This window comes from Camelina sativa, chromosome 4 (genome assembly GCF_030686135.1).
Source record: "Camelina sativa cultivar CO46 ecotype springtype chromosome 4, ASM3068613v1".
Taxonomy (NCBI): Eukaryota; Viridiplantae; Streptophyta; class Magnoliopsida; order Brassicales; family Brassicaceae; genus Camelina; species Camelina sativa.
The window spans coordinates 15,302,910-15,416,267 of NC_141883.1; the positions used below are offsets into that span (position 1 = coordinate 15,302,910).

Genomic DNA, 113,358 nt, shown 5'->3' on the forward strand with positions numbered 1-113,358 from the left:
AATCAAATCTTTTTGCAAGAAGTAATTTTGCTCATCAAAAGGTTTTATGAGGAAAATCAATTCTATTATCATATCAATTTATTTTCCTAAGTTATTAATTCTAGGTGATCAATCAAGAATTAATATGAAGAACAAACTATGATGAAGATCTAGAAAGATAATGAATCCTAAATATACAGATCTAATAAATCATAAAATCCCTGTGAAAAACCCTGAACCTAACAAGCAAACTACTCAGACATGTTCAATGAAACACAAATCATCATTCTGAATAATAAGCAATTGAAATTAAAAGAGTAAAGAGGGAGTTTATGAATTCTTCTCTCAAAGCAGTTCAGATCTCTCTCTCCCAAAAGCTCTCAAAATCTCACAGGGTTCCAGAAAATAAAACTTGCTAGAAAATAACTTCTGGGTTTCTAAAACCTAAAAATACTATATATATATCCTAAAACACGTCAGGGACTTGTGTTGCAATTATGGAAGACTTCGGGCAAAATTTGTAAAACTTCCAATTATTAAGACTTGAGTCGGATTGTCTTGGTGTCGACCGATGCTCCTTTGGTGTCGGTCGATGCTGGTCACATGATCAGACTCCAAATTGATTTCTTCCGGTTAAATGCTCCAAAATGATCCAAATCGCTCCATGTCGCTCCTTCCGTGCTAAAATCCTAGAAAACCTGTTAAGACTCTAAAACATCCTAGAAAACAAATCAAAGGACTCAAAAAGCACACTTATATCATGGTTAAAAACCATAAAAACCATGATATATCAACTGTCTAATCTGATTTCTTTGCACAGTCTAGGAGCAAATTTAAAAGTGGTGGCAGCATAAAACAAACTTCCTGCTCCAAAGGTAAAAAAATCGAAGGGTCAAATTTGCAGCACGCAATAATATGTTTCAACGCTACATGTTACGCAAAATTTTCTGTACGATTTCATGTAGTAAACATGACAAGTACTGCAATAAGTCTGAAAGTTAACTGAGTAATAATGAAGATCCTTAAGTCTTGTTCAACACGAACAAAGTTAAAGATCAATTCTTCCAGCCATATGAGTATTTGGGATACATTCTTACCTCATCTTGAGCATATCTCGAAGTAGAATCAGTCCAATCAGAGTTCGGATTAAGGAGTTATTTATTTTAAAAATCATGTGAACTCATGGCTATGCGATTTAGACCTACGAGCATTCAACGGAGGATTACAATCAAGTCAAAATGATTCAAGGTATGAACCAAACTGTTCTGGAATTTTGATCCATTGCGGATCTACAGAGAATTGGAATCACATTGATATCAGTGCATATGTGAAAGATATGGATATTTCAAGTCAGTGAATTTACCCCAGTTCCAGTTTTGCTTCTGAGCCAAAGATCATATTATACAGAACAGCTCAGCAACAACTTAGACACGAAATCAGTTGGAGGATGTCAATGGATCTCTTATGTTTCCAAAAAGCCCAAGAACACAAGATTTGGCCATCAAAATACAAAGTTACGCTTCATTTGCCAAAGGAGGTCAATCTAGTTCTTCACCTGAAGAGCTTTAGGTCCAATTAGTTTAGATGCTTTCAGAATTATGTTTTGCAACCTGGAGTTGTTTCTACTAAGACCAGGGTGAACAAATCATACAACCCATGTTGTTTTTCATCATACAGTTGGACCAAGGAGTCAAAGAGAGAGAAGATCAAGGAAACACTTAATGGGTCAATTCAAGAGCTTATGACCAAAGAGAGCATGAGAAATTTTATTGGAGATGATATCTATCAAGTCCAGTCCACTTTGATCCAAATACAAGCCCAAGAAAGCCCAAAATAATCACTTTATTTTGTGGTCAAAGAGGAGTGACGAAAATAAAGTTCAACTCACCTAGGGAAGGACACCTTGGGAAGGGAAACATGCACCAAGAGTGGGTCTTCATTCAACTTAGTATTTTTAATGTTTTTTTAATTCCAAGAATAATTAATACTTGGCTTTGTTACCAAGTTTTTCTATTCCTATATAAACACATGTAATCTCATTTGAGAAAATCATTCAATCAAGAAATCTTTTATCTTTTATTTGAGAGTTGTAAACTCCCTTTGTTCCTTTTAGAACTTGTTCTTTCTCCTTGGTGGGTTACATCAAAGAGTTTTCCCTTGTTGGGTTACATCAAAGAGTTTTCGGTATATCAAGTGATTCTGCCGCACTTGACGTTGCCATTCATTAGCTGAGGATTGAAGAGTCGTTACAAGAGAGTCTAGGGCACAAGGATTTTCGAGATTTGCCTCACGCCTTGTCATCTGTCTCCGCGAAGCTTCTTTCTAAAGTTCCACCGCCTTGCTTTGTTTGGTTTGTTGTAAGAGAGTTTGGGGCATAAGAATTTTCGAGTTTATCTCACGCCTTATCATCCAGCTTCGCGAGCCATCGGAGTTCTAGGATTATCAGTCTACCTACCTTAGAGTGTCGATTCCTTGGGATAATATCATCAAGTGGTATCAGAGCCCGCTCAAGGACTTTTGGTATTCTTCTAATCAAAATCTTTCATCTCCTCATCTATCCATCTTTTCATATTTTTCTTTTCATCTTCTATATTTTTTAATTTAATTTTGTATTCAGTTGTAGAACAAAAAAAACAAAAAAAAAAGAAAAGGTAAAAAAAGAAGAACCCGTTCTGTTCTACAAAAAAAAAGTAGAACCCGTTCTATTCTACAAAAAAAATGTCTAATGATTGACAAGTTCAAGTACTTATGGGAGAGACGCGACGGTTGTTGAGGATTAAGATGAATGCCCTCTACAATAGGTTGGATGAAGTTAGAGCAGAGGCACAACAGAGACAACCACATATTTTACATCATAGAAGAGAAGGAGATCGACCTAGGCGTCACCTAAATGAAGTAGACGACTACTACAGCCAAAGAGGCAATTCGTCAAGTGAGGGTCAACGGCATCTGAGACGAAATAAAGAGGCTACTGATACTAGGATTTTTGTGTGTATATCCTAGGAGGTTCAATTAACCTTATATGTTGTAGTACTTAAGGTGTCAATCCAAATGGGATGTTGCTAGCAATCAAGATGCAATCAAGCAATCACAAGTCAAGCCAATTCAAAAAGAGTGTTTGTCTAACAATCCTAGAATGATCAGAATGCAAAACGGAAATGAGTTACAAAACTAGAAACAAAAATGTATGACAAGGAGTAAACGTGAGTAAAAAACAAAATCGAGTCTAAACAGGAACTAAATAGCAAGATGAAAAATGGTCTCAGGAATGCAATATCAATCAAAAAGATAGAAGTCCTAAGGATGGGGTAATCGATGTCGGTGGAGTATCCTAGTCTACAGAGTGTTTAACATGCCACAAGCAAACTATCCATAAACAATGAACATCACGACTTAGCTAATCCAATCTCTTGACAGAAGCTACTCAGATTCAACCACTTCCAAACCTAGATCTCGCTAGAGAAACATGATCAAGCAAACATGACAAACAAGTTCATTCACGTCAACAAACATCTTAGACAACTAATCTCTTAGGCTAGGAATGTAAGTCTCTGGCACTAGTTGGTCAGACATTTCTTCGAACACCTTTTGGGTGTGGAAATGTCTAAGACCTAGTTCCAATTGATCAGAGAGAAACTAGTATTTCTAACTCTAGTCCAGAAGGGAATCATACAAATCAAAGCTTAAACACCCTACATCCTAAGATCCTCCACCTAGTCTATCCCATCCCCAAGAACTCTAACACTACTCGGATCTAGAAACCATCATCAATGATACAAACTCAGAAAACATTGAATCAAGCATAGTAAGATAGATAGAAATGGGAAGAACAACTTTGTAGAAGAAATCAAATGCAAAACCTGAATAAATTAAAAGATATCGGGATACAAAGTCTGAGAACGTTTTTGGTGGCTAGGTAAAACCTTAAGAACAAAACGAGAAAAAAGATATCTCCGGCCGAGACTTAACAAAATGTATTTATAGTAAAAACATGTAAATCTCTAAAACTTAAAACGACAAGGTAAAGAGTCAGTTTGGGAATCTCCTGAAGCGTGTGAGACGGAGCGTCTTCCTGACATGTGCGATCGAGTCGGTGCAGCAGGGTGGATCGAGCGACGTCAAGTGATGCGCGTGATGAGTGGCTCGAGACGTGGCTCGAACGGTGGTTCGAATCGGTGGCTTGACTGGTAGTTCGACTGGTGTCTCGACTGGTGGTTTGACTGGTAGTTCGACTGGTGTCTAGACTGGCGTCTCGACTGGTAGTTCGACTGGTGTCTCAACTGGTAGTTCGACTGGTGTCTTGACTGGTAGTTCGATTGGTAGTTCGAGTGGTAGTTCGACTGGTGTCTCAACTGGTGTCTCGACTGGTGAGTTCGGACAGTGGCTCGATTGGTGAGTTCGGACAGTGGCTCGATTGGTGAGTTCGGATAGTGGCTCGATTGGTGAGTTCGGACAGTGGCTCGATTGGTGTGTTTTCGACGTCTCCTGGATACCTGAAATACTCTGAAATGCACAATGTATGCAAAGATGATGCAAGAACTACTTAAATATGCAAAGTGTACAAAAGAGGCTAGAAAATGATGCAAAACAACTAGTTATCCTATCTAAATGCATAACAAATACATGCTAAGAATAAGAAAAATATAGACATATCAACTCCCCCAAACTTAATCTTTGCTTGCCCTCACGCAAACAATCAAGAACAAAGTATGGAAGAGAGGTGTGAAGATGGCGTATCAGAACCTAAAACATGCTGAATAAAACAGTTAGAATCAAGGTCCTTGTTCTTAATTCTATGATACATGGTGAAGGAACTTTATTTCTTTAATCTACACATGCAATCACATCAATCACTCTCTTTAACATTCATTAACAGATATCCGTGAATCAAGCTATGCAATGTCGTCAAACTCATTTGGCTAAGGTAAAAGGTTAGAGACAAGTGAGGTCTTCTTCTCAAGTGGTTCCGTCAATACATAACAAGGTTCTCTCATGAAAAGGAGTCGAGCTTAAGAGAAGGATAAAGGTTGAGACCAACTGATATATACAAGAGTAGTACCCTGTCTACCCGAAGGTCCCAAAGAAACTTAGCTCTAACATTCTAACCCCGGAGGTGGTCCTATCTCTACCCTTCATCAATATCTCTTCTCAAACCCATTCTTTTATTATTTGCACTTAGTCTTAGGAGGCGTTCACTTCTTATCATTCTAGCGGATTGGTTAATGTTTATTAACATTGTGGTTCCTTTTCTTTTCTTCCAAGGACTCTAGACATCTTAAGCATTTTTACTTTCTTTTCTTTGTCTAATCTTTTAATTTTATGCCCAGAACCAATAACTCTTTTTACTTTGATTAACCCAAATCATTTTCTAGACTTGTAAACTTTAAAAACATATCCCCTTCCTAAAGACTTTCTACCCTTTACTTTTCCATACCCAATACCTAAAATCGAGTTCTCACCTAGTCCTGATAACGCGAACAAGAACTACACAGGATCCTACTCTTGTTGGTTAGAACCTAACACTTTCTAACAAGCTCAACTCGGAAAAGGCCTGACACTCAAGAATACAATTGGCTTGAAAGAACGGTTGGTTAAGGGTGCGGGGTACTGTTCCAAAGATGGGAATCAGCTACTTGGATTGACAAGGGTGGTAAAAATGTGAAAGAAAATCCAAGTATGTATATGGTATCCATGAGTTCGACTTCAATGCATAACAAGGTAATTGCAAGTCAGGATTAGGTTCAGATAGATAGGGAATGACGTCAATTCAAAACATGCTTCAATCTTACATTTCAAGTTCAATCAACAAGCATCAAAGAACTAATAACAAGGGTCTTGATCCTATCCTATTGAATCCAGCATGCTAACGAGGTTACAATCATCATCAACCTATATGCTAAGTGCAACAACGCTATATGAATAACACTAGGCTCAATCCTAATATGCAAATGCAAACTACATGAACACTCTATTTTTGTGAAAATTTTCGAAATTTTTTCAAATTTTTTGTTTTTTTTTCAATGCAAATAGATGGATGCAAACTCAAACATGATATGATGCAAAAACTTGAAATAAGAATCACAAAACACAACATCAGATACATCATCTCAAACCCTCCCCCAAACTTAAATTACACAGTCTCGTGTGTAAGAAAACTTTGCAGAAGGATTTAAGAATCACAACACAAACAATGCATGAATGAAATGGTATATACAAAGGAAAGGTAGGAGTACCTCAGTAGTAGAAGAAGGAGTCGGTGCTACTCGAGCGAGAGGGTCCTTGGTTCCAGTCGAGTGAGATGCAAAATTCCAGAATCACCTTGATGTCAGATTGTTGAGAAAGAATGTCGGTTCTCTGGGGATGAAGGTGGTGACTCAAGCGAGACGTAGTTGGTGGGTCAAATCATCGGGATGTTGGTGCCAGTCGAGTCGAACAGGGGTGACTCGAGGTATGCTACACGACGTCGGTCGAGTGGGACAGTATTGGCTCGAACAGAACATGTGAGAAAGTGAAACTTGGTATTTATGGTGGGTGATGATAAATGAGATGATATGAAGTGATGATGAACAGGTGGAATGCAAGGAGTTTCAATTTTCCTTATGCTGTTGTAGTATAAGAGATGTCAATCCTAAATGAGTGTTATGAAAGCAATCAGGTTATGAATATTTGTCTAAGTCAAGCCAAATATGTAGGATGTTTGTCACTAACACCCTAATGATGAATGTAAAATGCAGAATGTAAAAGCTTATAAAACTAGATGCTAAAAGTAAAGAGAACAGGATGATCTAAACAACAATGCAATGGAACAGAAATAGAAATTATAGTAATGAAAGTAATAAACTAATGCAAGGCAAATAATGAACAGGAAACTAAATGAATGTAACAGAAAAGCAACTAAAATGAAATAGGAATTGAAACAGGACAAACACAAAGCATAAACAAGAATTCTGGGGATGAGCTCGAGCAAGCACTCGATCGAGTGTGGGATCGAGTACAGGGTCGAGTCAGACAAATGCGAGAAACAGAGCAATGCAAACAAAACAGAGCAAGACAAAAGTAAATCAAAAAACGACCAAACAACAGGATTTAGACTAAGAAATCAATAGACAAGGAAGGTCTTGAGGAGGGATTCATGGGCTGGACTAATGATTAAGGTCATCTAACTTGGTCAACAAATCTCAATCAACTTGAGCTAATCTCTAGACAATGATCTCCTAGAACATGTTAATCCACTCTCATGGCAAAAACAATCAAGCTCATATATTTATAGACTTGTTCTCACAAAGCAAAGAACTTATACAAGCAAGCATTAAGCAACAAATCATTTATGTCAAAAATCAAACAAGACATCTAATCTCTTAGCATGCCTAATGATAATCTCTAGATCTAGCCTTATCTTGCAACCTAGACATTGGTGTGATGCTAAGAAGCTTAAAATCAAATCCTACCCTCTCAGTTATAGGATCAGCATAGAGTACATCTAGCCTAGAAGAGATCTATAACAATCAAGCTTGACCTAGCTAAACAAACCTTAACCACAATCCAGCCTAACCCATCCTCAAGATCCTAAGCAACTACTCACAAATGCTAAACATGATGAACAAAGTCATTAACCCAGAAAATAACAAAACTTGCATCATTAGAAAGATAAAGCAGAGATCTACAATATTGAAGAAGGAATCAAACTCGAATTCCTTATAATTTGAGAGTTATTGAACAAACAAGTATGAAGAAATCTCTTGTTTTCTCCTTTAAAAGTAGAACAAAATCTAAGAAATGTAAAAAGCAAAAAGCATAAATTCCCAAAAGGGTAAAAACTAGGTTTATAGATTTTCTCCAAGGTGGCTCTCCTGGTGGCTGAAGGGTGCAAGGCCCTTTTATAGAAAAAGTAGTGGAAACCCTAAAAATGCTAAAAGACAAAATAGCTAGGCGGCTCGGTCAACTCGACCTGGTGCTCGGTCGAGTGACCAATCGAGTTGGCTCTCTTGTGCTCCTTCCACTCGGTCGATTCCTTCTCCGCACACGGTCGAGTGGAACTCCGGACGCTTGATTCTTCACCTCTAACTCCCTTGCTTTCTTCTCTTGATAGCTTCACTCCTCTTCAGCATTGCTTCCATGCTCCTTAGGCTCCAAAATCACCTGTTTATGCAAGAAAATATGCAAATGCAATGCAACTATACTCTAATGCATGAATAGTCCTAAAAGCTATGCAAATATGGTGAAAAAGGATAGCAAAAGATGCAAAAGATGTGAATATATTAAGGGAAAACAGGGTAAAATATATGAACATCAACACCCCCAAACTTAGTCTTTGCTTGCACTCAAGCAAATAAACAAGACAATCAAGAAGGTAAGTGAGGTTTGAAAGTGGGATCTCAGCTCCTAAAGCTTGCCAATAAACTAGCTAGAATCAATGTCCAAGTTACTAGTACTATGATGCAAGTTGAATGAGCTGTACTTAAAGATTTTAGACAAGCCTATCACAACCTTTACTGATTTGAGCCTTAGATGTCCACATGCATTCAAATCAACCATTTTCTTTAACATTCATTAATCAAGAACATGAATCAATCTTATGCAATGCTTAAACTCATTTGGCTTGGTAATAAAGGTTTTGAGACAATGATGGTCTCTTTTTAGAGTGGGGCTTATCAATATCAAGGTTCTCTCATAAAAATTGGATTGAGCTTTAGAAGAATGCTAAAGGTAAGATCACTTAGACACATACAAGAATAAAACCTTCTCTACCCAAAGGTACCCAAAGTGTTTATCCTATCAATCTAATCCCAAATTGTCCTAGTTCTACCCTTTAACTTCAACTTTTCTCAAATACCCTTTTCTCTTTTGTTTTTAAGCCTTAGGAGAGGTTTCTTATTTGATCTTTCTAGTGGAATGGGAGATTCTTACTTATTTGCTATGGTTCTGTTTTCTTCTTATTCTTAAGACATAAAAGCATTTTGATATACTCTTCTTTTTCTTTCTTTCTTTTCTTTTACTGGAACCATCTTTAAACAATATTATACTTCCCATTCTTTCACTAGACTTTGATTTTACTTAAACACATTCCCCTCCTAAAGACTCTAACCTTTTCTTTCTCTTTTCCTCTTTTCTTTTCTTTCTTTTTCAAACAACCAAGTCCCAAACCCAACAATGAAATCACCTAGTCTTATCTAGTTTGGAAAATGCAAACTAGAACTACACAAGACATTATTCTTGTCAGTTGAAACCTAACACTTTCTACCAAGCTCAATCTCAAAATAGGCCTTACACACTCAAGAATAAACATGGCTTGAAAGAAAGGTTGGTTAAGGGGTAGGGAAACTGATTTTAATGGCAATCAGCTACTTGGATCAACAAGAGTGGTAAAAGGAAAAAGATGATCCAAATATGTATATGGTATCCATGAGTTTAAAGCAATGCACAAGTTGATAATTGAAAGTCAATATTAGGTTCTTATAAATAGGAAATGACATCAAATCACAACATGCTTCAATTTAGACCAAGTGCAATGCAAGAATTCAAGGCTTGGTTTATTCTTATTCTTCTAACTACTCAACTAGCATCAAAGTACTATTAACTTGGGCATTGATTCTAGTTTAGTTAATTAAGCAAGCTAACAAGGCAAAACTCATCATAGATCCCTAATGCAAATATTAAACAGTCCTACATGAAACATGCTAAACAAGATCCTAATATGCAATGCAAACTACATGAACACTCTTTTTTTATAAAGATTTTTGCAAAACAATTTCAAATTTTTAGGGGTTTTCTATGCCTTAGATGCAATGCAAATACTAACATGATTATGCTAAAAATTTGAAATAAGAAAACAAAACACAACATCAAATACTATCTCAAACCCTCCTCCAAACTTAAATTACACAGTCCCTGTGTAAGAAAAATTTGAAAGAGGATTCAAGACTAAAAACAAGATGAAACTAGACAAAAGAAAACTAGAGATGCAATGGTATTTACAAAGGTAAGGTGATAGTGGTACCTCATGGATTGTGGAAGAAGCTATCTACATTCTCATTCATGCTCTCATATGTGTAGTTGGGGTCTTGTGGTTGACTTGGAGGTGGTGAAGGAGGCAACTCGACTATGGCCATCGACTGGTACTCGGTCGAGTGCACGGTCGAGTGGGGGGGTCGAGTTGGCTGTCGAGTCTCCTTTTCTTCTTCTGTTTTGACTCCCTTGCTTCCCTGATTATGAAAACACCAAAACAAATATCAAAATAACAAAATCCTAATCATTATGTACAGGGATACCTTAGGGACTTCCTCCCTAGTGAGCTTGTTTAAAGTCACTAAGCTTGACTTCTTCTAGTTCTTCAAGCTTGGGGGGCATCTTTGAGAAGCATTGTATTCTTCTCATGTTTCTCCTTTTCTCCCTAGTATTTCTTAACTCTCTGACCATTGACTGTGAATTCACTACCATCCTTGTTTAGAAGTGTGACAGCTCCAAATGGTAGAATCTCCTTTATTTCAAAAGGACCTCCCCATCTACTTTTCAACTTTCCAGGAAATAGCTTGAGCCTTGAATTGAAAAGCAAAGCTTGGTCTCCAGCCTTTAGATCCTTAGTGAGAATTTTCTTGTCATGGAAAGATTTTGTCCTCTCCTTGTAGATTTTGGAGCTCTCATAAGCTTCCATTCTGATTTCTTCAAGCTCATGCAAGTCAAGGCTTCTCTTAGCTTGTGCTGTCTCTATATCCAGGTTCAAAAGCTTAATTGCCCATAAAGCTTTATACTCAACCTCAACTTGAAGGTGGCAAGACTTTCCATAGACAAGTTGGAATGGGGTTCTTCCTATTGGTGTCTTGAAAGCTGTTCTATAAGCCCAAAGTGTTTCATCAAGTTTGCTAGACCAATCTTTTCTTGTTGCTCCCACTATCCTTGATAGAATGCCCTTGATTTGCTTATTTGACACTTCAACTTGCCCACTTGTTTGAGGGTGATAATCAGTTGACACTTTGTGTTTAACCCCATATTTCCTTAGCATTCCTTTAAAGATTTTGTTGATGAAGTGTGTCCCTCCATCACTAATCACAACTCTTGGAATTCCATACCTAGGGAAAATTATGGTCTTGAATAGCTTTAGAACCACCTTGTGATCATTAGTAGGGCTGACAATAGCTTCTACCCATTTGGAGACATAGTCCACTGCTACTAGTATATAGACATTCCCATTTGAAGGAGGATTAAAAGGTCCCATGAAGTCAATTCCCCACACATCAAATATCTCAACTTCAAGAATTGGATTTTAGGGCATCTCATTCCTTCTTGTAATATTCCCCATTCTTTGGCAACCATCACACTTTGTGATGAACTTGTGGGTGTCCTTGAATAATGTAGGCCACCATAAACCAGCTTGTAAGACTTTCTGGACTGTCTTGAAAGTTGCAAAATGTCCTCCATAAGCAGAACCATGACAATGTCCTAATACTCCTTCAACTTCATTCTCTGCTATGCACCTTCTAAACAGTCCATCTGATCCCTTTTTGTATAAGTAAGGTTCATCCCAATAGTATCCATTGATGTCTTTGAGGAGCTTCTTCTTTTTATAGGGATCCATGTCTGCTGGAATTTCTTCACACACCTTATAATTGACTATGTCAGCATACCAAGGTAGATCCTCACTTTCAAGTGCCATCCACTCCTCCATCTCATCCTGCTCGATCGAGTGCCCAAACATACTCGATCGAGTGCTTGTTCGAGTAGTTGGTCGAGTTGGAGGCCGAGTTATCCCACTTTGCATCAGTTTCTCCTCAGACATTGAATCATCAATTGGAATCTCCTCCTCTATCCTCATTCTGGACAAATGATCAGCTACTACATTCTCTATTCCTTTTTTATCAACTATTTCCATGTCAAACTCTTGAAGAAGCAAAATCCATCTCAACAACCTTGGTTTAGTGTCCTTCTTTGAGTAGATGTGCCTCAAAGCAGCATGATCAGTGTACACAATTACCTTGGATCCCACTAGGTAGCTCCTGAATTTTTCAAAGGCAAACACCACTGCAAGAAGCTCCTTCTCTGTTGTTGAATATCTTCCTTGAGTTTCATCCAAAGTTCTACTCGCATAGTGAATCACATGCAGCTTCTTGTCTTTTTTCTGGCCAAGAACTGCTCCTACTGCAAAGTCTGATGCATCACACATAATCTCAAATGGAAGATCCTAGTTTGGGGCCTGGACTATTGGGGCTGATATCAAGGCAGCTTTGATCTCCTTGAAAGCTTTCAAGCAATCTTCATCAAAGTTGAATTCAGTCTCCTTGCAAAGCAACCTTGTTAATGGCCTAGCTATCTTTGAAAAATCCTTGATGAACCTTCTATAGAACCTAACATGACCAAGAAAGCTTCTTATATCCTTAACTGTCTTTGGTGGTTGAAGTTGAACCATGACTTCAATCTTTGCTTTATCAACCTCAATACCCTTCTCTAAAATCTTGTGACCAAGGACTATCCCTTCTTCAACCATGAAGTAACACTTTTCCCAGTTTAAAACTAGATTTGTCTCCTCACATATCTTTAATACCCTGCATAAATTATCAAGACAAGAAGAGAAAGAGTTTCCATAGACAGAGAAGTCATCCATAAAGACTTCAAAACTTCCTAAATAAGATCAGAGAAGATTGACATCATGCACCTTTGAAAGGTAGCTGGAGCATTACATAATCCAAATGGCATCCTCCTATATGCAAAGGTACCATATGGACATGTGAATGTTGTCTTCTCTTGATCATTAGGATAAATAGGAATTTGGAAAAATCCAGAATATCCATCCAAGAAACAGTAATGGGTATAATTGGCTAATCTTTCCAACATTTGATCAATAAATGGAAGAGGAAAATGATCTTTTCTAGTAGCAGAATTAAGCTTCCTATAATCAATGCACATTCTATGTCCTGTTATAGTTCTAGTGGGAATTAATTCATCATGATCATTCTTAGTAATTCCTCCCTTTTTTGGGACACAATGCACTGGTGAAACCCAAGTACTATCTGAGATAGGATAGATCACACCAGCTCCAAGCAACTTAAGAATCTCCTTCTTTACTACTTCCTTTAGGTTTGGGTTAAGTCTTCTTTGAGGTTCTATGCTAGAATAAGATTCATTTTCAAGATGAATTATATGCATGCAAAGACTAGGTGAAATTCCTTTAATATCATCCAAAGAATAACCAATAGCCTTCCTAAATTTCCTTAACTCAGCTACTAGCAAATCAAGCTCTTCACTTTTAAAGTTAGCATTCACTATTACAGGATAAGTAGAGTTTTTACCTAGAAAAACGTACCTTAGCCCAGATGGGAGAGGTTTAAGTTCTACCTTTGGTGCTTTCAGCTCAGACCAATCATTTGTAGAAGATTCGGCATTGCACTCGGTCGAGTGGTGTTGCTGCTCGGTCGAGTATGTGCTCAAGTTGGTGGTCGAGTGGGAGGTCGAGCTCTTTGTTTCTGCTACCTGCACTGACCAGACTTCCTCTCTTAATGCTGGCAGCCTCTCAAAAACCTCTGGGTGGTCCGATTCTCTACTGGAGTCCAGTATTTCTTCATAGGCCTTGGTTTCTTTATGGATGAACCCTTCCTCTCCACTTTTGGTCAAAACAGTTCTAAGGTGATCTTGTTCTGCTAGCTCTTCCATCGATTCTCCTGCTAACTCGTCCAACTCTTCAACCCAAAAGACTTGTCCTCCAATTGTTGGTTTCTTCATAGCCTCTACAATGTCAAATGTCATTTTGAGGTCCTCTCCCAAGTTGAGATCAATCTTCCCTTGTCTCACATCAATTATTGCTCCTGCTGTATCTAGGAAAGGTCTTCCCAAGATCAAATGATCTTTTGGTTCTTCATCCATTTCCAAGACTACAAAGTCTGTTGGGACTTCCACTGCTCCAACCCTAACTGGTAGATCCTCCAAAACACCATGTGGTAGTCTTATTGATCTATCAGCTAAGATCAGGGATATGTTGCATGGCTTATACCTTGTAAACCCTAGGCGCTTAGCAACTGATAGGGGCATTAGGCTTACTGAGGCTTCCAAATCACAAAGGCATCTGTTGAAGGTTAAAGGGCCTATAGAGCAAGGTAGAGTGAAGGAACCAGGATCTCTTAGCTTTTGAGGGTTCACTTGCTTTTGGATTATGGCACTACACTCATGGCTAAGAATCACCATCCCTTGAACTTCTTTGATGCTTTCCATCACAGCATTTTTCAAGAATTTTTGGTAAGGAGGGATCATCACAAAGACATCTATTAGAGGCATCCTAAGCTCAATCTCTCTAACTTGTTTGTCAAACAATGCTTTGTATTTTTCAACCATCTGCTTCTTAAATCTTCTTGGGAAAGGTAGTGGAGGCTTGTAAGGAGGAGGAATGAATCAGACTTCTTTTTCTTTGGTGGTAGCTGGCTTATCTTTCTCCTGAGAAACTGCTCGATCACCTGCTCGATCAGTCACTCGATCGTGTGCCTGGTCGAGTGGCTCATCGAGTTCAGTCGCTTCCTTATTCTGAGTCTCTTCTTGTTGAAAATCCCCCCCAACTTGGCCTACACTGTCCTCAGTGTCTGGTAAAGCTCCTTGTCTTGGTGGTAAAACTCTCCCACTGCGGAGATTGATAGCATTAGCAGACTCTATAGAGTGCATAATAGCTTTGCCCTTGTTTTGGTCTTGCTTTGGGGAAGAATTCATTCTGGTTTCCATAGTCTCAATCCTGGAAGTCAGTGTGTCAAACTTGGCATGTAGTTCACTGTATATGGTTTCCATCCTTTGTTTTATCTCAACAAATTTGTTTGCTGCCTCAAGCTGCCCATTGGATTGCCCAATAAACATTTGTTGCATCATAGCTCTCAAGTTTTGTTCCTGGCCTTGGTTAGTCTGAAACCCTGGTGGGGGACAAAATTAAGGCTGGAACACTTGATGTTGCTGCTTGGGTGCATAGTTGTTTTGTTGCTGAGGCTGTTAAGGTGGGTAGACTTGATCTTGAGGATTGGCCACATTATTGCTTCTATAGGAGAGGTTGTTGTTCTTAAATCCTCCTCCTTGATTGTAACCTTTGAATCCTCCTTAGTTCTGCATGTAGCACAACTCAGCAAACTCCCTATCTCCATCTTGAACTGGAACCTCTTCTTCACCAATGAAATGTATGGTCTTTTGTTGGCTGAGGAGAATCATGTCAAGCTTCTCATTGACCATCTTCAAATCCTTCTTGTACTTCTCCTCTTGATCATTGGAGGTGAACCTTACTGTTCTGTCATAGTCTTCATTATAATTCCCATCTGATTGAGCAAGATTCTCTACCAATTCACATCCTTCTTCCACATTCTTGTTGAGGAAATTTCCATTGGAGGCTGTATCAAGAAGCATTCTTATCTTAGGTAGGACTCCTCTATACAAGGTACTGAGCAAGGACTCATTGCTGAAACCATGGTGAGGACATTGAGTTTGGAAACCTTTGAATCTCTCCCATGCCTCACAAAAGGTTTCATTATTCCTTTGAGCAAAACCAGAAATCTCATTCCTCAACCTAGCAGTTCTTGCATTGGAGAAGAACTTGGCTAGAAAAGCTTTCTTGCAAGCATTCCATGTGGTTATTGCTCCAGTAGGAAGAGTCTTATCCCAGAGATGAGCTTTGTCTCCAAGGGAAAATGGGAATAGCCTTAACTTGAAGCCATCTTCACTCACATCATTGATTTTAGTGAGTCCACAAATCCTGTCAAACTCATCAAGGTGGTCTAGGGGATCCTCCATTGGCAACCCATGGAATTTGTTGGCTTGAATCATAGAGATCAGTCCACTTTTGATCTCATAATTATCATTTAGATCATTGTATGAACACTCTATTCACTGACTGAGTTCAGCAAGCTTCTTGGCAGTTTCCAGAGAACCGCTAGCTTGACACTAAAGAAGTTGTTGCATCATTTGCTTCATTTCTTGATCAGGAGCTGGAGTAGGCTGAACTGGTTGAGGGCGGAATCCTGGTGGTGGTCCTGAGGGAGCCTGATAACCTTGCTGGAATTGCTGTTTAGGCACAAATCCGTGATTGTAAGGCACAAAAGGTTTCTATTGACCTTGTTGTTTCTGTTGAGGAGGGTACACTTGATCCTGTGGATTTGCAACGTTGGTGCTCTGGTAAGACAAGTTGGGGTTCGTCATATAGGGGTTGTAACCCTTGATGTATCCACCTTGATTCTGGATGTAGCTGATTTCTTCAGACTGCTCACCCTCCCCATACTGAACTTGAAAAGGGTCATCCTGAGATACAAAATGGACAATCTTCTGCTGACGTAGCAAGAGACGATCAAGCTTGTCATTGACATTCTTAAGGTCCCTCTTGTACTTCTCCTCAGACCCAACGTCACCTCTAACTGTGCGGTCATAGTCTTCATTGTAGTTGCTGTCAGACTAGGCGAGATTTTCAACCAGTTGCCATCCTTCATCAACGTCTTTGTTCAGGAAGTTACCGTTAGAAGCAGTGTCAAGCAGCATGCAAATTTTTTTAAGTACACCACGGTATAGAGTGCTCAGCAGTGACTCGTTGCTGAAACCATGATATGGACACTGGCTCTAGTAACCCTTGAAACGCTCCCAGGCTTCGCAGAATGATTCTGAGTTTTTCTGAGTGAAGCTGGAGATTTCATTCCTGAGACGTGCTGTTCTGGAGTTGGAGAAGAACTTGGCCAAGAAGGCTTTCTTACAGTCGTCCCAAGTGGTGATAGATCCCTTGGGAATATTTTTCTCCCATTGATGAGCTTTGTCTGCCAGGGAGAATGGGAAGAGTCGCTGATATCTTGTGTTTCTATGTAATTTTAGAGCTTAATTTTTCATTGTTTTGTGCATATTCATGAGAATTTAGGTTGTTTAGGTTGCATTTTGCATCAAGTTTGTTATCTAAGTTGGTGGAGTAGTGATGTACAAGGAAAGTGTGCTTTGGAGCCAAATAAGTCAATAATTAGCAATATAATGGAAGACACACATTTGGATGCACACAAGATGATTGATGATTCGGAACCAGTCTGCAGTCCCTCAAAGATCGACTCGTATAAAGACCTGTCCTTGGGATTTAGCTCCAGAGTTCTTCACCTAAGTTATTGGAAATTGAGTAAGATTTGCAATGGAGGTGATTTCAGGCCAATCAGATATGCGTGTAAAGAGTTATACCTGTTTGAGTGAACATATATACAGCCAGAGTGAAGACAGGAGCCACCAGCGGCCAAGACCATCGGCCAAACCATGGCCGTGGGAGACCATCGAGCACCACCATCGGCCAAAAGCCAACCGATTGAACTCACTTAGACCACGTACAGGAGACACCAGCGGCCAAGAGCAGCGGCCAAGTGATGGCCGATTGAAGCAATCGGTCAAGGCCATCGACCAAGAGTCGGCCGATTGAACTCTCCACGCCACGGACAGGAGCTACCAGCGGCCACCACCATCGGCCAAGTCATGGCCGATGGAGCCAAGCGGCCTCACCAATCGGCCAAGACCATCCCGCATCCGCCTTATTCCACACTTGTTTTAGCTTTAACCCGGGTTTGACCCGGTCTGTTTTTGGTTGACCCGGGTTCCCTTCTATTTTCCTATAAATACATTAACCCTATTAAGGGTAGACTTATCTTTTGCTTAGCTTTTGTTTATATCTTGTTTAGCAGCTTTTAGGGTTCTTAAACTTTCTTACTCTTGGTTTGTTGGATGATTGAGTACTTCTAAGTTTTTAATATCAAGTTCCTCTTTTATATTCTCTAATCTACAATCTCTAATTATGATTTCACAAAGATCAAACCCATTTCTTTGTGTGATCATAACTATGAGGGAGTAGATCCTTTAGAACTTTTGGCTTGGTAGATTAGGGAGATAGATGTTGATCTTTGATGTCTAGGGATTTATTTATGTGATTCCTATCTTGTTTAGTGTTAATAATGCTAGATAGGCTTGATAATGCTTGAATCTAGACATTAGGATTTCCATGCCCATAAGGTGTTTGATGAAATTGATGATTAGGGTGCTTAGTGGTATTTAGACTTGTTTATAATGCATGCTTACATTGTGATTATCTTTGAAAATTGTTGATTATCACTTGATTAGCATAGGATCTCTATCATGGAAATGGATTGATTTGAATAAGTGTTCTTAGCCATAGGATTGTTCTTGATTGTTGCTTAGACATCTAGGATTGATTAGCTATCTCCCAAGTCATTAACCTTTCCCAAGGTTCATTTGTTTAATCTTGATTTAAAGTCTGTTCTTAGTTGTGTCCTTGTTTGTTTTGAGTTTGCATTGCTTGAATTTGTTTTGTTTTCTTTCTTTGAATCAGTTTGTTAGTTAAGATTGTTACAATAAACCAATTCCTGTATTAGTTTAGATTAAGCATTCATGTGTATTCCTAGTGTGTTGATCATTGCAAAATGAGGTTTGATAATTTAATTGATAGAAAAGTACTACATCAATTTGGCGTCGTTGCCGATTTGCAATTGCATTTAACCATTAGGATTTCATCTTTGCTTGAGACTAGGCTATTTAATTTCGAAAATATGATTAGCTTCATGCATCTAGTTGAGATGATGAATTCACTTTTGCTTGTTGTTACTAATTTGTCTTCCTTGATTCTCTTATGCGTTCAAAGGTACTCAAACCAAAATAAGAAGAATGGAAAGACAAGGTCATTCAAGGTATTGGTTGTGGACAATCAAACAAGCATTACTAAAACTCCAAAACCTCAAGTACTGGTAACAAATTCGACTCAACCTCAAGAGAACACATTGACAATAGGAAGCTTTGATGCTCCTTATCATGAGTCAAGATATGGAATTCGACCTCCTCCCATAGAAGCCAATGCTTATGAAATCAAGCCAAGTTTGATTAGATTGATTCAAGGCTCTAAGTTCTTGGGGCTAGCTATAGAAAACCCATATGGTCATTTGGATTCATTTGAGAGGTTGTGTAGTACGTTTAGGATTGGAGGTGTTCCCGACGATAGTATCAAGCTCATTTTGTTTTCATTTTCTCTTGGAGAAAAAGCAGGCCAATGGGAGAGAACTATCCCATCTCATTTGGTCATTTCTTGGGATGATTGTAAGAAGATCTTCCTTCTCAAATTCTACTCCAAGCAACGAACAGCTCAAGTGAGAAATGACATAATGAGTTTTAAGCAAGAAATTCATGAAAGCTTCCATGAAGCATGGGGAAGACTTCAGGGATATAATCGAGAATGCCCACATCATGGATTCAACAAGCAAGCTATACTTTAGTATTTTATATGGAGGAGTTAAAAAGGAGCTCAAATTGATATTGGACATGGCTAGCAAAGGAAGTTTTTCAAACCTCACTATAGAACAAGGAGAGTTGCTTGTTGAGAATTTGGCTCAAAGTGATCAAAGATACTATGAGGAGGACTATGATAGAGTCCCAAGAGAGGGTGGAGACAAAACTGAGGAATGAAGACATCTACACAGCGGTTATAACCAAGCTTATCCACCTTTAAAGCTTCAAGGAAAGTCTTCTATTCAACTTCCTCTTCAAGATAATGAAGTGAGTGCCCTGTTGAAACGAGTTTTAGAAGGTCAAACTAAGGGTTATACAGATTTGAGTAAGAGTTTTGTTGAGCTGCACAATAAGATAGATGGGGTGTAAAATGAACTTGATCATAAGATCATTAGCTTGGCTTCTCATAGGAATATTGTTGATCTTAAGGTAACTCACAACACTTCTACCTCAAATAATTCAAGTGGACTATTACCGGGTGAATCCAAAGCTACCCCCAAGGAGTTTTGCAATGCTATCTTCACAAATAATTTGGATATGGTTGATGAGCATGAGAAAACGGTACAAGAAACTTCTACGCTTTGATATGGTTCTGTAGTTGATAGCAATGGAGAAGAACCAAGGATTTTGAAGGATCAACAAGAAGATGTCAAAGTTGTGAATGTGATGAATGAAGATACTCTACAACTTGCTAATTCTGGTGAAGAAATTTTGGATGGTGAGTGTTTAGACTCTTTATTTGATGACCTCAAAGTAGATTATAGAGAAGAGGATTTGGGTCAAGCAAATAAAGTTATTGACAAGAAGAAGAGGAAGAAGAAACAAATCCACCCTCCCACCATTGTTTCATCTCCTATGACTTTGTGTTTGCATCCCTTGGGGCTTGTTGATGGAGCAATAGAGTACAAAGTGAAGCACAAAAGTCCTTCTTCACCCTTTGCAAGTGTCAAAGCCAGGCTAGATCCCAAATATCAATATGACAAAGATAAGCTTCACGACCTTCTCTCAAGAGTCATCACTATCAACCTCCACTCTCTTTCCACCAATTCAACAGCATCTCAAGTGAGCACTAAAGCTCCTCCTCTCACTCCATTCCCTAAGGTTCACAACTAGGTCCAATGTATGGTCCTAACTTTCCATTGTATATATCATTTGAGTTTTGTTTTCTTTATTTTTGTTAGTCTTTCTCTTGGATTTTTCTTACACCGAGACGGTGTAAATTAAGTTTGGGGGAGAGACTAGCCATCTAACAGTGTGTTTTGTTTTTATCTTCATTTTGTGTGTTGCATTGTTAATAGCTATGTTTTGAGAAAAATAAAAAAATTTTGAAAATTTTCAAAAACCAAAAAACAAATGCATGTAGATTTGCATATTCATTATTGTCTTTAGGATTCAGTCAAAAAGCATTTAGTATGCATTTGCATTTGGGATGATAATGAAGCTACCTTGTAATAGTAGAGTCTTAGGATTGAACCCACAATCCTCATTTATAGTTCATTGGTGCTTGTTTAATCTTTGGGAAAAAATGAAGAATCTAGCTTAAAGCATTGTGTCTCTTGAAAGCATTTTCTTCTAGTGTAAAGCTTGCTTGATCATTGCTGCATCTCTATATTATTTGGACTTTAATTTGATCTTTAAATTATCTTGCATATGGACTATGAATGCTAGCTCATGGAATTTTCATTTGGGTTAACTATCTCTATTGGCCACTCTATTTTGTTTAACCCAATCTCTTGCCATACCTTTGAACCCCAACCTTTTCTTTCAAGCCTTATGTTGATTTGTTGAGTGAGACCTCCTTGTTGATAATGCTATAGGTTGTGAAACCTTGAGAGTATTGAGAATGACAAAGAACTGGCTCTTGTTTTAGCTAGGTTTGGAATCTTTAGAAATAGCTAATAGGACTGGTTTTGAAAGAAATAGGTGGTTAGAATTTTGATTTGGGTAAAGGTTTGGAAACAAGAGAGATTAAGGGGGGGGGGGGGAAAGAAAGAATTACTTGGTCAAAAGAAAAGAAAAGATTTATCTCTATTGTTAAGTTTGATTAAAAGCTCTAAGTCTCTTAAGAAGAAAAAGAGAAAGAAAAGTCTAGCTGATGTCTCCTAGAAAAGTTTCATAAAAAAAAAAAAAGAGAATGCTAAAGCATAGTTTAATAAGAATGGGAGTTCATCAAAAGAAGTTTCAAAGAAGTTAAAAAAAAAAAATAGGAGCTTATATTTAAAGTGAAGCCTTAGAGATATTCAAAAGTTTAAGACCATAAGTAAAGAAGAGAAGGGGTTTAAGTTGAGTTTATGGGTTAGAAAGAAAGAAAAGAAGGATGAGAAAAAGGGTAGAAAAGCTTCTAGGTGGGGAGAACATCAAGAGCTAAGCTTTGTATGCCCAAATTATTCTCAGTCTTAGATTGGTTTCATAACTGTCTAGCATTCCTATTTGTTTGAGAGTAAACCACCCAAAAACACCATTGCCAACCACCTTTTTATAAAAAAAAGCCTTTCCCTTAAACCAATTGAGCTTGATTTAGTTTCCATTTGCAAGATCACACCAAACACTTTAATGAATGTGAAAGAGTTGTTCAATAGGATTGCAAGTCTTTACCAATAGATAGAAGGTGAACTAGAGTGGTGCATTGTGATAAGCATAGAAAAATATTTTTAAGGACTTTGATTGATCCTAGCACCATTGAATTACATTTAAGGACTATGGTTTGAATCCTTTGTCTCATGCTCTTAGGTTCTGAGTCCCATTTTTAAACCTCTCTCTCTCGTTTTCCACTTGTTTTTTTTGCTAGAGGATTAGCAAAATATAAGTTTGGGGGAGTTGAAATCTTGTGTTTTTATGTAATTTTAGAGCTTAATTTTTCATTGTTTTGTGCATATTCATGAGCATTTAGGTTGTTTAGGTTGCATTTTGCATCAAGTTTGTTATCTCAGATGTTGGAGTAGAGATGTACAAGGAAAGTGTGCTTTGGAGCCAAATAAGTCAATAATTAGCAATATAATGGAAGACACACATTTGGATGCACACAAGATGATTGATGATTCAGAACCAGTCTGCAGTCCCTCAAAGATCGACTCGTATAAAGATTTTTCCTTGGGATTTAGCTCCAGAGTTCTTCGTTTAAGTTATTGGAAATTGAGTAAGCTTTGCAATGGATGTGATTTCAGGCCAATCAGATGTTCTTGTAAAGAGTTATACCTGTTTGAGTGAACATATATACAGCCAGAATGAAGAAAGGACCCACCAGCGGCCAAGAACATCGGCCAAACCATGGCCGTGGGAGACCATCGAGCACCACCATCGGCCAAAAGCCAACCGATTGAACTCACTTGGACCACAATCAGGAGACACCAGCGGCCAAGAGCAGCGGCCTAGTGATGGTTGATTGAAGCCATCGGTCAAGGCCATCGACCAATAGTCGGCCGATTGAACTCTCCACGCCACGGGCAGGAGCTACCAGCGGCCACCACCATCGGCCAAGTCATGGACGATGGATCCACGCGGCCTCACCAATCGGCCAAGAACATCCCGCATCCGCCTTAGTCCACACTTGTTTTAGCTTTGACCCGAGTTTGACCCGGCCTGTTTTAGGTTGACCCAGGTTCCCTTCTATTTTCCTAAAAATACATTAACCCTATTAAGGGGAGACTTATCTTTTGCTTAGCTTTTGTTTATCTCTTGTTTAGCAGCTTTTAGGGTTCTTAAACTTTCTTACTCTTGGTTTGTTGGATGATTGAGTACTTCTAAGTTTTTAATATCAAGTTCCTCTTTTATATTCTCTAATCTACAATCTCTAATAATGATTTCACAAAGATCAAACTCATTCCTTTGTGTGATCATAACTATGAGTGAGTAGATCCTTTAGAACTTTGGGCTTGGTAGATTAGGGAGATAGATGATTGATCTTTGATGTCTAGGGGTTTATTTATGTGATTCCTATCTTGTTTAGTGTTAATAATGCTAGATAGGATTGATGATGCTTGAATCTAGACATTAGGATTTCCATGCCCATAAGGTGTTTGATGAAATTCCTGAACCAAACTATTCAAGAGCTTTGCATTCCTAGCCAATGGAAATTGATGATTAGGGTGCTTCATGGTATTTAGACTTGTTTATAATGCATGCTTACCTTGTGATTACCTTTGGAAATTGTTGATTATCATTTGATTAGAATAGGATCTCTATCATAGAAATGGATTGATTTGAATAAGTGTTCTTAGTCATAGGATTGTTCTTGATTGTTGCTTAGACATCTAGGATTGATTAGCTATCTCCCAAGTCATTAACCTTGCCCAAGGTTCACTTGTTTAATCTTGATTTAAAGTCTGTTCTTAGTTGTGTCCTTGTTTGTTTTGAGTTTGCATTGCTTGAATTTGTTTTGTTTGTTAGTTAAGATTGTTACAATAAACCAATTCCTGTATTAGTTTAGATTAATCATTCATGTGTATTCTTAGTGTGTTGATCATTGCAAACTGAGGTTCGATAATTTAATTGATAGAAAAATACTACATCAGTCGCAACTTGTAACCATCCTCACTGACTCCATTGATCTTGGAGAGACTGCAAAGACGGTCGAACTCGTCCAGGTGATCGAGTGGATCCTCCATAGGCAACCTGTGAAACTTGTTCCCTTGGATCATGGAGATCAGACCACTTTTGATCTCGAAGTTGTTGTTCTGCACAGCGGGAGGGACGATTCTAGCGCGTTGAGTATGAGTGTTCGGTGCATCTCCAGCACCAATGTGTCGTGGTCTCGGATCAGGTCTGTTAGGGTGTTCTATAGTGACTGGTGCGGGATGATCAATGAGAGGACGAGCTTGTCGTGGTCTTTGTAACCGATTGATGTCGTTGATAGAAGGAAGGAGATTCTGATGTCCTCTTGATCTGGTGTTCATGCAAGGTTGCAATCAACAAGTACCTGATATGCAAAACAAACAAGCAGAAACCCAAAGCAAGTTAGCACTCAGAATGATAAGTGTAACAAAACTTAACCTTGCAAATCTTCAAAATCTCAAATGTAGCAAAATGAATCCCAAATGGCAACGACGCCAAATTGATACTAGGATTTTTGTGTGTCTATCCTAGCAGGTTCAATTAACCTTATGTGTTGTAGTACTTAAGGTGTCAATCCAAATCTGATGTTGCTAGCAATCAAGATGCAATCAAACAATCACAAGTCAAGCCAATTCAAAAAGAGTGTTTGTCTAACAATCCTAGAATGATCAGAATGCAAAACGGAAATGAGTTACAAAACTAGAAACAAAAATGTATGACAAGGAGTAAACGTGAGTAAAAAATGAAATCGAGTCTAAACAGGAACTAAATAGCAAGATGAAAAACAGTCTCAGGAATGCAATATCAATCAAAAAGATAGAATTCCTAAGGATGGGGTAATCGATGTCGGTGGAGTATCCTAGTCTACAGAGTGTTTAACATGCCACAAGCAAACTATCCCTAAACAATGAACATCACGACTTAGCTAATCCAATCTCTTGACAGAAGCTACTCAGACTCCACCACTTCCAAACCTAGCTCTCGCTAGAGAAACATGATCAAGCAGGTATGACAAACAAGTTCATTCACGTCAACAAACATCCTAGACAACTAATCTCTTAGGCTAGGAATGTAAGTCTCTGGCACTAGTTGGTCAGACATTTCATCGAACACCTTTTGGGTGTGGAAATGTCTAAGACCTAGTTCCAATTAATCAGAGAGAAACTAGTATTTCTAACTCTAGTCCAGAAGGGAATCATACAAATCAAATCTTAAACACCCTACATCCTAAGATCCTCCACCTAGACTATCCCATCCCTAAGAACTCTAACACTACTCGGATCTAGAAACCATCATCAACGATACAAACTCAGAAAACATTGAATCAAGCATAGTAAGATAGATAGGTAAAACTTAAGAACAAAACGAGAAAAAAGATATCTGCGGCCGAGACTTAACAAAATGTATTTATAGTAAAAATATGTAAATCCCTAAAACTTAAAACGACAAGGTAAAGAGTCAGTTTGGGAATCTCCTGAAGCGTGTGAGACAGAGTGTCTTCCTGACATGTGCGATCGAGTCGGTGCAGCAGGGTGGATCGAGCGACGTCAAGTGATGCGCGTGATGAGTGGCTCGAGACGTGGCTCGAATGGTGGTTCGACTTTGTGGCTCGACTGGTAGTTCGACTGGTGTCTGGACTGGCGTCTCGACAGGTAGTTCGACTGGTAGTTCGACTGGTGTCTCGACTGGTAGTTCGACTAGTAGTTCGACTGGTGGCTCGACTGGCGTCTCGACTGGTGTCTCGATTGGCGTCTCGACTGGTGTCTCGATTGGCGTCTCGACTGGTGTCTCGATTGGCGTCTCGATTGGTAGTTCGTCTGGTGTCTCGACTGGTGTCTCGACTTATGAGTTCGGACAGTGGCTCGATTGGTGAGTTCGGACAGTGGCTAAATTGGTGAGTTCGGACAGTTGCTCGATTGGTGTGTTTCCGACGTCTCCTGGATACCTGAAATACTCTGAAAGGCACAATGTATGCAAAAATGATGCAAGAACTACCTAAATATGCAAAGTGTACAAAAGAGGCTAGAAATTGATGCAAAACAACTAGTTATCCTATCTAAATGCATGACAAATACATGCTAAGAATAAGCAAAATATAGACATATCAGCTAGAGAAAGAAATGATGATGATTTGAGAGGACTCAAGCTGAAAATACCGCCATTCTATGGAAAGAATGATCCAGATGCTTACTTGGAGTGGGAAAAGAAAATGGAATTAGTCTTTAAATTTCAAGACTATTCAGACCGCCAGAAGTTTCAAGTGGCTGCTACCGAGTTTTATGATCATGCAATCAATTGGTGGTATAAACTGGTTACTAGCAGGATGCATCACCAAGACCGGCCAGTTGAACATGGGATGAAATGAAAGCAGTCATGAGGAAGAGATTTGTGCCCAACCATTATCACCAAGAGTTACACCGAAGACGGTAAAAGTTATCTAAGAAAAGTAGAAGCTTGGAGGATATGTTGCCTAAGGATTATTTGGTTGCGAAACAACTCATGAGGAGGGGTACAACACATCAAGCTTATGGTTTGAGTTCATCAACCCTGAAATCAAACTATTCTATGGAGGAGAAGACAACCCCAAAATTGAGCATGGAAGCAAAGCCTACTACTACCTCAAAAGAAACAAGAGGTAAAGCTGAAGCTTCTTGTACGCATACTTGTGATGTGTTTTGTGTTGAGTGCCAAGAGAGATGTCATTATTCAAATGAATGTCCTAATCGGAGAACAATGGTGCTTAGCAAAAATTGTGAGCTAGAAATTGAAGTTGAAATGAAAGCTGAGGAACAAAAGCACCAAGAGGTCTACAAAGATCAGAATGAAGTAGTCACAAAGGAAAGTCTGACCTTTTACAACCTTGGAAGTGTGAATGTTTCAGCTGATGCACCAACAAGGAAATAAAAGCTAATGTTCCACTTATGGTCCAGCAAGATAGAGCAAGTTTGGGATTTTAAGGGCATAAAGAAAGGTCTCATTGAAAGTGGTGCTTGATCAGTTCCTTTACCTAAAGTATTGGGCAATGAAAACTGAGAGAAGAGAGGGAGCTGGAGAGATCTCCATAGGAGGATTGGTCACACCAATTTTGATAGCCTGCGATGTGCCTTTGAAGGGAGTGGTACATGAGCCGAGATGGCTAGACATCGAGTACCTGACACTGGCGAGATTCCTGGCTTATGAGAAGCCAAATGATATGTTGCTCTTCAAGTTTGTTCATCCGGCAGTCGGAGCTACTCAGATGATCCTGCCCAACGTCGTGTGCACCAAAGTCAGGCTAGGAGACAACATAGACTTCACACTGCCATTGGAGGAGCTGTACAACCCTGAAGAAGAATCCAAAGCTGAGGGAGAGCATGCAGAGCAAGGACAGGGAGAAAACTCGGAGGACTATGATTTTGAGGAGTATGTTTGCTCTCAAAAGCAACCAGTTGGAGTGAGGGAAGCTCACAAGTGGATCGGATGGTTGAAGCGGATGAACAAGTTCCTGGCTAGGAAAGTGAAAGACCTTACTGGCACAGTGAAGGTAATGGGAGGACAGATCAGGGAGCTACAAGACAAGGCAAGATGTGCCTCAGCTCCCACTTCGGCTTACACACCCACATGGATGGGGAGAAGCAGCCCACTAGGAGGAATCCGAGGTTTGGCAGCAGACCCGATAGATCGCGGAGAAGTCACTCAGATTCCTATCTGACGCCTCACCCAATGGGGTACACGATGCCGTATCTGATGCCACCATCGAGCACACATCCGGGTGACCACTCAGGTCCTTTCCCTCCGACATATCAGATGCAATATCCGATGCCGTTCTCGGTGCACCCTGCGAGCAGCTACACGGGTGACCATTCCGGACCTCTCCCACCATACCCTTCGTACTACCCGATGACCTACCCGCTGCCTTACCCGATCAACCCCTCAGATGCTGGTCCGAGCAGGTCGTTCGTGCGCATAACCGAGCTCTCTGATGAGCGAATCCCGGCACCTGATGAAGCCGGTGACGATCATGGGTATACCTTGGCGAGCATGGAGGCTGCCACAACCTCCTTCTTCACCAACCCATGAGGTACCACTTTCATCCAAACCATTGTTTATACCATTGCATTTTATTTTGTTTCATTTTGTGTGATTCTCAGATTTCTTTTTCAGTCTTTTATTTACACAAGGGACTGTGTAATTTAAGTTTGGGAGAGGGTCTGAGAATGTATATAACATTGTGTTTTATTTTCTTATTTCAAATTTTTGCATAATAGTTTTGTTCATTTGAGTCTGCATCTATTTGCATAAAAAAAACCCACAAAAATTTGAAAAATTTAAACTAAAAAAAAAAAAAACAAGAGTTTTTATGTAGTTGCATTTCCATATTAGGATTGAGTCTACATTTCTTCATATAGGATTGTTGCACATGCATTTTAGGGGACAATGATTAAAACTACCTTGTTTAAAGCAAAACCTTAGGATTGAAGCTATAACCCTTAATCACAGTTCATTGTTGCTAGATCAATCTTTGGAAAAAAATGAAAAAATCTTTGTTTAAATCCGTGTGTCTTTTGAAAGTTTCCTCCACTTGCTTGAACATTGAATCATCTCTATATTATTGGACTTAACCTGAACTTAAATTGTCTTGCTTATGGAATTTGAATACTTGCTCATGATAACTCTAATCTCGGGTTAACACTCCATTTTTACCAATCTTTTCGGTTAACCCGATTCGTTTTTCCCTACCCTTGAACCCAAACCTTCCTTTCAGACCTTGTATTGAATTGTTGAGTGAGGCCTTTTCATTGTGCTATAGGTTGTGAAATCTTGAGAGTAATGAGAACAACAAAGAACTGGCTCTTGATTTAGCTAAGTTAGAATCATTTGAACTAGCTATTAGGATCGGTTTTGAAAGATAGGTGGTTAGCATGATCATTTGGGGTTGGGTTGAGGAATAAAAGAGAAATTAAAGAAGAAAGTCCCTAAGGTTCGATTCAATTAGCTCTAAGTCTCTAAGTAAAAAAAAAGAGAAGAGAAAAAGATCTTGCTATAGTCTCCTAGAAAAGAAAAAGAAAAAAATATATTGGAATATTATTAGGAGTTTAGCAAAGAAAAGAAAAAAAAGAGCTAGATGTTTAAAGTTTAGACCTTAGGGATTATAAAAAAAAAGGGGAGTTAAAATCAAGGATGTGAGTAATTTTATTCTAGGGAGTTTGATAAAAAAAGAGAGTGAGTGAAAAAGGGTAGATTATCAAGAGTTAAGCTTTGTATGCCCTAATTATTCTCAATCTTAGATAGTTTTCACAACTGTCTAGCATTCCTTCTTTTGAGAGGAAACCACCCAAAGATATTGTTTGAAACCACCCTACCAAAAAGCCTTACCCTTGAAACCGATTGAGCTTGATTCATCTTCCATTTGCAAGAATTCGCCAAACACTTTAATGAATGTGAAAGAGATGTTCTTTGGAATTGCAAGTATTTACTAATAGTAGGAGGTTTAACTAGATCGATGCATGGTAATAAGCATAGAAAAATATTTGTAAGTATGTTGGTTGATCTTAGCACCATTAAACTATCTTTAAGGACTATAGCTTGAATCCTTCGCTTGGCTCAAAACGTTATGAGTCCCATTTTTGACCTCTTCCTCCTGTTTCCTTGCTAGAGGACTAGCAAGATTTAAGTTGGGGGTCTAATAACTCTCTAATTTACATGTTTTAAGCATCCTTTTTTTCTATATTCTGCATAATATTTACCCTAACCTTAGCATTTTTAGGTCATTTACTATAGGAATCCACTTTTCGGCCATTTAGGGTGTTGCATTCTTGCATTTGCATTTTTTGGATGAAAACAGGTGCTTTAGAGCCTAAAATGGGAAGAAACAAGGTCAAATCCGAGCATGTACCCGAAGGAGCTATGGACCAGGAAGAACAGTATGAACCTCAACCCGACCGAAGAGGATCCAAGGGCAGGAAGAACAACCCGAGGACCTATCCGAGGAGTTACCCGACCACATCTTCGAGCACCGCCTCGAGCAGACCCTCGGGCAGGACTGGGCTGCTAGGGTTAAAGGGTTTCCATATATAAACTCCCTCTTCTTCCTCTCGCCCTAGCACGCCGCAGACACTCAAACCAGAGAGCGAGAGCTTCTAAGAGAGATCTTGAGCGACTCAAACACTTTTTCCACTTTGTTAGGATTCATTTTGTTATTTTCTTTTCCATTTTCGATTCTATACTCTTCCTCTTTACTCTATTTTCAATACAATGCAATTTTCATTTATCTATGCTTTTGTGTTTTCTGCAATGAGATCTGAGTAGTGAAACAAAGATTCTAGGGAGGGGATAGACAATATTGTGTTCTTGATCGGTTAGGAGGTCTTAGCTTGGTTGTTTTTGTTTTATAAATTCCCTTCTAGATTGGTGTTCTTAATGCTATCAACAGACCGAGAGGTTGAGATTAGATCTAGGGTGTTTTACCATCGAGAGGTGTAGATGAAATGCTTGAATCAATCAATGCTAGAGATTTACTCACTTAGCCTAAGAGATTAGATGTGTAAGGAGTTTATTGACAATAATGAATCGGTTTGTATTGCCTGCTTGATCATCTTTCTCCAACGAGAGTTGGGTAAGGGAGTGATCATGGTTGATTGTTTCTATCACGAGAGTGTTTTAACAAGATTTTAGAGATTCATTGTCTAGGGAATATTTGCTTGAGGCATGTAGGACATTCATACTGGTCAGGAACGCTTAGGTGTCGATCACCCCATCCTTAGGAGCTTTCGCATTTTAATTGTTTACATTTTTATTCATAACTCGATCACTTACCCAAACAGGTACACGATCACCTGCCTCGAGTACACCTTCGAGCTGTTCATACTCATCTTGTTTACTCGATCACCCCACCCGATCTTGTACTCGAATGCTTGCATCGAGTGCTTAGGTCGTGTGGTTCTTGTTTATTTGCTTTCTTTTGTTTATTTTAGGATTGTTAGATCAAACCATTGATTACTTGGCTTGACTTGCATAGTTCTGATCATATCTCATCTGCTATCATAACAACCATTTGGATTGATAACCCTTTGTACTACAACTGCATAGGGAATTGATACCCTTGGTGAAAGAGATCATACATTTGGACCAAGGAGTCAAAGAGAGAGAAGATCAAGGAAACACTTAACGGGTCAATTCAAGAGCTTATGGCCAAAGAGAGCATGGGAAATTCTATTGGGATAATATCTATCAAGTTCAGTCTACTTTGAGCCAAATACAAGCCCAAGAAAGCCCAAAATAATCACTTTATTTTGTGGTCAAAGAGGAGTGACGAAAATAGAGTTCAACTCACCTTGGGAAGGACACCTTAGGAAGGGAAACATGCACTTAGAGTTGGATCTTCATTTAACTTAGTATCTTTAATGTTTTTTAGTTTCAAGAATAATTAATACTTGGTTTTGTTACCAAGTTATTCTATCCCTATATAAACACATGTAATCTCATTTGAGAAAATCATTCAATCAAGAAATCTTTTATCTTTTATTTGAGAGTGGTAAACTCCCTTTGTTCCTTTTGGAACTTGTTCTTTCTCCTTGGTGGGTTACATCAAAGAGTTCTCCTTGGTGGGTTACATCAAAGAGTTTTCGGTATATCAAGTGATTCCGCCGCACTTAACATTGTCATTCATTAGCTGAGGATTGAAGAGTCGTTACAAGAGAGTCTAAGGCACAAGGACTTTTGAGATTCGTCTCATGCCTTGTCATCTGTCTCCGCGAAGCTTCTATCTTAAGTTCCACCGCCTTGCTTTGTTTGGTTTGTTTTAAGAGAGTTTGGGGCATAAGAATTTTTGAGTTTATATCACGCCTTATCATCCAGCTTCGTGAGCCATCGGAGTTCTAAGATTATCAGTCTACCTACCTTAGAGCGTCGATTCCTTGGGATAATTACATCAAGTGGTATCAGAGCCCGCTCAAGGACTTTTGGTATTCTTCTAATCAAAATCTTTCATCTCCTCATATATCCATCTTTTCATCTTTTTCTTTTCATCTTCTATCTTTTTTATTTTCTATCTTTTTTTCTTTAATTTTGTATTCAGTTTTGTAAAACAAAAAAAAAAAAGGAAAAAAAAAAGAAGAACCCGTTCTGTTCTACAAAAAAAAAGTAGAATCCGTTCTATTCTACAAAAAAAATTGTCTAATGATTAACCATTTCAAGCACTTATAGGAGAGACGCGACGGTTGTTGAGGGTTGAGATGAATGCCCTCTATAATAGGTTGGATGAAGTTAAAGCAGAGGCACAACAGAGACAACCACAAATTTTACATCAAAGAAGAGAAGGAGATCGACCTAGGCATCACATAAATGAAGTAGACCAGTACTACAGCCAAAGAGGCAATCCGTCAAGTGAGGGTCAACGACATCCAAGACGAAATAAAGAGGCTAGAGAAAGAAATGATGATGATTTGAGAGGAATCAAGCTGAAAATACCGCCATTTTTTTGGAAAAAATGATCCAGATGCTTACTTGGAGTGGGAAAAGAAAATGGAATTAGTCTTTAAATTTCAAGACTATTCAGACCGCGAAAAGGTTCAGGTAGCTGCTATCGATTTTTATGATCATGCAATCAATTGGAGGTATAAACTGGTTACTAGCAGGATGCATCACCAAGACCGGCCAGTTGACACATGGGATGAAATGAAAGCAGTCATGAGGAAGAGATTTGTGCCCAACCATTATCACCAAGAGTTACATCGAAGACGGCAAAAGTTATCTAAGAAAAGTAGAAGCATGGAGGATATGTTGCCCAAGGATTATTAGGTTGCGAAAAAACTCATGAGGAGGGGTACAACACATCAAGCTTATGGTTTTAGTTCATCAACCCTGAAATCAAACTATTCTATGGAAGAGAAGACAACCCCAAAATTGAGCATGGAAGCAAAGCCTACTACTACCTCAAAAGAAACAAGACGTAAAGCTGAAGCTTCTTGTACGCATACTTGTGATGTGATTTGTGTTGCGTGCCAAGAGAGAGGTCATTATTCGAATGAATGTCCTAATCGGAGAACAATGGTGCTTAGCAAAAATTGTAAGCTAGAAATTGAAGTTGAAATGAAAGCTGAGGAACAAAAGCACCAAGAGGTCTACAAAGATCAGAATGAAGTAGTCACAAAGGAAAGTCTGACCTTTAACAACCTTGGAAGTGTGAATGATTCAGCTGATGCACCAACAAGGAAAGAAAACCTAATGTTCCACTTATGGTCCGGCAAGATAGAGAAAATTTGGGATTTTAAGGGCATAAAGAAAGGTCTCATTGAAAATGGTTGATAACTCTCTAATTTACATGTTTTAAGCATCCCTTTTTGTCCATATTTTCCATTATTTTTACCCTAACCTTAGTATTTTTATGTCATTAACTGTAAGAATTCGCTTTTAGGCCATTTAGGGTGTTGCATTCTTGCATTTGCATATTTTGGATGAAAACAGGTGATTTAGAGCCTAAAATGGGGAGAAACAAGGTCAAATCCGAGCATGTACCCGAAGGAGCTATTGAGAAGGAAGAACAGTCTGAACACCAACCTGATCGAAGAGGATCCAAGAGCAGGAAGAACAATCTGAAGACCTATCCGAAGAGCAACCCGAGCTCATCCTTGAGCACCTCATCGAGCAGACCCTCGGGCAGGACTGAGAAGCTATGGTTAATGGGTTTCCATATATAAACCCCCCTCTTCTTCCTCTCGCCCTAGCACGCCGCATACACTCAAACCAGAGAGCGAGAGCTTCTGAGAGAGATCTTGAGCGACTCAAACACTTTTTCCACTTTGTTAGGATTTATTTTACATTTATTTGCTATTCTTTTAGATTTCTACTCTGTAATCTTCTTCTTTACTCTATTTTCAATACAATGCAATTTTCATTTATCTATGCTTTTGTGTTTTCTGCAATGAGATCTGAGTAGTGAAACAAAGATTCTAGGGAGGGGATAGACAATATTGTGTTCTTGATCGGTTAGGAGGTCTTAGCTTGGTTGTTTTTGTTTTATAAATTCCCTTCTAGATTGGTGTTCTTAATGCTATCAACAGACCGAGAGGTTGAAATTAGATCTAGGGTGTTTTACCATCGAGAGGTGTAGATGAAATGCTTGAATCAATCAATGCTAGAGATTTACTCACTTAGCCTAAGAGATTAGATGTGTAAGGAGTTTATTGACAATAATGAATCGGTTTGTATTGCCTGCTTGATCATCTTTCTCCAACGAGAGTTGGGTAAGGGAGTGATCATGGTTGATTGTTTCTATCACGAGAGTGTTTTAACAAGATTTTAGAGATTCATTGTCTAGGGAATATTTGCTTGAGGCATGTAGGACATTCATACTGGTCAGGAACGCTTAGGTGTCGATCACCCCATCCTTAGGAGCTTTCGCATTTTAATTGTTTACATTTTTATTCATAACTCGATCACTTACCCAAACAGGTACACGATCACCTGCCTCGAGTACACCTTCGAGCTGTTCATACTCATCTTGTTTACTCGATCACCCCACCCAATCCTGTACTCGAATGCTTGCATCGAGTGCTTAGGTCGTGTGGTTCTTGTTTATCTGCTTTCTTTAGTTTATTTTAGGATTGTTATATCAAACTATTGATTGCTTGGCTTGACTTGCTTAGTTCTGATCATATATCATCTGCTAGCATAACAACCATTTAAATTGATAACCCTTTGTACTACAACTGCATAGGGAATTGATACCCTGGGTGAAAAATCCTACTATCAATTTGGCGTCGTTGCCATTTGGTTGATTTTACATTTGCTACGTTTAAGATTTCAGCACTTGCTAGATCAAGTTCTATCTTACATTTTGGTTCGGTACTGACTTGTTTACCTTCGTGTTTGTTTGTTTTGCATTTCAGGTACAATCCGAGTACCCACCCGACCCGTCACTCGATCACCTGGATCGAGTTGACCTTCGTGTACTCACTCGGTCAACTACTTGTGCATGAAAACACGATTCAAGGGTAGCCAACACTTTAGTCCTTTCATCGACAACATCAACAGACCAAGGCTACTACGTCCACAATAAGTCCAGCAACCACAACCAACTACAACTGAGGAGGAAATGAATAATCATAATGGTCCACCAGCTCCTCAAGAGAGGACCAACATAGGAGCAGGAGATGCTCCATCTACTCACAGTCAAAGAAATGGCATTGTGCCACCTGCTGTCCAGAACAACAACTTTGAGATCAAGAGTAGTCTCATCCAGATGATACAAAGCAACAAGTTTCATGGATTGCCAATGGAGGACCCATTGGACCATTTAGATGAGTTTGATAGGCTCTGTAGCCTAACGAAGCTAAATGGAGTTAGTGAAGATGGATTCAAACTCCGGCTTTTCCCATTTTCTTTGGGAGACAAAGCATACATCTAGGAGAAATCACTTCCCAAGGAGTCCATCACCACCTGGGAAGCATGCAAGAAGGCGTTTCTAGCCAAATTCTTCTCCAACTCCAGAACTGCAAGGCTGCGAAATGATATCTCCAGCTTTGTTCAGAAGAGCAATGAGACGTTCAATGACGCTTGGGAACATTTCAAGGGATACACTACCAGATGCCCACATCATGGATTCAGCAATGCTTCATTGCTAAGTACACTATACCGAAGAGTGGTTTCTAAGATACGGATGTTGCTGGACACCACAAGCAATGGTAACTTCCTCAACAAGGATGTCGATGAAGGTTGGGATCTAGTGGAGAACTTAGCTCAATCTGATGGCCAATACAATGAGGAATATGATCGCACTGTGCGATCTAGTAGCGAGGACGATGCCAAGTACAAGCGAGACATGAAAGCCCTCAATGACAAGTTGGATAAGCTCCTAAGCCAGCAGCAGCATGTCCATGCAATCTTAGAGGAAGAGCAGTTTCTGCAACAAGATGGGGAGAATGCTCAGCTAGAGGATATGAACTACATCAACAACCAAGGAGGTTACAACAAAGGGTACAACAACTACAAACCAAACCCGAACATGTCCTACCGTAACCCGAATGTTGTAAATCCTCAATACCAAATTTACCCATCAGCAGTCTAAGAGAATCAGGGCCAGCAAAAGCCTTTTGTTCAATACAATCAAAGCTATGCTCCTAAGCAGCAGTACTTTGGTAATTACAATCAACCAATTGCACCACCAGGTTTCCAACAACAGCAAGGTCTGCAAAACCTTTCTCAAGAAGCTGATTTACGCGGACTGATTCAGCAGATGATACAGAGTCAGGCCTCGGCTGCAATGGACAATGCCAAACGATTCGCGGAGATGATCAACAAGATCGATTCTGGGTATAATGACCTCACTGCCAAGTATGACTCTCTCAACACTAAGATGAGATACCTAGAAGGCCACCACGACAACCAACCACCTCCAAAGATCAACCAGCTTCCAGGTAAAGCTGTTCAGAACCCAAAAGACTATGCAATCGTCCAAGCCATCTTTCTTGATGATGACTTTGAGGACTACCTCACTAAGGACAGTGATGTTCAAGATGGGGAGGCTATTGATCATTATGGGATGAATGAGTACCAGTACTACATATCTGAATATGAACCCGAGAAAACTGATCGAGTTGATGATCGAACACTGGTTCGATAATCACAAACCTAAGAACCACCCGAGGCTGCACCCGAAGAAACACCCGATGATGGTGATCGGATGATTCATCGGGTAGATGTTCAGATGACGGATCAACCTCAATTGCATGTAGCAGAGGAAGGGGAACTAGAGGAAAGGTTCAAAGCCGCTCTTGACATCCAATTAGAGGCGCTTGCAGAGCGTATGGCCAAGCGAAAAGCTCCACCTCCTAAGCTCTTGCCACCACACAAACTTCGAGAGGTAATCATCAAAGAGACAGCTCAGCTGGAGATCGAGGTTAAGGAAGCTGTCAACGAGATTGGGAATGAAATTCTGAGGAGTGGGGTGTGTTTTGATCCTGAACTACGAATTGAGGAAAAACTGGAGGATCCTGGTTCTTTTACTTTGTCGTGTTCAATAGAACTTCAGATTTTCAAGAATTGCTTGTGCGATTTGCGAGCTTTAGTCAGCATCATGCCACTATCATTTTCCAACAAGATGGATTTCAACAGTATTAAACCAAGTAGTCTGTATTTGGTTCTAGCTGATAGAACAATCAGACATCTCATTGGTATTCTGGAAGACTTACCCCTCAGGATTGGAAGAGTGGAAGTTCCTACAGATTTCATGATCCTTGATATGGATAAGGAATCAGACGATCCACTTATCCTAGGAAGACCATTCTTAGCAACAGTAGGAGCAATGATTGACGTGAAACAAGAGAAGATCAGAGTTGAGCATGGGGAGCATTTCAAAATGGAATTTGGCATCAAGAAGGGAATTAAGAAGCCAACCATTGATGGTCAAGCTTTTTTCACCCAGACTAAACAAAGAAGGGTCAAGCATCACAAGGAAGTCCATACTACATTTGCTGTGGAACCTGGACAAGACCTGGAAAATCCAGTAAATCAGCCTGCTATAGTGGAGAGGATTCTAGAACCTCTCCCTCCTAAAACCCATGCTTGAAGAGCATGAAGGGTCAAGCTTAGTGACTTAAAACAAGCTCACTTGGGAGGAAGTCCCAAAGGTATCCTTTATTGTCTTTTAAATTTTATTTATTTATTTTGTCTTATTTCCTATTTTTGCATATTTACTTTAAAAAAATAAAAAATAAAATAAAAAATAAAATAAAAAATAAAAATACATCAAGGAAAAATGAAATTTTGGGGAACTCGAGGCTCTACCCGAATCCGTACCCGACGCGCCTGATCGTGTTCCCACTCGAGTGGCGAGTGGAGTCCGTATTCCACAAAGCCCTAGTCCACTCTCGGTGAAACCCTAGCGGCAGCCCTTCCTATTTAAGGGGACCAACCCCTTCTTCTCCAAGACAAAATCGATAAGTGCTAAAAACTTTTAAACTTCCTTCTTCTTATTTCTTCTCTCTCTCAAAATCGAGTGCTTTAAGATTTTCGGGAACTAACCCTATTGATCTTGAAGTTTAGCTTCTTCTATTTTCAAGGATTCAACAATGGCTCCAAAGATGAAGACTTACCAAAAGAAGGGGAGCAGATCAACCCCCACCGCTGCTAGAACCGGAGGTGATGCCGTCGAACCTTGTGATTCTCAAGGAGGAGGAGACGTTCCACATTCCCAACCCTTGGCTGGACGTTTCGCATCCCCAACCCGATGCTCCACCCGACCGTCCACCCGAGCTAGCACTCGCGCACCTGATCGGGTAGATACCCGTGTTCTCTCTCCCGACCCAGTAGCAGTTGCAATCCACCAATCTCCTCGACGTAGGGACCTATCTACGTCTGAGCGAACCGTTACTGATCCGATGGAGGTCGATTCAGATGCAGAAGGAGGAGAACTGGAAGAGATCCAAACTTCCAGGTTGAGAAGCAGAACTACAGTTGCGAGGGGGAAGAGACCAGCCTATGAAAAGGCTGAAAAGGTAGATGAGAGAGCGGCAGAAGAAGAGGATCAAGACACCGAGGGAGAAAGCCCTGACAATGATGAGGAGCAGAGATAATGCACCAAGATAGCATGTAGGAGGTTGAAGGAAAGGGAAGTGCAGACTCCGGCCAAGCTCTTCAAGGTCCTCTGTAAGATGAGCTTTGTAGGAACCCGCTACCCTCACCGTGAAACGATGAAATAGTTGGGGATCGCTAGAGATGTCGAGTTCCTTTTCGACATGTGCCAACCTTGAAGCCTACGAAGAGGAGACGGTTCACTTCCTTTCCATGCTGCAGTTACACTTCTTTGAGGACCACCTGACCCTACTACCTGATGGGGGGATCGGGTTCATCACCTTCTCCGTGCGCAACAAGGAATACCGACTCACCTTCAAGGAGATGGAGAAGCTGTATGGATTCAAGGCTGGGAGTGGAGAAAACATGGAAGTGAGCAAGGAGGAAATGAAGTCCCTATGGCTGACAATAGGAGACAAGCTTCCCTACAAGTCAACAAGCTCCAAATCTGCTCAAATAAGGAGCCTTGTTTTGAATTTCACAAGTCCCTCGCCTGCACTCTTTTTCCTAGAAAGGAGACTAGGAATGTGAATGATCATGAGTTCCAGCTGCTAGACATTGCCCTGTGTGGAGTATTAGACAATGCTAGGGACGATAGACCGCTAGTAGGCGATGTTACGGACACTAGCCTGGTTCTTGTGCTGCTTAACCAGTTTTTATATCTGAAATCCTGGGCAATGAAAACCGAGAGGCGAGATGGAGCTGGAGAGATCTCCATAGGAGGTTTAGTAACACCAATTTTGGTAGCTTGCGATGTGCCCCTGAAAAGAGTGGTTCATGAGCCGAGATGGCTAGACATCGACTACCTAACCTTGGCGAGATTCCTAGCTTATGAGAAGCCAAATGATATGTGGCTCTTCAAGTTTGTTCATCCGGCAGTCGGAGCTACTCAGTTTATCCTGCCCAACGTCATGTGCACCAAAATCCGGCTAGGAGAAAGCCTAGCCTTTATGCCACCATTGGAAGAGTTGTACAACCCTGAGGAAGAATCAGCGGCTGAAGAGAGAGAGCCAAAAGAGTAAGAACAGGGAGGTGAATCAGAGGATTACGATTTTGAGGAGTATGTTTGCTCTCAAAAACAACCAGTAGGAGTAAGGGAGGCTCACAAGAGGATAGGGTGGTTGAAGAGGATGAACAAGTTTCTCTCAAAGAAGGTAAAAGACCTCACTGGCTCAGTGAAGGTAATGCGAGGACAGATCAAGGAGTTGCAAGACAAGGCAAGCTGTGCCTCAGCTCCCACCTCGGCTTATGCACCCACATGGATGGGGAGGAGCGGACCATTGGGAGGAATCCGAGGATTAGCACCTCCAGAGCCTCACAGGACATCCTCCTACGAGCCCGATGCAGAAGACGATGTCACCAGACCAGATAGATCGCGAAGAAGCCACTCGGATGCCTATCCGATGCCTAACCCGATGGGGTACACGATGCCCTATCCGATGCCACCATCGAGCACACATCCGGGTGACCACTCAAGTACCTTCCCTATGCCTTACCAGATGCCATATCAGATGCCCTCCTCGATGCACCCTGCAAGCGGCTATACGGGTGATCATTTTGGTCCTCTCCCACTATACCCGTCGTATTACCCGATGCCCTACCCGATGACTTACGCGACGCCTTACCCGATCAACCCCTCGGATGCCGGTTCGACCAGATCGTCTGTTCGCATAACCGAGCTCTCTGATGAGTGAATCCCGGCGCCTGCTGAAGCCGGTGACGATCCAGGGTACACCTTGGCGAGCATGGAGGCTGCCACAACCTCCTTCTTCACCAACCCATGAGGTACCAATTTCATCCAAACCATTGTTTATACCATTGCATTTTATTTTGTTTTGTTTCATTTTGTGTGATTTTTAGATTTCTTTTTCGGACTTTTATTTATACAAGGGACTGTGTAATTTAAGTTTGGGGGAGGGTCTGAGAATGTATATAACATTGTGTTTTATTTGCATCTATTTGCATAAAAAACCCAAAACAATTTGAAAAATTTGAAAAACAAGTGTTCATGTAGTTGCATTTACATATTAGAATTGAGTCTAGATTGCTTCTAATAGGATTGTTGCATATGCATTTTATCAGACAATGATTAAAACCACCTTGTTTAATGCCAAACCTTAGGATTGAAGCCATAGCCCTTAATCACAGTTCATTGTTGCTTGATCAATCTTTGCAAAAAAAAAAATGAAAAATCTTTGTTTAAAATCTTGTGTCTTTTGAAAGCTTCATCCGCTTGTGTGAAACTTGCTTGAACATTGCATCATCTCTATATTATTGGACTTAACCTGAACTTAAATTGTCTTGCTTATGGAATTTGAATACTTGCTCATGGTAACTCTAAAATCGGGTTAACACTCCATTTTTACCAATCTTTTCGTTTAACCTTATTCGTTTTCCCCTACCATTGAACCCAAACCTTTCTTTCATACCTTGTATTGAATTGTTGAGTGAGACCTTTTCATTGTGCTATAGGTTATGAAACCTTGAGAGTATTGAGAACGACAAAGAACTAGCTCTTGCTTTAGCTAAGTTAGAATCATTTGAACTAGCTATTAGGATCGGTTTTGAAAGATAGAGGGTTAGCATGATTATTTGGGGTTGGGTTGAGGAATAGAAAAGAAATTTAAGAAGAAAGTCCCTAAGGTTCGGTTTAGTTAGCTCTAAGTCTCTAAGTAATAAAAAAAAAAAGAGAAAGAAAAAGATCATGCTATAGTCTCCTAGAAAAAGGAAAAAAATAATATGGAAATTTTATTAGGAGTTTAGCAAAGAAATAAAAAGAGATAAAAAAAAAAGAGAAGAGAATGAGAAAAGGGTAGATTATCAAGAGTTAAGCTTTGTATGCCCAAATTATTCTCAATCTTAGATAGTTTTCACAACTGTCTAGCATTCAATCTTTTGAGCGAAAACCACCCAAGGATATTGTTCGAAACCATCCTACCAAAAAGCCGTACCCTTGAAACCGATTGAGCTTGATTCACCTTCCATTTGCAAGAATTCGCCAAACACTTTAATGAATGTGAAAGAGATGTTCTTTGGAATTGCAAGTCTTAACTAACAGTTGGAGGTTGAACTAGATCGATGCATGGTAATAAGCATAGAAAAATATTTGTAAGTAAGTTGATTGATCTTAGCACATTTAAACTATCTTTAAGGACTATAGCTTGAATCCTTCGCTTAGCTCAAAAGGTTATGAGTCCCATTTTAAACCTCTTCCTCCTACTTCCTTGCTAGAGGACTAGCAAGATTTAAGTTTGGGGGTCTGATAACTCTCTAATTTACATGTTTTAAGCATCCCTTTTTGTCCATATTTTGCATTGTTTTTACCCTAACCTTAGCATTTTTAGGTCATTAACTGTATGAATTCGCTTTTAGGCCATTTAGGGTGTTGCATTCTTGCATTTCCATATTTTGGATGAAAACAGGTGCTTTAGAGCCTAAAATGGGGAGAAACAAGGTCAAATCCGAGCATGTACCCGAAGGAGCTTTTGAGCAGGAAGAACAGTCCGAACACCAACCCGATCGAAGAGGATCCAAGAGCAGGAAGAACAATCCGAAGACCGATCCGAAGAGCAACCCGAGCTCATCCTCGAGCACCTCATCGAGCAGACCCTCGGGCAGGATGATGTTCATATATTTTACCTTATTTTCCCTTAGTTTATTCACAACTTTTGCATCTTTTGCTATCCATTTAGGCCATTATTGTGTAGCTTTAGGACTAATCATGCATTAGAGTATAGTTGCATTGCATTTGCATCTTTTCATGCATAAACAGGTGATTTTTGAGCTTAAGGAGCATGGAAGCAATGCTGAGGAGAAGTGAAGCAATCATGAGGAGAAAACAAGAGAGTTAAGGCTGAAGAATCAAGGTCCAGAGTCCAACTCGACCGCACACTCGACCAGACACTCGACCGTGTGCTGAGAAGGACTCGATCGAGTGGAGAATGCACGAGAGAAGCCAGCTCGACCAGCCACTCGACCGAGCACTGGTCGAGTTGACCGAGCCATTGACTGCTTTGACTTTTTGTATTTTTAGGGCTTCCACCTCATCTCCTATATAAGGTCCTTGTACCTGCAGCCACCAAAGAGTCTAGCTTTTTAGAGAGTCTAAAACCTAGTTTTTACCTTTTTTAGATTTATTCCTTTTGCACTTTCTTTTATTTTTAGATTTTGTACTTGTTTAAGAAAGAAAGACTAGATTCTTGTATTTTGTTGGTTTCATAACTTTCAAGATATTAAGATTTCGAGTTTCATTTCTTCATCAATATTGTAGATCTCTGTTTCATCTTTCTAATAATGCAAGTTTCAATATTTTTCTGGGTTTTTGACAAATTTCACCATGTGTTCTTGTGAGTAGTTTGCTTAGGACCTTGAGGATGGGTTAGGCTGGATTGATCTTGTGGTTTATTTGATTTGGTCAAGCTTGATTGTTGTAGATCTCTTCTAGGCTAGATGTTCTTAATGCTGATCCTATATCTGAGAAGGTAGGGTTTGATTTCAAGCATCTTAGCATCACACCAATGTTTAAGGAGCATATATAAGGCTAGATCTAGAGCTTACCATTACGTTTGCTAAGAGATTAGAGGTCTTGTTTGATTTGAGATGTATTGCTTAATGCCTACTTGTGTAGATTCTTTACTTTGTGAGAACAAGTCTAGAAATGCATAGGTTTGATTGTTTTTTGCCATGAGAGTGGATTAAACATGTCTTAGAATAGTATGTCTAGAGATTAGCTCAAAGTTTGCTTGAGATTTGTTGACCAAGTTAGATAACCACAATGATTAGTTCAGCCCATGAATCCCTCCTCAAGGCCTTCTTTGTTTATTAATATCTTAGTCTAAATATCATTGCTTGCTTGTTGTTTGATTCGTTTTTGCATTGCTCTGTTTTTATTGTGTTGCTCTATTTTCACGTTTAGTCTAGCTCGACCCTGTACTCGACCTACACTCGGTCGAGTGCTTGCTCGAGTTCGTCCCGAGAACTTGTGTTTATGATTTGTGATTGTCCTGTTTAATTCATGTTTTATTTCTGTTGCATCTATTTAGCTTTCTGTTCATTACTTGTCTTGCATTAGTTCTTCATCAACATAGTTTCTATTTCTGTTCTTGCTATTATAATCATTCTGTTTCATTTGCATTTAGTTCTTAGTCCTTGTAGTTTGCTTTCTGCACTTTGCATTTCATTATAGGATTGTTAGTGACAAACAACCTTTACATCTGGCTTGACTTAGACTCATATGCACATCTTGATTGTTCACAAATACTCAGATTGGATTGACACTTCTTATACTACAATTGCATAAGGGGAATTGAAACACCCTGACATCCATTCATTCATAAGTCATCATTCCATACATCATTCATTCACCACCCACAAAAAGAGTCAGTTTCAATTTGGCGTTGTTGCCCATTTGAGTTTGTTTTGTGACATTTAGGATCATTATTAGTCTAAGATTAAGTTCATTTAAACACTTGTGACGTTACTGAGCTCGAATCTTCCTTTGTTTGGCTGTCTTGAGTTTCAGGTACCCACTCGACCACCCACTCGACCACCACTCGACCGAGCTGTGATCGAGCACCTGATCGAGTCAGAAGCCGGATCCAAATAGCCATTACTTCCCAGTCGACTCGACCACCCACTCGAGCCTGCGCTCGACCGTGTATCTGTTCGAGTCTATAGTCGAGTTTGTTGATGCACACAAGGTCAAAAGGCAAGGACAGTCTTCAAAGGCCTATTGACAACATCCACAGGCAACAAAAGGGTTTGAGACAAAAGGAAAGAAGAGTAGTTCAACAACAAGAAGAACAAGTAGTCATGGAGCAGCAAGATCACCATGATCATAGACCTAGACACATTGGTGCTGGGGATGCACCTAACACACACAACCAAAGAGCTGGTATTGTGCCCCCTTCAGTAACTTTGAGATCAAGAGTGGATTAATCTCCATGACACAAGCCAACAAATTTCATGGGTTGCCAATGGAGGATCCTCTAGATCACCTTGATGAGTTTGACAGAATATGTGGACTCACAAAAATCAATGGAGTAAGTGAAGATGGCTTCAAGTTAAGGCTATTCCCATTTTCCCTTGGAGACAAAGCTCATCTATGGGAGAAGACTCTTCCTACTGGAGCTATAACCACATGGGATGCATGCAAGAAAGCTTTTCTGGCCAAGTTCTTCTCCAATGCAAGGACTGCTAGGTTGAGGAATGAAATTTCTGGGTTTGCTCAAAGGAATAATGAGAGCTTTTGTGAAGCTTGGGAGAGGTTTAAAGGATTCCAGACTCAGTGTCCTCACCATGGCTTCAGCAATGAGTCACTCCTTAGCACCTTGTATAGAGGATTAATTCCCAAGATCAGGATGCTTCTTGATACAGCCTCTAATGGAAACTTATGAGGCGATGTTCTGAAGTAGTTCAATTGGGAGATGACTCGTAGAGAGTTTCGATCTTGGGATGAATTCAAACGGAGGTTGTTCTTATGTTTTGGAGAATCATTTGAAGTTGATCCTGGTAATAGGCTGTTTGCAATTAAACAAACTGGCACGGTAGCAGCTTATGTAACAGAGTTTGAGGACCTATCTGCTCAAGTGTCTGGTTTAGATGACTCTCATTTGGAAAAGATATTCTACAACGGTTTGAAACAAGAGATGAAGGAGGTGATTAAAATGAAGGAACCTTAGGGGATTGATCATCAAAAAGCTGCAGTATTACGCATGGAATCAAGCTCATTCTGTCAGTTAATCAGTGAAAAGGAGAACAGAGCTCCGGTGCACAACAAGCAGTTTGTATCTCGACCGCCTAACACTTACCAGACTACGAAACCATTATTGTTAACTGGGATGGGAGTACAGGTCAAGTGGTGCAAACCACTACTAATTCGAAACAAGGAAACCAACCACGTCAACGTCATACCTCTGAAGAGTTAGATGCGATGAGAAGCAAAGGCATTTGTTTTAAATGTAAAGGGAGGTACTCTCGAGGACACACCTGTCCTTTGAAAGAGCTACAAATATTGACTGTCGTGGATGGTTTAGAGTTGGAAGTGATGGTTGAGGAGATACAGACCAAAGATTTAGAGGAGATAGTTCATACTCCAGAAGTGAGAAGCTTATCTCTTAACTCTTTTCTCGGTCTCCATTCTCCAAGGACAACAAAAATGGTAGGCCTTATTGACAAGTGTAAAGTGGTAGTACTGTTGGTTTCAGGAGCTTCGCACAATTTTATTACACCATCCGTGGTTAATAAAGCTAAACTAAAAACGCATGCAGCAGGAAGCTTGGAGGTGTTATTGGGAAATGGTGTGTCTGTGCACTGCTCTGGTATTTGCAAGAGAGTCCAATTCCAGCTAGATGGTGAAGAGTTTGAGAGTGACTTTATCTCATTAGCAGTGGGGGAAGTGGATGTCATTCTCGGAGTACAGTGGCTGGAAACGTTGGGAAAGTGTGAAGTGGATTGGAAATTGCAAGAATGGACTTTCTTGTATAAAGGCAAGAGAGTTACTTTATGGGGAGATCCTTCGTTACACGGTCCTCCTCTGTCTATGAAGACTTTTGGAGCTCCAGTCCAATGCTTACTACAAGATACTACAACCGGGCTAAACTCTGCTCAACTCTCTAATTCTAATTTGGTTGTGGATCCAGTTATTGTTAAGATTCTCGAGAAGTTCACGGCTGTGTTTGCTTTACCTATCGGGTTACCACCATTCAGGGGTCAAGAGCATAGTATTACCCTCAAGCCGGGAGTTCAGTCCATTACTGTTCGTCCCTACAGGTATCCACATGCTACTAAAGAAGTGATGGAGCATATGGTAGGAGAAATGTTAACCTCAGGTATCATCCGAGTCAGTAAAAGCCCATTCTCAAGCCCAGTTCTTTTGGTTAAGAAAAAAGACTCCTCATGGAGGTTTTGCGTTGATTACAGAGCGTTGAATAGAGCGACTGTTCCTGATAAATTTCCCATCCCAGTTATTGACCAGTTGTTAGACGAGTTACACGGTGCTGTTTTTGAAGATTGACTTGCGTTCAGGCTATCATCAGATACGCATGAAGGAGGATGATGTTTTGAAAACAGCCTTTCGTACATTAGAAGGCCACTACGAGTTCTTGGTAATGCCTTTTGGCCTCACTAATGCCCCTGCTACTTTCCAGGTGTTGATGAACAAAGTATTCAAACCATATTTGCGTAAGTTTGTTGTTGTGTTCTTTGATGACATATTGGTCTGGAGGATCATGCGCAACACTTGGGGATGGTTTTACCATTGTTACAGGACAATGTGTTATTCGCAAATCAGAAGAAATGTTTATTTGGAGCAGCTCAGGTTGAATATCTTGGTCATATTATCTCAAAGGATGGTGTGGCTACGGATACAGTAAAAACAGAGGTAATGTTACAGTGGCCTATACCTACTAATATCAAGCAACTGCGGGGATTTTTAGGGCTGACAGGCTATTACAGGAAATTTGTTAAAAACTACGGGATCATCGCTAAGCCTCTGACTGAGTTACTGAAGAAGGATAGTTGTCAATGGAATTCTTTAGCACAAGAAGCCTTTAACAGCTTGAAGAGTGCAATGTCGACAGTACCAGTATTAGGACTACCGGACTTTGATAAAACTTTTACTTTGGAGACTGATGCTTCAGGGTCAGGAGTGGGAGCAGTTCTTATCCAAAATAAGAGACCATTAGCCTATTTCAGTCATTGTTTAACGGCGCGTGAGCAACTCAAACCAGCATATGAGAGGGAGCTTATGGCTATTGTGATGGCAGTATTGAAATGGAAGCACTATTTACTGGGAAGAAAATTTGAAGTACACACGGATCAACGAAGTTTGAATTTTTTGTTGGAGCAAAAAGAGGTTAACATGGAATATCAACAATGGTTAACTAAGCTTTTGGGTTTTGATATAGATATTATCTACAAACCGGGTGTGGAGAATAAGGTGGCAGATGGACTATCAAGGATTCCTCATACGATGCCAGCTTCGTTAGTAGCCCTCACAGTTCCCTCTGCAATACAACTATAAAATCTCTATAAAGAAATTGATTCTGACGAGGCAATTCAATCTACACTAAAGCAGGTGAGTGTTGGTACTAGTCATCGCACTATCATATTGTGGAGGGGAGACTTTGGTACAAACGTCGACTAGTGATTCCAAAATCATCCAAATTTCTTCCTCTGATTCTCCATGAGTTCCACGATAGCAAGATTGGGGGTCATGCGGGTGTATTGAAGACACTTAAGCGGATCCATGCTTTGTTTCAGTGGACAGGGATGTACAAAGATGTGAAGCGGTATGTCACTGAATGTTCTACTTGTCAAACTCACAAATACTCTACTTTAGCTCCTGCAGGATTGTTGCAACCACTACCTATTCCAACATCAATATGGGAGGATGTCTCGTTGGATTTCATAGAGGGGTTGCCAACATCTGCGGTATCAATGTTGTTTTGGTGGTGGTGGATCGTCTGAGTAAAGCTGCTCATTTTCTTGGGTTGAAGCATCCTTTTAAAGCACTGGAGGTAGCTCAGAAGTTTGTATCTGAGATAGTCAAGCTTCATGGTTTTCCAAAGTCGATTGTTTCTAATAGGGACAGAGTGTTTGTGGGAAGTGTGTGGAAGGAGTTATTTCGATTGGCAGGCACTAAAATGAAGTTTAGTACAACGTATCATCCACAAACCGACAGACAGACGGAGGTCCTGAACCGTTGCTTGGAAACATACTTAAAGCTGCTTTGCCTCAAGTCATCCTCGAACGTGGTACAAATACTTAGCTTTGGCTGAGTACTCGTACAACACAGCTTATCACACTGCTATTAAATGTACTCCGTTTAAGCTGGTTTATGGAAGAGTCCCGCCTTCTTTGATTAAATTTGAGCAAGGTTCAACAGATAATTGGGAGTTGGAGGTTTAGTTGCGGGAAAGGGATCTTATGTTGACTTATATCCGGGGTAATCTACAACGAGCTCAGGATTTGATGAAGAAACAGGCTGATAAACATAGGCGTGATGTGTTTTTTTTTCAGTGGGGGATTGGGTGTACATCAAACTACAGCATTATCGCCAAACGTCAGTGATCAAACGTTAATGTCAAAAGCTCGCGGCTAAGTATTTTGGTCCATTTCAAGTTTTGGAGCGCATTGGAGCTGTGGCGTATCGTTTGCAGTTACCTTCGAGCGCCAAGATACACGATGTCTTTCACGTCTCTCAGTTGAAAGCAGTGATGGGTGATCCTCACAAGGTACAATACTCTGACCCACCTGAATTGATTGAAGACGAGTTTCTATTTCCTGAGAAGATTGTGGATGTGCGTTTTACTACTACGGGAGCTCGTGAGTTTTTGGTTCATTGGTTTGATCGGCCAGACTCCAAAGATTCCTGGATGTTATCGAAGGATTTTGTTCAGTTGTTTCCTCAATTCACGCTTGAGGACAAACTGTTTCTCCGGGTAGGGAGTATTGATAAGATTCATCAGACGTATTACTGCAAGAAGAAGTCAACGGAGTGTTAAGTGACACGTCAGCTTTTCAAAGATGGCGATTGGGTTGATGTTCCTCCTCTCAAGCATTCCATTGTCATCAACCTTGGGGACCAACTTGAGGTACAATTGTAATCGGGTTGTGTTTTTCTTAATCCTCGTAATGATACTATGGAAGCAATAGACGTTATAACCGAAACTTAACCAAACTAAACATGTACTAATTTAGTTGAATCTTGTATATGAAAAAGAAGCACCTAGTATCAGCATACTGGTTTAGGCTTAACCTCTTCATCAAATGTGCGTAGGTGATAACAAACGGAAAGTATAAGAGCGTAATGCACCGTGTGGTAACCCAAAAGGAAGGGAACCGGATGTCGGTTGCTTCGTTCTACAATCCCGGAAAGAATGCCGAAATCTCTCCTGCACCATCTCTTGTTGATGAAGACTCGGAATATCCGAGTTTTGTGTTTGACGACTACATGAAGCTCTATGCCGGACTCAAATTTCAGCCTAAGGAGTCAAGGTTTGAGTTGATGAAGAATGCTGCAGCAACCGCGGATTTGAAACTGTTGGCCACCATGGAGACCTTCTAAATGGTATGGAACTTTCTATGAAGGCAAGGAAAGACAAGAAGATAACGGACTGGGCTTGAAAATCTATGATGATATCAATAAATAAAAAGGGGTTTGTAATGTCGTCAAGAACTAAGTGAGTAGCTGTAATCAATGATTGAATCTGGTGTGTTAAGTGTGGGAATGTTTATGAAATAGTTTGTTTCTTGGTTCCTATAAAATCGATTCTCCTTATCAGTTTTATTAAGACTCCAACACTGTTTAAAACTTGTAAACCTACTAAGTTTGGTGAAAATACAATATGACTATTTGTGATATAACAAAAATTAGTGATGAGTTCTAAGAAAAATTTATATTTTATAAAAACACTGTTACCAAAGTTCAGACAATACAACAACTAACCAAATAAAAACGAGTGATGAGTTCTAAGAAAAAATTATATTCATAAAAACATTTTCAAAGTTTAGAAAATACAACAACAAATGAAAGACAACTTTGCCACTCATTTGTAGACGCCTAAACTGGGGATCGCATATGAACAACCAAATGCAAACGCTGTGATGCGTACGAGCTGGTTCAGATCATCTTAGTAAATCGTTACACTCTTACACATGATTTTAGTTATCGTGTACTCACTCACATAAACTGCTAAAAAATGCAAATTCGAAATCGACAAGGGAAAGCAGTGTTTGATCGAAACTAATAAACTAAATTACACGATTCAAGTCTACAATGTCAATGAAACAACCAGTACTGTGACCAAAGGATACTTTTTTAGGATACTTAAAACTAAAGGCGGTACGAACAACATCTTATAGAATCAACCAAAAATGCCTTAAAATTTGAGGTTTTCAGTTTGACGCGAATATAAGATACGAGCAAGAAAAAGCAACTGATATGGTATGAGTACCACTGGCAATTTAATTGGGATGTGCTCTCTAATCAGGAGAAAAATCATTCCAATGTAGGAAAAAAAACAACCCAAACTGTGGGCAGTAAATGACATTGAGAGTGTTTAAGCTTGCCACAATATCCTGGGGTATATATCCTTTACTGTTGCAAAAGTGGCTTCAATTGTGCTTTGAAAAGGTTGGCTAGTGCACCTCGTATGTCCATCTGCAAGAGAAAACTCATGGGGTTAGATCCACCGATTATCATTATAGACAAAAGAATATTATGTATGGCTCAAAAGCTCGAAACGTACTCAAAAACCAAGTTCAGGTGTGTGTAAAAATTATACAAGAAAGCGAAGCCAAAGCTGGGGTATACTAAGTAAAGGAATTCAGTAACTTGCCTGTTCGCAGCAGACAAGTCTCGTCAGCAGAGGGTAGAACTCTCTCATGTGCTTCCTGAATATCGTGTTGTTCATAAAGCACATGCCTTCCAAAACCTGAAACAAGATGACATAAGAAAATTATCCTTCCTATCAAAAAATTTGTAGTCTCAGTGACAAATGTGTAAGCAATTAAGATGTATTACCTTCACAATGACGGGAGAACGCAGCTCCAGTACCCGATGAACATCCATGTTTGTAGTCTCCCCCAAAGTGGACTGCAGCTCAGATGTTTCTTTCAGCACCTGTTCACAAAACGATACCAATTTTTCTTCCGCTGCACCTTCTAGTCTATCTTCCGTGTTAGATGCATCATCTGCAAGCCCAGAAGTTGTCTTTTGCAAGACGTCCAAATATATGGTGGTTCCTTCCAGCTCTTGCCGGAGAAGGTTTAAAGGTGGCCTGTAAATAATGAATAGTTCAAATTCTATGTAAGGAGGAAAAATATCTATTACTCAGTCCAAAGGCTCAGTCACCAACCTCTCCGCGGGAATGTGATTCATACGTGTTCTAAGATTAGAATATGAATTGTAGGAAGCAGCAAAATCTATGAAAGAGAATAAGATGTCCATAATCGCAATCTTCTGTGGTGTTTTCAAATTACTCCAGTATTTTTGCTGCAGATTTAACATCAAACAGGAAAGATGCAACTGTCAGTTCACAACACCCGGCACATTTCCTCTTAAGCTTATTGGGGATCAGGGGTTGAGGAATAAGAGTGTCTGCTTAAGATCATACATCGTAGCAAAGCAGAGAAGACATCAAAATACCTGGATACTGTTGATCGCTCCGAGTAATAGTATTTGTGTGATGCATTTGCCTCTAATAGTTCCCAGAGCTGGGCTCTCTTCTTCTCTGCTGTCAGGCTCTATAGGATCCTCATGCTACAGAAGAAAGTAATTAGTAAAGAAATTTCAATGTCTATCATATTTACTTGGAGAAACAAAAGAACTGTGACAAAAAAAAGGAATGACCAGTGAAGAGTGTAAATTAGCAAAGATATATCAAATGGATAAAAAGCCAGGGAGTGGGCATATGCAAAATACCTTGTATGGAGAAGAGGGTACAGCAGACACTTCTGCAGTAGAGCTTTTTGGTTGGGATGTGAGATTCCTAAGAAAGAGATTGTCCATGAATCTTTGACCAAAAGTCTGACTCCGCTGCAGATTCACATCATCCCCATCCTTTTGAGCCCTTCCAGATGAGGATGGTCGACCTTTAATGGGAAACATAAAGGTTAAAAAAACATGGCATTGTATAAATTCAATTTTCTTATAGATAGTTTATCAGGCCAGACATGTCCTACGTAACTAGAGATGATTTTCCAACACCATAACGGAATCCAAAGTTCTACAGAGTTAAGAGGCAACCTTCAGAACCATCAGACTTAGACTGTATCCCAGATTCTAGGGAAGCACCATGAGTACCAATCCTTGGAGATGCCTGAGCAGAAACTTTCCCATTATCTTTAATATCATCCGGATTAGGATCACCTCTTGGAGACTCAGAGGCATCGGCCTCTATTTCTCCTGACAGAACTAAGTTCTTTTTCGGATTGTCAAAACTCAAAGCATTCAACAGCTCCAGCGGTTGAGTTGTGTATGATGCATCTCTGGCAAGTGAAAGAAAAAGTTAGATTCAACAATTGAAGATAAAAGTTTGTAACGAAAGATGGTTACCTAATGCTTTTCAAGAGCATATCCCAGTCGCCCTCACTAAATTGGTGGCCTCCAACCTCTATCAGGTGAACCAATGCTCCTAAAGAAATTGAGACAACTGTCTGATCTGATTTCTTCGCACAGTCTAGGAGCAAATTTAAAAGTGGAGGCAGCATAAAACAAACTTCCTGCTCCGAAGGTAAAAAATTCGAAGGGTCAAATTTGCAGCACGCAATAATATGTTTCAACGCTACATGTTATGCAAAATTTTCTGTACGATTTCATGTAGTAAACATGACAAGTACTGCAATAAGTCTGAAAGTTAATTGAGTAATAATGGACGAGATGAGCACAAAGGGAGCAAACGAAGAAAGCTTCATCAGTACCTTGTAGAACGTATTGAAGAGATTGCAGAGGAGCTGAAGGGAATGAATGCTTGTTTCACGAAATTTTACATCCCCAGAAGATATTAAGCTTTCCTTTCCAGCATGACTCACATGATTAAAAATTGGAAACAAGATCTGACGGAAGATACTCTCCCAGAAACGTGTCGAAAACTTTTTTCCCCTTTCATTCAGCAAATCAAACAACACTTCCAGAGCACAGTTTCTAACTTCGGGCCTAAAATCAGATGTGAGATCGGATAAACCGGCAAGCATCGGAAACCAGTAATGCTCTGTCACATCAATAGTTTCATCCTCATTGGTATCAACGGGCTTGAGAACACCACCAGGTATAAGTCCCTGAGAATCATCATACGCTAGGCAAATGAGCACATGTAGTTACAGAGGGAGAACTAAAAAGGAAGTGAGGGAGCTAGAAGACAGCCGAAAAGTAGATACGAACGGGAAGGAGTGTCGAGCATAGGATCGAAGTTATAATAGAAAAATACAACGCTGAATTATCAGGTAAAATTTGGCTTGAAAACATACCTCTGCAAGCCGATCCTCACATATTCTGAGAAGGGCAATAGCTTTGAGGCTTATACGGTCTGAAGCTTTGTTATTGGCAAACCTGATGAGACAGTTGACGCAATCCATGAAGCAGTCTCCGATCACTTGATCAAAGTGTTCAAGAATAACTGCAAACAAACAAGTGGTTACACAAACATTTATCGAAACTAAAAAGTGAGAAAAAAAATACTAAAACTGGGATACAGGTGCAAGAGTTTGATTGACAGTTTGTCACCTTGCTCAACATTCTCAAATGATTTCTCAACTATCGATTCAACTTCGTCATCTGCAGCTGCTGTGAATATCATAAAAACACTCCTCCATCCCGATTTTATACTTCCAACTTTAGATTTTATCATCTATATAAAAAAAACATTGATTACCTGCTGACAAAATGGCTGCATACTACCGAATGACAAAATTCCAGGAAACATATTAATATTAGAATTTAGAAAAGACTAAGCAAGCAACCTGAACGATGCAGTCAACAATTAGGCTCCTTATGGTCTGACTTTGAGTATTCCGCATGATGATAACGAACGGTTTGAGAATATCATTTTGAAAAGTGAAATTGGTGAGCTCAGCACGTTCCAAATATTTCATCCCCAGTTGCCTCAGAGAATCTATGGCATACATTGCAATCTTTTCATCATGATGGCTACCAGCAGCTACGAAATGTTCAGCAAGGACATACCATATTCTTGCCCAGACCTGATATATGTAACAAAACAAACCAAATAAGTAATATGTATATGTATTTTTAAGTATTAAAATGCATGTATAGCCTAAGATTCATAACTATCAGGCCTTCCATATTACTTTGACAAGGAGTGAGGAAGCAGCTGTATAACAGACACCAAAATTTGTTGCATTGCACACTAGAGAGTCAAATTTATAACAGAATAGACAGAACAGTTAACAAAGTTCCCCGTTTTACTCTCTGATTGTGTTCTTGTTAATGCTTCTCATTCTAAGGGTATACATAGTTTCAAGTTGCATGAGGTATGAGGATAGGATATGTGTTCTGACTATTTTTAAGCTCACATAGTTAACCATGCATTGAGTAGGATAAAAGACTATCAGAAGAGTACCATTCGAATACGAGCTATATTGTAATAACTGATCTCAACAAGCTTCTGCAAGCTGAAAACACGGGCAGGAGACTGTTTCAGTTCTTCAGCTGAAACACCACATAGAGCAGTAAAGAATTCCACAACAGATTCACTGGGCAGCTTCACACTGTTTACAAAAACTTGTTCAGCTGGTCTCCCGGCTAATTCCTTCAATGATTGAACAACCCCATCCCTGGATATCTGGTTTGATCCATGCATTACTGTTGCAGCAATTCCAGGAGTAGAAATAATGAATTCTAGCCGAGAAACACATTCTAAAACTGCATTCCAAGTATCTTGAAGGGTATCAGGTTCTGAGTCACACAAAGACAGTAATATCCTAAGTGCTTCAACATTTTTGCTCCGCATTTCTTTTGGAGCATGCAAGAAAGTGAACCTATGGACAATTCAAGGAAAAATAGTCAACATGCCATAATAGCTTTCTGCTCCAACAAAACTTGCACTGTGATGGCACAATACCTCCCATAAATTGGCAATACACAAGGCAACTTAAATAAATATTCAACGCTCAAACATAAAAGGGAATGTGAAGAAAGTGTTACAAGTTTACCTGACAAGCGATGTTAGAAAGGCATATCGCATTGTATCCATTCCAAGAACAAAAGCAATATGTATGCCAGCTTTAAATCCCTCCATGCAGAGAAGAATCCTTGGTTTGTTATCACCTACTTCCATTGTAACGGAGAAAGCAGCAAGCAAAGGCCATCCAACAGCTTCCACCATGGGCCTTATAATGTCAACTTGCTCTACAGTGTGAAAGACTCCTCTCTTCACCCCATGCTTCCGGAAAATTTCCTGTGTTTTCCTAACAATATCCTCAGTCTCAGACTTAGCATCAGCTGCTGATATTCTTTTTGGCAAACCCAGATTAAGAATGCTGACAAGACCACCTCTTTCTTCTCCTCCTGGCCTTTGACTGCTGAACTTCTTCATGCTGCTGTCATCATCTTTTAGTTTAATTTCTTCTTGTACAATAGAATCATAGATCTCTTCCAGAAGTTCAGTTGGAGCAGAATCTTCAGGATCATTCCTAGCATTCATACGTGTGAAATCTGATTTTGACATTTTCGGCCAAACCATTGGATTATGTGCATCTGTATTCAACATGATAATTGCATAGGCTAGAACATATGCAGTATCTGCGTTATTGAAAAGACCCGGATTGTCTGCGCAATATCTACACAAAGATAACAGTGGAACAGAAAATGTTTGTTATAAATGGGGAAAAATGGATAGGATAATCAACTATAGGTTTTCAATTCAACTACCAGAAATAACTACCAAGCTTAATATTTATACTAGATTCAGAAAACGATCTAAGGAATAAATGGTGTCCTTACCTCTCTGCGAATTTTTCCATAATGCGATCAATTTTTTGAGCTTCTCCTGGAAGTCTAAAACCTTTGAGAAATTCACGAATAGCTGAATGAAACTTCATTTCTGAAAATTTCATTGAATCAACAAATGCGTGCATGACAGCAAGAGGAAACTCCTCGTGTTGGCCCAGGTAATCGCCAATCATAACCTATACATAAGAACAGTTATATCTCACCTATAAATACTGAAAATAACCATGCAAAGTTCTATAGTTCCACCTTGCTCAGACTCGAAGTACTTCTCAGAAACTGTGCAACTGAAGCAGGATTCCTTTCAACCAACTTGTTTGCTATTAAATATTCTACACCCTTCACTGAGTTCCTGTTGAACTGCAAAATGATTATCCATGCATTAGTATGTCACTACTGGTGGTGACAAGCATTCATGATATTGAACAATAACCTCGGAGATGACAGCCTCCATTGTGGACTTATGAGCTTTAGCCTTTTCAAAGTTGCTTGGGACATCTTCCCTACTTTTAGTTTCAATTGGCTCTCCAGCAGAAGCTGAGTCCTCGTTTGCATTTCTTGTACTATTTTCTGCATCTCTCCTTAGTTTCTCCCAATCAACTAGTGACTTAAGTACGTTGACCAGGCACTAGAAATTTATCAGGAAAAGGTTCCTTCAATTTCTTATTGAATGATATGGAAAAAATAATACATAGGAATTTAACTAGTTAGTTTTCTGGATGTACGTAAGGAAAGCATGATATGAAGCCTACCTGAAGTGATGAACCTTTAACTGAAGATGTCTGTGAAGCCATGGCAGGATTTGGATCAGCACTCTGAGACCCTTGAGCAATTTTAGACAGTGTTGTTACCTAAAAGAGAAGAAAGATGCTTTGTGAGTCATAACTCTCAGTCACATTCCTGACGTACAGTAATTATATAAAAGAGAAGAAAATGGAGCAAACCATGCGCTCAAACAAGTTCGGGGCCTCTAGATCACAATCATAGTTTACATACACATCAACAAGCATCTGAGGATCTTTACAGACTTTCTCAAGCATCCTGCATTAAAGATATATAAATGGAATTCAAAGCAAAAAGATAGTAGATTCACTTGCTTATGTATTCAAAGCAAAACATATCTGACCACAAGAATAATATTGTACCTAAGAACACCCATCTTTTGGTCATTGGGACACTCGGAGCTGTCTAATGATCTTAAGACGATGATGGGGAAAAATATACCAATTTCACCCTGGAAATGAGATTTAGAATTATAAAAAATACGGTAAAAGGTAAAAATCCCCACAGAGAAGAAACTTTAAACTGGAGACATCACATGCTTACTTTTAAACTATCTCTGAACCGCAGCAAAAGCACGGAGAAGATACCAGACGCATACTGCCAAAACATAAAATCCTAGTCATATACAACATTCTGGTATAACTTTCAGAGATCTATATGAAATGGAGAATCAAACCTGAAAAATGACAGGAGATTGAGATACTGATGCCCGTAACAATGCATATGAGAGGTAGGCTTTCACCGAATCAATAAAGTGAAAATTCTTTGTAAACGAATGACTAACTCCTTCTAGCATACCCTGCATATTTTTGTTGCGGAAATTTTGGTCAAAACTCGAAATGACCTCCAAAACAACATAAATAACAATCTGATGTCAACAATCTTTCTTCGTTTTCTAAGAGTCAGAATAAGCAAAGAGGTATATATGGGCTTTTCACAACATCAAAGTTCTGAGGAATTATAGAATCTGTTTTTGGTGTAAATCCCACTGCATATCTCAAACATGTAGGCATGAAGCATTGGAAAGGTAACAGTCACAACAATCATGTATACACACACCTCTATTCGATGTGCAATTTGAAAGTTCACACTCACAACAATCATGTATACACTCCTCTATTTTGACTTCAAAACAAAAATAGTTAATATATGATGCTCTTGAGTCTTTATGCTTTTCTTACGAACTTACAAGAATAATGTAACTAGATTTACCTGAAGAAGCTCAAGAGACAATATACGGGTCTTGGTTGTGACTTCATCACTATCTTCTTTCATACCCATCTGATGCAGAATTTGAAAAAAATGTCACAGAAGCACCACAAATAAGCTAGTCAAGGATAGAAAAATGGAACCCTCAATAAGCCAACCTTGCAAAGGGTACGGAATACTAGCAATGCATCACGCTGTCCAATACTCATGCTCTCCAGCTCGATGCCCCTATGGAATTTAAATGAGTTGAATACAAAGTCGTGACTTTTACAAAGAAAAAAAAACAAGTCTAACTCATTTTCCGCTAATCAAAACAGGTATATATGAGCATGTGTTCAGCCACATGCAAATGTTTTACGTATAATACAGGCATGTGCATGCACATACTCAAATACATAAACACACAAAAGCATAAATAGGCATAAAAGACATACCGGTATATAGATCAGAAAAGCAAAATCTTAAACTCAGAAATTGAGCAGAGTGGTATGAACTATACCGTTTTATCTTCTTGCCATCTTCAAGATGCACAGCTTTGTCAAGGGCGGCTTCTAAACCCTGATCACAGAATTCAGAATTTCATTGTCCGCAAAAATCACAACTTTTGAACCACAGTATACAAGAGTCTTCAAACAATCAGAACGAACAAAGAAAGTATCCTAGAGAACTTCTTCCAATCCCGCTATTTTTAGCTATTATTTGCTAAATTCCGGAAACTCTATAGATACCTAGTGGGCACTCGAGGAAAAGTGACTGACAAATTTTTCTACTTATCCAGAAGCAACTACGAGGATATGACAGATGTACATAGAGAAAGAACGCCACAAAAACATATAGAAACTTTTTCTTCTAAGGAATTTCTATCTTTTTTCCGTAATACTTTCAGCACTTTTTCTTGAAGAAGACATCTCTAATCCACTCACAGCAATGGATATAAGTTTAAGATATAAGGTGCAAACCAACCTTAATATCAGCACCGCCCACAAGGGTATGCAGCTCTTCAACAGAAGCAAGAGTTGTGTCTTTCGCCTGAGTGAGTGCATCTCCTAAGGTCATTTCTTTCTCATTTTCATCAGCTGCAGTAGTTTCTTCATTTTTAGGGCTGGAACTGTCGCCCGAAACATGTTCTTCCTGACGCACTGTGGAAGATGCGGAAACCTAGATATGCATTCAATAGTCAGCGCCTCCATTTAGAATTGTTATCCATTTTTCATGCATTCAATGAAACATATGCAGCATTGAGAAATTAATATTCCTTACAATATCAGTCTCCATTCTCCTGAATACAATGCTTATCATCTGAGTCAACATTGCTTTAGAAGTTGCCTGGTTTATTGGGCTCTTGCTACATGTAAATTCTGCATTTAGTGATCACACTTGAGAGTGCTGAAAATTGTCAGATAAAAGGAGAGAAAACACACCTGTTTAGAGCAATGTTATAGCAAACTCGAATAACACCCAGCAACGGTTCCCCATGCACTGCCACACGGATTTACATAGATTAATTTAATAGTGCAAGCACAATAAACTGAGAAACCGGTTCAGCCCTCTAAAAGTTACAAAACATAGCTTTCTACATCAGAGGCTTACCTTTGAACTTTCCTGAAGCAACAGCTGTAAGAAGAACCTTCAGCACTTGGAGTACAGTGCTGCACAGAATATCCGCTTTAAGAATTGGTATAACCAATGTCAAGAAAATTTTGAAACACAAAGGTACATACCTGTCTGGTGATGAATTATCGACACAGCTGCAAACCATGTTCAGAATATCGGTGAAAGGTGCAGAATTTTTTCCGCCATCCAAACCCGGATCCCCCTCCAAATGATCATAGGCAATGAGTTTCTGCTTGCGACAAACAAAGAATCAAAAACATATACAGAACATCAATATAATGACTGGAGATACATTACATGAGTACAGAATTGCATCTCAAAGACATACATGAAGACAATCCAAAGCAGCATCAAATATTTTTAAGTTCTTTGTCTCAAATGCAAGGCGTAGAGGTTTTAGAACGAGCTCCACTTCCGCACCCCCTAATGTGTGTCCAGCATTTGCTAATGAAATGTTTATAGTCCCGCTTTTTGACTGGCTAGCCTGCTCGGCTACTACAGCACTTTGGACTTTTGGCTGTTCATCTGCTTCTCCTCCAGTTTTTTCACCTCCACCTTCAGCTTGTGAACTGAAGTTAAGTATAATTCAGAGTCAGTCTAGAGAAAATAGACTATTGAACTTATTTCTCACATGCATAAGGCAGGACGACAGACAGAACAGGCCACCTTTACATGTAAATTACAAAACCCCTTACAAGTTGGTGATTTTAAAACATAACATAAAAACAAAAGAAATGAAGGCTCAAACTCTTACAGAAAGCTAAACTTAACAAATACGATTTGGCGAAGAATTTTGATGATATCAAGTGTGGCTAGTAGCTACCATGGTTAAAAAGTGAATAACATAAACATAAACAGATGAGTACCAAATCTCAAAATAAAACATTAAAGTAAATATCAATTTATCGAGAAAACTTAATCCTAAAGCTAGCAGAAAATGGAACACTAGTCTGGTCATTACCTCTCATCTATGCTCGAGGATGCAGCCTGCGTAACAACCTTCGAACCATCTATAAGAAATCACAAATGAAATCTAAAGTAGTTAGCAACCAAAAAAAAAAGTTATCACCACCATATTTTTCTATAGTATGAAGACAATATGACCAATGCCAAACTAGAGCAAAAAAGAAACATAATATAGACAGAAACCTTAACCAAAGACTTGTTTAAAATTCTTTGATAGAACAACAGGGAATGAATCTCCTTCAAGCTGCTAATATCACCTCATTGACACAGATCAGTTCAAAATCTAAGTAGCACATGCAACTTAAGCGTAGCTATACCCCAGAGATGACAAGTTCATACAAAGTTCGTAAAAAATGGACCACACTTCCCTTAAATTTAAGGTACAATTAAGCAAACCATTCTGTATTCACGTAACCAACGAATAAAAAGTTAAAACCATTCTGATAGAATAGCATCTCTCTTCACAGGTCAACATTCAGATATCAGATACAAACTAAAAGCCAGAAGCTGATCTAAGGCCTAAGTGTCAGTGAATCATCAACAACAATCAAAAAAATTCCATAGCCTCAGCCTTATCCCATAACGCCATACTAGAAAAGTTCACTAAACAAACCAAATACATGTATAACCTAAAATCTCAGCTTGTGCGACCACATTCAAGTCAAATACATCTAACAGATAAACCGTGGCTATGATCGTTCTCCAAACGGTGAAATCTCCCCGAACCAAAAGCAACGATCGAAACGATTTGAGCAAAAATGGGAGAAATTGAGATCTAACCTTGATAAGCTTGGATAGCTTTCTGGAGATCAGGATACTTCTTTCCCCCAGACTCCTTGAGCATCGTCTCGAATGCTCGAGTCAAAAATCCACCAGCCGCCATCTCTAATCCTTCTTATTCCTCTTCCACTTCTTCTTCTTCTGCTTCAACAGCAATTTTTTTTCTGCACAATACCGCAAAATCGAACGACTTACATGACCAGATCGTGCGGAGAAAGATCGAGAGAGAAGTGAGATATGAGAATCGCCTTCGCTCTCTGCTTTTGATTATGCCCTTGACCCTAGAAGAAGCTTGATCGAAGCGAGAGATCTGAAGCAACGAAACGAGCCACTAGCTAGATCTAATTTCCCATTTGAAAAAAAAACAAACAAAAAAAATAAAGTTTATTACTATTGGTCGTTAAGAAGAAATAAAACAATAATAATGTCTTGTAGACTACTTGTATGTATTGTACTATTTTACTACTCAAAGCGATCTAAACCAATTGAACCGGGATTTTTTATTTTAATCTACTCTGGTTTGTATATGTGAAAGTTTTCTTTGATTTGTTTAATATGAATTATATATAGGTTTAAAAGCTTAAATATTGATGATGAATTGATGATACACCAACTACAATTTTACAAAGAAGAATACTTAGGTTCACTAGGGGTGAACCTATTTGTTCACCCCCTCTTTTCTCAGCCAATCAAAATCTTCCATCTAATATTTCATTTAAAAAATAAATCAAAATTAAATTAAAAAGCAAAACAAATTAAGGAAACAAATTTTGTATACTTTTAATTAAGAAAAGTTAAATATTGACTTGGTTTAGATTTTTAAAATTAGAACAAAATTATATGTCGGTTTGGATTTACAAATGAAGTGGTTAGGGTTTAGATTTTACAATTAAAACGAAATTATATGTGGGTTTAGATTTTACAATTAAAACGAAATTATATGTCGGTTTGGGTTTACAAATGAGGTGGCTAGGGTTTAGATTTTACAATTAGAACGAAATTATATGTCGGTTTGGGTTCACAAATGAGATGTTAGGGTTTAGATTTTACAAGTAGAACGAAATTATATGTCGGTTTGGGTTCACAAATGAGATGTTAGGGTTTAGATTTTACAATTAGAACGAAATTATATGTCGGTTTGGGTTCACAAATGAGATGTTAGGGTTTAGATTTTACAAGTAGAACGAAATTATATGTCGGTTTGGGTTCACAAATGAGATGGTTAGGGTTTAGATTTTACAAGTAGAACGAAATTATATTTCGGTTTGGGTTTATTAAAGAATAGTTTAAATTTTTAATTTTATAATAATGCATACAGATTTTATTTCCTTATTTTATAATGGGGTGAACCCAAGTATTGTTCTTTTACAAACTGTTATTACTTTATAGTATCTTTAAAACATATTTTCTATTAATAAGAGATTGTTAAGTTTTATTGGCTTCAAAATTCCAATAAGTAATTTAGCTTATTCATTTTATATATTAATTTAAAACTTATCTCATTTTCAAAATGAAATATTTAACATGTTCGTTATAGATACTATAGATGATGGTTATTCAGATTTATTTCAAATCGAATACCATTCTAAGATCAGCAATATTCTCTACACCCCGTATTAAGATTTATGTAATTCTTAATTCAAAATCAATTTATAATAGTTGACAAGAAAAAATAAAATAAACTAGATTTTAACCCGTGGTACACCGTGTGCATATAATTAAATTATTATTTATGGTTTATATTGTATTTGTTGGTTAAATATTGGATGTTTTCCAAATAGAGAAATAATTAAATTTCCCGACTGTTTGTGCGGCTAAATGCTTATATTAATTTTTTAACACGCAATATACTTATGACCATTTGTTTGTTATATTTAGTTTGTTTTGTTTAGTGTTTGAGATTCTATTTTGATTTTTAATTGTTATAACAAAAAATAAGGGATCTAAATATAGAGTAAGTCATTTATACGCTATGATTAAGTCACATTTTCCTAATGATTTAATTATTTTACATAGTCTTAGTTAAATCAACTTAATTTTTATATGTCAAATATTCTAATATTAATAATGTTGACAAATAATAAAATAAGGATTTAACCCATGTTAACACAAATTTAATGATATATTTGTAATTTTTAAAATTTTATTAAATTTATATACTTTATCGTATTCCTACATAAAATTTTCGAGTATGCTTAAAACTACATGAACTAATATATAATTTGAATTTACTACATAAACTATATAAATGCGATCAAAATCTACAAATCAGAAAATGTCGTTAATTAAACGGGGTAGTGTAGCTGACTGAAATGCCACGTAGGTAAACTAAACGACTGCAATATACAAAACGACATAGTTTCACTAAAATTAATTAGTTTGAAAAATGACAAGCTAGAGAGTCAAACCAACGACCTCAACATATACTTACTCGACTAAATTACCAAATATGCTACAAGAACTCTCGATGTAAATCGAAACCTAACTATATATATACACTCGTTTTTCTTCTTCTTCCTCATCAACAATTGATAGCAGGAAACAGATCTGAACAAACAAAACCATGTCATTGATGACTTAGACTCGACGAACCATTTATCAGAAAAATCAGTTTCGTTTCCCCCTTTAATCAATACCCAAGTTGAGGCAATATGAAAACTTTAAAACGCCCAATTTTACAGGTCTCGATAAGGAATTCAAACACCAAGTGCTTCAATAACATAAACCCAGATGGAAATATTTCTTAAATAATACCAAAAGATAAAATTTGAACAACAGAAAAAAGAAAAAAAAAATACGAGTTCACATAAAATCTTAGATGAGATGACGACGGAGCAGACATTAAAAAAGAAAAAGGCAAATAATTTATAGAATCAAAGGCAAAAGAAAATCTCTCAAAACTTAAACTCTCAATCTCTTTTCTCACTCTCAGACTTCATAAGTTGTGTCACATCTCAACACCTCCTTATATAAGACTTTGCTAATCCTAATCATACTAGGAATCATACATATTAGATATCTCCTAATACACTTGATCATTATCTCCTTAATAAACCCAATTGTAGTAAGACTAGGATTAACTTCCAGCTCAAGCTTCCTTCAAGCTTATCCCAACAATCTCCTCCTTAAGCTTGAAAGCAATTTCTGTCAAATCCTGAACTCCCAAGAGTCTTCTCATTTCTCTGAATTTGTTTTTGTCCAAAGCTTTGGTGAGTGTCTGCTCTTTGCTCAGTTCCTCGAACATGTTCTACCTCAATTTGGCCACTTTCAACTCTTTCTCTGATGAAGTGATAACGCCTATGTATATGTTTGCTCCTCCCGTGGAAAACAGGGTTCTTGGTGAGTGCAATCGTCGATTGATTATCAATCCGGATAGTAACCTTCTCTTCTGCAGCTCCGGTGATCTCAACCATCAAATCATGTAACCAAACAGCTTGTTTTGCTGCTTCAGTACCGACCATGAACTCGGCTTCACAGGAGGACAAAGTCACTACATCTTGTTTCTGTGAACACCAAGTGATAGGACCCTCTCCAAGATAGAATATATGACCCGAGGTGCTCCTACCATCATCTTCATCAACATTATGGCTACTGTCGCTGTACCCAATTAGACGCGGCATCTTCATTCTGCCATAGGATAAGCCAAGTGTAGTAGTTCCTCTTAGATACCTTAAACACTGCTTCATAGCTGCTCCATGCGACTCCCTAGGACTCTGCATATAACGACTAAGAATTCCAACACAATAAGACAAATCCGGTCTGGTGTGCAACAAATAACGTAAACAACCAACGTTCTTCCTATAAACAGTTGCATCTATCTCCTTCTTTCGACAATTTTAGCTCTGGTTCCATAGGAATAAGCATCGAGTTTCACTTTAACATTCCTGTTTCCTCTAATATCCTCTGAGCATAACGAGCTTGGCTCAATGTGATACCACCTTGATGTTGATTCACCTCCATACCAAGGTAGTAAGTCAGTCTTCCAAGGTCACTCATTTCAAATTTAGAAGACATCTCCTCCTTAAATTTGTTTATAACTACTAAGCTTGTTCCCGTAATAAAAAGATCATCAACATAAACTCCAATAATTAGAAGATCATTACCGATGCTTTTCCAATAGACAGAGGGCTCCTTCGAGCACTTAATGAACCGCAACTCCTGAAGAATGTGATTCAACTTGTTATTCCAAGCTCTAGGCGCCTGTCTCAAACCATACAGAGCTTTGTTTAGCTTATACACCTTCCCTTCATTGCCTTATTGTTCGAATCCCTCAGGTTGAGAAACATATACAGTCTCCTTAAGTTCTTCATGGAGAAAAGCTGTTTTTACATCAAGATGATGTATCTCCCATCCATAAAAAGCTGCAAGATCAATCGGTAATCTTATAGTTTCAATCCTAGCAACAGGTGCAAAAACCTCCTCAAAGTCAACACCATACTTTTGCACATATCCTTTTGCTACAAGTCGAGCTTTGTACTTGTTAATACTCCCATCTGAATTTCTCTTCAGTTTAAACACCCACTTTAAGCCAATTGGCTTTGCTCCAACAGGCAAATCAGTAAGATCCCATGTTCTAAGCTTCTCAATTGATTTTATCTCATCTTCGCAGGCTCGTATCCACTCCTTAGACTCCTTGGCTTCATAAAAGTTTCTCGGTTCATTATTAATACACATCAACAAGAACTCACCTTCTTCTTCTGCAAGTAAGACATAGTCCCCCAAATATTTTGGCTTAATACTTGGTCTTGTTGACCTTCGTAGTTCAGGCTCTAACAAGGTTGCACTCGATTCTGCAGGTATTGTTTCAATATCTTGTGACTCGTGTTCTGTTTTACTTTCACGTATAACTTCCTCTATGTTCTGCATTCTTTCATCAATCTCGGCTTCGCTTCCAGATTCTTCAGCACAATTTTGATTTGTAGTTCTTTCTTCATACTCTATAAGACCGTGATTGCCAAAATCACCAAAGCTGATCCTAAAACTCTCATCATCTTCCTCTGTTTATGAATTGTAGTTCCAGTTCCATCCTTTTGATTTGTCAAACACTACATCTCGACTCACTATGATTTTGTTCGAATGAGGGTCCAACAACCGATATGCCTTAGAACCAGGTTCGGTTCCTAAGTGAACAAGCATCCTCGTACGATCATCCAGCTTTCTGAGATTTGGTTTCTCCACCTTGGCATAGCAAATACAACCAAAAATTCTGATGTGCTCAACTGTAGGTCTCTTATCCCGGAAAAGCTCATATGGTGTCAAATCCTTCAAAGCTCGTGTTACTACTCTATTTAGCAAATAGGTAAAGTGCCTTAGTGCTTCCCCCCAAAGATGGTTAGGCATATTCATATGTTTTAAGATGCTTCTTGTCATCTCCATCAAGGTTCGGTTGCGTCTCTCTACCACTTCATTCTATTGTGGAGTGTAAGGTGTTGTTAAATGTCTCTTAATACCTACACTCTCACAAAATGAGTTGAACTCATTAGATACAAACTCTCCTCCCCTATTTGTCCTAAAAGTCTGTATTCTTTCTGCAACTTCCTTTTCAATCATAGCTTTAAATTTTTGAAACTTGTGAAACGCTTCTCTCTTCTCCTTTAGTAACATTGTCCACATGTAGCGAGAATAATCGTCAATAATCACAAAAATGTATCTATTCCCAGCTGGTGTACATGGAGCAATAAGACCACAAAGGTCTCCATGTATGAGTTCTAACCTTTTCTTAGCTCGAAAAGTAGTCGCTTGAGGAAACACACGTCTTGTTCGCTTCCCAAGTAGACATGATCTGCAAATTTCTTTCACAGGAGAGAGTTTTGGAGCTCCTAAAACAAGTTCTTTCCCTAGCATCGATGTTTATGTTGCATAATTGATGTGTCTAAACCTGGCATGCCACATACTTGGCTCACTGACATCTGCAAGATATGAACAAGCACTATCTTGTAATCCCATATGAACTTTGTACAATCGGTTTTTAGACTTCTCTGTTTTCACAAGTAGATTTCCTTCTCGATCATGCATAGTCAAGTAATTTCCCCTTAACCGAATGTCACAACCTGCTTCAGTAGCCTGTCCAAGGCTTATGATATTGCTTTTAAGATCAGGAATGAAATAGACATTAGTAAAGGCAATTGTTCCTTTTCCATTCTGATCAATAAAGGCAATTGTTCCTTTTCCTTCGATATTGATCCTAGAGTCGTCTCTAAAGCGAACTTTTCCGGTTATAGTTCTGTCAAGTCTGTTAAAGTACCTTCTGTCCCCAATCATATGGTTACTCGCACCATTATCAAGGTACCATATGTTATCTCTTCCTGAAGTTGGCTCAAACTTACTTGGTATGACATCCTTTTCGTTTAGGTAAACCACTTCATGCATCAAGAGCTCATCTGCTTCCTCTGTGTCTTTGTTAGCAGTGTCTTTTGCGGTACTTTCTTCTGTTTCCTGTAGCTTGAGCAATCGGTCTGGACATTGTGCAGCAAAGTGACCGATTTGATCACAACAAAAGCATGTAATTTGTGACATATTTCTACCACCATAGCGACCTCTTCCTCGTCCTCTGTAAAACGACCTTCCTCCTCGACCTCTTCCTCTGAAATTTCCGAATTCGCCATTGTAGTCTCAAAACTGTTGACCCGTTTGCGACTCTGTGTACATCAATTTACCCTGGTCCTCTTGAGTATCTTCTTCCTCACAGATACGTTCCTCATAAGCTTTCTGTCGTCCAACAATATCTTCAAAGCTGATTGTGTTCAGATCTAGAACCTGTTCTAGGGAAGCAACCATGTGAATAATTTTTTTTCGAGGGAGACTATTCAGGAATTTCTTGACAATCTTTGATTCTTCTATGTTAACTCCTAGGGCGGCTGATTTTGATGATATCGTAGCTAACTTTGCAGAAAACTCATCAATATTCTCGGATTCCTTCATCTTCAGTCTCTCAAACTCGGCCATCAAAGTTTGCAGTCTGGCTTCTCGAACTCTCTCTGCTCCAACGTGTCTAGAACGTATTGCTTCCCATACTTTTCTTGTTGTATCAAGTTCTCCAACTTGCAGTGTTAGATTCTCTGGTATCGACTGAAACAGTAAGGCCATAGCTATATCGTTTTGCTCTGAATCAACCTTATCGGTTTCTGCTTCAATGGCGTCCCAAACTTTGTGTACTCGAAGGGCTATCCGCATCTTCATCGCCTATACAGTGTAGTTGATTGATGTCAACATCGGACAGACAATTGAAGGAGATCCTCCTCCTACTTCTTTAGGCCGTGGTGTAGCTACGGTGATTTCCGACATGATTCCCTTGATGTATAAACTTTAGCTCTGATACCAAATATAGAATCAGAGGTTTGTTAAGAACACAAAATATAAAAGTATAACTCACTTTTATTAGTTTAAGAAAATCTCTCAAAACTTAAACTCTCAATCTCTTTTCTCACTCTCAAACCTCATAAGTTGTGTCACATCTCAACACCTCCTTATATAAGACTTTGTTAATCCTAATCATACTAGGAATCATACATATTAGATATCTCCTAATACACTTGATCCTTATCTCCTTAATAAACCCAATTGTAGTAAGACTAGGATTAACTTCCAGCTCAAGCTTCCTTCAAGCTTATCCCAACATCAATGACGTTTCTTGGGTTATTAATTTCTTTGCCAATACAGAATTTAAATCTCTTTGTCTCTGCAGATTTGTTTCCTTCTATCAATGGTTCACGGGGAAGAAGAAGAAGAATCGAAAACCGGGTATATATATACGTATGTGTGTAGTTACATCGATAAGTCTTGCAGCACATTTGGTATTGAGTCAGGTAAGAGTATGGAGAGGTCATTGGTTCGATTCTTTAGCTATCATATTTTCAAACAAATTAATTTTAGTAAAACTACGTCGTTTTGTAACTCGCAGTCTTTTAGTTCACCTACGTGGCATCCCAGTCAGCTACATACTAACGGTTTAATTAACGGCATCTTCTGATTTGTAGGTTTTGACCGCATTTATATAGTTTATCTAGTAAATTTAAATTATATATTAGTTCATGTAGTTTTAAGCACACTCGAAAGTTTTGTGTGGGAATACGATAAAGCAACTAAGTTCATGGGAGAATTGGCTGTTTTCCCGCCCGTGAGCCCACCCATATCCGACGGCTGGTTTGCTATGTCCGGGAGACTTTAAAGACTTGTTACCGTCCCTACAAATCACCACATGATCTTTCTATGTGTTTTGTCCTCACTAGCACAGTTCCGACAGTCACTTCCCAGGTCACACATCCTAAGACTACTCCAGCATAAGCACGCTTAACTATGAAGTTCTCTCAGGACCCTTGACCGAAAAGATAAGTGCACTTTGGTGACATAGGTGGCCAAATCAATTCTTATAAACCTCTTCGCAAGTCTCTAAAACCGGGGTGTCACAATTCACCCCCACTAACAGATCGCAACGTCCTCGTTGGGCACCAAGACCATCACCCCCGATGGTGTGAGTCCACTCAACTCCACACTTGTCTGGGTTCGACTCTGATACCACTTGTAACTCCCCGACCGCCACATCTCAGTAGGCCTCATGTCCAATCCCACAGTCCATGGACCCACCTTCTTTAATGGGGCTCACGTCCTCTCACTAGGCCCGTGAGCCCATCCATATCCAACGGGTTTGCTACGTCCGGGAGGCTTTAATGACTTGTTACCGTCCCTACAAATCACCACATGATCTTTCTCTGTGTTTTGTCCTCATTAGCACAGTTCCGACAGTCACTTCTCGGAAGGTCACTCATCCTAAGACTACTCCAGCATAAGCACGCTTAACTATGAAGTTCTCTCAGGACCCTTGACCGAAAAGATAAGTGCACTTTGGTGACATAGGTGGTCAAATCAATTCTTTTAAACCTCTCCGCAAGTCTCTGAAACCGGGATGTCACAATTAGAGTATGCAAAAAAATTAATCTTTTATTATACAATAATATAACATTTCTACATTATAAATATATTTTTAAATTCATCATCCCTTGTATTAGCACGCGTATTTATCTAGTTAAAAAATAAACTGTAATTTTAAAAAATTAGAAAAAATGAAATTTTAATCAACTTTAGAGCGCAGTATATATGATATTGTTATACAAAAAACTTTATTAATAGAAACTATGATTTAACCAACGGTACACTGCAAATCAGTTTTTATTTCTACACAATATAGTTTTACATTTTTATAATTTAGTATTAAAATTATGTCATTTTATTTTTAGTAATTTTAGATTTTAACATGTGATACTATACATGTGTAATTTGTATTTTAGTATTGTAAATACATTTTGTCCCAAAAAAAAGAGACATTTTCAAAACTACCAAAAAAGAACACATTTAAAAGTACCAAAAAAGTTGAACACTTTCATATAACTCATCATACATCAAATTAATGCCATACCATTTGCTCCACAAGCTTTAAAGCTTTTTCCTTTTATCAAGATAACATTTTTTGCCAAATTAAATATTATAATTTTTTATCAAGACAAAATATAAATTTCAAAACCAATTTTTCTTACTAAACTCTATTTTTTGTAAATACTTTATAAATACAAATATATTTTTAGATACTGAAACCTTCAAAATATTTGTGTTAATTATAGATAAATATTTTTAGATATATTTATATTCACACCAAAAAAAAAGACAAACCACAATAAACTCTCAAAAATGAGTATAACAACAACAGAACAGTCATATAAATAAGATCACGATATTAAACTACTCAAAATTAAGGAAAAAACCTAAAATATTTAGTAAACTTTTCACATAATTTATTATTCAGTTTTGAAGAAAATTATAAATGAGAACCAAACCAAAGGAGAGAATAAAACAATATTAATCCAAACGAATTCGAAAAGAAAAACATGTACCCATAATAGAAATTATGATAGAAACAATCCCCGGCCAAAAAAAATATGTAAAAAAAAATTCTCAAAGAAAATATGATAAAAACAAGTTCCCAAAGAAAAAATATATAAACAATTTTTCTTACTTTTCTTTATCTAAAATTTTCCATTCTTGTAATTCAAAAGCGCACTGCTTTGCGGAGTTTGGTAGGCAGTCAGGGCACAAAATAAGTCTCGAGAAATCCACAGTATACTTTGCTGGATCTTCAACACCTTCTCATGATCTTGTGAATTGGTTCCCTTTTGAGGTTGGTCAGCTCCCAGTCCGATACTTAGGATTTCCCCTGGTGACCAAATGTCTTTCCTTTGCAGACTTCTTTCCACTACTTAGAACAGATTAAGAGAAAAATTTGTTCCTGGACAGTACGCTTTCTCTCCTATGAAGGTCGTCTTAATTTGATTTCTTCAGTGTTGTGGAGTATTTGTAACTTCTGGCTTGCAGCTTTTAGGCTCCCACGTGAATGCATAAGAGAAATAGATAAACTATGTTCGGCTTATCTTTGGTCTGGTACGACGATGAATCCGTCTAAAGCAAAGATTGCTTGGGAAGATGTATGCAAACCGAACTAGGAAGAGCGACTTTTCTTACGCTCTCTTAAGGAAGCGAATGATGTTTGTTGTTTGAAGTTGATTTGGCGCATAGTCTCACATGGTAACCCGCTGTGGGTGAAATGGGTAGATCATAACCTTCTTCAGCAGGGTTCGTTTTCGTCTATCAAGGATAATACTACACTAGAATCCTGGATGTGGAGGAAGTTACTAAAATACAGGGACGTTTCTAAGACTTTCTGCAAGTCGGAGGTCAGGAATGGTTCTCGTACCTTTTTCTGGTTCGATGATTGGTCCGGTTTGGGTAGGCTTGTGGATGTGGTTGGTGATCATTTTTTCGATCTGGGAATTGCTCGGCAAGCTATAGTTGCAGAGGCTTGGGCACAGTGTAGACGTCGGCGACGACAACACTGTCTAGACATTCTCAACTCAGTCGAAGAGGCTCTGGCTAACTCCTGGCAGAATCACATAGTGGGAGAAGATCGCGTTCTCTAGAAGGGTAACAATGATGTTTTCAGGGCTGGTTTTTCCACCAAAAACACTTGGAATCAAATTCATACTGTTTCAAACCGAGTAGCTTTGGTATGATGGTGTTTGGTTCGTAATAGAGTAACTGGTTATCTAAACCAATAATTGATTTGTAAATGATCTGGTATGATATAAACCGGATCATCTAGTATAAAATACATTTTGGTGTACAACTGTCGAGGTACATTGAATAAAACAGAGGAAGATATTTTCTAATCTCATCGTAACAAACTTTCTCTTCTATCATGGTATCAGAGCGTTGAATCTCAAAATTTAACCGATTCTTCCATTGTTTCCGGCGAATCTAAGCTCAAAACTTCAATGTCTCTGCTCATCTGAGCTCTTTCTCTTCAATTTCTAATCTAAATCAAAACTCTACGATGGTTACCACTCGAAAATTGGGTCGTCGCACGGTCAGAGCAACTACATCAGCTCGTCGATCGGTTAATCGCGATGATTCCTCTCCTGAAAGGTTACCGCAAGCTCCATAAACGTTATCGCAAGCTGTTTAAGCAGCTTCTTTAGCTCAAGCACCTCCGTTGATCCCTCGAGGCTTCGTATCTTTGATCGAGTCTCCGGATAGTATTCATTCTCCGTTCTATCTCACAAATAGCGACAATCCTGGTATTTCTATCATCTCTGATGTTTTAGATGGTACAAACTATGATGATTGGAATATAGCAATGAGAACTGCTCTAGATGCGAAGAACAAACTTGCATTTATTGATGGATCTTTGGTTAGACCTTCTGAAACTGATCCGATGTTTAGGATTTGGTCGCGATGTAACAGTTTAGTGAAATCTTGGCTCCTCCACTCTGTAGCGAAGCAGATCTATAAGAGTATCCTTCGTTTTGATGATGCTTCGGAGATTTGGAAAGACTTGATGACACGGTATCATATCACAAACCTACCAAGATCCTATCAATTATCTCAACAGATTTGGTCTCTCCAACAAGGATCCATGGATCTCTCTACATACTATACAACCTTGAAAACTCTATGGAATGAGTTGGATGGAGCTAATTGTATAAAAACTTGCAGAAAGTGTGATTGTTGTAAGGCGACAGAGCAAAAAGAGGATCATGCTAGAGTGATTAAATTCTTGGCAGGCTTGAATGAGTCTTACTCAGTTGTCAGGAGTCAAATAATCATGAAGAAACATGTTCCAACTTTATCAGGGATTTACAATCTGGTTGATCAAGATCACAGTCAGCGGACAATTTCTCCAGTTCAGAATGCAGTTGCCTTTAATGTAACTTCTTCAGATGTAGTGCAGTCTTCTGTTAATGCTACTTACAAAGCTCAAGGACAGAAGGTGATTTGCTCCCACTGTGGTTATACAGGACATACAATTTACAAGTGCTACAAGATACATGGTTATCCACTAAGTTTCAAGCACAAGAATAAGAATCAATCGGATAAATCCACTTCTTCTGATCGACAAATGGTTCCTAGTAAACCGGTTATTGCTCAACTTGCCTTGACAGATTCCACTTCTAATGATCTTCTTACAGGCATGGTTAAGACTCTCACTAAAGATCAGATTTAGGGGGTTATTGACTACTTCAACTCTCAGTGTTCGACTACTCAAAATCAAAATTCTTCGTCCTCAGGTGCAACCATCACCGCATTACCTGGTATGGCTTTTTCTAACTCCATATTGAAATTTGTTGGGATGTTAAGAGCTACTGGTAATATTTTATCCTCTGAGTCATGGATCATTGACAGTGGTGCTACACACCATGTTTGTCATGATAAGACTCTATTCTCAAGCCTCTCAGAAACTCTAAATAATTCAGTAACCTTGCCGACTGGTTTTGGAGTTAAGATCACAGGTGTAGGAACAGTAAAGCTGAATGAGTTTCTGTTATTGAATAATGTCCTATATATTCCAGATTTCAGACTAAATCTTCTCAGTATAAGTCAACTAACAAGAGATCTGGGTTGCAGAGTGACATTTGATGAGACTTCTTGTATCATACAGGATCCTATCAAGGGGTTGATGATTGGAGAGGGTGAACAGATTTCAAACCTCTATGTCTTGGACGTTCGAACCATTTCACAACAGTCTTCTCAACAAAAGGAATATTATGCTAATGTTGTTATTGATTCTGGTTTGTGGCACAATAGACTAGGTCATCCATCTGAACATCGTACTGATTTGGTAACAGATGTACTTGGCTTTACACAAAAGAATAAACGAGATTTTCACTGTTCTATTTGTCCAATGGCCAAACAAAAACGTCTTACATTTCCTTCCAACAATAATGTTTGTGCATCTGCATTTGAACTTCTGCATATTGATATATGGGGACTATTTGCAACACCAACAGTTGAAGGATACAAACATTTTCTGACCATTGTTGATGATCACACCAGAGTCACTTGGGTTTATTTGTTGAGGAGCAAATCAGATGTGTTGCAGATTTTTCCTGACTTTCTGAAGATGATTGAGGTTCAATATGGTGCTGTTGTCAAAGGTGTAAGATCTGACAATGCACCAGAATTAAAGTTTGTAGAGCTATTCAAGAAGAAAGGGATTCTCTCTTACCACTCTTGTCCAGAGACTCCAGAACAGAACTCGGTAGTAGAACGCAAACACCAACATATATTGAATGTCGCAAGGTCACTTATGTTTCAGGCTCAGATTCCTGATGAGTATTGGGGGGATTGCATTCTCACGGCGGTATTTCTTATCAACAGACTACCTACGCCTCTTCTCAAAGAACAGTCTCCTTATGAAGTTTTGAATTCAAAGAAGCCTGATTACAATGGTTTGCGTGTTTTTGGATGCCTTTGTTACAGTTCTACATCAACAAAAGGAAGAACCAAATTTCAACCGAGAGCAAAAGCCTGTGTGTTCCTTGGCCATCCTGCAGGTTACAAGGGTTATAAACTTCTGGATTTAGAATCAAATTCCATTCACATATCAAGGAATGTGGTTTTCCATGAGGCTATTTTCCCATTTGCTAAAGGTACTACTGCCTCTCTTACTGATATTTTTGGAAGCATAGATGAGTCTACAACTAGCATTTCTGATAGTATTGACCCTGTAGTTATGAGTGATGAATCTCCTATAGCGTGTCGTAGTGTAGAACCTGTAGTTTTGAGTGATGAATCTCCTACAGTGAATCCTACACGTGTGGAATCTGTGGTTATGAGTGGTGAATCTCCCACAGATACCAACACTGCTTCAGACTCTGCTTCTGTAGATTCAGCTCCAAATATCATTAAAAGTCCAACTAAACGTTTGACTAAAGCTCCCTCCTACCTGCAAGATTATTACTGCAACTTGAATGCTTCAGGAGTGACATATCCCTTATCAGAATATATGAGCTACAATAAGCTTTTTGAGCCTTACAGAGCCTACATTTGTTCTGTTACCAAATATGCTTAACGAAGCTCTTTTTCTCAAGCAAAGAAGTCGGATGATTGGCTTAAAGCTATGAATGCAGAATTACAAGCTTTAGAGGGTACAATTACATGGGATGTTGTTTCTCTGCCCACTGATAAGCATTCTATTGGATGCAAATGGGTTTATAAAGTAAAACTTAATGCTGATGGAAGCCTAGAGCGTTATGAAGCTCGACTAGTGGCTAAAGGTTACACGCAACAAGAAGGGATTGATTTTGTTGATACGTTTTCTCCTGTGGCGAAGATGACAACAGTGAAGACATTGTTGGCTGTTGCTGCTGCAAAGAAATGGAGTTTACATCAACTGGATATCTCCAATGCGTTTCTAAATGGAGATCTTGATGAAGAAATTTACATGACATTGCCTCCAGGATATACACCAAAGGAGGGTGAGACGTTGCCTCCCAATGCAGTTTGCAGATTGAAGAAGTCCCTTTATGGACTTAAACAGGCCTCAAGACAGTGGTTCTTAAAATTCAGTTCCACATTAAAGTTTTTGGGATTCAAAAAGTCTCATGCTGACCATACATTATTCACAAGAAATGTTAATGGAAGGTATGTTACTGTACTGGTTTATGTAGATGACATAGTCATTGCTAGTAATGATGATGCAGCAGTGAAAACTTTAAAAGAAGACTTGCAGAGAGCTTTTAAGCTTCGAGATCTTGGTCCATTGCAATATTTCCTTGGACTTGAAATTGCGAGATCAGCCTCTGGAATTGCTATATGTCAGCGTAAGTATGCTTTGGACATCTTGGAAGAAACGGGTTTGTTGGCATGTAAGCCGTCTTCTATCCCTATGGATCCTACTGTTAAGTTGGTACAGGATGGAGATGAACCTGCCTTGACTGATCCTGCTTCTTATCGACGTTTGGTGGGAAAATTGATGTATTTGACTATCACTCGACCTAACATCACTTATGCTGTCAACAAACTATGTCAGTTTACATCGGCACCAAAGGATTCTCACATGAAGGCTGCCTATACTGTATTGCATTACATTAAAGGTACTGTTGGAGAAGGTCTTTTCTACTCTGCAGATTCAGACTTTGCTCTTCAGGGATTCACTGATGCTGATTGGGGATCATGCAAGGACACTAGGAGGTCTACTTCTGGCTACTGTGTGTTTCTCGGCTCCTCCTTAATATCCTGGAAATCTAAGAAACAGTAGGTGGCTTCTCACTCATCTGCTGAGTCCGAGTATCGTGCTATGCAGTATGCTGTCAGAGAAATTTCTTGGTTGGTGACCTTATTAGCAGATTTTCAGGTACGTCAATCAAAACCTGTTGCTTTCTACTGTGACTCTACAGCAGCGATACACATTGCGAATAATTCTGTGTTTCACGAGAGAACAAAGCACATTGAGGAGGATTGTCACATTGTTCGTGATAGAATTGAGAGTGGTTTGATCAAGACTTTCCACATCACTACAGATCAACAATTGGCAGATGTGTTTACTAAACCTCTTTACCCAGCTCAGTTCCGGTTTCTCATTGGCAAGATGGCACTTAAGTCTATATACTTGCCATCTTGAGGGGGAATAATAGAGTAACTGGTTATCTAAACCAATAATTGATTTGTAAATGATCTGGTATGATATAAACCGGATCATCTAGTATAAAATACATTTTGATGTACAACTGTCGAGGTACATTGAATAAAACAGAGGAAGATATTTTCTAATCTCATCGTAACAAACTTTCTCTTCTATTAGTTCGCCTATAATACACCAAAGTATTCATTTTGCGTCTGGTTAGCAGTTCGGGAAAGATTGTCAACTGGTGATCGGATGCTTCAATGGAATCAAAATGCAGACTCGACTTGTGTCTTCTGCGGTACCATGATAGAGTCTCGTGATCACCTGTTTTTCACTTGCAGCTATGCGGCAGAGATTTGGGGGGCGTTAGCAAAAAAAAATTTCAGAACCAAGTACACAACGAACTTGGCTGCTCTAGTCACTTGTGTGGCGGACCGTTGGCTAGACAAGGTGGTTGGTTTCATCGCTAGATACCTATTCCAAGCTACGATTCATACTCTCTGGAGAGAGCGTAATTCTCTTAAGCATGGGGAGGCTCCAAACTCAGCAGCTCGTCTAATAACTTGGATTGATAAACAGGTCCAGAATCAGCTCCTTGATATCTCTGCTTTGGGGGACAGACGCTATGAGGAGGGTCTTCAAGTTTGGTTTGCTTCCAAATATCTTGGCTGAATTGATGGTTTAGCTATTCATTACAGTTTGTAATTTTTTAACTAAAGTTTTTTTCAGCTACCGGTTGCACTACTTGTAAAAACTCAATTTCTTTTTAGTTTAATTTAACATCAAATTCAGAAGAAGAAAAAGCGCATTGCTTAGACAGCTTGATGTTGAAGTCGAATTTGTAAACTCTTTTTCTCCTGATTAGGGAGTTATAATCTAATTTGTTAGAATGCAATTTGATTATGGAAGATCTTTTTAAAAAATTTATTTACTAATTCAAAAATAAATTTAAAAATGGTTGTTTCAAATTTTAGAAAAGTACCAAAGTGATATATATATATATATATAGGAAAGCTTGATTTCAATCTTTAAAGTTGTTTTCCATTTATTTTTGTGTAAAGAAATGGAAAAAAAAAGTAAAAGAAAACGTATCATTAGAAATGTGGAAAAAGATGATAATAATAATGTAGACACTAACCTGGAAAAAAAATATATATATACACACTGGAATCAATGTAACATATGTATATACATTCAAATCAAAATATGATTCGATTTCGTATAATTGACATCACTTTTATACCCCTCCACCAATCACAATATTGATTATATATATAAAAAATGAAATCAAATGTAAAATAAAAAAAAGAAAAAAGGTTCAGGGAAGAAGATCGTCGCCGAAGAGGTAAAGGAGTCGTTCAACAGCCCAGCTAGGTTGGTTAACGGTGGAACAATCAGAGAACGACGGAAGCAACGGTGTTCTACAAAGCGGACAAGTACGGTGGTTATCATCCTCATCTCCTCCACCGCGGCATTCATAGTCAAGCCACCGGTCAATACAATCACGATGAAAGACGTGAGTACAGTTCCTAAGCTCTCTGATCTCGTCGTCGTCTTCGAGATCTCCTAGACACACGGCGCACGTGTCGCTGATCGACGCTGAGGGTGATCTCTCAACCGCGTCGCAGAAAGCTGTAACGGCGAGGCTTTCTTTGATGGTTTGCGATGAAACGGAAGGAGAAGAAGATCTTGGTGATGATCGAGAGCGGTAACGGAGGATACATGCGAAGATCCAACGTAAGACGGCGATGATAACGGCAGTCTTGTAGAAAAGGTGGCTGATGATGAGACTAGTGTCTTCGATGAAAAATGTCATTGTGATGATGTTTCTTGCTGAAGTATATGAGAGAGAACTTGGTGCTGAGAGAAAGAGAGAAAGAAGAAGAGGGAGGAAGAGAGGTTCCTTTATAAAGGAGAATTAAAGGTAATGAGTGGTGACTTTAAAAAACTTTTTTTTTATTTACTATTTCTACTTTTTTATATTTTACATTATAATTAACTTGGTGTCTTGTGTGCTTATCTGTGTACCCACATATTTAAACTAGAAGAGTAAAGAGAATGTGCGTAGAGAATTTGTGTTGGTACTATACAGTCATCATTTCAATAATTTTTAAACAAGATAAATAGTGGGTGTGCTTTTTATATCCAAAAAATTAAAGAATTAAACATCTACATTATTCAGCTTTAGTATGTTGAAAACTTAGTTTGTCAATTTTAATGTGCTTTTTATTTACAAAAATTAAACAGTACAATTGAAAATTCAAAGCATGCAAAGTATTAATTAGCTGAAATAGTGTAAAAGGGTGAAGATGGAGTTTGGATAAGATATATGTTATTTAACGTTATGAAAGTTTGGATAAGATTTATGTTCGATTTATGTTACTTAGCATATTAAACCCAATATTTTTACCATCTGACTAAATCTCCGAGATTTTACTCATGGCACCCATTTATATTTGTGGGAAAGAAAAATTCAACTGGAATCGAACTGAAAAAAGAAAAACACGAATTTACGCCATGTTCATAGACTTTTTACTAAATATAGAGCACGACTTGGTTACATGCTCTTTAGTTTTTACATAGAGAGAATTTTTGGTTTACACACATTGTACTGATTAATTTAGTTAAGCGGTTTATATTGAACCGGCCTACTCTATTTATATGAAATTAAATATTATAAAGTTGAATATTATTCATTTGAATTAACTTCATTAAAAGAGTTTTGGCTGAAGAAATGACAATCTAAAAATATCTAGGTGAAACAGTTGTGATTGTGAGCAACTAACTAACTAGAGATCAGAAGGGACAAGCGCAAAGTAAAAAAAGAAAGAATAAGAGAAGGTGACGTTGGGGGTTAAGTGGCGTTCGCGTGTGTCACACTCTGTGCTAGTCTGGCTTGCATTGCATGAAAGAATGAGAGGGACAGTGGAGAATAAAAGACGATAGTAATAGTTTCCTTTTCTCTTCCTTTTACCAAACCATTCAAAAAGAGAAACATATTTTAAAAGAAAGAAAAAAAAACATTTTGACGTAACATATTTTTGGTTCTCTTTTAGAAGCAATTGGTCACATAAGCCTTTAGTCCCATTTGTGGCTTATTGCCTTAACCATTACGGCTTGTTTTGTTTACATCCATGTACGTTGTTATTATCTTCTCTATATATGGCCATATGGGGATTTGCTTTTCCATAAGAAAAATACATATATTTTAGTCTTTTACTATCACAAATATCACATAAATTCTTGGGTCTTCTTTTAAATTTCGTTACGCATCTCTATTATATTTTAGCAATAGAATGATTACACGATACAAATTCAAAAATATGTGTAATATTTCATGCATAATTTCATAACTAATAAAGTATTAAGATATGCATATTGACATATTGTCATTTAGTCGAGATGATTTTAATGGCTCATATACTTAGGCTTACGCCGCATCTTTTCATTATTATTAAAATAATCTTACGTAGCATCTTCGTTGAAATTTAAAATATTAATACAAGAGTTATAATGTAGAGGCCATACCAATAGCGCGTTAATTATATAATTAAAAGAACAAAACTGTGTGATAGACATCAACCCATTAATAGCACAGTAGTGGTTTTGCTTTTTGTTTTGTTTTCGGTTTTACTTTAGAAATTCACGTAAGCATATATCACTATATTTGATGGTAAAACTGAAATGATGTCAATGAAGTATTACTAAGATATAGAAAGAAGAGAGTTACAGAACGATTAAACCTGGAGAAGAATGAATCGTCCACAGTTACTCCTAAATTCTTTAGTTTAATTATGTGAAAGATTGGCCATTTTAAAGAAATAATCATGCATAAATCTTGTTCCATCAGTGTGACAAAAAAAAAAAAAAAAAAAAAATCTTGTTCCATCATACTTTATGATTGTAAGATATGATAGAAATATCTTCTTCCATCTCCGACTCTTCTTAAGGAAATACCAAATCCATATCTATTATCTTTATTGTGAACTCAAATTTCTCTTTCTATTACGAGAAGTTGGTTCCAGTGAGGGCCAAAACAATAGAGACCATAGAACACAAATTAGCAAGATATGATGTTGCAATTTAGAGAATAATAATCTTTAATTGGGGCTCAAAGTTAAACAACACATTAACTAAAATTATTGAATGCATATGACTATAGATTATAATGCTCATGTGGGTAGTCACTATAATATATCCTAAGATCATAGTTTTCAGAAACTTTTCTCGAATGATGTATCAGAATAATTAAGCTATATGTGGATATACTTAATTAACTCGTATACGAACACTAATAAATTATTGATCATGTTTTATGACAATAGCTAGCCTACTTTGTGGATAGCTAATTAATACATAAACATATCAAAATTTACTTAAATTTTTTGGTTTCCCTGTTCAAATCATTATATGATATACCATTATGGTGATATCAATATCTTAATTTTGCACATTAAGAGAAAAATATAATCTTTTATTACTTAGGATTTAATATATATATAATGATATATATATATATATATAATGAAAATTAAACAAAGATTCAAGTATACAAACATCATAACTAGGATTTAAACCATAAATCTATTATTCTTAATGGATTTATTAGATGTTCATGACTCGGCTCTCATACCACATGTTAAAAGCTAAGATCTTAAACATCTATATTAAGCTTATAATAGAATCACAAAGAGGATTAGAGTAATACCTCCACTCATTGTAGAAATGATGTTTTCTTGAATGGATCCTTGTACAGTAAAACCTCTATAAATTAATAAAGTCGGGACCATGAAATTTTATTAATTTATAGAGGTTTTAATTTATCGATAAATTAATATTTTATTAATTTATGAAGAGATTTTTAATTTTCATAATTTTTAATTTTGTATTACAAAATAAGATACTTTTGTTATTATTCATATTTAAAAAAAAAAAAATAATTTATAATCTTGTTTATCGTAATTGCTAAGTTTAAAGTGTAGGTAAAGATGATAGATATTAGAAGTTTAGAGTTTATAAGAAATTGCTACTAGAATCATTCATGGTAATGATGAAGTCGAATAAGATATTGCGGTAGTTTTAGAACCAATTACATATAAAGAAGCAATTATCACATTTATAACTCTTTACAATTTTTGGATGCGATTTGAGAAGACGACAATGAAAAATATTAGAGATGAGCTCCAATAAGAATGCAAATTCAAGAATATGCAAACAACAATATAGTCATATTTCACTAGATTTTCTTAGATATATATGTATATATATATATATTAATATTATATGATTATTAATTTATGATATTGATGGGACCATATTTTTACATAGGATTTTCAAAAAAAATTATTATCTTATTAATTTATCGAAATATGTCATTTTTTACACCGGCCCAACTCGGGACCGAAAAAATTTATTAATTTATAGCGAGTATTAATTTAAAGAGTATTAATTTATAGTGGTTCTATTGTAGCTTTCTTCTTTAGTGGTTTAGAGATTTGAAAATAAACTCTTAGATCTTTAAGTGGAAGATAAGGTTTTTCTCCCTTTTCCTACAAACTATATTTTTTTAGGTACTTTTTTTTTGTTCATGATTGTTTGTTGATTTGTGATGGAACAAATCATCTGTTCATAAGAGGGAAGAAGACCTTCTAATTGAATCTTATTAGGATTTTGCCTTCTTATTTAATTTCAACCGTCCATCATGGTAAAGATGAAGGTATTGATGACAAGTGTGAGCAGAAGTATCTAGCATTAGTTCTTTAACTTGGTTCTATTAACCTAAGCATGACATATAATTTACCACTTGTCCTCTTATGAACCTAAGCATGCATGACATTTAGCTTCACACTTATCCTCTTATGAACCTAAACATGACATTTAGCTTAGCATTTGTCCTCTTATGCTTCTCTAAAATCATTAGGAAATTAGATCCTTAATAACCAATTTTATTGGTTACCAAATGTTTACTAAAATATAAAATTCCCATAAGAAACATACTAACTATTAGACCACATACATGAGTATAAAATAATTATTTTCTTACATATTTTGTACATTTTGACTTGCCATTGGTGTATCCCCCAGTTCTCCCTCTAATACCGAATTCACTACCCATCTCGGATCTCAAGTCATTGACTATTACTCGACACCTAGACCCACTGAAAATTTTGCTTTCTATTGAACGGTTATTTGAGGCATTCGACGCCGGTGGACATCACCATTGTTGTAGAACGTCTGACTCCTAGACTCACTTTGATTCAAAAAATTATATACTAAACACATAGATGGGGTTGATGATGGCCACATGAATTTAAAAAATAGCTTTCAAAAGTTACTGAAAAAATAACATGCAAATCCTACTTAATCGATTAAAAAATCATATTACCTTAAGAGAAATGGTTTTCTTTGTATACACCTGAAAAATATTGTACGATAAAAGAAATTAGCTACACTAATATGTACAAAACAATGGGAATAATCATTCACATGCAAATTCAAGAATAACAAAAAATGCAAATGGTAAATTCTACTACGAAAGAAATAAACAACCATAAAATCAAATGGTTTTAAAATCAAAAGAGAGAAAAAAAAGAGATTACTTTTTCGGTGAACCCAAATTTCTCTCTCGAAGGCGAAAAACCTAAAGCAAATCTCAATTCACTTCAAAGACTACACCGCCGTCGTATAGTCGTTACTGACTGATTCCGGTAATCTCTTCTCCGGTGAGCTATCTAGTCTCTCCTCTTTGACTTGATGGATTCTGTTGCCACTGATTCTCGTCAGAGCTCTGTCGCTTTGAACTCTTCTCTTGCATCACTCTTCTCCGCCTCTGACAGCTCCTGTCTCTACTCCTTTTGTTCCCACTATTGGAGCATGGGCAAAACCACCTAAGATCATCTCAGAAGCTGTGCCTTACCGTCACGAAACTCTAATTCCAATAGAAAGAGGCAATTCTGATCCGGCTTTAGACATCCTTCCTCCAGCGATTAAAGAGGATGGACAACTACAATTTCCATGGGCAGCAAAGATGGACCCTTCCATCCGAAATCTCCATCGAACAACAACACCAACTTACATGGAAGATGGCACCCCCAAGGTACACATTCCAAATCATGTCTTGTTGAGAGGGCTTGAGAATCAACAAGAATATGTGATAGGTCAGTTTAATCGTTGCCTTACACCATCTGGAGGTCTCATCAATGCAGTGGCTAATAGAATTTGGGGGAAAAAGTGTAAAATTTTTTCACAAAAACTTGGGGAATCCTCTTATTTGTTTCATATTCTGGATGCAACAACTAGAGCCTGGGTTTTACAGCGTGGTGTATGGCACATTGATGATTGCATCATGTTCATTGCTCCATGGACTTCTGCTGATACATTAGCTCTGCCAGAGATCACATCTGTGCCGGTCTGGGTTATGCTAAAAAAATTCCCTAGTCGTCTTTACTTGCACTAGGGAATCAGTTGGATAGCTTCAGGTTTAGGTGAACCTATGGCTACTGATAAACCAAGGTTGGATCCGTCTCTAATGGGAGTGGCTAAGCTCATGGTTGAAGTTGAGCTAGAAAAAGGATTTCCAGATAGAGTTACTGTCGAGGACAAAAGAGGCAATGTCTCTATAGTGGATGTGGAGTATTCTTGGCTTCCATCAAAATGTAGTAAATGTGGGTTTGTAGGCCACAAAGAAACTAGATGTCTTCTCCTCTCTCAAGCAGCTGCTGCAGTGCTAGGTGCAGGTTCTGTTTCTGCCTGCACTTATGTCTCCCCTACTCACTCAGTTGAAGCTGCACTTGGTGAAACTACAGTCCGCACACCCTCACCAGCCTTTGTGGCTGAGCATACTACTACTACAGTTGAAGTTACTACCATCACCACTGCCTTATGCAACCCCATTCCCATCAACACTGAAGTTGTATTGTCATCTTCTCCAATGGTATCTGTCCCATTTTCAACACCTTGTTCAAGTTCCTTGCAAAATGAGTTTGTGCAGGAAAATATCGTAGGAAGTAGTCAACTTGCTGACTTCGATGTTGGAGATTATGGTTATGAGATGGGTGATGAATCCTCTCAACGTACCCGAAAAGGAAGGACAAACAAACCTACCCAGAAACTCCAAGATCAATGGATTACGGTCAGAGGACGATGCAAGCGTGGTCGTGGTGGCCGTGGTGGTCGAAGATGATCGATCCAGAAAATAGCTAGAGGATTAACTTTCCAGTTCCCACTAGTTCTATCTTTCTCCTTTTAGAATATGCTTCATTGTATAATCTCCCATTGCTTTACTTTCAAAAACTCAGTGTTCAAGAAAGCGGTCTAGGCGGCCGTCTAGGCGCTAAGCGCTCAGCAGACGCCTAGATGACCGCCTAACCCGCTTAAAATTACATACATTTTATTTTAATATTTATTTTTGATTTTTAAATTACATATAATTAAATTATTATGTTTTATATCTATATACGTAATTATAAATATTTATATGTTGTTAATATAACTTAAATAAATGTATTTTTCTTACCATTGTTTATAATTTATAATTTTTTTATTTTTATAACATATATTTTAATATAATTATATATATATAATGTTTTATGTTGTAAACGCCTAAACCGCCTAAAAACCGTCTAGGCCCCGACTAAGCGTTCTAGGCGCTAGGCGTTGGGTCACCGCCCAGATTCCGCCTAGCGCTTTCTTGAACACTGCAAAAATTATATGATCTACAAATCATATCCCTGTATTACTTTTTATGCATTTTAATTGAAAGCCTTTTAACAAAAAAAAAAAAGAAATAAACAACCATGATAAAAATTAGTAAGAGATAATTTGAAGATGCAAATAAATTAGGATGATATGAATTAGGCAGATGATAAAAAGAGTATTTATAGAGATTAAATAATGTTCTGATTTACGTTGATGATGCAAAAAAAATGTTAATTTTTCTTTTATTTTTTTCCTAAAATATCGTCAAGTATCATTGATCTTTTGAATTGAATTTGGTAAGCATTTATTATAAAAAACATTTGAGGATTTCTATAATATTCAAGTAAACAGATTTTATTATGATTTCCTTATGAGTGTATGTATTAATTGTTATTTTGATTTTAAATTTATTGCTAGTTAAATGAATATTTCCCATATTTAATTTTGTATTATTAAATAAAAATTATGTAATTAATTATTAGAATATTTCACTTGACTAATAAAATGTAAATTGTTTAAATATTTATAATATTTCCAAAAACACAAAGAATATTTCATTAACTATATATAATTTTTAATTTGTTATATATTAAAATGGTGTTAGATTTTGTTATATATATATATATATGCATTTTTAGATTTGTTATATCAAGAATGTTTTCTTATATAAAACAATAAATTCATTTTTTTATTTTTAAATAGCAATCTTTTATGGGAGGAAGCGCATTCTCAGTCAGAGGATTCCTCGGGTATCTCAAGTTCATCAGATTCTTTGGTCTCTCTAGTAATCTAGGGTCAGTTATCCCGTTGTCAGATAGATGGCTTCTAAAAAAGCATCTCACTCTAATTCAGGTTTGGGATGGTGGTGTTGTTTCGACGATGCTCAGACTTTTCTGTTGGGAGCTAGATGTCAGAAATAAGCGCACCCGGATTTCCAATCCCCACACATGATCCACGGGAAATGATCTCACCGGAACCCCATAATTCCGATGATACAACCGGCGTAGAAATCTCTCTTCAGAAAAATTCCCACAAATACACCAGACCTACCGTTGGATATGAAGTTTATAGCACCACGAAGGTTCCCATCAAATTGCAGCCAAATCAGACTCTGTTTCATCCTCCAAATGTTGCTCCGAAGTAGCTATCTCGAACAAGTATGCCTAATCCATCCATCTGCAGGTGTTGGTGTCGACCAACACCACAATGGTGTCGAACGACACTAACCCAAAAACACAACCTGAAATCGAATTCAGGCTCCTATCGGCCACAAAAACCCAATTCACCAACTAATACTCGATCCTAACGATTTAGCACGTAAACCACACATTCACAGAGACTATAGCCATAGAAAACAACACATTGATTCTTTGCAATCCAACTTATCCCATCAAAATTCATCTCACACATCTTAGTCCCCTAGATGAGGATCAAATCACCTATTTACCTGTGATTATGGATGAATTTGGGCTAAGAACAACACCACACGACCAATGGTGCTTCCCTTTCTTCCTCCATGCCTGAGCAATACATCACAACCTCTTTTCTTCTCTTGTCCACACCCAAAACCATCTCATTTGTCCTCCCTTCTAAAAGATACAACCCCCTCTCTCTCTTCTCCTTCAAGGACAGGAATTGACTGGGAATCGGGAACCCTAAAGAAAGAGATACATTCTCCTTTTATAGGGGAGGTTTAGGGTTCCCCTCAAACCACACTAAACTGCCCAAAAACTGGAGATGAAACTAACCGTCTAACCAGAAATGTTGCTAGTGTCGACCGACACCCCCTTGGTATCGCTCAACAATAAGCACACAAACAGTTTTCAGATTACAGGCGTTACAATTCTCCCCCACTAACAATAGATTCGTCCTCAAATATGACAGTACAATAATCTGACTGCAACAAGTTTTCACCGTCACAACGGTCCACACAACCAATCACAAGATTGAAAACCAAAAACTTCTGAGGTCTACATCTTGTCACTATGCTTATACTCACGTTTTAGACAATATTTTCTCCCAACTCATCCACTCTCAGGTCGCAACCTTCAAACCATACCGATCTCGCTCTTAGTCCACCGTCTTTGAGTCATACTGTCTCACTCTCTGATCGCAATCCTTGAGATCTCGGTACGAGGGAAACTATTCATCCCCGCAGGGGAAACACCATCCACTCTACCACTCAAGGCCCACAACCCCTTCAGCAGAACCAATCATCTCCTTATGAGTTGTTCAGGACCAAATATCATTAGAGAAAACACGTCCTAACGTCTATAAGAGCATCTCCAAGAGTTACTCTATCCCCTCAAATTTAGAGTTTTATGCCCTCCAAGTGATACTTCAATACTTCATAATTTGGCGTTTCATTTTTTTTTTTGTATTTCAATCCCTAGATATATGTATCTCATAAATAATCTCATAAATTATGTTTTTTTTATTTTATCATTTTAGTCCTAAAATTTTATCACTTCAAAGTACATATGTTCTTATAAATTTAATTGTTACATATAAAATTAATTAAATATGTTTTAAATAAAATTAAAATATTAATATTTTATAAAAATTTCATAATATTACAACAAATATTACATAATAAAATATGATCAGCACCAGAGGCAACCGTTGAAATGGCAATAAATGAAAATATTCGATTTCAATAATTTGTAGCTCGTAATCTATAGATAAAAAATAAAAGGGTCATTTATCACTTCGCAATGCATTGATTGATCATATATGGGAACATTATGAAAATAATTCTAGTTGAATAGTTTGTAATTTGTGGCTTAAAGTAATTTTAGATAAAAATGTAATGTTTTATAAATTAATATTGTGTGTAACATTTTAATATATGTTTTAGAGTTATTTATAAAAGTTTTATGATTTTAAATTAATTATGAATAATATAAGGACTATAGTATACAATACTTATTTTAAAAAGTTCATATATGAAATATACTCTTGGAGGAAAATAGCCTCATACTTCATTTTTGAAGTTTGCATACTTTTTAAAGTTTCTCTTGGAGATGCCTTAAGCATCTCCCGACCAGATCTACCTCTTGTGGTTCGAGTACGACATCGCAATGTCAAACATGTCCACCCATATTCCAGCTCTGGAATATCATCTCATTCATGAAAACAAACAAGCCAACAATTCTCACGGGTAGTCTTGTCAACAAATCCACAAACAGATCATCTTGGGCATGATGCCCCATTTGCCTCATCCTCAGACCTCCTCCTGATTCGTATACGAACTCCTGACATACTCAACTGTGGTAATCCAACCACACACTTGTCCCTAATGGAACACAGAACCAACCACACAACCAAAACACGTGGCAAATGGAAAAAAACTTGCTTTTAGGGAAACTTCATCAAGATGGCTAACCAAGATAGCTTTCCGCTTAACAGTTGCTCACAGCAAATCTTCCCTACGAGCGTAATAAAACAGACAAGTACTATACGTCCGCATATACTAACTCACTGTGTCGAATGCTTTGCGAGCCGCCAAGTTAAGCCTCTTGACTCGCTTCCTCTGACAAGCTTTCCAAAATCCTCAAATCTAGCAATATCGACCATCAATCAAGGATCTCATGTGCATCCAACTTTATGGCGTGCACATCCTCTGACTAACTATGAGTACTCTATCTGGCCAATAACCCGCGCCTCTGATATTATTCGCTCTCCACTCATGCATCTTCCTCGCTCTCATATCTCAACCTTCGAGTCCTACCGGCTTGCTATCAGGCCTCAACCCTTAAGCTATGATATCCACGAATTCTAATCTTGCTCTCGGGCTATCACCCTACAACACGCCTTAGGATCGTCACCCAAAGTAGATATACCAATAATACCCTCAAGCCACAAAGTACTTCGAGATAATGGTACATAGGAACCTAAACGTCCCTTCATGAGTTGTTCAAGATCTTGTATCCCTAGAGCAATAATTCTAAGCTCGACCAAGTACCATGCTGACCAAAAATACCTCTCTGGCTCATGCAGAAACATCACAATGACCCACGACCAAGACTCTCCATAATGGCCGCCACTAAGGCCACAAATTGTCACACAGACCACAAAAATGTCATAAATACCACAAAAATGTCCCGCAGGACAACCACCAAGGTCAAACAATGTCACCGGGATCGTCACTATGGTATCCGACGTCACTAAGACAACCACCAAGGTATCTAGCTTCCCAAGACTACTACCACTAACAAGCGTCACAAAGAACTCTGTCATAGAGACCACTGTCAAGGTACAAAACATCACTAAGACTACTACCACTAACAAGTGTCACCAAGATCTCTGTCACCAAGACCACCATCAGGTTACAAAACATCACTAAGAATACTACTACTAACAAGCGTCACCAAGATCTCTGTCACCAAGACCACCGTCAGGATACAAAACATTACTAAGACCACTACCACTGACAAGCGTCACCAAAATCTCTGTCATCAAAACCACCGTCAGGGTACAAAACATCACTAAGAACACTACCACTGACAAGCATCACCAAGACCTCTGTCACTAAGACCAGTGTCAGGGTATAAAACGTCACTAAGACCTCTATCAAAGCACCACAAACGTCACCAAAACCACTCAATACCATGATATAAAACGTAACCAAGACCGCTAACCAAGCAAACATCCTGCAAGATCATCACAAAGATCACCACACTTTCCAACAATAGCAAAGTTCTAATTCCCATAAAACCTTCTATTTTTAGAAACTTTTTATTTATGGAAAACTTTCTATTTTTAGAAACTTTTTATTTATGGAAAACTTTCCATTTATAGAAATCCCGAGCTATTTCCTCTTCCAAGACATCAAAAGTCAAATAAAGAAAATACTCATCTTATTAATCATAAAATTGTCATAATCATTACATCCTCAACAAAAATACATAATGAAAAATAAGATACGACGATACTAAGCCCATAACACGCATCCCGAAAGACCTCCACAAAGGCCACACAAATGTCTCGAAAGACCGCTACAAAGGCCACATAAATGTGTTGAAAGACAATCACAAATGCCACACAAATGTCTCGAAATACCATCACAAAGGCCACAAAAATGTCTCGCAAGACCGCCACAAAGAGCATATAGCAAACAACCCAGCCACTTAGGTTATTTATTCATGCACTTTCTAAAAATAGAAAAGTTTTAACTTCTACAAAGAACTTTCCATTTTTAGAACCACATAATCAAATTTGAGGTTGAACCCTCTCAACCTCATGTGCCTCACGTACAACATCACCATGTCATACTTCCACACAAAACATACCAATCGTCTACCACAGACGTGTCATTTGCGAATTCCCCAAGTTTGCGTAGACAACAACCACATCTCACTGAACTCTCTTAGTTCCCATAGCCGACACAACCGAAAATCACGGCGAGCTCTCCTAGTTCCTGCCGACACAATCCCGTTAAGCATGATTTTCCAAGATTCTGAGGAGTTCTTCCAACTTCCAGAAAACCTTGGCGGGTACCCGACCCCCAAACATGTTGACTAGTCATCATAGTCATAAGTACTTCTAAGAAGTCTCTTGATCATAAAACAAGTATTTGGTGAGAACACCTCACTCACAATCTCTTGCTTTCTTTGATCATAACTCTCCAACCATACTTATTGTACTTGTTCCAATTAACCCATTGGCATTCTCTGACTAGTTCCATAGTCCATATACAAATCACTCAGTCTACTTACTTCGTTCCAGATGATCCAACAATGTAAGATCAACAACTATACATCTCTGTCCACACATCTCCTATGAAGTCTTCCCCACTTCACTTTCTGACAACATAAGCCTTTACCATTTCGTAGTAAAACTCTCAATTTCAGATTCCAGAACAACTTGTCTCCAGTAGATTGTAGAATCTTTAGACAACCGTCTAGATTTTTTGTCAAACACTCCATTGAGTTCACAATTTCCTTATCCGGACTCACTTGTCCATTCTGACTCTAGAATGTTTGTATTTTGACTAAACATTCTCTCCATATATTTGGCGATAACGCAAGTTCCGCGAACTTCAAAACTCAATAGTCTGAATGTTAGATCTCCATCTAAACATTCACAATATTTCACCACAAATCAATTCTCATCATGACATTCCATTGCCACCCACATTACAACCAACTTGTACACACCATTTACTTGAGATAATAGATATCCATCAAGAAGCTTCATAACATTACTTTCCGGCAACCATTGCCTTTACCAAAAATTCCACGAATATTCTCATTGGCATTAAATCACTCTCGACGAAGTAAGTCTGCAACTTATCTTTTTGGAACTCCATCCTTGGATTACTCCATAAAATATTTTCCTACTTGATAACACATGGATCAATAACCTCAACAAAACATTTGTGCTCTTCCTTAAAACTTACTGCATCTCCACGACCTAGACAAGTCTATTTCCATTCAAGAACATGTCCGAAAACCATATACGCTCTGATACCAATTGAAACAACCGCACCCGGATTCCCAATCCTCACACAGGATCCACGAGAAATGATCTCACCGGAACCCCATAATTTCAACGATACAACCGGTATATATATCATTTCTTACAAAAACTCCCACAAATACACCAAACCCCATCTCATCTAGTTACTGAGTCGCACAACCAACCATCCCTAACGACCAAGTAACAAGAGAAGTGGGCTGGAATATTTGATTCCGTCCAGCCACGGATAACACTTCCCCACGAATACTCGAACTCACTATCAAATCCTCCAGTGGCGATCGGCACCTCCATCTGGAGTCGATCGTCACCCAACACACCACTTGTGATCTAACAAACATGGTGTCGATCAACACTCTTCTAGTGTTGGTCGACATTGAGGCCCACAACATCGCTTCCATCAATATCTCCTCATCCAAACCTAACTCCAGACATTCTCCTACGACCCAAATACACAAAACATGTTGGTGTCGACTCACACCACTTTGGTGTCGCTCGACACCCCAACCTTACCACAAAACCGTCTATTCCAGACCACAATAAAAACACTTGATTAAATTACAAACCAACCGTCCATTCACAAACCAACTGTTGGATATGCATTTTATAGCATCACGAAGCTCCCCACCAAATTTCAGCCAAATTAGACTCCATTTCATCCTCCAAACGTTGCTCCAAAGTAGCTATCTTGATCCAGTCCGCGCAGTCCATCTGCAGGCGATGGTGACGACCGACACCAACCCAGAAACACGACCTGAAGTAGAATTCAGGCTCCTATTGGCCACAAAAACCCAATTCAACAACCAATACTCGATCCTAACGATTTAGCACGTAAAATTCACAGAAACTATAACCATAGAAACAAACACATTGATTCTTTGCAATCTAACTTATCCCATCACAATTCATCTCACATATCTCAATCCCCTAGATGAGCACCAAATCACCTACTTACCTAGAATTAGGGACGAATTTGGGCTAAGAACAACACTACATGACCAATAATGCTTCCCTTTCTTCCACCAAGTCTGAGCAATACATCACAAACTCTTTCCTTCTCCTGTCCACCCCCAAAACCATCTCATTTCTCCTCCCTTCTAAGAGATACAACCACCCCTCTCCCTCTCTTCGCCTTCAAGGGCAGGACTCGACATTATCCTTTTATAGGGAAGGTTTAGGATTCACTTCAAACCACACTAAAATACCCCAAAACCGGAGATGAAACTAACCGTCTAACCCAAAAAGTTGCTAGTGTCGACTGATACCCCCTTGGTATCGCTCGACACCAAGCACACAAACAGTTTTTGGGTTACGGGCGTCACAATTCTCCCCCACTAACAGTAGATTCGTCCTTGAATCTCACAGTACAACAACATGACTGCAAAATGTTTCCACCTTCACAACGGTCCACACAACCAATTAGAAGATTGAAAACCAAAAACTTTGAGGTCTACATCTAGTCACTATGCTTATACTCACGTTTTAGACAATATTTTCTCCCAACTCGTCCACTCTCAGGTCGCAACCTTTGAACCATACGAATCTCACTCTTGGTCCACTATCTTTTAGTCATACCAGGGGACCTATTCATCCCCTCAGGGGACAAACCATCCTCTCTACCACTCAAGGCCCACAGCTCCTCGAGCTATCGATATCTAGGGGAATTCACAATCTTCTCAGGAGAACCAGTCATCTCCTTATGAGTTGTTCAGGATCAAATGTCCTTACAGAAATCACATCTTAACGTCTATAAGCATCTCCCGATCAGATTTACCTCCTGTGGTCCGACTACGACATCGCAATGTCATACATGTCCACCCATATTCCAGCTCTGGAATATCATCTCATTCATGACCACAAACAAGTAAACAATTTTCACGAGTAGCCTTGTCAGCAATTCCGTAAACAGATCATCTCGAGTCTGAACAAAAACTTGCTGTCCAACAGACAACCTCTATACCGGCTAACTTACCAGCTACATCGATGCCTCACCGGCCTCACCCTCAGAGCCCCTACTGATTCATATACGAACTCCTGACATACTCAACTGTGGTACTCCGACCACACACTTGTCCTTAATGGAAAACAAAACCAACCACACAACCAAAACACGAAGTAAAGAGAAAAAACTTGCTTTTAGGGAAACTCCATTAAGACGGCTAACCAAGATAGCTTTCTGCTTAACAATTGCTCACAGCGAATCGTCCCTACGAGCTTGATAACAAGATTTTCACCCAGGGTATCAATTCCCTCTATAGTTGTAGTACAAAGGGTTATCAATCTAAATGGTTGTGATGTTAGCAGATAAGATATGATCAGAACAATGCAAGTCAAGCAAAGCAATAGTATGGGTGTTTCTTTTGACTATGAACCTAGAGTAAATAAAAAGGAAATGAAATAAGAGCCACAAGACCTAAGCACACGATGCAAGCATTCGAGTACAAGATCGAGTAGGTAGTCGAATAACAGAAAAATAAAGAGCACAAAGATGAACAACTTGAGGGTATACACGATACTGGTGATCGAGTACCAGTTCGGGTAATGGGTCAAATTATGGATAAAAGCTTAAACAATCAAATACAAAAGTTTCTAGAGATAGGGCAATCGACTCATAAGTGCTCCTGATCAATTTGGGATTTCTCACATGCCTAAAGCAAAATATTCCCTAGAAAATGAATCTCTAAACCTTGCAAATCCACTATTGTGGTGGAAACAATCAACCTTAATCACTCTCATACCCAACTCTCGTTGGAGAAACATGACTAAGCGGGCATTAAGATCCAATTCATTATTGTCAATGAACTCCTTACACATCTAATCTCTTAGGCTAAGTGAGTAAATCTCTAGCATTAGTTGGTTCAAGCATTTTAACTAACATCTCTCGATGGCAAAACACCCTAGATATAATCTCAACCTCTCGGTCTGAAACTAGCATTAAGCTTACTAATCTAGAGAGGAATTTTTATAAAAACAATCAAGTTAAGGCATCCTTATTGATCAAGAGCACATACTCGCCTATCCCATCCCTAGAAACTTTGATTCACTTCTCAGATCTCATGGCAAACAATATAAAAACACAAACGAATGACAATTGCATTGAATTAAAAGGGAATCTGAAGTAATAAAAATACAGAATTGCAAACGAAAGAGTAGTTAAAAGAAGTGAAAATCAAATCCTAACAAAACTTGAAAAGTGTAAATCGCTCTCTCTCTCTCTCTCTCTCTCTCTCTCTCTCTCTCTCTTAGTAGCTATCGCTCTCTGGGTTTGTGAGTGTTTGCGGCTTCCTAGGGTGAGAAAAAGGAAGGGGGTTTATATATAGAAACCCTTTTGACCTAGCCGCTCAGTTCTGCCCGAAGGTCTGCTCGAGGCTATGCACGAGGTTTGAGTCGTGTGGATGCTCGGGTAGGGTTTCGGGTTGTTTTTCCTGCGCTCGGATCCTCTTCGGTTGGATTAAGGTTCAGACTGTTCTTCTCGCACGATCACTCCATCGGGTAAATGTTCAGGTTTTACCTCATTCTTCCCCTTTTTGGGCTCCAAAGCACATGTTTTCATCCAAAATACACAAATGCAACAATGTAGCACCCTAAACGGCCTAAATGCAAATTCCTAAGGTTAAAGACCTAAAAAATGCTAAGGTTAGGGTATTTATAATGCAAAACATGGATGAAAAAGGGTGACTAAAATATGTAAATTAGAGAGTTATTATAGTTTAATAAAAAAGACAACTACCATACATCCGCATATTCCAACTCACTGTGTCGAACGATTTGCGAGCCGCCAATTTAAGCCTTTTGACTCGCTTCCTCTGACAAGCTTACCAAAATCCTCAAATCTAGCAATACCGACCATCAATCAAGGATCTCCTATGCATCCAACTCTATGGCGTGCACATTCTCTGACTAACTATGAGGACTCTATTTGGCCAGTAACCCGCACCTCTGATATTATTCGCTCTCAACTCATGCATCTCGCTCGCTCTCAGGTCTTAACCTTCGAGTGCTACCGCTAGCTATCAGGCCTCTGCCCTCAAGCTACAGTATCCATGAGCTCTAATCTTGCTCTTGGGCTATCACCCTACAACACGCCTTCGGATCATCAACCGAAGTTGGTATACTAATTATCTCCTCATGCCACAAAGTCCTTTGAGATAACGGTACACAGGTACCTAAACATCCCCTCATGAGTTGTTCGAGATCTCATATCCCTAGAGCAATAATTCTGAACTCGACCAAGTACCACGCTGACTAGAAATACCTCTATGGCTCACGCAGAAACATCGTAATGTCCCACGGCCAAAACTCGCCACAAGGACGGTTATTAAGGCCACAAAATATAACTCATACCACAATAATGTCACAAAGACCACAAATGTTACGCAGGACCACCACCAAGACCAAACAATGTCACTGGGACCGCCACCATGGTATCCGGCGTCACTAAGACCACCACGTCGATTTAGAAGATAAATTGTTTGGTTTGGTCATTTGGATCTTTAATATCTGCAATTTCTTTTGTATATACTTTTTCTTCTGGTTGTGCAACTAATTTTAGATTTATAACGTAGTTAATGTTTAGTAAATAAAATAGATTTTTTATAAATATTTTAATGATTATAAAAGTAATTTTTTATAATTGTATAAGCTAACTAGTTTGTGGTGGACATAGCATGCATGTCACGTAAAACAAGGCTTCGATCGAATTAATCAAATCAAAGAGGCCACTAATTAAGTTAATAATGCCAATAGTATGGACGATTTTGTGTATTTACAAATATGCTTTTTCAATTTTTGTTTATATATATATATATATATATATATATATATATTAGGTTTATAAGTTTAAAAAAAGGTAGGACGTGACATTTGCAGGTAGAGCATTTGACATATGAAAGTTTTAAACTTTTTAAAGCAATGGAATCTGAGTAAGATAGTTCGGAAACTGATGTTTCAGATTGAGACCACCTTTTTTATATATATGAGTTGACCATCGTTTTTGTTAGTAGACGACATAATGTGTATTATACTATTATGCATGTGGAAAGGACTTGTCCCATTTCTTCACCTAATTATAATTTAAGGACCATCATTATAAAGTTTAATCGTTCTGTAACTCTCATTTTTTATATGTTGTAAATATTTGTTTCATATGGGTATATTTGGTCTGAACTAGATAGTGGACCTATATTGATATGAAACCCATACAAGATTTGGGTTGTGTGACCTGCAGGACTAAACCGACATAAGCTCTAGGGTTTCACTATATAAAGGAAGTTAGGGTTGAAGAAGAACGTAGTAAGCACAAAGACGCATTAAAGAAGCTGGAGGTACATTGGTGGCGGCTGTAGGGCACAGCGCAGGGCGCTGTGCAGGATAGATGCAGAGACGCATGACACAGTGCAGAGAGCATGCGCAGAGCGTCGTACATGGAGCTTGAAGCTGTGCGCAGAACCATGATAAAGAAGTAGAAGCTCGGCTGGGGTCGAAAGGCTGAAAGGCGGACATAACCTTGTCTAGGTTTAAGGTGTCTTAAGGACACTCTGATGAGAGACAAAAGTGGAGCTGTTTCTTTGGGGTTCTGGAGGTGTTTCAGGGTTATACATGGAGGGGAGAGCTAAACCAGAGACAGAGAGAGGGAAAGAAGAAAAGCTAGATACTCTATGTTTTCTTCTACAGATTTCTTTGTAGTAGTTCTCTAAGCTTGTATATGAAACACTGTGTGTAAACCTTGGTTGATTGATAGTGGATGTTTGTAGGAGAAGATTCCCACACGAGATGTACCCTCTGCATAAGGGGAACTCGTTAAATCTCTGTGTTATGTTTATGTTATGCATATTGTCTGTGAAGTAGATGAGGAGTAGGGGCAGAGTCACGGTATGCGGTTCAATACAGAGGTGAATCGGGGTCTATGATTCTCAACAAGTGGTATCAGAGCTCGGGCTCAGGAATTCACAGACTCAGTCATGACGTTGTAAGCATACTAGGAGGATACAAAGGCTGTTGTAGAAGACTCATGATCTTGAAGGTGTTCTTGATCAATGGTTAAATCAATTATGGGGTTGGTTTAAGGTGGAGTTATCTGTAGTGTTTGATTCAGGTTCATGGATGGATGTGTGAAGGTGATTCGCACATGGCTATGAAGAGGGAATGAAATCATCATCCAAAAGGCTCAAATTTGTCAAAACAGGAATCAGTTTCCGTTGCGATCACAAGGTAATTGTGATGTTCAGTTTTGAAGCTTCTGAATACTCAAAACAGTTTCAGTTTAAGGAATCTATACACTGGGAGAACACAAGGATGTAGACGTCTTCAACTATTGAAAAGTCATTTTTTTGGTTGTTGAAAGTCTGTGTAGTGGTGTTCGGGAATTGGTTGAAGGTACAACTATAAGAGTCACATATTTACTAAAGGACGCCTTCAGAGGTGAATCTGTGTGTAAGAGGGTTGTTAGGTCAACAAGTTGTGTCAAAGATTCAGGTGAGTATGAAGATGGACCAAGCAATTTGTTTTGAATTGGTCAGATTTGAGAGGTGCTGGGTGAATGGTTAAGTCTCAGGAATGGATCAGGTTGTCAAAGATTTGAAAGGACTACAATCTAGGTAGGTTTACAGAGAATGAGAATGCAGAGAGTACCAAGAGTCAAAGTTGCAGTCAGTGCGATTTTCTTTGTCAAGATGGAGTTTTCTCTTCAAGGTGACTTAAAAATCTCTAGAAGACTTTTGTAGACGTTGCAGGACTGTGCAAGAGTTTGCAAGTAAGTGCAAGAATCTACAAGGCTGTCGCAAGGTGACCGGGGTTAGGTTTTGCATTGAGAAGAGAATCAGAAACAAAAAAGTTCTGGTTCGCCTGTTTGCATCTACAAATATGATCTAGTGGATGAATCTTCTGAAGGTATCACTTGTAGGAAGTTTAAGTGTTCTGTAAATAACACTCAATAAGGAAGCTTGTGAGTATGAGGGGAAGATTCAAGTAGATCTCTGTTGGTTAAAGATGCAGGTTATGATAGACAAGACTAGTAGAAGACTAGTGGGTCTAGTAGCATTATTAAGTTTCTCAGGAAAGTCACTTACATGGAGGTTAAGTGAGGAATCATCAATGGTGAAGACATGTCAAGTTGTATTGATGAATGGTGAGAAAAGGTATGATGCTGGTACCAAGTTTCTTCTTGGTAAGGTCTGCAATTGTGAAGAACTATTGTAAGGTTATGTTGCAGTAAGTGTGGCTTCAGGGATTCTAGAGTGAAGCACTAAAGGCTGTTACAGAGAGACTAGCAGAGGTTCAAAAGCTGTTGGTTGGACATCCGTTTTACATGACGTTGAACAGGAGGTTGTATTGCCAGATCATACAGGCAAGGTTCAAAAGTCAGTTGGTTAAACAGATGGGATGTGAACTCAATCTCAGGAGTAATGCATTGAGTTGAGATTGTTTACATGATGAATCAGAGATTGTTTCAGGTTTGAAGCATGTATGATTCATGCGTTCTGCAAGGGATTCAGGAGAGTTTGGTTCAAGCTCAGTGCACATGAGGGGAATCAAAGGTCGACCAAGTGAATCAGGTTGCAGACAGGTACATATGAGATACAATCATGATAACAGGTCTGTGGCGTATATGAGAAGCCATGGAAAAGGTTGTGATGATTTGTGCTGAGAGGTTCATATCGCATGCTTTACTTGTTCTAAAGGTTTTCAAGATCAAAGTTCCACAAGCAAGCCAGATGTTACCTATGGGTGAATCAGAAGTTCTGGTTCTAGGTGGAGCTGTTGTGAGAAACAGGGGAATCAAGTAAAGGTCTTCATAAGTGTTTCTAAGACCAGGAGAAACAAGGTTGAAGAAGATGATTCGTGTAAGGAGTTACACGAACTTGTTGGGACAGCTGAAGAGCATCGTAAGTGATTCAGAGAAGCTGTCAAGAACAAGGGTGAAGTTGTATGGCTTCACAGACTGAAATTTCAGAAAGTTCGAATATAGTGACAATCATGAGACAGTCTAAGGATTCGATAGGTGATGGGAATTTCAGAGCAATGTCAGAGGATGGCATTGGAGGACACAAAAGAACAGCCAATGTTGGTTGTGTTCTGTATTGGTTATCAAGGAACAAGGTTGGTAATGGTTTCTTCGGAGTTGTCGGATATAGTGGTTAGAGTTCGTCTACAAGTGGGATTACATGTCATCAGGAGAAGGAAGCGTGAGGGAGAGTCGCGAATCTCTTGGAGTTTCTGAAGATGAAGTTGAAAATTCCTAAGGTCAACGAAGATAGGGATCATTGGAATTTGCAGGTTCTATAGGAGAAGACAAGATTTGTTTTTTCTTCTGAGGAAAGAATCAACACAAAGGGGATTTTGTGAGTTGGACCAAATGAAGCAAAAGGTGGAGTTTGTTGTAAATGTTTGCTTCATATGGGCTTATTTGGTCTGAACTAGATACTGGGCCTATATTGGTGTGAAGCCCATACAAGATCCGGGTTGTGTGGCCTACAGGACTAAACCGACATAAGCTCTAGGGTTTCACTATCTAAGGGAAGCTAGGGTTGAAGAAGAACGTAGTAAGCACAAAGACGCACTAAAGAAGCTGGAGGTACATTGGTGGCGGCTGTAGGGCACATCGCAGGGCACTATGCAGGGCAGATGCAGAGACGCAAGACGCAGTGCAGAGAGCATGCGCAGGGCGTCGTACATGGAGCTTGAAGCCATGCGCAGAACCATGATAAAGGAGTAGAAGCTCGGCTGGGGTCGAAGGGTGATATGATCGTGGCCAGCAAGGAGACAGAAGTTGTAGAGAAACCGGAGATCGTGGGAAGGATCACTCGTTCAAGAGCTAAGGAGATGGCCAAGGAAGCTCATTCACTCATAGCTGACGGGTCATTCAATCTACCGAGGATCCAAGTCTTCAACATATCCACCCTGAAGACTTCACCCAGTAATGATAACTAGATAACTTAGGTGTGAAGTTTGTACTCTTTTTCCCATAGCTGAGTTTTGTCCCAATGGGTTTTTTCGGTATGGTTTTTAATGAGGCAAATGGATCACTACGTCGAGTTATCTAGAAGTCATTACCAATGGGGAATGATGTACAAGTCACCATGACTTCGTACTAATGCAAGTGACTTCTGTACTACTACAAATCACCTAGACGCTTCGTTGTTTTCTTATTTCCTTTACACGCCTTGTTGTTTTATTTTGAACTTCCTGTTGTTTGGAGTGTCGAGCCTTAGGGTTGATTATAAAACCCAAAAGCGACGCCTCCTTGTTTGGTAGCGAAGAAGTTTTATGTAATAAGTATTGTTGAATCTTTCTTCTCTCAATCCGAACTCGTGAATGCGTTCATGATTCCGAGTTTCTAAACACTTTGTGATTAAGAAACTCTTCACTTTATTTTAAAATCCATATAACCATCTAATACTTCTCACCATCGAATCATTGCTCTTCTCTCTCGAACATCACTTGCCGTCACTTGCAATCCACTTGTGCATTATCACCATCAATCCACGTCGCCTCTTACCTGTCATCAGCCTCCATCAGAGTTTCATCCTAGGGAGTTCGTATTATGTGGTATCAGAGCCAACTATGTGCCAAAGGCTGAGCGATTCTAAACCCTAATCTCATTTTATGTTGTTTTGATTTTGTTCATTTGTTTAATTCTTTGTTGTGTTAGTCTCTGCTGTTTTAGCTTTCGTTGTGAGTCTTGTTTAGTTTTAGGATTTGTTTTTTTTGTTGTTCGTTTGTGTCTAGATTACGAGTCTTAGAGTTTATTTTATTCTTTCACTCAATGAATGTTTTACTTCGAGTTTTCTTCTTTATTTTGCAGGTACAATGGAGCTTTCTCCAGAAGCTATGGAAGCTTTAAACCAAGCCATGGCTAAGCAAATAACAGAAGCAAACAAGACAATGTCTACTCAGTTCCAGCAACAGATGGAGCAGCTCAGTAACAAGTTTGAGAAGCAGATCAAAGATATAGCTCAAGCAACTAGCGCTTCAGATCAGAGTTCTTCAGAACCGCCTAGTCCTAATGAGGCTCTCCTCTTAGCTAAAGGAAAGGCACACGTGGGAGCTTCTTCCAAACATGCACGGATCAGAACAGCTAAGTCACCTACTGGGGGAAGAGAGACTTGTTTCAATCAGAGAAGAAACACTCAAAGCACAGAAAGAGAGCATCGAAGAACTGGTAGAGATCCTACACGCCCACGACGAGCTGAACAAGTAGCTGGGCATCGAATATACTTTGATACAGATAGGGAGTATTCAGAAGAAGAGGAAGCCTCAGATCATAGCCAAGAGACAATGAGTAGAAACAGAAATAGAGATCACGGCAGGGATTATGATCCTTTGAGGCAGCAGCTGAATCATCTCAAGATTCAGTATCCTTCGTTCCATGGTACCAATGATCCAGAGACTTATCTAGACTGGGAAAGGAAGATGGAGTCGAACTTTCAAGTTCAAGGTACCTATGAGTTGAACAAGGTGAAGATAGCCATATCTGAATTCAATGGCTATGCTTTGTTGTGGTGGGAGCAGTTGGGACTCACTAGACATCGACTGAGAGAGCCTGCTATCACTACATGGGAACAGTTAGTCACGCAGATGAGAAAGAAGTTTGTGCCTACACACTACCAGAGAGAGATTCTTAACAAGCTGAGGCGTCTCACTCAAGGCACTAAGTCTGTAAGAGACTACTATCAGGAGCTGGAAACGCTTATGATCAGGGCTGATCTGAGAGAAAGTGAAGACATGGTTACGTCTAGGTTTCTTGGAGGTTTGAACAGAGAGATTCAAGACAAGATAGAGCTGCAGAACTATGAAGATGTGCAAGAAATGGTACATAAGGCAGAGCTAATTGAATCACAGATCAAGAGAAAGGGAGTGAGGTCAACGTTTACGCCTAACATTCCCAAGCCAAGAGAGTTCAGTAAACCCGCTTTCACCAAGGACAGCAAACCCGCGACAGCCACAATCAAAGAGGAAGTTAAGATCGATTTCAAGCCCAAGAGTAGCACCTCTACAAGTCATATCAGGTGTTTCAAATGCCAAGGGATGGGGCATTATTCCAGAGATTGTCCTAACAAGAAGATGTTTCTTCTTCAAGAAGGAGGAGAGATTGTGCTTGTAGACAGTTCAGAGAGTGGACCAGAGTCTGATTTAGGTGAAGAAGGTGAACCAGCAGTCATGGGAGAGATGTTAGTAGCATGCAAAGCTTTAAGTGTTCAGACTCATCCAGATGATAGAGGGCAGCGTGAGAATCTCTTCCACACCCGGTGTATGGTTCAAGACAAGGTCTGCACCTTGATCGTTGATGGTGGTAGCTGTACTAATGCTGCTAGTGAAGAGATGGTACAAAAGCTTAATCTCAAGACCACTTCACATCCAAGACCTTATCAGCTACAGTGGTTGAATAACAAAGGAGCTTTAACAGTTTCGCAGCAAGTGGTAGTGAAACTCACAATTGGGAAGTATGAAGATGAGCTGCTTTGTGATGTGATTCCGATGAAGTCCAGTCATATTCTTTTGGGAAGACCATGGCAGTTTGACAGAAGAGTGTTTCATGATGGCTACACCAACAGGCAGTCATTTGAGTTCAAAGGACGCAAGGTCACTCTTCTACCACTTACTCCCAGCGAGATCTACAAGGATCAGCTTCACATGAACCGCAAGGATACAGAGAAAGTGTCTCACAGCCTGTACATCAATCACAGCGAGTTCAATAAGCTATTTGACCCAGAGATGACCACATTCATGTTTGTCTACAAAGAGACACTCGCTAGTACCAAGCCAGCAGAAGAGCTTCCACGCGAGATGATAGAGATTATAGAGGAGTACAAGGATGTATTTCCAGAAGAGATACCTCCAGGCTTGCCTCCAATACGTGGGATAGAGCATCAGATCGATTTGGTACCAGGCTCAGCTCTACCGAACAGACCAGCTCACAGAACCAATCCTGTAGAGACTAAAGAGCTGCAGAAGCAAGTAGAAGAGTTGATGAACAAGGGACACATCAGAGAGAGCCTCAGTCCATGCGCAGTACCAGTCTTGCTCGTACCAAAGAAAGATGGTTCATGGAGGATGTGTGTTGACTGCAGAGCTATTAACAATATCACAGTGAAGTACAGACATCCGATCCCGAGATTAGATGACATGCTGGACGAGCTATGTGGGTCAACAGTCTTCTCAAAGATCGATTTGAAGAGTGGGTATCATCAGATCAGAATGAAGGAAGGAGATGAATGGAAAACAGCTTTCAAGACCAAGCAAGGGCTCTACGAATGGCTAGTCATGCCGTTTGGTCTCACCAATGCTCCTAGCACCTTCATGCGTTTAATGAATCATGCTCTCAGACCTTTCATTGGCGTCTTCGTGGTTGTGTACTTCGACGACATCCTCATCTACAGCAAAGGTCTAGAAGAACACTTAGAACACATCCGCCAAGTTCTAAATGTTCTTTGTTCTCAATCCCTCTTTGCTAATTTTTCTAAATGTTTGTTCTGTACTACTGAGGTTGTCTTTCTAGGCTTTGTTGTCAGTGCAGAAGGAGTTAGAGTGGACGATGAGAAGGTCAAGGCTATTAAGGAGTGGCCAACACCCAAAAACGTGGCAGAAGTCAGGAGCTTTCATGGACTAGCAGGATTCTACAGGCGATTTGTCCAAGACTTCAGTACTATTGCAGCGCCACTTACATAAGTTATCAAAAAGGATGTAGAATTCAGATGGGAGGAAGCACAAGAGAAGGCGTTTTCAGCCTTAAAAGAGAAGCTTATCACTGCCCTTATTCTCTTACTTCCTGATCTTATGAAAACTTTTGAGATTGAATGTGATGCCTCTGGAGTGGGTATAGGTGCCGTTTTGATGCAGGATAGGAAGCCAGTAGCTTACTTCAGTGAGAAGCTAGGAGGATCGACGCTAAACTATCCTACATATGACAAGGAGCTGTACGCCTTGGTTCGGGCTCTTCAAACGTGGCAGCATTACCTGTGGCCAAAGGAGTTCGTTATTCATACTGATCATGAGACTGACATCGATTTTGCTGAGAGCTATGGCAAATGCCATAAGTTTGCTTTTGAAAACTACTATAGGCAGGATGGATATCTATTTTATAAGGATCGATTGTGCATACCAAGAGGATCCATAAGGGAACTGTTGATTAGAGAAGCTCACGGAGGTGGACTAGCTGGACATTTCGGAGTGTCAAAGACTCTACTTGGACTGCAAGAACACTTCTATTGGCCTCAAATGAAGAAAGACGTTGAGAAAGTCTGTTCTAGGTGCCATATCTGCAAAATGGCCAAGGGTAAAGTACAGCCCAACGGCTTGTACACTCCTCTCCCTATCCCTTCTCAACCTTGGACTCATATTTCTATGGATTTTGTTCTTGGCTTACCTCGAACCAGAAATGGTAGAGATTCAATTTTCGTTGTGGTTGACAGGTTTAGCAAAATGGCTCACTTCATTGCCAGTCACAAGACGGATGATGCTGTTATTGTAGCTAACTTGTTTTTCAGGGAAGTAGTACGTCTGCATGGAATACCTCAAGTAATCGTTTCAGACCGAGATACTAAGTTTCTAGGACACTTCTGGAGAACGCTATGGGCTAAACTCGGAACCAAGCTATCATTCTCATCCACATGTCATCCGCAAACAGATGGTCAAACCGAAGTGGTGAACAAGACGCTATCTACACTCCTCAGGACCTTAGTGAAAATCAATCTCAAGTCATGGGAAGAATGTTTACCACACGTAGAGTTCGCAAATAATCACGCTAAGCATTCTGCTACTCTATTCTCTCCTTTTGAAATTGTTTATGGTTTTAATCCACAATCACCTCTAGACTTGATTCCTTTACCTTTAAGTGTGAAGTGTAGCTTTTATGGCAAAGAAAAGGGTGAACAGGTCAGGAGGATACTTGCTAAAGCTAAGGAGAACATAGAGAAAAGAACCAAACATTACGAGAAACATGCGAACAAGGGCAGAAAGGAGATCGTTTTCGAAGAAGGAGACTTGGTGTGGATTCATCTACGCAAGGATAGGTTCCCAGAAGAGAGGAAAAGCAAGCTTCTATCACGAGCTGATGGTCCATTTGAAGTCATCAAGAAGATCAACGACAACGCCTACCAGATTGATCTTCAAGGTAAGTATAATATATCTTCAACATTCAATGTTTCTGACTTGCTTCCTTATTATGCAGATCCCGATTTGAGGACAAATCCTTTTGAAGAGGGGTTGGAAGATATGATCGTGGCCAGCAAGGAGACAGAAGCTGCAGAGAAACCGGAGATCATGGGAAGGATCACTCGTTCAAGAGCTAAGGAGATGGCCAAGGAAGCTCATTCACTCATAGCTGACGGGTCATTCAATCTACCGAGGATCCAAGTCTTCAACATATCCACCCTGAAGACTTCACCCGGTAATGATAACTAGATAACTTAGGTGTGAAGTTTGTACTCTTTTTCCCATAGCTGAGTTTTGTCCCAATGGGTTTTCTCGGTATAGTTTTTAATGAGGCAAATGGATCACTACGTCGAGTTATCTAGAAGTCATTACCAATGGGGAATGATGTACAAGTCACCATGACTTCTGTACTAATGCAAGTGACTTCTGTACTACTACAGATCACCTAGACGCTTCGTTGTTTTCTTATTTCCTTTACACGCCTTGTTGTTTTATTTTGAACTTCCTGTTGTTTGGAGTGTCGAGCCTTAGGGTTGATTATAAAACCCAATAGCGACGCCTCCTTGTTTGGTAGCGAAGAAGTTTTATGTAACAAGTATTGTTGAATCTTTCTTCTCTCAATCCAAACTCGTGAATGCGTTCATGATTCCGAGTTTCTAAACACTATGTGATTAAGAAACTCTTCACTTTATTTTCAAATCCATATAACCATCTAACACTTCTCACCATCGAATCATTGCTCTTCTCTCTCGAACATCACTTGTCGTCACTTGCAATCCACTTGTGCATCATCACCATCAATCCACGTCGCCTCTTACCTGTCATCAGCCTCCATCAGAGTTTCATCCTAGGGAGTTCGTATTAAAGGGCTGAGAGGCGGGCATAACCTTGTCTAGGTTTAAGGTGTCTTCAGGACATTCTGATGAGAAACAAAGGTGGAGCTGTTTCTTTGAGGTTCTGGAGGTGTTTCATGGTTATACATGGAGGGTAGAGCTAAACCAGAGATAGAGAGAGGGAAAGAAGAAAAGCTAGATACTCTATGTTTTCTTCTTCAGGTTTCTTTGTAGTAGTTCTCTAAGCTTGTATATGAAACATTGTATGTAAACTTTGGTTGATTGATAGTAGATGTTTGTGGGAGAAGATTCCCACAAGAGATGAACCCTCTGCATGAGGGGAACTCGTTAAATCTCTGTGTTATGTTTATGTTATGCATACTGTCTGTGAAGTAGATGAGGAGTAGAGGCAGAATCACGGTATGTGGTTTAATACAGAGGTGAATCGGGGTATGTGATTCTCAACTTTATATCTTAGTAATACTTCATTGCATACATCATTGCAGTTTTACCATTTAGTACGACTCTACATCATTGCAGTTTTACCATTGAGTACGACTCTACTCCCTTTATTTCTCGTTTATTATATATATATTTTCAGTTTAGGAATTATCTTTTTTTTTCCTTTTGATACTGATTTTCGATTACAATAAACAAAAAAAATTGGATACATGACTCTTATACGAACGGTCTTACAAGATAAAAAAAGAAACAACATCATCGTAAAATTTTGGTAGAAGGTTGAAGGCGTCAAAATTTGAGATACCAAGATAATTTTTATTTTTCTATATTTAAAGAGTCTTTTTATGATTATAATTTTTTTCGATTGTTGATTTCAAGATTTGATTAAATATGAGTTTCATAATTATTTTATTGTTTTTTGTAGATCTATCAAAATCTTGACGGCTTCAAAAAGCATGTCATAATCGATTATTTTGATTCTGATTGATTAAATTGATTGTTGTTGCTTCCTTGCGCTCCATAAGTTAGTTAGGTTGAACATTTTACATTGTGAACTTTCGTTAATTCGTTAGAATGCTCCAATGTTGTTTTTTACTCATAATTATGTCTGATAAATTCCTATTTTTTCATTGCGTGAATTGGATCAGCAATCTAATTAATAAACGATCTTATAAAAAAATGTATGTTGCATGGTTGAATACTTACACCAGATGACCAGCGTCAGTACTTATGCAGTAGCCGATTACGTCATGTTGCTTTGTGCATTGCCTGGTTTGTTTTACTGTTTGTTTATTGTGGCATGAGAGATCTTATTGCTTGTGTGTATAGCCCAGTAGATGGAAGGATTGCCTCACTAAGTATTTCTAGTAATACTTACGCCTCTCTTTTGTGTTGTGGCGTAGGTAAATGCAAAGTGTGATCGTGGAATCAAGGTTATGAAGAGGGGGGTGTTCTAGAGGCTCGGTTGTTTGTTTTGTGTCTTTGTTAGGATGCTAGAGTGGAACTTAGTGGTCTAGAACGGATGCTATGGATGATGGTTTTGTGATTGATTATGTTTTGGATTGTTGTTGGAATTGATATTATGTTATTTCTTTAATTTTTATTAATGATTGGAGTTGAATTATTTGTTATCCGCTGTTATTGTTGATTGGGGGTAGGTTGCTAGTGAGTATGAGATCACTAGATATTAGAATATTAAAAAAAAATTGGTCGGTTGTTTCAGTTTGGTATTAGAGCCAATACGGTTCTAGGTACGAGTTTGTTGTGCGCTTTGTGTTGTGGATGTGGGATTGAATGCTTGTGTGTGGCATGGGGTCCTAGAACATCCTCTTCGAGCCTACTTTGTGATTTCACGATGAGATGTGTTCTTTATGTAGGTAGGGTCGTCTTGTTTTCTTAGCCTTCTGCTCTTGGTGATACAGATGGTTAGAGGTGAGGGAGCTGCTGGTCACGGGCGTGGTCGTGGTCGTGGTTGTGGTTGTGGCCATGGGTGAGGATAGGTTCCCGAGGCCTGTGTGAGTGTGACCCAGAGCATAGCCAATGAGGAGGTGGCAGAGTAGAAGGTTCATCCTAGTGTGTCTGGAGATCTGGCTGGTGGTGGTATCAACAGGGCAAGTGGGCCTGGTGTCGGTACCGGTTTCGCTCCAGGAGTGGAGGTTGCAGCGGAGGATGCTCTAGGTACAGAGGATGTCTTGGCGGGCTTGCTAGCTCAGGTGTTGGCGCGGTTTCCAGCAGTGGCACCGCCAGCAGTTGGCGGGCATGTTCCAGTGGTGCCGCCAGTGGTTGGTGGAGAGGGTCCAGCGGTGCAGCCTGTAGCTGGAGTGCAGGCAGGTGTGCAGTCGGGAGCCGAGGTGGTGTATGCACAGTATGTTCAGATGTTGATGCAGCTACGGCATGTGGGTATGGGGTTTTTCCTAGGAGGCATAGATCCTAGTGCAACGTATGAGTGGAGAGAGCGGATGGAAGATATTTTCCAGTCGCGCCGGTGTCCCAACCACTATCGGGTAGACTTGGCACCGCACTACCTTTTGGGAGATGCAAGGGTCTGGTAGAGGTCGGTGACGGCACGGAGAGTGGAACGTGAGATGACTTGGATGGATTTTGTGGGAAAGTTTAACACCAAGTATTGGCACTTGATCGCATGGATGCGAGTTTCTTGGGGTTGATCTAGGGGAACCATACTGTGAGGGAGTTGGACGCAAAGTTTAGTCGGCCTGTGGGGTATGCAAGCCGGGCTTTGGAGCCAGAGTCGGCTCAGGTGCGGGGGTTCTTGTTGGCTCTGCGTAATGACTTGACGACTAAGTGCTGAGTGAGGAGCTATGCTACGAGAGCAGAGTTGGTGGAGACGACAGTCGTGATGAAGGATGATTTGAGGTCACAGGTAGTGGTGGTCATTCCTCCGATGCAGCTGAAGTGGACTCAATATCACATTCTGTTTCTATCAAGGGTGGTAAGCATGCACAAGGGCAGAAACGGAAGTTTGATGCTATATAGAGATCGGGGTCGAGTGATGCGGGATGCTTTGGGTGTGGGAGTTTGGAGCACATGGTGCCGAGTAGTCCACAGAGGGGCAACCGGCCAGTACCACCGACATGAGACAACTCATGTGTGTTATCACTGCAGAGAGGCGGGGCATCTCAGATTGTCGTGTACTAAGCAACATCTGATGGTTGTGGGAGCTGTGCAGTCCGGAGTGCAGCAGGTGGGGCAGACGGTGTTGCCATTGCCAGTGGCACCACGTGTGTACACGACAGTCTGCTGTGCAGGCAGAGAAGATGATCAGGAAGGGGCGTGAAACGTATTTGGGTACGATCTCGATGCCGGAGTCTGTGGGCAGGTTGGTGTGGGTGAGATCCATGTGGTTCGGGTGTTTGAGGATGTTTACTAGTCGTTGTAGGGGTTACCACAATCTCGGTCTGAACCTTTCACGATTGAGTTGGAACCAGGGACTTCACCATTGTCTAAGGCACCCTATAGGATGGCTGCAGCTGAGATGACAGAGCTGAAGAAACAGTTGGAGGACTTATTGGACAAGGGATTCATTCGTCCTAGTACTTCACCGTGGGGAGCACCGATGTTGTTTGTTAAGAAGAAGGACATGAGTTTCTGCATGTGTGTAGATTATCGGGGTCTGAATAGGGTCACTGTGAAGAACAAGTACTCTCTCCCGCGGATTGATGAGTTGTTGGATCAGTTGAGGGTTGCTACTTGGTTCTCCAAGATTGACTTGGCATCGGGTTACCATCAGATTACGATAGATGAGCTGGATGTCAAGAAGACAACTTTCAGGACGAGGTATGGGCAATATGAGTTTGTGGTGATGCCCTATGGTTTGACTAGCGCCAGCTGTGTTTATGAGGTTGATGAACAGCGTATTCGAGGAGTTTCTAGATGAGTTTGTCATCATCTTCATCGATGACATCCTGGTGTATTCCAAGAGTCCTGAGAAGCACGAGATCCATCTGAGAGCAGTTCTGAAGAAGTTGTAGGAGCATAAGCTTTTCGCAAAGTTGAGCAAGTGCAGTTTCTGGTATAAGGAGATTGGTTTCTTGGGTCATGTTGTTTCTGCAGCAGGAGTGTCTATGGATCCAGAGAAGATTCAGGCCATCAGGAGTGTGTGCTGATGGAGGAGGGAAGGTTATTGTCTATGCTTTGTGGCAGTTGCAGAAGCATGAGGGAAACTACCCTATCCATGAATTGGAGATGGCAGCTGTAGTTTTCGATTTAAAGATTTGGAGATCTTATCTTTATGGTGGAAAGGTACAGGTGTACACAAATCATAAGAGTTTAATGTATATCTTCACTCAGACTTAGTTGAACTTGTGGCAGAGGCAGTGGATGGAGTTGGTAGCAGATTATGATCTGGATATAGCTTACCACCCCGGTAAAGGTAACTTGGTAGCAGATGCTCTGAGCAGGAAGTAGTCGGCTTCTGCTCAGGAGCAGGATATGGAGTCTTTGGTGAGTGAGATCAGTACTTTGCGGCTGTGTGCTATCACACAAGAGCCATTGAGATTAGAGACAGTTGATAGAACGAATCTTCTGAGTAGAGTGCGGTTGGCTCAAAAGAGTGATGTGGGGCTGGTGAACGCCTCTAAGGCTGATGGTTTTGAGTATCAGGTCTCCGCTAATGGGAATATCTTGGTGCATGGTCGAGTTTGTGTGCCCAAGGATGAGGGTCTGAGGCAGGAGATGTACCGTGATCAAGTTCTTTGTTCATCCTGGAGCGACCAAGATGTACTGTGATCTCTAACGGTATTATCACTAGGTCGAAATGAAGAGAGATGTCGCTAGTTAGGTCTCGAGGTGTGAAACGTGCCAGCTAGTGAAGGATGAGCATCCGGTGTCGGGTGGCCTGTTGCAAAGTTTACCCATTACAGAGTGGAAGTGGGATATGATCACGATGGACTTTGTGGTTTGGTTGCCTGTGTCGTGGACTATGGATGCTATCTGGGTGATTGTGGATCGTCTGACCAAGTCTGCATATTTTCTGGTCATTAAGATGACTGATGGAGTAGCAGTTTTGGCTAAGAAATATGTGAGGGAGATTATGAGATTGCATGGTATACTTGTGAGCATAGTGTCAGATAGGGATTCTAAGTTAACTTCAGCGTTCTGGAGGGCGTTTCAGGCAGAGTTAGGCACTAAGGTGCACATGAGTACAGCGTACCATCCTTAGACAGATGGCAATCAGAGAGGACGATTCAAACTCTGGAAGACTTATTGAGGATGTGTGTGCTGGATTGGAGTGGTCACTAGGCCGATCACCTGAACCTGGTAGAGTCTCCTTACAACAACAGCTTTCAGGCGAGTATTGGTATGACTCCTTATGAGGCGTTGTATGGGAGGCCATGTCGCACACCTTTATGCTGGAATTAGGTGGGGGAGAGAAGCATATTGGATGCGAGTTTTGTTCAGGAGATCACGGAGAAGATCCGGATGCTCAAGCTGAACATGAGGGAGGCTCAGGATCGACAAAAGAGTTATGCTTATCAGAGGAGAAAGGATATTGAGTTTAAGGTGGATGATAGAGTGTACCTCAAGATGGCCAAGTTGTGAGGTCCGAACAGGTCTATCACACAGACCTAGTTGAGTCCAAGGTACATGGGTCCTTTCAGGATTGTGGAACGGGTGGGACCGGTTGCATAAAGGTTTGAGTTGTCTGAGGTTATGCATGCGTTCCACAAGGTCTTCCATGTGTAGATGCTGAGAAACAGTCTTCACAAGGATGACGAGGTGTTGGCTAAGATTCCTCCAGATCTTCAGCCCAACATGACTCTTGAGGCGAGACCGGTGAGGGTACTCGAGAGGCCGGTCAAGGAACATAGGTGGAAGAAGATTCCTTTGATGAGAGTCCAGTGGGACTGTGATGGTGTGTTAGAGGAGATGTGGGAGCCAGAGGCGAGGATGAAGGCAAGTTCAATAAGTGGTTCGAGAAGCATGTCGAGGCTTGAGCTTGCCTAACCTCGGTCCCAGTGTCATGATGGTTTGAAGACTGTGGCTGGAACAGATGGAGTATTCCAGCCCATCTCTCTCGATACTTGGTCGCTTAGGGGTGGATGTTTGTACGACTAAGTACCAAGATGAGGTGGTGCTCGGGATGCAGGTCGTTGGGTTGGTGTTGTTGTATCTTATTT

General features: G+C 39.2%; 4 protein-coding genes, 1 long non-coding RNA gene, 5 other non-coding genes and 2 pseudogenes across 10 annotated transcripts; 6 read left to right on the plus strand and 6 right to left on the minus strand.

Annotated features, from left to right (window-relative positions):
* The first annotated feature begins 2,027 nt into the window (after positions 1-2,027).
* On the plus strand, positions 2,028-3,052 carry LOC147945758 (uncharacterized). Its single transcript, XR_015596726.1, has 2 exons — positions 2,028-2,499; positions 2,597-3,052. It is a non-coding gene; the product is annotated as an uncharacterized LOC147945758 (long non-coding RNA).
* Positions 3,053-15,391: 12,339 nt separating this feature from the next.
* LOC147945759 (small nucleolar RNA R71) lies at positions 15,392-15,498 on the plus strand. Its single transcript, XR_015597798.1, has one exon. It is a non-coding gene; the product is annotated as a small nucleolar RNA R71 (small nucleolar RNA).
* Positions 15,499-16,513: 1,015 nt separating this feature from the next.
* LOC147945760 (small nucleolar RNA R71) lies at positions 16,514-16,620 on the plus strand. Its single transcript, XR_015597847.1, has one exon. It is a non-coding gene; the product is annotated as a small nucleolar RNA R71 (small nucleolar RNA).
* A 2,470-nt stretch (positions 16,621-19,090) lies between these two features.
* On the minus strand, positions 19,091-19,195 carry LOC147945761 (small nucleolar RNA R71). Its single transcript, XR_015597904.1, has one exon. It is a non-coding gene; the product is annotated as a small nucleolar RNA R71 (small nucleolar RNA).
* A 16,062-nt stretch (positions 19,196-35,257) lies between these two features.
* LOC147945762 (small nucleolar RNA R71) lies at positions 35,258-35,364 on the minus strand. The gene has a single exon (XR_015597883.1). It is a non-coding gene; the product is annotated as a small nucleolar RNA R71 (small nucleolar RNA).
* Positions 35,365-44,528: 9,164 nt separating this feature from the next.
* LOC147945763 (small nucleolar RNA R71) lies at positions 44,529-44,635 on the minus strand. Its single transcript, XR_015597822.1, has one exon. It is a non-coding gene; the product is annotated as a small nucleolar RNA R71 (small nucleolar RNA).
* Positions 44,636-44,756: 121 nt separating this feature from the next.
* Positions 44,757-46,345, plus strand: LOC147945764 (uncharacterized; annotated as a pseudogene).
* Positions 46,346-50,193: 3,848 nt separating this feature from the next.
* Positions 50,194-61,679, minus strand: LOC109124444 (brefeldin A-inhibited guanine nucleotide-exchange protein 5). Its single transcript, XM_087510181.1, has 33 exons — positions 61,154-61,679; positions 60,369-60,417; positions 59,736-59,976; positions 59,515-59,636; positions 59,384-59,442; positions 59,215-59,272; positions 59,054-59,138; positions 58,757-58,951; positions 58,293-58,351; positions 57,952-58,021; positions 57,797-57,865; positions 57,261-57,383; positions 57,128-57,181; positions 56,947-57,035; positions 56,746-56,842; positions 56,554-56,652; positions 56,235-56,429; positions 56,051-56,161; positions 55,796-55,980; positions 55,006-55,632; positions 54,414-54,831; positions 53,794-54,033; positions 53,558-53,681; positions 53,302-53,450; positions 52,756-53,112; positions 52,391-52,557; positions 52,082-52,323; positions 51,758-51,927; positions 51,482-51,595; positions 51,192-51,328; positions 50,858-51,113; positions 50,673-50,768; positions 50,194-50,494 (listed from the first exon to the last, which is right to left on the minus strand). The coding sequence occupies exons 1-33, from the start codon at positions 61,254-61,256 to the stop codon at positions 50,429-50,431; spliced, it is 5,226 nt and encodes a 1,741-aa protein (XP_087366307.1). The 5' UTR covers positions 61,257-61,679; the 3' UTR covers positions 50,194-50,428.
* A 6,086-nt stretch (positions 61,680-67,765) lies between these two features.
* Positions 67,766-68,332, minus strand: LOC147945765 (uncharacterized). Its single transcript, XM_087509354.1, has one exon. The coding sequence runs from the start codon at positions 68,330-68,332 to the stop codon at positions 67,766-67,768; it is 567 nt and encodes a 188-aa protein (XP_087365480.1).
* A 523-nt stretch (positions 68,333-68,855) lies between these two features.
* Positions 68,856-72,117, plus strand: LOC147945766 (uncharacterized). Its single transcript, XM_087509355.1, has 4 exons — positions 68,856-68,958; positions 71,200-71,321; positions 71,386-71,625; positions 71,701-72,117. Exons 1-4 carry the CDS (start codon positions 68,856-68,858, stop codon positions 72,115-72,117), a joined length of 882 nt encoding a protein of 293 aa, XP_087365481.1.
* Positions 72,118-78,241: 6,124 nt separating this feature from the next.
* On the minus strand, positions 78,242-79,159 carry LOC104780232 (brassinosteroid-responsive RING protein 1-like). Its single transcript, XM_010504736.3, has one exon. It carries the CDS (start codon positions 78,916-78,918, stop codon positions 78,421-78,423), a length of 498 nt encoding a protein of 165 aa, XP_010503038.1. The 5' UTR covers positions 78,919-79,159; the 3' UTR covers positions 78,242-78,420.
* A 4,696-nt stretch (positions 79,160-83,855) lies between these two features.
* LOC147945767 (uncharacterized) lies at positions 83,856-85,284 on the plus strand (annotated as a pseudogene).
* Positions 85,285-113,358: the final 28,074 nt, after the last annotated feature.

Bases quoted from the DNA above. Each gene is read 5' to 3' on its own strand.
- LOC109124444 (XM_087510181.1), bottom strand. From the start codon at position 61,256: ATGGCGGCTGGTGGATTTTTGACTCGAGCATTCGAGACGATGCTCAAG. The intron at 54,034-54,413 runs GTACTCTTCTGA...TACATATATCAG, and splicing joins ATATAGCTCGTATTCGAATG to GTCTGGGCAAGAATATGGTA. The intron at 50,769-50,857 runs GTAATACATCTT...ATCTTGTTTCAG, and splicing joins GTTCTCCCGTCATTGTGAAG to GTTTTGGAAGGCATGTGCTT.
- LOC147945765 (XM_087509354.1), bottom strand. From the start codon at position 68,332: ATGAAGATGCGGATAGCCCTTCGAGTACACAAAGTTTGGGACGCCATT.
- LOC147945766 (XM_087509355.1), top strand. From the start codon at position 68,856: ATGGTTCACGGGGAAGAAGAAGAAGAATCGAAAACCGGGTATATATAT. The intron at 68,959-71,199 runs GTAAGAGTATGG...GTAATTCAAAAG, and splicing joins CACATTTGGTATTGAGTCAG to CGCACTGCTTTGCGGAGTTT. The intron at 71,322-71,385 runs GTTGGTCAGCTC...TTTCCTTTGCAG, and splicing joins TGAATTGGTTCCCTTTTGAG to ACTTCTTTCCACTACTTAGA.
- LOC104780232 (XM_010504736.3), bottom strand. From the start codon at position 78,918: ATGACATTTTTCATCGAAGACACTAGTCTCATCATCAGCCACCTTTTC.